The following is a 144,179-nucleotide window of genomic DNA, read 5'->3' as shown; positions in this document are numbered from 1 at the left end:
TCCTGTCCTGACAGTTTGTAACATTTTATCTTCACTGATACATTGTATCATTCTGGAGCTGCACAGATCACTGGGGATTGTCTGGACTGACTGCACAGAATTGTAACAAACTCAAGAATATAACCAATATTCACTGACAACAAGCAGAGGTCTGGAAAGTAGGGAGGAAATGAAACACAAAGTATATTACAATATTTCCATTATTCAGGGACTGGACAAAAACCTCTAAATCCTCTGCAAACAGCACTAGTTGTATAAGAACAAGCGACTGGTGTGCAGCCGGCGGTATGTCATCACGGTAATCCGCGCCAAAGCTGTTTTCGCAAGTGATCATCCCCTTTAAGGCGCTATCACGTCTGACATTTAATAGGTAGCCGATGTCTACATAATTGAGTCAAGCGTAGGCGGCCCCTCACCTCCAGACGTGGAGGCAGAAGACGCTCATGTAACCTCTCATCCTTCGCCCTTTCACAGCTCAGCTTATATGTAATCCACAGGCCGGGGCGCCGGGGTGAGCTGCCGGGGGTGACATATATGTAGATCTGCTCTGAATTTGGTCCGTTTAGTGCATTGACCTGACTTGTTCTACTAAAAATAATTTATACTTGGGGGATTGAGGCGGCTTGTACTTCATTAAAGTTTCATCCTACGGAGGTCCGTGGGAAATCACGCCGAGAGGCGAAGAAAAGCCAAATCCATTGTAAAAGGTTCACCAATAGAAAATACATGAGAAAAGTGAAAGGTGAAATTCTGCAAATCTGCTCCCAGGGCTGCACGGTACTGAATGTGAGGGATTAAAGGGCCAGGGGCCACCTAACACACCCGTCCCCTGGGAGGTAACAAATATAGCGAGGGGGTTCATAGAGGAGAAAGACCACTGGTCAATAAGATAGCAAGCAGGGTCATATGGAGAAAAGACCACTGGTCAATAAGATAGCAAGCAGGGTCATATGGAGAAAAGACCACTGGTCAATAAGATAGCAAGCAGGGTCATATGGAGAAAAGACCACTGGTCAATAAGATAGCAAGCAGGGTCATATGGAGAAAAAACCACTGGTCAATAAGATAGCAAGCAGGGTCATATGGAGAAAAGACCACTGGTCAATAAGATAGCAAGCAGGGTCATATGGAGAAAAGACCACTGGCTAATAAGATAGCAAGCAGGGTCATATGGAGAAAAGACCACTGGCTAATAAGATAGCAAGCAGGGTCATATGGAGAAAAGACCACTGGCTAATAAGATAGCAAGCAGGGTCATATGGAGGAAAGACCACTGGCTAATAAGATAGCAAGCAGGGTCATATGGAGAAAAGACCACTGGTCAATAAGATATAGCAAGCAGGGTCATATGGAGAAAAGACCACTGGCTAATAAGATATAGCAAGCAGGGTCATATGGAGAAAAGACCACTGGTCAATAAGATATAGCAAGCAGGGTCATATGGAGGAAAGACCACTGGCTAATAAGATATAGCAAGCAGGGTCATATGGAGAAAAGACCACTGGTCAATAAGATATAGCAAGCAGGGTCATATGGAGAAAAGACCACTGGCTAATAAGATATAGCAAGCAGGGTCATATGGAGAAAAGAGCACTGGCTAATAAGATATAGCAAGCAGGGTCATATGGAGAAAAGACCACTGGTCAATAAGATATAGCAAGCAGGGTCATATGGAGGAAAGACCACTGGCTAATAAGATAGAGCAAGCAGGGTCATATGGAGGAAAGACCACTGGGTAATAAGATATAGCAAGCAGGGTCATATGGAGAAAAGACCACTGGTCAATAAGATATAGCAAGCAGGGTCATATGGAGGAAAGACCACTGGCTAATAAGATAGAGCAAGCAGGGTCATATGGAGGAAAGACCACTGGGTAATAAGATATAGCAAGCAGGGTCATATGGAGGAAAGACCACTGGTCAATAACATAGCAAGCAGGGTCATATGGAGAAAAGACCACTGGCTAATAAGATAGCAAGCAGGGTCATATGGAGGAAAGACCACTGGTCAATAAGATATAGCAAGCAGGGTCATATGGAGAAAAGACCACTGGCTAGTAAGATATAGCAAGCAGGGTCATATGGAGAAAAGACCACTGGTCAATAAAATATAGCAAGCAGGGTCATATGGAGGAAAGACCATTGGCTAATAAGATAGCAAGCAGGGTCATATGGAGGAAAGACCACTGGCTAATAAGATAGCAAGCAGGGTCATATGGAGGAAAGACCACTGGTCAATAAGATAGCAAGCAGGGTCATATGGAGGAAAGACCACTGGTCAATAAGATAGCAAGCAGGGTCATATGGAGAAAAGACCACTGGTCAATAAGATAGCAAGCAGGGTCATATGGAGGAAAGACCACTGGCTAATAAGATATAGCAAGCAGGGTCATATGGAGGAAAGACCACTGGCTAATAAGATATAGCAAGCAGGGTCATATGGAGGAAAGACCACTGGTCAATAACATAGCAAGCAGGGTCATATGGAGAAAAGACCACTGGCTAATAAGATAGCAAGCAGGGTCATATGGAGGAAAGACCACTGGTCAATAAGATATAGCAAGCAGGGTCATATGGAGAAAAGACCACTGGTCAATAAGATAGCAAGCAGGGTCATATGGAGGAAAGACCACTGGTCAATAAGATAGCAAGCAGGGTCATATGGAGGAAAGACCACTGGCTAATAAGATAGCAAGCAGGGTCATATGGAGAAAAGACCACTGGTCAATAAGATATAGCAAGCAGGGTCATATGGAGAAAAGACCACTGGCTAATAAGATATAGCAAGCAGGGTCATATGGAGAAAAGACCACTGGTCAATAAGATATAGCAAGCAGGGTCATATGGAGGAAAGACCACTGGTCAATAAGATATAGCAAGCAGGGTCATATGGAGGAAAGACCACTGGCTAATAAGATATAGCAAGCAGGGTCATATGGAGGAAAGACCACTGGTCAATAAGATAGCAAGCAGGGTCATATGGAGGAAAGACCACTGGCTAATAAGATAGCAAGCAGGGTCATATGGAGAAAAGACTAATGGTCAATAAGATAGCAAGCAGGGTCATATGGAGGAAAGACCACTGGTCAATAAGATAGCAAGCAGGGTCATATGGAGGAAAGACCACTGGCTAATAAGATAGCAAGCTGGGTCATATGGAGAAAAGACCACTGGTCAATAAGATAGCAAGCAGGGTCATTTGGAAAAAAGACCACTGGTCAATAAGATAGCAAGCAGGGTCATATGGAGGAAAGACCATTGGCTAATAAGATAGCAAGCAGGGTCATATGGAAAAAAGACCACTGGTCAATAAGATATAGCAAGCAGGGTCATATGGAGGATGTAGCGTCGGCGTCCCTGCCTCCTGCTAGGCAGGGACGCTGTTCCCCTCACCTCTCCGCTCCGAGCCCGGCGTCTTCCTCCCGCTCTGCTGGCAGCATGCGCTCCTTCCCGGCCAAGGTGCTTAGGGCGCGCGCGCGCGCGCTCCCCCCCTCTTAAAGGGGACGCGCGCGCCGTCCTAATGAGTCCCCGGCCAATGGCCGGAGGACTTCACCATATATAAGGCACCTCCTCCAAAATGGAGGTGCCCGAGCAATGTTGTTGCACTGTTCACTACTCTGCTTCAGCCCTCAGGTCCCGTTTCCAGTTACCTGCCAGTTACCTGCCAGTTTCCTGCCAGTTTGCTGTCTGATTCCTGCCTATTATCCGCTTACCTGCTTGCTAGCCTGAGGTCCGACGGTCTGCCTTCCGACATCTGTCAGTCTGTCTATGGACCAGCTTGCCCGCTCACCTGGGAGCGCTCACCTGCTACCTGTCTGCTAGCCTACCTGGAGGCTCCGCCGTCACGTGCTGTGACCACCTGCCAGTCCAGAGACTCTTGCCCGCTCACCTGGGAGCGCTCATCTGCTACCTGCCTGTTAGCCTACCTGGAGGCTCCGCCGTCACGTGCTGTGACCACCTGCCAGTCCAGAGACTCTTGCCCGCTCACCTGGGAGCGCTCATCTGCTACCTGCCTGTTAGCCTACCTGGAGGCTCCGCCGTCACATGCTGTGACCACCTGCTTATCCAGAGACTCTCGCCTGCTCACCTGGGAGCACACATCTGCCATCTGCCTGCTAGCCTACCTGGAGGCTCAGCCGTCACAGGTCGTACCTGCCCGTTTACCCAGAGACTGTCCCGGTCACTTGCCGTGACCTACTGCCCGTTTACCCAGAGACTGTCCCGGTCACTTGCCGTGACCTCCTGCCCGTTAACCCAGAGACTGCCCCGGTCACTTGCTGTGACCTCCTGCCCGTTTACCCAGAGACTGTCCCAGTCACTTGCCGTGACCTCCTGCCCGTTTACCCAGAGACTGTCCCGGTCACCTGCTGTGACTACCTGCTTGTCTTCCCTGGTCGCCACCCGCTTCCTTACAAGGACCGCCCCCTTGTATAAGTTGCTCAGAGGTTCCGCCTCCCAGACCCGTTACAGTTTGCTCGGGCCATGGAACCCGGTGGCACCCAAGCTCCCTCGCTCTCAGACCTATGTCATGAACTGTCCCGTCAGAGGTCCCAACAGGACTCCATCCTGAGTCACCTGCGGAATGTCAACTCCCGCCTGGACACACTGACTGCTCCACCAGCAACCACCGCTAGTGTCATGACTCGCAACCCGGCAGCGCCGCTGCCCACCAACACCATGGTATCCTGTCCTGGACCCCGGCTTTCCACACCTCCTCGCTTCGGAGGTGACTCCGCCCAAGCTCGGGGCTTCATAAACCAGTGCACCCTGCACTTTGAACTCTTGTCCCACCAGTTTATCTCCGACCGGTCCAAAGTGGCCTTTATCATGTCCCACCTTACGGGGGAGGCTCTGGCTTGGCTAAATCCTCTATGGGAGAGAGGAGACCCCCTGGTGGCCGACTTGTCAGCCTTTCTCACGGCTTTCCGGAAAGTCTTCGATGAACCCGGACGGAAGACCTCATCCGCTTCGTCTCTGCTACGCCTCCGTCAAGGAAGTCTCACCGTGGGCCAATATGCCATACGGTTTCGTACCCTTGCCTCGGAGCTTGCCTGGGATAACGACGCTCTGGTATCTGTCTTCTGGGAGGGTCTGTCCGGCCGTATTAAAGATGAACTCGCCGGTCGGGACGTTCCTACCACTCTCGACGACTTAATAACTCTTGCCACCCGGATTGACCTACGGTTCCAGGAGCGCGCCAAAGAGGTCACCCGTGAAAGGAGGTTTCCACGTCTAGTTCCTACCTTCCAGAAACCCGTCACTCCCTCCGTTACTCCCCAGGCACACTCTCCTGAGCCTATGCAGGTCGACCAGACCAAGATGGTCAAAACCCGTCAAGACTTACGCCGTGCCGAGGGGAGCTGCTTCTACTGTGGCAGTAAGGAGCACCGGATCCGTACCTGCCCGGAGAGGTCGGGAAACGCCTGTGTCTAGGATCGCTCAGAGAGGTCGTCCTAGACAAGAATAAACCCTCTCCATCTCTGCTGCTGTCAGTCTCAATCATCTGCGGGGAGAACCGTTATTTCGAACTAGCCCAACTCGACTCTGGAGCAGCCGGGAATCTTATTTCACTGTCCCTGGTAGAAAAATACCGCATTCCCACCAAACCTCTGGCTGTACCCTTACCTGTCGCTGCCGTGGATGGGGGCCTCTTACCACGTCCCATCCAACTCATCACCGAATCCATTACTCTGCAGGTGGGAATGCTGCATTCTGAGAGCATCTCCTTTCATGTTCTGCCTGGACTCTCTCACGCCCTCTTACTAGGCCTACCTTGGCTCCAGAAACATGCACCCGTGCTTGACTGGCAGACCGGAGAAGTCCTTCGCTGGGGACAGGACTGCCATAAGACTTGTTTGGTTCCCGTTCATCCCGTCCGTCCTTCTCCTACCCCAACTAATCTACCTGGACTTCCGATTCCCTATTGGTCATATGCTGATGTCTTTAATAAAAAGGAGGCAGAGACATTACCCCCTCATAGACCATACGACTGTCCTATTGACCTGTTACCCGGTACTACTCCTCCCTGTGGGCGTATTTACCCGTTGTCCGCTGCTGAGACCCGGTCTATGTCCGAATATATTGAGGAGAATCTGGCCCGGGGATTTATCCGGAAATCTACCTCCCCGGCGGGAGCAGGCTTCTTTTTCGTTAAAAAGAAGGACGGCTCTCTCCGTCCCTGTATAGACTATAGAGGCCTTAACCAGATCACGGTGAAGAATAAGTACCCCCTTCCGCTCATTCCGGAATTATTTGATCGTCTGAGGGGGGCTAGAATCTTCACCAAACTGGACCTCCGTGGGGCGTACAATCTGGTCCGTATCCATCAGGGGGATGAATGGAAGACTGCATTCAACACCCGGGACGGCCACTATGAATATCTGGTAATGCCCTTTGGTCTTTGTAACGCTCCCGCCGTCTTTCAGGAGTTGGTCAATGACATCTTCCGGGACCTTCTCTACTCCTGCGTAGTGGTGTACCTGAACGACATCTTGGTCTTCTCTCCGGATCTCCAGACTCACCGGAGGGACGTTCGTCAGGTCCTGCTCAGGCTCAGGCAGAACCACTTCTTCGCTAAATATGAGAAGTGCCTCTTTGAGCAGACCTCGCTTCCGTTTTTGGGCTACATAATTTCTCAGACTGGCCTACGAATGGATCCTGAGAAACTGTCTGCCATCGAGAAGCGACCGGAGGGGTTGAAGGCTATTCAGCGGTTCCTGGGCTTTGCCAACTACTACCGTCTCTTCATACCGCACTTCTCTTCCCGGACTGCCCCAATTTCCGCGCTCACCCGTAAGGGCACTAATCCCAGAGAGTGGCCGCCCGAAGCAGAGGAGGCCTTTCTTTCCTTAAAACAGGCCTTCTCTTCCGCCCCGGTGCTGCATCGCCCGGACGGCAACAAGCAGTTCTTCCTGGAAGTTGACGCCTCCTCCTCTGGAGCCGGAGCGGTACTTACCCAAAAATCATCTTCCGGGAGAATGGTAACTTGTGGCTTCTTCTCCAAACTCTTCTCCTCTTCCGAGCGCAACTATTCCATAGGTGACCGAGAGTTATTGGCCATCAAGCTAGCATTGGAGGAGTGGCGTTACCTGCTTGAGGGGGCTCTTCACCCGGTAATAATTTACACTGACCACAAGAACTTGGCTTACCTCCAGCATGCCCAGAGACTTAACCCGCGCCAAGCCCGGTGGTCCTTGTTTTTTGCTCGCTTTGATTTTGTTCTTCATTTTCGCCCGGCTGACAAAAACATCAAAGCGGACGCCTTGTCCCCATCCTTTCTGGTGTCTGATCTCGAGGAAGAACCTAAACATATCATCGATCCCGCCAGAGTAATGCAGGTGGCTCCTGTGAGTCTAAATCGTCTCCCTCCCGGTAAGACGTTCGTATCGGTACCTGATCGGGAGAAGATCCTACACTGGGGTCACTCGTCTAAACTAGCTGGCCACGCCGGTCAGAAAAAGACCCTCCAGCTTATTACCCGGCACTACTGGTGGCCTACCCTGCACAAGGATGTAATAGACTTTGTTTCTGCCTGTGTGTCCTGCGCCCGCAACAAGGTTCCGAGACACCTGCCAGCCGGTCGCCTCCTTCCTCTGCCAGTACCTGCTGCCCCCTGGCAGCATATAGCTATGGACTTCATAACCGATCTCCCCGTCTCTGCCGGTTGTACGGTCATTTGGGTGGTTGCTGACCGCTTTTCCAAGATGGCTCATTTCGTTCCCCTGCCAGGCCTCCCGTCTGCACCCGAGTTGGCTAAAGACTTTATCCACCACATCTTCTGCCTTCATGGCCTGCCCCTCCACATCGTGTCGGATCGTGGGGTACAGTTCACCTCACGCTTCTGGAGAGCCACTTGTAAACTGCTAGACGTCACCCTGGACTTCTCCTCCGCTTACCACCCACAGTCTAATGGTCAAGTGGAGCGGATCAATCAGATCCTGACCAGTTACCTCCGGCACTTTGTTAATGCCCACCATTCTGACTGGGTGGATCTCCTGCCATGGGCCGAATTCTCTTACAACAATCACAAGAGCGAATCTTCCTCCAAATCCCCGTTTTTTGTAGTCTTCGGTCAGCATCTTCGGATCCCATTTCCCGTCTCCACCTCGGTGGATAATCCGGCTGCGGAATCTCTTGTTAACAAATTTTCCTCCATGTGGGAGAGTACCCGGTCCGCACTCCTTCAGTCGTCCGAGCGTATGAAAAGACACGCTGACAAAAAACGTCTGGATCCTCCTCAATTCCGTCCTGGGGATAAAGTCTGGCTCTCGTCCAAGTATGTCCGGCTCAAGATTCCTTCCTATAAGTTAGGGCCTCGGTTCATCGGCCCCCTGGAGGTTATCAAACAGATCAACCCGGTGGCCTATAAATTGAAACTCCCGGCCAACTTGCGGAACCCTAACTCCTTCCATGTATCTCTCCTCAAACCCGTGGTACTTAATTCTTTTTCCAAGTCTACAGGTACGCCTCCTGCTCCGGTTTCTGCTGAGAACGAGTTTGAGGTAGAGAACATTCTGGCCACCAAAAGGGTAAGAGGAAAAACCTTTTTTCTTGTAGATTGGAAGGGGTTTGGTCCTGAGGAGAGAACGTGGGAGCCCCGGGAGAACATCCATGCCCCTCTCATCCTTGCTAAATTTCTGTCTGGCCTAAAAAAGGGGGGGCCCAAAGGGGGGGGTACTGTAGCGTCGGCGTCCCTGCCTCCTGCTAGGCAGGGACGCTGTTCCCCTCACCTCTCCGCTCCGAGCCCGGCGTCTTCCTCCCGCTCTGCTGGCAGCACGCGCTCCTTCCCGGCCACGGTGCTAAGGGCGCGCGCGCGCTCCCCCCCTATTAAAGGGGCCGCGTGCGCCGTCCTAAGGAGTCCCCGGCCAATGGCCGGAGGACTTCACCATATATAAGGCACCTCCTCCAAAATGGAGGTGCCCGAGCAATGTTGTTGCACTGTTCACTACTCTGCTTCAGCCCTCAGGTCCCGTTTCCAGTTACCTGCCAGTTACCTGCCAGTTTCCTGCCCGTTTGCTGTCTGATTCCTGCCTGTTATCCGCTTACCTGCTTGCTAGCCTGAGGTCCGACGGTCTGCCTTCCGACATCTGTCAGTCTGTCTATGGACCAGCTTGCCCGCTCACCTGGGAGCGCTCATCTGCTACCTGCCTGTTAGCCTACCTGGAGGCTCCGCCGTCACGTGCTGTGACCACCTGCCTGTCCAGAGACTCTTGCCCGCTCACCTGGGAGCGCTCATCTGCTACCCGCCTGTTAGCCTACCTGGAGGCTCCGCCGTCACGTGCTGAGACCACCTGCCAGTCCAGAGACTCTTGCCCGCTCACCTGGGAGCGCTCATCTGCTACCTGTCTGCTAGCCTACCTGGAGGCTCCGCCGTCACATGCTGTGACCACCTGCTTATCCAGAGACTCTCGCCTGCTCACCTGGGAGCACACATCTGCCATCTGCCTGCTAGCCTACCTGGAGGCTCAGCCGTCACAGGTCGTACCTACCCTTTACCCAGAGACTTGCCGTGACCTCCTGCCCGTTTACCCAGAGACTGTCCCGGTCACTTGCCGTGACCTCCTGCCCGTTCACCCAGAGACTACCCCGGTCACTTGCTGTGACCTCCTGCCCGTTTACCCAGAGACTGTCCCAGTTACTTGCCGTGATCTCCTGCCCGTTTACCCAGAGACTGTCCCGGTCACCTGCTGTGACTACCTGCCTGTCTTCCCTGGTCGCCACCCGCTTCCTTACAAGGACCGCCCCCTTGTATAAGTTGCTCAGAGGTTCCGCCTCCCAGACCCGTTACAGAGGAAAGACCACTGGCTAATAAGATATAGCAAGCAGGGTCATATGGAGAAAAGACCACTGGTCAATAAGATATAGCAAGCAGGGTCATATGGAGGAAAGACCACTGGCTAATAAGATATAGCAAGCTGGGTCATATGGAGGAAAGACCACTGGTCAATAAGATATAGCAAGCAGGGTCATATGGAGGAAAGACCACTGGCTAATAAGATAGCAAGCAGGGTCATATGGAGGAAAGACCACTAGTCAATAAGATAGTAAGCAGGGTCATATGGAGGAAAGACCACTGGATAATAAGATATAGCAAGCAGGGTCATATGAAGAAAAGACCACTGGTCAATAAGATATAGCAAGCAGGGTCATATGGAGGAAAGACCACTGGTCAATAAGATATAGCAAGCAGGGTCATATGGAGGAAAGACCACTGGATAATAAGATAGCAAGCAGGGTCATATGGAGAAAAGACCACTGGTCAATAAGATATAGCAAGCAGGGTCATATGGAGGAAAGACCACTGGCTAATAAGATAGCAAGCTGGGTCATATGGAGAAAAGACCACTTGTCAATAAGATAGCAAGCAGGGTCATATGGAGGAAAGACCACTGGTCAATAAGATAGCAAGCAGGGTCATATGGAGGAAAGACCACTGGTCAATAAGATAGCAAGCAGGGTCATATGGAGGAAAGACCACTGGTCAATAAGATAGCAAGCAGGGTCATATGGAGGAAAGACCACTGGTCAATAAGATAGCAAGCAGGGTCATATGGAGGAAAGACCACTGGCTAATAAGATAGCAAGCAGGGTCATATGGAAAAAAGACCACTGGTCAATAAGATAGCAAGCAGGGTCATATGGAGGAAAGACCACTGGCTAATAAGATAGCAAGCAGGGTCATATGGAGAAAAGACCACTGGTCAATAAGATATAGCAAGCAGGGTCATATGGAGGAAAGACCACTGGCTAATAAGATAGCAAGCAGGGTCATATGGAGAAAAGACCACTGGTCAATAAGATATAGCAAGCAGGGTCATATGAAGAAAAGACCACTGGTCAATAAGATATAGCAAGCAGGGTCATATGGAGAAAAGACCACTGGTCAATAAGATATAGCAAGCAGGGTCATATGGAGGAAAGACCACTGGTCAATAAGATAGCAAGCAGGGTCATATGGAGGAAAGACCACTGGATAATAAGATAGCAAGCAGGGTCATATGGAGAAAAGACCACTGGTCAATAAGATAGCAAGCAGGGTCATATGGAGGAAAGACCACTGGATAATAAGATAGCAAGCTGGGTCATATGGAGAAAAGACCACTTGTCAATAAGATAGCAAGCAGGGTCATATGGAGAAAAGACCACTGGTCAATAAGATATAGCAAGCAGGGTCATATGGAGAAAAGACCACTGGTCAATAAGATAGCAAGCAGGGTCATATGGAGGAAAGACCACTGGCTAATAAGATAGCAAGCAGGGTCAAATGGAGAAAAGACCACTGGTCAATAAGATAGCAAGCAGGGTCATATGGAGGAAAGACCACTGGCTAATAAGATAGCAAGCAGGGTCATATGGAGAAAAGACCACTGGTCAATAAGATAGCAAGCAGGGTCATATGGAGGAAAGACCACTGGCTAATAAGATAGCAAGCAGGGTCATATGGAGAAAAGACCACTGGTCAATAAGATATAGCAAGCAGGGTCATATGGAGAAAAGACCACTGGTCAATAAGATATAGCAAGCAGGGTCATATGGAGGAAAGACCACTGGCTAATAAGATATAGCAAGCAGGGTCATATGGAGGAAAGACCACTGGCTAATAAGATAGCAAGCTGGGTCATATGGAGAAAAGACCACTGGTCAATAAGATAGCAAGCAGGGTCATATGGAGGAAAGACCACTGGATAATAAGATAGCAAGCTGGGTCATATGGAGAAAAGACCACTTGTCAATAAGATAGCAAGCAGGGTCATATGGAGAAAAGACCACTGGTCAATAAGATATAGCAAGCAGGGTCATATGGAGAAAAGACCACTGGTCAATAAGATAGCAAGCAGGGTCTTATGGAGGAAAGACCACTGGTCAATAAGATAGCAAGCAGGGTCATATGGAGAAAAGACCACCGGTCAATAAGATATAGCAAGCAGGGTCATATGGAGAAAAGACCACCGGTCAATAAGATATAGCAAGCAGGGTCATATGGAGAAAAGACCACTGGTCAATAAGATAGTAAGCAGGGTCATATGGAGGAAAGACCACTGGCTAATAAGATATAGCAAGCAGAGTCATATGGAGGAAAGACCACTGGTCAATAAGATAGCAAGCAGGGTCATATGGAGGAAAGACCACTGGCTAATAAGATATAGCAAGCAGAGTCATATGGAGGAAAGACCACTGGTCAATTAGATAGCAAGCAGGGTCATATGGAGGAAAGACCACTGGATAATAAGATATAGCAAGCAGAGTCATATGGAGGAAAGACCACTGGTCAATAAGATAGTAAGCAGGGTCATATGGAGGAAAGACCACTGGCTAATAAGATATAGCAAGCAGAGTCATATGGAGGAAAGACCACTGGTCAATAAGATAGCAAGCAGGGTCATATGGAGGAAAGACCACTGGCTAATAAGATATAGCAAGCAGGGTCATATGGAGGAAAGACCACTGGTCAATAAGATAGCAAGCAGGGTCATATGGAGGAAAGACCACTGGATAATAAGATAGCAAGCAGGGTCATATGGAGAAAAGACCACTGGTCAATAAGATAGCAAGCAGGGTCATATGGAGGAAAGACCACTGGATAATAAGATAGCAAGCTGGGTCATATGGAGAAAAGACCACTTGTCAATAAGATAGCAAGCAGGGTCATATGGAGAAAAGACCACTGGTCAATAAGATATAGCAAGCAGGGTCATATGGAGAAAAGACCACTGGTCAATAAGATAGCAAGCAGGGTCATATGGAGGAAAGACCACTGGCTAATAAGATAGCAAGCAGGGTCAAATGGAGAAAAGACCACTGGTCAATAAGATAGCAAGCAGGGTCATATGGAGGAAAGACCACTGGCTAATAAGATAGCAAGCAGGGTCATATGGAGAAAAGACCACTGGTCAATAAGATAGCAAGCAGGGTCATATGGAGAAAAGACCACTGGTCAATAAGATATAGCAAGCAGGGTCATATGGAGAAAAGACCACTGGTCAATAAGATATAGCAAGCAGGGTCATATGGAGGAAAGACCACTGGCTAATAAGATATAGCAAGCAGGGTCATATGGAGGAAAGACCACTGGCTAATAAGATAGCAAGCTGGGTCATATGGAGAAAAGACCATTGGTCAATAAGATAGCAAGCAGGGTCATATGGAGGAAAGACCACTGGATAATAAGATAGCAAGCTGGGTCATATGGAGAAAAGACCACTTGTCAATAAGATAGCAAGCAGAGTCATATGGAGGAAAGACCACTGGTCAATAAGATATAGCAAGCAGGGTCATATGGAGAAAAGACCACTGGTCAATAAGATATAGCAAGCAGGGTCATATGGAGAAAAGACCACTGGTCAATAAGATAGCAAGCAGGGTCTTATGGAGGAAAGACCACTGGTCAATAAGATAGCAAGCAGGGTCATATGGAGAAAAGACCACTGGTCAATAAGATATAGCAAGCAGGGTCATATGGAGAAAAGACCACCGGTCAATAAGATATAGCAAGCAGGGTCATATGGAGAAAAGACCACTGGTCAATAAGATAGCAAGCAGGGTCATATGGAGGAAAGACCACTGGCTAATAAGATAGCAAGCAGGGTCATATGGAGAAAAGACCACTGGTTAATAAGATAGCAAGCAGGGTCATATGGAGAAAAGACCACTGGTCAATAAGATATAGCAAGCAGGGTCATATGGAGGAAAGACCACTGGCTAATAAGATAGCAAGCAGGGTCATATGGAGGAAAGACCACTGGTCAATAAGATATAGCAAGCAGGGTCATATGGAGAAAAGACCACTGGTCAATAAGATAGCAAGCAGGGTCATATGGAGAAAAGACCACTGGTCAATAAGATAGCAAGCTGGGTCATATGGAGAAAAGACCACTGGTCAATAAGATAGCAAGCAGGGTCATATGGAGAAAAGACCACTTGTCAATAAGATATAGCAAGCAGGGTCATATGGAGAAAAGACCACTGGCTAATAAGATAGCAAGCAGGGTCATATGGAGGAAAGACCACTGGTCAATAAGATAGCAAGCTGGGTCATATGGAGAAAAGACCACTTGTCAATAAGATAGCAAGCAGGGTCATATGGAGAAAAGACCACTGGTCAATAAGATAGCAAGCAAGGTCATATGGAGGAAAGACCACTGGCTAATAAAATAGCAAGCAGGGTCATATGGAGGAAAGACCACTGGTTAATAAGATAGCAAGCAGGGGCATATGGAGAAAAGACCACTGGTCAATAAGATATAGCAAGCAGGGTCATATGGAGGAAAGACCACTGGCTAATAAGATATAGCAAGCAGGGTCATATGGAGGAAAGACCACTGGCTAATAAGATAGCAAGAAGGGTCATATGGAGAAAAGACCACTGGTCAATAAGATAGCAAGCAGGGTCATATGGAGGAAAGACCACTGGTCAATAAGATATAGCAAGCAGGGTCATATGGAGGAAAGACCACTGGTCAATAAGATAGCAAGCAGGGTCATATGGAGAAAAGACCACAGGTCAATAAGATATAGCAAGCAGGGTCATATGGAGGAAAGACCACTGGTCAATAAGATAGCAAGCAGGGTCATATGGAGAAAAGACCACTGGTCAATAAGATATAGCAAGCAGGGTCATATGGAGAAAAGACCACTGGTCAATAAGATAGCAAGCTGGGTCATATGGAGAAAAGACCACTTGTCAATAAGATATAGCAAGCAGGGTCATATGGAGGAAAGACCACTGGATAATAAGATAGCAAGCAGGGTCATATGGAGAAAAGACCACTGGTCAATAAGATATAGCAAGCAGGGTCATATGGAGGAAAGACCACTGGATAATAAGATAGCAAGCTGGGTCATATGGAGAAAAGACCACTAGTCAATAAGATAGCAAGCAGGGTCATATGGAGGAAAGACCACTGGCTAATAAGATAGCAAGCAGGGTCATATGGAGAAAAGACCACTGGTCAATAAGATATAGCAAGCAGGGTCATATGGAGAAAAGACCACTGGTCAATAAGATATAGCAAGCAGGGTCATATCGAGGAAAGACCACTGGCTAATAAGATAGCAAGCAGGGTCATATGGAGAAAAGACCACTGGTCAATAAGATATAGCAAGCAGGGTCATATGGAGAAAAGACCACTGGTCAATAAGATATAGCAAGCAGGGTCATATGGAGGAAAGACCACTGGCTAATAAGATATAGCAAGCAGGGTCATATGGAGGAAAGACCACTGGCTAATAAGATAGCAAGCAGGGTCATATGGAGAAAAGACCACTGGTCAATAAGATAGCAAGCAGGGTCATATGGAGGAAAGACCACTGGATAATAAGATAGCAAGCACGGTCATATGGAGAAAAGACCACTTGTCAATAAGATAGCAAGCAGGGTCATATGGAGAAAAGACCACTGGTCAATAAGATATAGCAAGCAGGGTCATATGGAGAAAAGACCACTGGTCAATAAGATAGCAAGCAGGGTCATATGGAGGAAAGACCACTGGTCAATAAGATATAGCAAGCAGGGTTATATGGAGAAAAGACCACTGGCTAATAAGATAGCAAGCAGGGTCATATGGAGAAAAGACCACTGGTTAATAAGATAGCAAGCAGGGTCATATGGAGAAAAGACCACTGGTCAATAAGATAGCAAGCAGGGTCATATGGAGGAAAGACCACTGGCTAATAAGATAGCAAGCAGGGTCATATGGAGAAAAGACCACTGGTCAATAAGATAGCAAGCAGGGTCATATGGAGAAAAGACCACTGGCTAATAAGATAGCAAGCAGTGTCATATGGAGAAAAGACCACTGGTCAATAAGATATAGCAAGGAGGGTCATATGGAGAAAAGACCACTGGTCAATAAGATATAGCAAGCAGGGTCTTATGGAGGAAAGACCACTGGCTAATAAGATATAGCAAGCAGGGTCATATGGAGGAAAGACCACTGGTCAATAAGATAGCAAGCAGGGTCATATGGAGGAAAGACCACTGGTCAATAAGATAGCAAGCAGGGTCATATGGAGGAAAGACCACTGGTCAATAAGATAGCAAGCAGGGTCATATGGAGGAAAGACCACTGGTCAATAAGATAGCAAGCAGGGTCATATGGAGGAAAGACCACTGGATAATAAGATAGCAAGCTGGGTCATATGGAGAAAAGACCACTTGTCAATAAGATAGCAAGCAGGGTCATATGGAGAAAATACCACTGGTCAATAAGATATAGCAAGCAGGGTCATATGGAGAAAAGACCACTGGTCAATAAGATAGCAAGCAGGGTCATATGGAGGAAAGACCACTGGCTAATAAGATATCAAGCAGGGTCATATGGAGAAAAGACCACTGGTTAATAAGATAGCAAGCAGGGTCATATGGAGAAAAGACCACTGGTCAATAAGATAGCAAGCAGGGTCATATGGAGGAAAGACCACTGGCTAATAAGATAGCAAGCATGGTCATATGGAGGAAAGACCACTGGTCAATAAGATATAGCAAGCAGGGTCATATGGCGAAAAGACCACTGGTCAATAAGATAGCAAGCAGGGTCATATGGAGAAAAGACCACTGGTCAATAAGATAGCAAGCTGGGTCATATGGAGAAAAGACCACTGGTCAATAAGATAGCAAGCAGGGTCATATGGAGAAAAGACCACTTGTCAATAAGATAGCAAGCAGGGTCATATGGAGAAAAGACCACTGGCTAATAAGATAGCAAGCAGGGTCATATGGAGGAAAGACCACTGGTCAATAAGATAGCAAGCTGGGTCATATGGAGAAAAGACCACTTGTCAATAAGATAGCAAGCAGGGTCATATGGAGAAAAGACCACTGGTCAATAAGATAGCAAGCAGGGTCATATGGAGGAAAGACCACTGGCTAATAAAATAGCAAGCAGGGTCATATGGAGGAAAGACCACTGGCTAATAAGATAGCAAGAAGGGTCATATGGAGAAAAGACCACTGGTCAATAAGATAGCAAGCAGGGTCATATGGAGAAAAGACCACAGGTCAATAAGATATAGCAAGCAGGGTCATATGGAGAAAAGACCACTGGTCAATAAGATATAGCAAGCAGGGTCATATGGAGAAAAGACCACTGGTCAATAAGATAGCAAGCAGGGTCATATGGAGGAAAGACCACTGGATAATAAGATAGCAAGCTGGGTCATATGGAGAAAAGACCACTGGTCAATAAGATATAGCAAGCAGGGTCATATGGAGAAAAGACCACTGGTCAATAAGATATAGCAAACAGGGTCATATGGAGGAAAGACCACTGGATAATAAGATAGCAAGCAGGGTCATATGGAGAAAAGACCACTGGTCAATAAGATAGCAAGCAGGGTCATATGGAGGAAAGACCACTGGTCAATAAGATAGCAAGCAGGGTCATATGGAGGAAAGACCACTGGCTAATAAAATAGCAAGCAGGGTCATATGGAGGAAAGACCACTGGCTAATAAGATAGCAAGCAGGGTCATATGGAGAAAAGACCACTGGTCAATAAGATATAGCAAGCAGGGTCATATGGAGGAAAGACCACTGGATAATAAGATAGCAAGCTGGGTCATATGGAGAAAAGACCACTGGTCAATAAGATAGCAAGCAGTGTCATATGGAGGAAAGACCACTGGTCAATAAGATAGCAAGCAGGGTCATATGGAGGAAAGACCACTGGCTAATAAAATAGCAAGCAGGGTCATATGGAGGAAAGACCACTGGCTAATAAGATAGCAAGCAGGGTCATATGGAGAAAAGACCACTGGTCAATAAGTTATAGCAAGCAGGGTCATATGGAGGAAAGACCACTGGCTAATAAGATATAGCAAGCAGGGTCATATGGAGGAAAGACCACTGGCTAATAAGATAGCAAGAAGGGTCATATGGAGAAAAGACCACTGGTCAATAAGATATAGCAAGCAGGGTCATATGGAGAAAAGACCACTGGTCAATAAGATATAGCAAGCAGGGTCATATGGAGAAAAGACCACTGGTAAATAAGATAGCAAGCAGGGTCATATGGAGGAAAGACAACGGGCTAATAAGATAGCAAGCTGGGTCATATGGAGAAAAGACCACTTGTCAATAAGATAGCAAGCAGGGTCATATGGAGGAAAGACCACTGGTCATTAAGATAGCAAGCAGGGTCATATGGAGAAAAGACCACTGGCTAATAAGATAGCAAGCAGGGTCATATGGAGAAAAGACCACTGGTCAATAAGATATAGCAAGCAGGGTCATATGGAGAAAAGACCACTGGTCAATAAGATATAGCAAGCAGGGTCATATGGAGGAAAGACCACTGGATAATAAGATAGCAAGCTGGGTCATATGAAGAAAAGACCACTGGTCAATAAGATAGCAAGCAGGGTCATATGGAGGAAAGACCACTGGCTAATAAGATATAGCAAGCAGGGTCATATGGAGGAAAGACCACTGGCTATTAAGATAGCAAGAAGGGTCATATGGAGAAAATACCACTGGTCAATAAGATAGCAAGCAGGATCATATGTAGGAAAGACCACTGGTCAATAAGATATAGCAAGCAGTGTCATATGGAGAAAAGACCACTGGTCAATAAGATAGCAAGCAGGGTCATATGGAGGAAAGACCACTGGTCAATAAGATAGCAAGCAGGGTCATATGGAGGAAAGACCACTGGCTAATAAGATAGCAAGCAGGGTCATATGGAGGAAAGACCACTGGTCAATAAGATATAGTGACGCACCCCCTGGGCCATATTCTTTATGGGAATACCCGGAGCCGGATCAGATGGGGGTTGTAGTCTTCCGAGTGGCTGTGACCCGGTCCGTGCCCAGGGTGTCAAGCTCAGAGTATGTGGCAGTCCTACAGATGTTATAAAGTTCTTTATGTCGACTACGCCACCCGTTGTATTGCGGTCACTACGGCCGCCGCTGCAGCAGGGTCCGCTGAGGCTGATGGTGTTGGTGCAGCTTTTGATAGTATAACCCCCAACGGGTGGGGTATAGCCTCAGGGGGTCAGGTGCAGAGGATGGGGGTTGTGGTGGTGCAGCATAGATGGTAATTAAAGACAGAGTCGGGTTGTGCAGTTTAGGGTATTTACTTACTGCTGATGTTCCGGTCACTCCAGCTTCAAGTGACCACCCGAGCCGTGCTGCGTCCACCAGGTCCTGGATTCAGCCAACCCCCAAGCAAGTCCGGAGCATGACCCTTAGCCCTCCTTCCTGTCCTGTCTTCTGGCCGTCCCCACCAGGGATCCACCTAGGTCCAGCTCCCTCGGGCCTTCTGTTGGGAAACCCTTGGCCTTGGGTTCCCTGACCCTACTCGTGGTTTGCCTTCAGGGTGGATGTGGTGGGTGGCCGTGGCAGATCCTGCCCACGGCCTCCGGTCTCTGGCTGGGGTGTGCTTTAGCCCCCACCAGTTTGGGATCCGGTACCCCTTTGCCAACTCTTCACCCTGTGTTTGTATGTGGGTTCTTAGAGTTCCTTTTCGTTTCCCCCTCTGGGTCTCTCTTTCTTCTCCTCTCTCACTCTGGCTCAGGCTGCTCTGCTCCTCTGCTCTCTTCCTCTCCTCTGCAAAGACTGACTGACTGACCGACCCTGATCTTAGATGGTGCCCACCTTAAATACTCCCTCTATGTGTGAGCTCAGGTGACCAGCACCCAATGAGCTCCTATCTTTACCCAGGCTGCTCCCCCTATCTGCCCCTACACTACTTGGGATGTACCACCCCCCTCCCACTCCAGCCAGGAACAGACTCGGTCGTACCTGCACATTTCTAAGTGGGAGTACCGTTGGTCTGTTCCTCGGAAATGGGATGTGTGTAGTGCATGCAGCTTTCTGGACTCAGTCCCACACTCCATCCTTACCCGGGAGTGGAATATCACACCTCTGGGTTGAGGTGCAATACCCCTGTAGCAGCCGAATCCTCAGGGTGCTACATTCCCCCCTGGTAAATCACAGCACGTCCTCGGGCTGTAAGATATAAAACATCCACAAACATACCGTTTTTTTTCATATAAACAACATAATAAAACATATAAAATATCATATATATATCAGCATTATCATAAAACTTCTCATATTAATAACATTCTCGTCGTCTCTGGCTTCTCCTCCGGTCACTGTGCAACGTGTGACCGGGTAAAGTGCGACAGTCTTTAGAACTCGTGGCTTTCCTATAAAACCAGTAGGGGCGCTTTAGGACGCGCAACTATTTACAAGGGATATGGCCGCTCTCAGTCCTCGGCCAAGTATTAGGGAGGAATGACCGCTCTCAGTCCTCGGTCAGTGGGATTTAAGGGTTAAACGGGTAAACAGTTCACACTTGCTGGTCCCAACGGGGACTATGATAGCAGCAGAAACAGTTCACTGTGCCCCGACGGGCAACTATATACAGCTTCTGCTTCGCTGTACTTAACGACGACGTCCTCCTGCTCTTTCTTTATGGTTACCTTTAACTTCAGACCCGTCCGGGTCCTCTTGTTCTTCCTCCTCACACCGCAGCTCTTCCTCCGTCAGGCGATGCACATGGAGGGCGTAGGGTCCTTTGGCACACTTGTGCCGGGTGAAGGTGACCTCGTCCCCGATGTAAAGGTCACGACCTCTGTGTCCCTCCGGTAGGTGGGACTCAACGTCTCTCCTGGTCACGAAGACGTCGCCTGGGGTGCGGTGGTCTCGGATGAAGCCCCACCCGTGCTGCATATTGAACTTGATCACAGTCCCGGTGGAAGGGGGACCATGAGCTGCACGGGGATTCCTCCTGGCCCGGCTCTTCTGCTCCGCGCTCCTTATCTGGGCTTGTTGTTCCCGGACCCGCCTCTCTCTCCGCTCCCTCTCAAAGACCTCGAGCTGCTGGCGGCAGCACTCTGCACGCTCCGCTGCGGCTGCCCGAGTCTCCTGAGTGAACCCCATGAGGTCTTCTCCGGTGGGGTCCCACTCAAACTGCGCTTCTGCTAGCGGGGGCGAGATCCTCTTTACGGGCTTTGGAGCCGGGATCAGGGGTTCATCTAGGGGTCTCTCTTTCCGGAGTCGGGGATGGTGAAACTCCGGTGGCCAAATAAAGGGCTGCCCATCCGGGCACGTATGTTGGGCGAACAGATCTTCTCCCAGATGCGGCACTCTTGGTTTTATGGGCGCGGTGGTGGTGGCGCCCGGGTTGCCCAGGCCTTGCGGCCAGGCCTGGGGCACCTGGAAAGTGAAGGGCACCGTAAGGACAGCGGCGCCCTGGGCTACTTGGCCCTGCGACCAGGCCGGTGGCTCCGCGGAGGTAGGGGGCGCTGTTGGTATTGCGGCGCCCGGGGGTACTAGGCCTTGCGACCAGGCTGGTGGTACTTCCTGCTTGGTCACGCTCGGGGTCGAGGCGTGTGACGTCACAGGGGTCGCGGCTCCCGTTTGAGGCCTAGTCTGTGGCGGTGACGTTGCGGTTACGGGCACGGCAGGGGGTACCTCAGGCTCTGCGACGGGGAGCTGGGGCAGGTGCGCGGTTTCCCGGTTTGGGGTAGAGACGTCCCCTTTACCTGCCTCCTTTCGTTCGGCTCCCTTCTCGGCGCCGTCTCCGGCCTTCAGTCCTCCTGCGCCATCCTCAGAGGCGGTCTGTCTCCTCGTCTCGGGTGGCGTGCTCCGCTGACGAGTCTCGGTCCGCTGGGCCATCTCTCTGCTCCACTCCGCCAACGTCTCTCGCTGCACCCGGGCCATCCTCCGTGCGAGGCCCTCCAGCGCGGTCTGTGCACACTCCCGATCTCGGGGGAGCTGTGCCAGGACCTCCACTAAGCCTAGTGGGGTCGTCGCTTCTAGCAGGCTCCTGACCAACGGGTCGGTGCTGCTCTGCTCTCCTTCCGTTGTCTCCAGCAGGCTCCTGGCCAGCGGGCCGGTGCTGCTCTGCTCTTCTCCCATCTCCGGGTAAGCTTCTTCTGGACTCAGCTCTAGGCTTCTTGTCTCCGGGTGCGCTCTCTCCAGACTGCTCCAAGCGACACCCATCTTTGCTCTCCTCTTCTCAGTCCTCCCACTTCGAAGGCGGTCCCGGGGCCACTTGGTGATTGTCAGCTCCAGGGGCAGTTCTTTCACGCTGACAGACACCTCTAGCATCACAGTCTCTGTTGGTGGGGGCGGTTTCCACTTTTGGCGCCATTTTCGGTCCTGGCCCACGATGGGAGGCGGCCTCTTGCCACCCTCTGGCACGCCCATAATGGCGTCCGCTCTGACAAGGCGGGAATCCTTTGGAAATGGCGGGAATCGTCTCCCAGTGGCGGGAAACTCTGCAGATGGCGGGAAAAAGCTGTTAATGGCGGACAACCGGCGGGAATCGATCTGTGATGGAGTCCGATGGCAGGGACCCTCCGGAACCGGCAGGAGACTTCTTTTTGAGGTAAACTTGTTCTTTTCTTCAGGCACGCAGTACCCGGGTGTTGCGGGCACGTGATCCTGCCGGCTACGCCAAAGTTGACGCACCCCCTGGGCCATATTCTTTAGGGGAATACCCGGAGCCGGATCAGATGGGGGTTGTAGTCTTCCGAGTGGCTGTGACCCGGTCCGTGCCCAGGGTGTCAAGCTCAGAGTATGTGGCAGTCCTACAGATGTTATAAAGTTCTTTATGTCGACTACGCCACCCGTTGTATTGCGGTCACTACGGCCGCCGCTGCAGCAGGGTCCGCTGAGGCTGATGGTGTTGGTGCAGCTTTTGATAGTATAACCCCCAACGGGTGGGGTATAGCCTCAGGGGGTCAGGTGCAGAGGATGGGGGTTGTGGTGGTGCAGCATAGATGGTAATTAAAGACAGAGTCGGGTTGTGCAGTTTAGGGTATTTACTTACTGCTGATGTTCCGGTCACTCCAGCTTCAAGTGACCACCCGAGCCGTGCTGCGTCCACCAGGTCCTGGATTCAGCCAACCCCCAAGCAAGTCCGGAGCATGACCCTGAGCCCTCCTTCCTGTCCTGTCTTCTGGCCGTCCCCACCAGGGATCCACCTAGGTCCAGCTCCCTCGGGCCTTCTGTTGGGAAACCCTTGGCCTTGGGTTCCCTGACCCTACTCGTGGTTTGCCTTCAGGGTGGATGTGGTGGGTGGCCGTGGCAGATCCTGCCCACGGCCTCCGGTCTCTGGCTGGGGTGTGCTTTAGCCCCCACCAGTTTGGGATCCGGTACCCCTTTGCCAACTCTTCACCCTGTGTTTGTATGTGGGTTCTTAGAGTTCCTTTTCGTTTCCCCCTCTGGGTCTCTCTTTCTTCTCCTCTCTCACTCTGGCTCAGGCTGCTCTGCTCCTCTGCTCTCTTCCTCTCCTCTGCAAAGACTGACTGACTGACCGACCCTGATCTTAGATGGTGCCCACCTTAAATACTCCCTCTATGTGTGAGCTCAGGTGACCAGCACCCAATGAGCTCCTATCTTTACCCAGGCTGCTCCCCCTATCTGCCCCTACACTACTTGGGATGTACCACCCCCCTCCCACTCCAGTCAGGAACAGACTCGGTCGTACCTGCACATTTCTAAGTGGGAGTACCGTTGGTCTGTTCCTCGGAAATGGGATGTGTGTAGTGCATGCAGCTTTCTGGACTCAGTCCCACACTCCATCCTTACCCGGGAGTGGAATATCACACCTCTGGGTTGAGGTGCAATACCCCTGTAGCAGCCGAATCCTCAGGGTGCTACAATAGCAAGCAGGGTCATATGGAGAAAAGAACACTGGTCAATAAGATAGCAAGCAGGGTCATATGGAGAAAAGACCACTGGTCAATAAGATAGCAAGCTGGGTCATATGGAGAAAAGACCACTTGTCAATAAGATATAGCAAGCAGGGTCATATGGAGGAAAGAACACTGGTCAATAAGATAGCAAGCAGGGTCATATGGAGAAAAGACCACTGGTCAATAAGATAGCAAGCTGGGTCATATGGAGAAAAGACCACTTGTCAATAAGATATAGCAAGCAGGGTCATATGGAGGAAAGACCACTGGCTAATAAGATAGCAAGCAGGGTCATATGGAGGAAAGACCACTGGCTAATAAGATAGCAAGCAGGGTCATATGGAGAAAAGACCACTGGTCAATAAGATAGCAAGCAGGGTCATATGGAGGAAAGACCACTGGCTAATAAGATAGCAAGAAGGGTCATATGGAGAAAATACCACTGGTCAATAAGATAGCAAGCAGGATCATATGTAGGAAAGACCACTCGTCAATAAGATATAGCAAGCAGGGTCATATGGAGAAAAGACCACTGGTCAATAAGATATAGCAAGCAGTGTCATATGGAGAAAAGACCACTGGTCAATAAGATAGCAAGCAGGGTCATATGGAGGAAAGACCACTGGTCAATAAGATAGCAAGCTGGGTCATATGGAGAAAAGACCACTTGTCAATAAGATAGCAAGCAGTGTCATATGGAGAAAAGACCACTGGTCAATAAGATAGCAAGCTGGGTCATATGGAGAAAAGACCACTTGTCAATAAGATAGCAAGCAGTGTCATATGGAGAATAGACCACTGGTCAATTAGATAGCAAGCAGGGTCATATGGAGGAAAGACCACTGGTCAATAAGATAGCAAGCAGGGTCATATGGAGAAAAGACCACTTGTCAATAAGATAGCAAGCAGGGTCATATGGAGAATAGACCACTGGTCAATTAGATAGCAAGCAGGGTCATATGGAGGAAAGACCACTGGTCAATAAGATAGCAAGCAGGGTCATATGGAGGAAAGACCACTGGTCAATAAGATAGCAAGCAGGGTCATATGGAGGAAAGACCACTGGCTAATAAGATGGCAAGCAGGGTCATATGGAAAAAAGACCACTGGTCAATAAGATAGCAAGCAGAGTCATATGGAGAAAAGACGACTGGCTAATAAGATAGCAAGCAGGGTCATATGGAAAAAAGATCACTGGTCAATAACATAGCAAGCAGGGTCATATGGAGAAAAGACCACTGGTCAATAAGATAGCAAGCAGGGTCATATGGAGGAAAGACCACTGGTCAATTAGATAGCAAGCAGGGTCATATGGAGGAAAGACCACTGGTCAATAAGATAGCAAGCAGGGTCATATGGAGGAAAGACCACTGGTCAATAAGATAGCAAGCAGGGTCATATGGAGGAAAGACCACTTGTCAATAAGATAGCAAGCAGGGTCAAATGGAGAAAAGACCACTGGTCAATAAGATAGCAAGCAGGGTCATATGGAGGAAAGACCACTGGCTAATAAGATAGCAAGCAGGGTCATATGGAGAAAAGACCACTGGTCAATAAGATATAGCAAGCAGGGTCACATGGAGAAAATACCACTGGCTAATAAGATATAGCAAGCAGGGTCATATGGAGGAAAGACCACTGGCTAATAAGATAGCAAGAAGGGTCATATGGAGAAAAGACCACTGGCTAATAAGATATAGCAAGCAGGGTCATATGGAGGAAAGACCACTGGCTAATAAGATAGCAAGCAGGGTCATATGGAGAAAAGACCACTGGTCAATAAGATATAGCAAGCAGGGTCATATGGAGAAAAGACCACTGGTCAATAAGATATAGCAAGCAGGGTCATATGGAGAAAAGACCACTGGTCAATAAGATAGCAAGCAGGGTCATATGGAGGAAAGACCACTGGTCAATAAGATATAGCAAGCAGGGTCATATGGAGAAAAGACCACTGGTCAAAAAGATAGCAAGCAGGGTCATATGGAGGAAATACCACTGGCTAATAAGATAGCAAGCAGGGTCATATGGAGGAAAGACCACTGGTCAATAAGATATAGCAAGCAGGGTCATATGGAGAAAAGACCTCTGGTCAATAAGATATAGCAAGCTTGGTCATATGGAGGAAATACCACTGGCTAATAAGATAGCAAGCAGAGTCATATGGAGAAAAGACCACTGGTCAATAAGATAGCAAGCAGGGTCATATGGAGGAAAGACCACTGGTCAATAAGATATAGCAAGCAGGGTCATATGGAGGAAATACCACTGGTCAATAAGATAGCAAGCAGGGTCATATGGAGGAAATACCACTGGTCAATAAGATAGCAAGCAGGGTCATATGGAGGAAAGACCACTGGTCAATAAGATATAGCAAGCAGGGTCATATGGAGGAAAGACCACTGGTCAATAAGATATAGCAAGCAGGGTCATATGGAGGAAAGACCACTGGTCAATAAGATATAGCAAGCAGGGTCATATGGAGAAAAGACCACTGGTCAATAAGATAGCAAGCAGGGTCATATGGAGAAAAGACCACTGGTCAATAAGATAGCAAGCAGGGTCATATGGAGAAAAGACCACTGGTCAGTAAGATAGCAAGCAGGGTCAGATGGAGAAAAGACCACTGGTCAATAAGATAGCAAGCAGGGTCATATGGAGAAAAGACCACTGGTCAGTAAGATAGCAAGCAGGGTCTTATGGAGAAAAGGCCACTGGTCAATAAGATAGCAAGCAGGGTCATATGGAGAAAAGACCACTGGTCAATAACATAGCAAGCAGAGTCATATGGAGGAAAGACCACTGGCTAATAAGATAGCAAGCAGGGTCATATGGAGAAAAGACCACTGGTCAATAAGATATAGCAAGCAGGGTCATATGGAGGAAAGACCACTGGCTAATAAGATATAGCAAGCAGGGTCATATGGAGGAAAGACAACTGGCTAATATGATAGCAAGCAGGGTCAAATGGAGGAAAGACCACTGGTCAATAAGATATAGCAAGCAGGGTCATATGGAGAAAAGACCACTGGTCAATAAGATATAGCAAGCAGGGTCATATGGAGGAAAGAACACTGGCTAATATGATAGCAAGCAGGGTCATATGGAGGAAAGACCACTGGTCAATAAGATATAGCAAGCAGGGTCATATGGAGAAAAGACTTCTGGTCAATAAGATATAGCAAGCAGGGTCATATGGAGAAAAGATCACTGGCTAATATGATAGCAAGCAGGGTCATATGGAGGAAAGAACACTGGCTAATATGATAGCAAGCAGGGTCATATGGAGGAAATACCACTGGCTAATAAGATAGCAAGCAGGGTCATATGGAGAAAAGACCACTGGTCAATAAGATATAGCAAGCAGGGTCATATGGAGAAAAGACCACTGGTCAATAAGATAGCAAGCAGGGTCATATGGAGAAAAGACCACTGGTCAATAAGATAGCAAGCAGGGTCATATGGAGAAAAGGCCACTGGTCAATAAGATAGCAAGCAGGGTCATATGGAGAAAAGACCACTGGTCAATAACATAGCAAGCAGAGTCATATGGAGGAAAGACCACTGGCTAATAAGATAGCAAGCAGGGTCATATGGAGAAAAGACCACTGGTCAATAAGATATAGCAAGCAGGGTCATATGGAGGAAAGACCACTGGCTAATAAGATATAGCAAGCAGGGTCATATGGAGGAAAGACCACTGGCTAATAAGATAGCAAGCAGTGTCATATGGAGGAAAGACCACTTGTCAATAAGATAGCAAGCAGGGTCATATGGAGAAAAGACCACTGGCTAATAAGATAGTAAGCAGGGTCATATGGAGGAAAGACCACTGGTCAATAAGATATAGCAAGCAGGGTCATATGGAGAAAAGACCACTGGCTAATAAGATAGCAAGCAGGGTCATATGGAGGAAAGACCACTGGCTAATAAGATAGCAAGCAGGGTCATATGGAGAAAAGACCACTGGTCAATAAGATATAGCAAGTAGGGTCATATGGAGAAAAGACCACTGGCTAATAAGATAGCAAGCAGGGTCATATGGAGAAAAGACCACTGGTCAATAAGATATAGTAAGCAGGGTCATATGGAGGAAAGACCACTGGTCAATAAGATATAGCAAGGAGGGTCATATGGAGGAAAGACCACTGGCTAATAAGATAGCAAGCAGGGTCATATGGAGAAAAGACCACTGGCTAATAAGATAGCAAGCAGGGTCATATGGAGAAAAGACCACTGGTCAATAAGATATAGTAAGCAGGGTCATATGGAGGAAAGACCACTGGTCAATAAGATATAGCAAGGAGGGTCATATGGAGGAAAGACCACTGGCTAATAAGATAGCAAGCAGGGTCATATGGAGTAAAGACCACTGGCTAATAAGATAGCAAGAAGGGTCATATGGAGAAAAGACCACTGGTCAATAAGATATAGCAAGCAGGGTCATATGGAGAAAATACCACTGGTCAATAAGATAGCAAGCAGGGTCATATGGAGGAAAGACCACTGGCTAATAAGATAGTAAGCAGGGTCATATGGAGGAAAGACCACTGGTCAATAAGATATAGCAAGCAGGGTCATATGGAGAAAAGACCACTGGCTAATAAGATAGCAAGCAGGGTCATATGGAGAAAAGACCACTGGTCAGTAAGATAGCAAGCAGGGTCATATGGAGAAAAGACCACTGGTCAATAAGAAAGCAAGCAGGGTCATATGGAGAAAAGACCACTGGTCAATAAGATAGCAAGCAGGGTCATATGGAGGAAAGACCACTGGTCAATAAGATATAGCAAGCAGGGTCATATGGAGAAAAGACCACTGATCAATAAGATAGCAAGCAGGGTCATATGGAGAAAAGACCACTGGTCAATAAGATATAGCAAGCAGGGTCATATGGAGAAAAGACCACTGGTCAATAAGATAGCAAGCAGGGTCATATGGAGAAAAGACCACTGGTCAATAAGATAGCAAGCAGGGTCATATGGAGAAAAGGCCACTGGTCAATAAGATAGCAAGCAGGGTCATATGGAGAAAAGACCACTGGTCAATAACATAGCAAGCAGAGTCATATGGAGGAAAGACCACTGGCTAATAAGATAGCAAGCAGGGTCATATGGAGAAAAGACCACTGGTCAATAAGATATAGCAAGCAGGGTCATATGGCGGAAAGACCACTGGCTAATAAGATATAGCAAGCAGGGTCATATGGAGGAAAGACCACTGGCTAATAAGATAGCAAGCAGTGTCATATGGAGGAAAGACCACTTGTCAATAAGATAGCAAGCAGGGTCATATGGAGAAAAGACCACTGGTCAATAAGATAGCAAGGAGGGTCATATGGAGGAAAGACCACTGGCTAATAAGATAGCAAGCAGGGTCATATGGAGGAAAGACCACTGGCTAATAAGATAGCAAGCAGGGTCATATGGAGAAAAGACCACTGGTCAATAAGATATAGCAAGCAGGGTCATATGGAGAAAAGACCACTGGTCAATAAGATAGCAAGCAGGGTCATATAGAGGAAAGACCACTGGTCAATAAGATATAGCAAGCAGGGTCATATGGAGAAAAGACCACTGGTCAATAAGATAGCAAGCAGGGTCATATGGAGGAAATACCACTGGTCAATAAGATAGCAAGAAGGGTCATATGGAGGAAAGACCACTGGTCAATAAGATATAGCAAGCAGGGTCATATGGAGAAAAGACCACTGGTCAATAAGATATAGCATGCAGGGTCATATGGAGAAAAGACCACTGGTCAATAAGATAGCAAGCAGGGTCATATGGAGGAAAGACCACTGGTCAATAAGATATAGCAAGCAGGGTCATATGGAGGAAAGACCACTGGATAATAAGATAGCAAGCAGGGTCATATGGAGGAAAGACCCCTGGTCAATAAGATATAGCAAGCAGGGTCATATGGAGAAAATACCACTGGTCAATAAGATAGCAAGCAGGGTCAAATGGAGAAAAGACCACTGGTCAATAAGATAGCAAGCAGGGTCATATGGAGGAAAGACCCCTGGTCAATAAGATATAGCAAGCAGGGTCATATGGAGAAAATACCACTGGTCAATAAGATAGCAAGCAGGGTCATATGGAGGAAAGACCACTGGCTAATAAGATAGTAAGCAGGGTCATATGGAGAAAAGACCACTGGTCAGTAAGATAGCAAGCAGGGTCATATGGAGAAAAGACCACTGGTCAATAAGATAGCAAGCAGGGTCAAATGGAGAAAAGACCACTGGTCAATAAGATAGCAAGCAGGGTCATATGGAGGAAAGACCACTGGTCAATAAGATATAGCAAGCAGGGTCATATGGAGAAAAGACCACTGATCAATAAGATAGCAAGCAGGGTCATATGGAGGAAAGACCACTGGCTAATAAGATAGCAAGCAGGGTCATATGGAGAAAAGACCACTGGTCAATAAGATAGCAAGCAGGGTCATATGGAGAAAAGACCACTGGTCAATAAGATATAGCAAGAAGGGTCATATGGAGAAAAGACCACTGGCCAATAAGGTAGCAAGCAGGATCATATGGAGGAAATACCACTGGCTAATAAGATAGCAAGCAGGGTCATATGGAGAAAAGACCACTGGTCAATAAGATATAGCAAGCAGGGTCATATGGAGAAAAGACCACTGGTCAATGAGATAGCAAGCAGGGTCATATGGAGGAAAGACCACTGGTCAATAAGATATAGCAAGCAGGGTCATATGGAGAAAAGACCACTGGTCAATAAGATAGCAAGCAGGGTCATGTGGAGAAAAGACCACTGGTCAATAAGATATAGCAAGGAGGGTCATATGGAGGAAAGACCACTGGTCAATAAGATAGCAAGCAGGGTCATATGGAGAAAATACCACTGGTCAATAAGATAGCAAGCAGGGTCATATGGAGGAAAGACCACTGGTCAATAAGATATAGCAAGCAGGGTCATATGGAGGAAAGACCACTGGATAATAAGATAGCAAGCAGGGTCATATGGAGCAAAGACCACTGGTCAATAAGATATAGCAAGCAGGGTCATATGGAGAAAATACCACAGGTCAATAAGATATAGCAAGCAGGGTCATATGGAGGAAAGACCACTGGCTAATAAGATATAGCAAGCAGGGTCATATGGAGGAAAGACCACTGGTCAATAAGATAGCAAGCAGGGTCATATGGAGAAAAGACCACTTGTCAATAAGATAGCAAGCAGGGTCATATGGAGGAAAGACCACTGGTCAATAAGATATAGCAAGCAGGGTCATATGGAGGAAAGACCACTGGTCAATAAGATATAGCAAGCAGGGTCATATGGAGGAAAGACCACTGGTCAATAAGATAGCAAGCAGGGTCATATGGAGGAAAGACCACTGATCAATAAGATAGCAAGCAGGGTCATATGGAGGAAAGACCACTGGCTAATAAGATAGCAAGCAGGGTAATATGGAGAAAAGACCACTGGTCAATAAGATAGCAAGCAGGGTCATATGGAGAAAAGACCACTGGTCAATAAGATATAGCAAGCAGGGTCATATGGAGAAAAGACCACTGGTCAATAAGATAGCAAGCAGGGTCATATGGAGGAAAGACCACTGGTCAATAAGATAGCAAGCAGGGTCATATGGAGAAAAGACCACTGGTCAATAAGATAGCAAGCAGGGTCATATGGAGGAAAGACCACTGGTCAATAAAATAGCAAGCAGGGTCATATGGAGGAAATACCGCTGGCTAATAAGATAGCAAGCAGGGTCATATGGAGAAAAGACCATTGGTCAATAAGATAGCAAGCAGGGTCATATGGAGAAAAGACCACAGGTCAATAAGATATAGCAACCAGGGTCATATGGAGGAAAGACCACTGGTCAATAAGATAGCAAGCAGGGTCATATGGAGAAAATACCACTGGTCAATAAGATAGCAAGCAGGGTCATATGGAGGAAAGACCACTGGTCAATAAGATATAGCAAGCAGGGTCATATGGAGGAAAGACCACTGGATAATAAGATAGCAAGCAGGGTCATATGGAGGAAAGACCACTTGTCAATAAGATATAGCAAGCAGGGTCATATGGAGAAAATACCACTGGTCAATAAGATAGCAAGCAGGGTCATATGGAGGAAAGACCACTGGCTAATAAGATAGCAAGCAGGGTCATATGGAGGAAAGACCACTGGTCAATAAGATATAGCAAGCAGGGTCATATGGAGGAAAGACCATTGGCTAATAAGATAGCAAGCAGGGTCATATGGAGAAAAGACCACTGGTCAATAAGATAGTAAGCAGGGTCATATGGAGAAAAGACCACTGGTCAATAAGATATAGCAAGCAGGGTCATATGGAGAAAAGATCACTGGTCAATAAGATAGCAAGCAGGGTCATATGGAGAAAAGACCACTGGTCAATAAGATATAGCAAGCAGGGTCATATGGAGGAAAGACCCCTGGTCAATAAGATATAGCAAGCAGGGTCATATGGAGGAAAGACCACTGGCTAATAAGATAGCAGGCAGGGTCATATGGAGGAAATACCACTGGCTAATAAGATAGCAAGCAGGGTCATATGGAGAAAAGACCACTGGTCAATAAGATATAGCAAGCAGGGTCATGTGGAGAAAAGACCACTGGTCAATAAGATAGCAAGCAGGGTCATATGGAGAAAAGACCACTGGTCAATAAGATAGCAAGCAGGGTCATATGGAGAAAAGGCCACTGGTCAATAATATAGCAAGCAGGGTCATATGGAGAAAAGACCACTGGTCAATAACATAGCAAGCAGAGTCATATGGAGGAAAGACCACTGGCTAATAAGATAGCAAGCAGGGTCATATGGAGGAAAGACCACTGGTCAATAAGATAGCAAGCAGGGTCATATGGAAAAAAGACCACTGGTCAATAAGATAGCAAGCAGGGTCATATGGAGAAAAGACCACTGGTCAATAACATAGCAAGCAGAGTCATATGGAGGAAAGACCACTGGTCAATAAGATATAGCAAGCAGGGTCATATGGAGAAAAGACCACTGGTTAATAAGATGTAGCAAGTAGGGTCATATGGAGGAAAGACCACTGGCTAATAAGATAGCAAGCAGGGTCATATGGAGAAAAGAGCACTGGTCAATAAGATATAGCAACCAGGGTCATATGGAGGAAAGACCACTGGTCAATAAGATAGCAAGCAGGGTCATATGGAGAAAATACCACTGGTCAATAAGATAGCAAGCAGGGTCATATGGAGGAAAGACCACTGGTCAATAAGATATAGCAAGCAGGGTCATATGGAGGAAAGACCACTGGATAATAAGATAGCAAGCAGGGTCATATGGAGGAAAGACCATTTGTCAATAAGATATAGCAAGCAGGGTCATATGGAGAAAATACCACTGGTCAATAAGATAGCAAGCAGGGTCATATGGAGGAAAGACCACTGGTCAATAAGATATAGCAAGCAGGGTCATATGGAGGAAAGACCATTGGCTAATAAGATAGCAAGCAGGGTCATATGGAGAAAAGACCACTGGTCAATAAGATAGTAAGCAGGGTCATATGGAGAAAAGACCACTGGTCAATAAGATATAGCAAGCAGGGTCATATGGAGAAAAGATCACTGGTCAATAAGATAGCAAGCAGGGTCATATGGAGAAAAGACCACTGGTCAATAAGATATAGCAAGCAGGGTCATATGGAGGAAAGACCCCTGGTCAATAAGATATAGCAAGCAGGGTCATATGGAGGAAAGACCACTGGCTAATAAGATAGCAGGCAGGGTCATATGGAGGAAATACCACTGGCTAATAAGATAGCAAGCAGGGTCATATGGAGAAAAGACCACTGGTCAATAAGATATAGCAAGCAGGGTCATATGGAGAAAAGACCACTGGTCAATAAGATAGCAAGCAGGGTCATATGGAGAAAAGACCACTGGTCAATAAGATATAGCAAGCAGGGTCATATGGAGAAAAGACCACTGGTCAATAAGATAGCAAGCAGGGTCATATGGAGAAAAGACCACTGGTCAATAAGATAGCAAGCAGGGTCATATGGAGAAAAGACCACTGGTCAAAAAGATAGCAAGCAGGGTCATATGGAGGAAAAAGCACTGGTCAATAAGATAGCAAGCAGGGTCATATGGAGAAAAGACCACAGGTCAATAAGATAGCAAGCAGGGTCATATGGAGAAAAGACCACTGGTCAATAACATAGCAAGCAGAGTCATATGGAGGAAAGACCACTGGTCAATAAGATATAGCAAGCAGGGTCATATGGAGAAAAGACCACTGGTCAATAAGATATAGCAAGTAGGGTCATATGGAGGAAAGACCACTGGCTAATAAGATAGCAAGCTGGGTCATATGGAGAAAAGAGCACTGGTCAATAAGATATAGCAAGCAGGGTCATATGGAGAAAAGACCACTGGTCAATAAGATATAGCAAGCAGGGTCATATGGAGGAAAGACCACTGGTCAATAACATAGCAAGCAGGGTCATATGGAGAAAAGACCACTGGCTAATAAGATAGCAAGCAGGGTCATATGGAGAAAAGACCACTGGTCAATAAGATATAGCAAGCAGGGTCATATGGAGGAAAGACCACTGGCTAATAAGATAGCAAGCAGGGTCATATGGAGAAAAGACCACTGGATAATAAGATAGCAAGCAGAGTCATATGGAGGAAAGACCACTGGCTAATAAGATAGCAAGCAGGGTCATATGGAGGAAAGACCACTGGTCAATAAGATATAGCAAGCAGGGTCATATGGAGAAAAGACCACTGGTCAATAAGATAGCAAGCAGGGTCATATGGAGAAAAGGCCACTGGTCAATAATATAGCAAGCAGGGTCATATGGAGAAAAGACCACTGGTCAATAACATAGCAAGCAGAGTCATATGGAGGAAAGACTACTGGCTAATAAGATAGCAAGCAGGGTCATATGGAGGAAAGACCACTGGTCAATAAGATAGCAAGCAGGGTCATATGGAGAAAAGACCACAGGTCAATAAGATAGCAAGCAGGGTCATATGGAGAAAAGACCACTGGTCAATAACATAGCAAGCAGAGTCATATGGAGGAAAGACCACTGGTCAATAAGATATAGCAAGCAGGGTCATATGGAGAAAAGACCACTGGTCAATAAGATATAGCAAGTAGGGTCATATGGAGGAAAGACCACTGGCTAATAAGATAGCAAGCTGGGTCATATGGAGAAAAGAGCACTGGTCAATAAGATATAGCAAGCAGGGTCATATGGAGAAAAGACCACTGGTCAATAAGATATAGCAAGCAGGGTCATATGGAGGAAAGACCACTGGTCAATAACATAGCAAGCAGGGTCATATGGAGAAAAGACCACTGGCTAATAAGATATAGCAAGCAGGGTCATATGGAGGAAAGACCACTGGTCAATAACATAGCAAGCAGGGTCATATGGAGAAAAGACCACTGGTCAATAAGATATAGCAAGCAGGGTCATATGGAGAAAAGACAACTGGTCAATAAGATAGCAAGCAGGGTCATATGGAGAAAAGACCCCTGGTCAATAAGATATAGCAAGCAGGGTCATATGGAGGAAAGACCACTGGTCAATAAGATAGCAAGCAGGGTCATATGGAGAAAAGACCCCTGGTCAATAAGATATAGCAAGCAGGGTCATATGGAGGAAAGACCACTGGTCAATAACATAGCAAGCAGGGTCATATGGAGAAAAGACCACTGGTCAATAAGATATAGCAAGCAGGGTCATATGGAGAAAAGACCACTGGTCAATAAGATATAGCAAGCAGGGTCATATGGAGGAAAGACCACTGGTCAATAACATAGCAAGCAGGGTCATATGGAGAAAAGACCACTGGTCAATAAGATATAGCAAGCAGGGTCATATGGAGAAAAGACAACTGGTCAATAAGATAGCAAGCAGGGTCATATGGAGAAAAGACCCCTGGTCAATAAGATATAGCAAGCAGGGTCATATGGAGAAAAGACCACTGGTCAATAAGATAGCAAGCAGGGTCATATGGAGAAAAGACCACTGGTCAATAAGATAGCAAGCAGGGTCATATGGAGAAAAGACCACTGGACAATAACATAACAAGCAGAGTCATATGGAGGAAAGACCACTGGTCAATAAGATATAGCAAGCAGGGTCATATGGAGAAAAGGCCACTGGTCAATAAGATATAGCAAGCAGGGTCATATAGAGGAAAGACCACTGGCTAATAAGATATAGCAAGCAGGGTCATATGGAGGAAAGACCACTGGTCAATAACATAGCAAGCAGAGTCATATGGAGGAAAGACCACTGGCTAATAAGATATAGCAAGCAGGGTCATATGGAGGAAAGACCACTGGTCAATAACATAGCAAGCAAGGTCATATGGAGAAAAGACCACTGGTCAATAAGATATAGCAAGCAGGGTCATATGGAGAAAAGACCACTGGTCAATAAGATAGCAAGCAGGGTCATATGGAGAAAAGACCACTGGTCAATAAGATATAGCAAGCAGGGTCATATGGAGAAAAGACCACTGGTCAATATGATAGCAAGCAGGGTCATATGGAGAAAAGACCACTGGTCAATAAGATATAGCAAGCAGGGTCATATGGAGGAAAGACCCCTGGTCAATAAGATATAGCACGCAGGGTCATATGGAGGAAAGACCACTGGCTAATAAGATAGCAAGCAGGGTCATATGGAGCAAAGACCACTGGCTAATAAGATAGCAAGCAGGGTCATATGGAGAAAAGACCACTGGTCAATAAGATATAGCAAGCAGGGTCATATGGAGGAAAGACCACTGGTCAATAAGATATAGCAAGCAGGGTCATATGGAGAAAAGACCACTGGTCAATAAGATAGCAAGCAGGGTCATATGGAGAAAAGACCACTGGTCAATAAGATATAGCAAGCAGGGTCATATGGAGAAAAGACCACTGGTCAATAAGATAGCAAGCAGGGTCATATGGAGAAAAGACCACTGGTCAATAAGATATAGCAAGCAGGGTCATATGGAGGAAAGACCCCTGGTCAATAAGATATAGCAAGCAGGGTCATATGGAGGAAAGACCACTGGTCAATAAGATATAGCAAGCAGGGTCATATGGAGAAAAGACCACTGGTCAATAAGATATAGCAAGCAGGGTCATATGGAGAAAAGACCACTGGTCAATAAGATAGCAAGCAGGGTCATATGGAGAAAAGACCACTGGTCAATAAGATATAGCAAGCAGGGTCATATGGAGAAAAGACCACTGGTCAATAAGATAGCAAGCAGGGTCATATGGAGAAAAGACCACTGGTCAATAAGATATAGCAAGCAGGGTCATATGGAGGAAAGACCCCTGGTCAATAAGATATAGCAAGCAGGGTCATATGGAGGAAAGACCACTGGCTAATAAGATAGCAAGCAGGGTCATATGGAGCAAAGACCACTGGCTAATAAGATAGCAAGCAGGGTCATATGGAGAAAAGACCACTGGTCAATAAGATATAGCAAGCAGGGTCATATGGAGAAAAGACCACTGGTCAATAAGATAGCAAGCAGGGTCATATGGAGAAAAGACCACTGGTCAATAACATAACAAGCAGAGTCATATGGAGGAAAGACCACTGGTCAATAAGATATAGCAAGCAGGGTCATATGGAGAAAAGACCACTGGTCAATAAGATATAGCAAGCAGGGTCATATAGAGGAAAGACCACTGGCTAATAAGATATAGCAAGCAGGGTCATATGGAGGAAAGACCACTGGTCAATAACATAGCAAGCAGAGTCATATGGAGGAAAGACCACTGGCTAATAAGATATAGCAAGCAGGGTCATATGGAGGAAAGACCACTGGTCAATAACATAGCAAGCAGGGTCATATGGAGAAAAGACCACTGGTCAATAAGATATAGCAAGCAGGGTCATATGGAGAAAAGACCACTGGTCAATAAGATAGCAAGCAGGGTCATATGGAGAAAAGACCACTGGTCAATAAGATATAGCAAGCAGGGTCATATGGAGAAAAGACCACTGGTCAATAAGATAGCAAGCAGGGTCATATGGAGAAAAGACCACTGGTCAATAAGATATAGCAAGCAGGGTCATATGGAGGAAAGACCCCTGGTCAATAAGATATAGCAAGCAGGGTCATATGGAGGAAAGACCACTGGCTAATAAGATAGCAAGCAGGGTCATATGGAGGAAAGACCACTGGTCAATAAGATATAGCAAGCAGGGTCATATGGAGGAAATACCACTGGCTAATAAGATAGCAAGCAGGGTCATATGGAGAAAAGACCACTGGTCAATAAGATATAGCAAGCAGGGTCATATGGAGGAAAGACCACTGGCTAATAAGATAGCAAGCAGGGTCATATGGAGGAAAAACCACTGGCTAATAAGATAGCAAGCAGGGTCATATGGAGAAAAGACCACTGGTCAATAAGATAGCAAGCAGGGTCATATGGAGAAAAGACCACTGGTCAATAAGATATAGCAAGCAGGGTCATATGGAGAAAAGACCACTGGTCAATAAGATAGCAAGCAGGGTCATATGGAGAAAAGACCACTGGTCAATAAGATAGCAAGCAGGGTCATATGGAGAAAAGACCACTGGTCAATAAGATAGCAAGCAGGGTCATATGGAGGAAAAAGCACTGGTCAATAAGATAGCAAGCAGGGTCATATGGAGGAAAAACCACTGGATAATAAGATATAGCAAGCAGAGTCATATGGAGGAAAGACCACTGGCTAATAAGATAGCAAGCAGGGTCATATGGAGGAAAGACCACTGGTCAATAAGATATAGCAAGCAGGGTCATATGGAGAAAAGACCACTGGTCCATAAGATATAGCAAGCAGGGTGATATGGAGGAAAGACCACTGGCTAATAAGATATAGCAAGCAGGGTCATATGGAGGAAAGACCACTGGTCAATAAGATGGCAAGCAGGGTCATATGGAGAAAAGACCACTGGCTAATAAGATAGCAAGCAGGGTCATATGGAGAAAAGACCACTGGTCAATAAGATATAGCAAGCAGGGTCATATGGAGAAAAGACCACTGGTCAATAAGATATAGCAAGCAGGGTCATATGGAGGAAAGACCACTGGCTAATAAGATATAGCAAGCAGGGTCATATGGAGGAAAGACCACTGGTCAATAAGATAGCAAGCAGGGTCATATGGAGAAAAGACCACTGGTCAATAAGATAGCAAGCAGGGTCATATGGAGAAAAGACCACTGGTCAATAAGATATAGCAAGCAGGGTCATATGGAGAAAAGACCACTGGTCAATAAGATAGCAAGCAGGGTCATATGGAGAAAAGACCACTGGTCAATAAGATAGCAAGCAGGGTCATATGGAGAAAAGACCACTGGTCAATAAGATAGCAAGCAGGGTCATATGGAGGAAAAAGCACTGGTCAATAAGATAACAAGCAGGGTCATATGGAGAAAAGACCACTGGATAATAAGATATAGCAAGCAGAGTCATATGGAGGAAAGACCACTGGCTAATAAGATAGCAAGCAGGGTCATATGGAGGAAAGACCACTGGTCAATAAGATATAGCAAGCAGGGTCATATGGAGAAAAGACCACTGGTCCATAAGATATAGCAAGCAGGGTCATATGGAGGAAAGACCAATGGCTAATAAGATATAGCAAGCATGGTCATATGGAGGAAAGACCACTGGTCAATAAGATGGCAAGCAGGGTCATATGGAGAAAAGACCACTGGCTAATAAGATAGCAAGCAGGGTCATATGGAGAAAAGACCACTGGTCAATAAGATATAGCAAGCAGGGTCATATGGAGAAAAGACCACTGGTCAATAAGATATAGCAAGCAGGGTCATATGGAGGAAAGACCACTGGCTAATAAGATATAGCAAGCAGGGTCATATGGAGGAAAGACCACTGGTCAATAAGATAGCAAGCAGGGTCATATGGAGAAAAGACCACTGGCTAATAAGATAGCAAGCAGGGTCATATGGAGAAAAGACCACTGGTCAATAAGATATAGCAAGCAGGGTCATATGGAGAAAAGACCTCTGGTCAATAAGATATAGCAAGCAGGGTCATATGAAGGAAAGACCAATGGTCAATAAGATAGCAAGCAGGGTCATATGGAGGAAAGACCACTGGTCAATAAGATAGCAAGCAGGGTCATATGGAGGAAAAAGCACTGGTCAATAAGATAGCAAGCAGGGTCATATGGAGAAAAGACCACTGGATAATAAGATATAGCAAGCAGGGTCATATGGAGGAAAGACCACTGGTCAATAAGATAGCAAGCAGGGTCATATTGAGGAAAGACCACTGGTCAATAAGATATAGCAAGCAGGGTCATATGGAGAAAAGAACACTGGTCAATAAGATATAGCAAGCAGGGTCATATGGAGAAAAGACCACTGGTCAATAAGATAGCAAGCAGAGTCATATGGAGAAAAGACCACTGGTCAATAAGATATAGCAAGCAGGGTCATATGGAGGAAAGACCACTGGCTAATAAGATAGCAAGCAGGGTCATATAGAGCAAAGACCACTGGCTAATAAGATAGCAAGCTGGGTCATATGGAGGAAAGACCACTGGCTAATAAGATAGCAAGCAGGGTCATATGGAGAAAAGACCACTGGTCACTAAGATAGCAAGCAGGGTCATATGGAGAAAAGACCACTGGTCAATAAGATATAGCAAGCAGGGTCATATGGAGAAAAGACCACTGGTCAATAAGATAGCAAGCAGGGTCATATGGAGAAAAGACCACTGGTCAATAAGATAGCAAGCAGGGTCATATGGAGAAAAGACCACTGGTCAATAAGATATAGCAAGCAGGGTCATATGGAGAAAAGACCACTGGTCAATAAGATATAGCAAGCAGGGTCATATGGAGGAAAGACCACTGGCTAATAAGATAGCAAGCTGGGTCATATGGAGGAAAGACCACTGGCTAATAAGATATAGCAAGCAGGGTCATATGGAGGAAAGACCACTGGTCAATAAGATAGCAAGCAGGGTCATATGGAGAAAAGACCACTGGTCAATAAGATATAGCAAGCAGGGTCATATGGAGGAAAGACCACTGGCTAATAAGATAGCAAGCAGGGTCATATGGAGGAAAGACCACTGGCTAATAAGATAGCAAGCAGGGTCATATGGAGGAAAGACCACTGGCTAATAAGATAGCAAGCAGGGTCATATGGAGGAAAGACCTCTGGTCAATAAGATATAGCAAGCAGGGTCATATGGAGGAAACACCACTGGTCAATAAGATAGCAAGCAGGGTCATATGGAGGAAAGACCACTGGCTAATAAGATATAGCAAGCAGGGTCATATGGAGGAAAGACCACTTGTCAATAAGATAGCAAGCAGGGTCATATGGAGCTAAGACTACTGGTCAATAAGATAGTAAGCAGGGTCATATGGAGAAAAGACCACTGGTCAATAAGATATAGCAAGCAGGGTCATATGGAGAAAAGATCACTGGTCAATAAGATAGCAAGCAGGGTCATATGGAGAAAAGACCACTGGTCAATAAGATATAGCAAGCAGGGTCATATGGAGGAAAGACCCCTGGTCAATAAGATATAGCAAGCAGGGTCATATGGAGGAAAGACCCCTGGTCAATAAGATATAGCAAGCAGGGTCATATGGAGCAAAGACCACTGGCTAATAAGATAACAAGCAGGGTCATATGGAGGAAATACCACTGGCTAATAAGATAGCAAGCAGGGTCATATGGAGAAAAGACCACTGGTCAATAAGATATAGCAAGCAGGGTCATATGGAGAAAAGACCACTGGTCAATAAGATAGCAAGCAGGGTCATATGGAGAAAAGACCACTGGTCAATAAGATAGCAAGCAGGGTCATATGGAGAAAAGGCCACTGGTCAATAATATAGCAAGCAGGGTCATATGGAGAAAAGACCACTGGTCAATAACATAGCAAGCAGGGTCATATGGAGAAAAGACCACTGGTCAATAAGATAGCAAGCAGGGTCATATGGAGAAAAGACCACTGGTCAATAACATAGCAAGCAGAGTCATATGGAGGAAAGACCACTGGTCAATAAGATATAGCAAGCAGGGTCATATGGAGAAAAGATCACTGGTCAATAAGATATAGCAAGTAGGGTCATATGGAGGAAAGACCACTGGCTAATAAGATAGCAAGCAGGGTCATATGGAGAAAAGAGCACTGGTCAATAAGATATAGCAAGCAGGGTCATATGGAGAAAAGACCACTGGTCAATAAGATATAGCAAGCAGGGTCATTTGGAGGAAAGACCACTGGTCAATAACATAGCAAGCAGGGTCATATGGAGAAAAGACCACTGGCTAATAAGATAGCAAGCAGGGTCATATGGAGAAAAGACCACTGGTCAATAAGATATAGCAAGCAGAGTCATATGGAGGAAAGACCACTGGTCAATAACATAGCAAGCAGGGTCATATGGAGAAAAGACCACTGGCTAATAAGATAGCAATCAGGGTCATATGGAGAAAAGACCACTGGTCAATAAGATATAGCAAGCAGGGTCATATGGAGAAAAGACCACTGGTCAATAAGATAGCAAGCAGGGTCATATGGAGAAAAGAACACTGGTCAATAAGATATAGCAAGCAGGGTCATATGGAGAAAAGACCACTGGTCAATAAGATAGCAAGCAGGGTCATATGGAGAAAAGACCACTGGTCAATAAGATAGCAAGCAGGGTCATATGGAGAAAAGACCACTGGTCAATAACATAACAAGCAGAGTCATATGGAGGAAAGACCACTGGTCAATAAGATATAGCAAGCAGGGTCATATGGAGAAAAGACCACTGGTCAATAAGATATAGCAAGCAGGGTCATATGGAGGAAAGACCACTGGCTAATAAGATATAGCAAGCAGGGTCATATGGAGGAAAGACCACTGGTCAATAACATAGCAAGCAGAGTCATATGGAGGAAAGACCACTGGCTAATAAGATATAGCAAGCAGGGTCATATGGAGGAAAGACCACTGGTCAATAATATAGCAAGCAGGGTCATATGGAGAAAAGACCACTGGTCAATAAGATATAGCAAGCAGTGTCATATGGAGAAAAGACCACTGGTCAATAAGATAGCAAGCAGGGTCATATGGAGAAAAGACCACTGGTCAATAAGATATAGCAAGCAGGGTCATATGGAGAAAAGACCACTGGTCAATAAGATAGCAAGCAGGGTCATATGGAGAAAAGACCACTGGTCAATAAGATATAGCAAGCAGGGTCATATGGAGGAAAGACCCCTGGTCAATAAGATATAGCAAGCAGGGTCATATGGAGGAAAGACCACTGGCTAATAAGATAGCAAGCAGGGTCATATGGAGCAAAGACCACTGGCTAATAAGATAGCAAGCAGGGTCATATGGAGGAAAGACCACTGGTCAATAAGATATAGCAAGCAGGGTCATATGGAGAGAAGACCACTGGCTAATAAGATAGCAAGCAGGGTCATATGGAGGAAATACCACTGGCTAATAAGATAGCAAGCAGGGTCATATGGAGGGAAGACCACTGGTCAATAAGATATAGCAAGCAGGGTCATATGGAGGAAAGACCACTGGCTAATAAGATAGCAAGCAGGGTCATATGGAGGAAAGACCACTGGCTAATAAGATAGCAAGCAGGGTCATATGGAGGAAAGACCACTGGTCAATAAGATATAGCAAGCAGGGTCATATGGAGAAAAGACCACTGGTCAATAAGATATAGCAAGCAGGGTCATATGGAGAAAAGACCACTGGTCAATAAGATAGCAAGCAGGGTCATATGGAGAAAAGACCACTGGTCAATAAGATATAGCAAGCAGGGTCATATGGAGAAAAGACCACTGGTCAATAAGATAGCAAGCAGGGTCATATGGAGAAAAGACCACTGGTCAATAAGATATAGCAAGCAGGGTCATATGGAGAAAAGACCACTGGTCAATAAGATAGCAAGCAGGGTCATATGGAGAAAAGACCACTGGTCAATAAGATATAGCAAGCAGGGTCATATGGAGGAAAGACCCCTGGTCAATAAGATATAGCAAGCAGGGTCATATGGAGGAAAGACCACTGGCTAATAAGATAGCAAGCAGGGTCATATGGAGCAAAGACCACTGGCTAATAAGATAGCAAGCAGGGTCATATGGAGGAAAGACCACTGGTCAATAAGAGATAGCAAGCAGGGTCATATGGAGAAAAGACCACTGGCTAATAAGATAGCAAGCAGGGTCATATGGAGGAAATACCACTGGCTAATAAGATAGCAAGCAGGGTCATATGGAGAAAAGACCACTGGTCAATAAGATATAGCAAGCAGGGTCATATGGAGGAAAGACCACTGGCTAATAAGATAGCAAGCAGGGTCATATGGAGGAAAGACCACTGGCTAATAAGATAGCAAGCAGGGTCATATGGAGAAAAGACCACTGGTCAATAAGATATAGCAAGCAGGGTCATATGGAGAAAAGACCACTGGTCAATAAGATAGCAAGCAGGGTCATATGGAGAAAAGACCACTGGTCAACAAGATATAGCAAGCAGGGTCATATGGAGAAAAGACCACTGGTCAATAAGATAGCAAGCAGGGTCATATGGAGAAAAGACCACTGGTCAATAAGATAGCAAGCAGGGTCATATGGAGAAAAGACCACTGGTCAAAAAGATAGCAAGCAGGGTCATATGGAGGAAAAAGCACTGGTCAATAAGATAGCAAGCAGGGTCATATGGAGAAAAGACCACTGGATAATAAGATAGCAAGCAGGGTCATATGGAGGAAAGACCACTGGTCAATAAGATATAGCAAGCAGGGTCATATGGAGAAAAGACCACTGGTCAATAAGATAGCAAGCAGGGTCATATGGAGAAAAGGCCACTGGTCAATAATATAGCAAGCAGGGTAATATGGAGAAAAGACCACTGGTCAATAACTTAGCAAGCAGAGTCATATGGAGGAAAGACTACTGGCTAATAAGATAGCAAGCAGGGTCATATGGAGGAAAGACCACTGGCTAATAAGATAGCAAGCAGGGTCATATGGAGAAAAGACCACTGGTCAATAAGATATAGCAAGCAGGGTCATATGGAGAAAAGACCACTGGTCAATAAGATAGCAAGCAGGGTCATATGGAGAAAAGACCACTGGTCAACAAGATATAGCAAGCAGGGTCATATGGAGAAAAGACCACTGGTCAATAAGATAGCAAGCAGGGTCATATGGAGAAAAGACCACTGGTCAATAAGATAGCAAGCAGGGTCATATGGAGAAAAGACCACTGGTCAAAAAGATAGCAAGCAGGGTCATATGGAGGAAAAAGCACTGGTCAATAAGATAGCAAGCAGGGTCATATGGAGAAAAGACCACTGGTCAATAACATAGCAAGCAGAGTCATATAGAGGAAAGACCACTGGTCAATAAGATATAGCAAGCAGGGTCATATGGAGAAAAGACCACTGGTCAATAAGATATAGCAAGTAGGGTCATATGGAGGAAAGACTACTGGCTAATAAGATAGCAAGCAGGGTCATATGGAGGAAAGACCACTGGTCAATAAGATAGCAAGCAGGGTCATATGGAGAAAAGACCACAGGTCAATAAGATAGCAAGCAGGGTCATATGGAGAAAAGACCACTGGTCAATAAGATAGCAAGCAGGGTCATATGGAGAAAAGACCACTGGTCAATAAGATATAGCAAGCAGGGTCATATGGAGGAAAGACCCCTGGTCAATAAGATATAGCAAGCAGGGTCATATGGAGGAAAGACCACTGGCTAATAAGATAGCAAGCAGGGTCATATGGAGCAAAGACCACTGGCTAATAAGATAGCAAGCAGGGTCATATGGAGGAAAGACCACTGGTCAATAAGAGATAGCAAGCAGGGTCATATGGAGAAAAGACCACTGGCTAATAAGATACCAAGCAGGGTCATATGGAGGAAATACCACTGGCTAATAAGATAGCAAGCAGGGTCATATGGAGAAAAGACCACTGGTCAATAAGATATATCAAGCAGGGTCATATGGAGGAAAGACCACTGGCTAATAAGATAGCAAGCAGGGTCATATGGAGAAAAGACCACTGGTCAATAAGATATAGCAAGCAGGGTCATATGGAGAAAAGACCACTGGTCAATAAGATAGCAAGCAGGGTCATATGGAGAAAAGACCACTGGTCAACAAGATATAGCAAGCAGGGTCATATGGAGAAAAGACCACTGGTCAATAAGATAGCAAGCAGGGTCATATGGAGAAAAGACCACTGGTCAATAAGATAGCAAGCAGGGTCATATGGAGAAAAGACCACTGGTCAAAAAGATAGCAAGCAGGGTCATATGGAGGAAAAAGCACTGGTCAATAAGATAGCAAGCAGGGTCATATGGAGAAAAGACCACTGGATAATAAGATAGCAAGCAGGGTCATATGGAGGAAAGACCACTGGTCAATAAGATATAGCAAGCAGGGTCATATGGAGAAAAGACCACTGGTCAATAAGATAGCAAGCAGGGTCATATGGAGAAAAGGCCACTGGTCAATAATATAGCAAGCAGGGTCATATGGAGAAAAGACCACTGGTCAATAACTTAGCAAGCAGAGTCATATGGAGGAAAGACTACTGGCTAATAAGATAGCAAGCAGGGTCATATGGAGGAAAGACCACTGGTCAATAAGATAGCAAGCAGGGTCATATGGAGAAAAGACCACAGGTCAATAAGATAGCAAGCAGGGTCATATGGAGAAAAGACCACTGGTCAATAACATAGCAAGCAGAGTCATATAGAGGAAAGACCACTGGTCAATAAGATATAGCAAGCAGGGTCATATGGAGGAAAGACTACTGGCTAATAAGATAGCAAGCAGGGTCATATGGAGAAAAGACCACTGGTCAATAAGATATAGCAAGCAGGGTCATATGGAGAAAAGACCACTGGTCAATAAGATATAGCAAGTAGGGTCATATGGAGGAAAGACTACTGGCTAATAAGATAGCAAGCAGGGTCATATGGAGGAAAGACCACTGGTCAATAAGATAGCAAGCAGGGTCATATGGAGAAAAGACCACAGGTCAATAAGATAGCAAGCAGGGTTATATGGAGAAAAGACCACTGGTCAATAACATAGCAAGCAGAGTCATATAGAGGAAAGACCACTGGTCAATAAGATATAGCAAGCAGGGTCATATGGAGAAAAGACCACTGGTCAATAAGATATAGCAAGCAGGGTCATATGGAGAAAAGACCACTGGTCAATAAGATAGCAAGCAGGGTCATATGGAGAAAAGACCACTGGTCAATAAGATAGCAAGCAGGGTCATATGGAGAAAAGACCACTGGTCAATAACATAATAAGCAGAGTCATATGGAGGAAAGACCACTGGTCAATAAGATATAGCAAGCAGGGTCATATGGAGAAAAGACCACTGGTCAATAAGATAGCAAGCAGGGTCATATGGAGAAAAGGCCACTGGTCAATAATATAGCAAGCAGGGTCATATGGAGAAAAGACCACTGGTCAATAACTTAGCAAGCAGAGTCATATGGAGGAAAGACTACTGGCTAATAAGATAGCAAGCAGGGTCATATGGAGGAAAGACCACTGGTCAATAAGATAGCAAGCAGGGTCATATGGAGAAAAGACCACAGGTCAATAAGATAGCAAGCAGGGTTATATGGAGAAAAGACCACTGGTCAATAACATAGCAAGCAGAGTCATATAGAGGAAAGACCACTGGTCAATAAGATATAGCAAGCAGGGTCATATGGAGAAAAGACCACTGGTCAATAAGATATAGCAAGCAGGGTCATATGGAGAAAAGACCACTGGTCAATAAGATAGCAAGCAGGGTCATATGGAGAAAAGACCACTGGTCAATAAGATAGCAAGCAGGGTCATATGGAGAAAAGACCACTGGTCAATAACATAATAAGCAGAGTCATATGGAGGAAAGACCACTGGTCAATAAGATATAGCAAGCAGGGTCATATGGAGAAAAGACCACTGGTCAATAAGATATAGCAAGCAGGGTCATATGGAGGAAAGACCACTGGTCAATAACATAGCAAGCAGGGTCATATGGAGAAACGACCACTGGCTAATAAGATAGCAAGCAGGGTCATATGGAGAAAAGACCACTGGTCAATAAGATATAGCAAGCAGGGTCATATGGAGAAAAGACCACTGGTCAATAAGATAGCAAGCAGGGTCATATGGAGAAAAGACCACTGGTCAATAAGATAGCAAGCAGGGTCATATGGAGAAAAGACCACTGGTCAATAACATAATAAGCAGAGTCATATGGAGGAAAGACCACTGGTCAATAAGATATAGCAAGCAGGGTCATATGGAGAAAAGACCACTGGTCAATAAGATATAGCAAGCAGGGTCATATAGAGGAAAGACCACTGGCTAATAAGATATAGCAAGCAGGGTCATATGGAGGAAAGACCACTGGTCAATAACATAGCAAGCAGAGTCATATGGAGGAAAGACCACTGGCTAATAAGATATAGCAAGCAGGGTCATATGGAGGAAAGACCACTGGTCAATAACATAGCAAGGAGGGTCATATGGAGAAAAGACCACTGGTCAATAAGATATAGCAAGCAGGGTCATATGGAGAAAAGACCACTGGTCAATAAGATAGCAAGCAGGGTCATATGGAGAAAAGACCACTGGTCAATAAGATATAGCAAGCAGGGTCATATGGAGAAAAGACCACTGGTCAATAAGATAGCAAGCAGGGTCACATGGAGAAAATACCACTGGTCAATAAGATATAGCAAGCAGGGTCATATGGAGGAAAGACCCCTGGTCAATAAGATATAGCAAGCAGGGTCATATGGAGGAAAGACCACTGGCTAATAAGATAGCAAGCAGGGTCATATGGAGCAAAGACCACTGGCTAATAAGATAGCAAGCAGGGTCATATGGAGGAAAGACCACTGGTCAATAAGATAGCAAGCAGGGTCATATGGAGAAAAGACCACTGGTCAATAAGATATAGCAAGCAGGGTCATATGGAGGAAAGACCACTGGCTAATAAGATAGCAAGCAGGGTCATATGGAGGAAAGACCACTGGCTAATAAGATAGCAAGCAGGGTCATATGGAGAAAAGACCACTGGTCAATAAGATAGCAAGCAGGGTCATATGGAGAAAAGACCACTGGTCAATAAGATATAGCAAGCAGGGTCATATGGAGAAAAGACCACTGGTCAATAAGATAGCAAGCAGGGTCATATGGAGAAAAGACCACTGGTCAATAAGATAGCAAGCAGGGTCATATGGAGAAAAGACCACTGGTCAATAAGATAGCAAGCAGGGTCATATGGAGAAAAGACGACTGGTCAATAAGATAGCAAGCAGGGTCATATGGAGAAAAGACCACTGGTCAATAAGATAGCAAGTAGGGTCATATGGAGAAAAAACCACTGGTGAATAAGATAGCAAGCAGGGTCATATGGAGGAAAGACCACTGGATAATAAGATATAGCAAGCAGAGTCATATGGAGGAAAGACCACTGGCTAATAAGATAGCAAGCAGGGTCATATGGAGGAAAGACCACTGGTCAATAAGATATAGCAAGCAGGGTCATATGGAGAAAAGACCACTGGTCCATAAGATATAGCAAGCAGGGTCATATGGAGGAAAGACCACTGGCTAATAAGATATAGCAAGCAGGGTCATATGGAGGAAAGACCACTGGTCAATAAGATGGCAAGCAGGGTCATATGGAGAAAAGACCACTGGCTAATAAGATAGCAAGCAGGGTCATATGGAGAAAAGACCACTGGTCAATAAGATATAGCAAGCAGGGTCATATGGAGAAAAGACCACTGGTCAATAAGATATAGCAAGCAGGGTCATATGGAGGAAAGACCACTGGCTAATAAGATATAGCAAGCAGGGTCATATGGAGGAAAGACCACTGGTCAATAAGATAGCAAGCAGGGTCATATGGAGAAAAGACCACTGGTCAATAAGATAGCAAGCAGGGTCATATGGAGAAAAGACCACTGGTCAATAAGATATAGCAAGCAGGGTCATATGGAGAAAAGAGCACTGGTCAATAAGATAGCAAGCAGGGTCATATGGAGAAAAGACCACTGGTCAATAAGATAGCAAGCAGGGTCATATGGAGAAAAGACCACTGGTCAATAAGATAGCAAGCAGGGTCATATGGAGAAAAGACCACTGGATAATAAGATATAGCAAGCAGAGTCATATGGAGGAAAGACCACTGGCTAATAAGATAGCAAGCAGGGTCATATGGAGGAAAGACCACTGGTCAATAAGATATAGCAAGCAGGGTCATATGGAGAAAAGACCACTGGTCCATAAGATATAGCAAGCAGGGTCATATGGAGGAAAGACCACTGGCTAATAAGATAGAGCAAGCAGGGTCATATGGAGGAAAGACCACTGGTCAATAAGATGGCAAGCAGGGTCATATGGAGAAAAGACCACTGGCTAATAAGATAGCAAGCAGGGTCATATGGAGAAAAGACCACTGGTCAATAAGATATAGCAAGCAGGGTCATATGGAGAAAAGACCACTGGTCAATAAGATATAGCAAGCAGGGTCATATGGAGGAAAGACCACTGGCTAATAAGATATAGCAAGCAGGGTCATATGGAGGAAAGACCACTGGTCAATAAGATAGCAAGCAGGGTCATATGGAGAAAAGACCACTGGCTAATAAGATAGCAAGCAGGGTCATATGGAGAAAAGACCACTGGTCAATAAGATATAGCAAGCAGGGTCATATGGAGAAAAGACCTCTGGTCAATAAGATATAGCAAGCAGGGTCATATGAAGGAAAGACCAATGGTCAATAAGATAGCAAGCAGGGTCATATGGAGGAAAGACCACTGGTCAATAACATAGCAAGGAGGGTCATATGGAGAAAAGACCACTGGTCAATAAGATATAGCAAGCAGGGTCATATGGAGAAAAGACCACTGGTCAATAAGATATAGCAAGCAGGGTCATATGGAGAAAAGACCACTGGTCAATAAGATAGCAAGCAGGGTCATATGGAGAAAAGACCACTGGTCAATAAGATATAGCAAGCAGGGTCATATGGAGAAAAGACCACTGGTCAATAAGATAGCAAGCAGGGTCATATGGAGAAAAGACCACTGGTCAATAAGATATAGCAAGCAGGGTCATATGGAGGAAAGACCCCTGGTCAATAAGATATAGCAAGCAGGGTCATATGGAGGAAAGACCACTGGCTAATAAGATAGCAAGCAGGGTCATATGGAGCAAAGACCACTGGCTAATAAGATAGCAAGCAGGGTCATATGGAGGAAAGACCACTGGTCAATAAGATATAGCAAGCAGGGTCATATGGAGGAAAGACCACTGGCTAATAAGATAGCAAGCAGGGTCATATGGAGGAAAGACCACTGGCTAATAAGATAGCAAGCAGGGTCATATGGAGAAAAGACCACTGGTCAATAAGATAGCAAGCAGGGTCATATGGAGAAAAGACCACTGGTCAATAAGATATAGCAAGCAGGGTCATATGGAGAAAAGACCACTGGTCAATAAGATAGCAAGCAGGGTCATATGGAGAAAAGACCACTGGTCAATAAGATAGCAAGCAGGGTCATATGGACAAAAGACCACTGGTCAATAAGATAGCAAGCAGGGTCATATGGAGAAAAGACGACTGGTCAATAAGATAGCAAGCAGGGTCATATGGAGAAAAGACCACTGGTCAATAAGATAGCAAGCAGGGTCATATGGAGAAAAAACCACTGGTCAATAAGATAGCAAGCAGGGTCATATGGAGAAAAGACCACTGGTCAATAAGATAGCAAGCAGGGTCATATGGAGAAAAAACCACTGGTCAATAAGATAGCAAGCAGGGTCATATGGAGGAAAGACCACTGGATAATAAGATATAGCAAGCAGAGTCATATGGAGGAAAGACCACTGGCTAATAAGATAGCAAGCAGGGTCATATGGAGGAAAGACCACTGGTCAATAAGATATAGCAAGCAGGGTCATATGGAGAAAAGACCACTGGTCCATAAGATATAGCAAGCAGGGTCATATGGAGGAAAGACCACTGGCTAATAAGATATAGCAAGCAGGGTCATATGGAGGAAAGACCACTGGTCAATAAGATGGCAAGCAGGGTCATATGGAGAAAAGACCACTGGCTAATAAGATAGCAAGCAGGGTCATATGGAGAAAAGACCACTGGTCAATAAGATATAGCAAGCAGGGTCATATGGAGAAAAGACCACTGGTCAATAAGATATAGCAAGCAGGGTCATATGGAGGAAAGACCACTGGCTAATAAGATATAGCAAGCAGGGTCATATGGAGGAAAGACCACTGGTCAATAAGATAGCAAGCAGGGTCATATGGAGAAAAGACCACTGGTCAATAAGATAGCAAGCAGGGTCATATGGAGAAAAGACCACTGGTCAATAAGATATAGCAAGCAGGGTCATATGGAGAAAAGAGCACTGGTCAATAAGATAGCAAGCAGGGTCATATGGAGAAAAGACCACTGGTCAATTAGATAGCAAGCAGGGTCATATGGAGAAAAGACCACTGGTCAATAAGATAGCAAGCAGGGTCATATGGAGAAAAGACCACTGGATAATAAGATATAGCAAGCAGAGTCATATGGAGGAAAGACCACTGGCTAATAAGATAGCAAGCAGGGTCATATGGAGGAAAGACCACTGGTCAATAAGATATAGCAAGCAGGGTCATATGGAGAAAAGACCACTGGTCCATAAGATATAGCAAGCAGGGTCATATGGAGGAAAGACCACTGGCTAATAAGATATAGCAAGCAGGGTCATATGGAGGAAAGACCACTGGTCAATAAGATGGCAAGCAGGGTCATATGGAGAAAAGACCACTGGCTAATAAGATAGCAAGCAGGGTCATATGGAGAAAAGACCACTGGTCAATAAGATATAGCAAGCAGGGTCATATGGAGAAAAGACCACTGGTCAATAAGATATAGCAAGCAGGGTCATATGGAGGAAAGACCACTGGCTAATAAGATATAGCAAGCAGGGTCATATGGAGGAAAGACCACTGGTCAATAAGATAGCAAGCAGGGTCATATGGAGAAAAGACCACTGGCTAATAAGATAGCAAGCAGGGTCATATGGAGAAAAGACCACTGGTCAATAAGATATAGCAAGCAGGGTCATATGGAGAAAAGACCTCTGGTCAATAAGATATAGCAAGCAGGGTCATATGAAGGAAAGACCAATGGTCAATAAGATAGCAAGCAGGGTCATATGGAGGAAAGACCACTGGTCAATAAGATAGCAAGCAGGGTCATATGGAGAAAAAGCACTGGTCAATAAGATAGCAAGCAGGGTCATATGGAGAAAAGACCACTGGATAATAAGATATAGCAAGCAGGGTCATATGGAGGAAAGACCACTGGATAATAAGATAGCAAGCAGGGTCATATGGAGGAAAGACCACTTGTCAATAAGATATAGCAAGCAGGGTCATATGGAGGAAAGACCACTGGTCAATAAGATAGCAAGCAGGGTCATATGGAGGAAAAAGCACTGGTCAATAAGATAGCAAGCATGGTCATATGGAGAAAAGACCACTGGATAATAAGATATAGCAAGCAGGGTCATATGGAGGAAAGACCACTGGTCAATAAGATAGCAAGCAGGGTCATATTGAGGAAAGACCACTGGTCAATAAGATATAGCAAGCAGGGTCATATGGAGAAAAGAACACTGGTCAATAAGATATAGCAAGCAGGGTCATATGGAGAAAAGACCACTGGTCAATAAGATAGCAAGCAGGGTCATATTGAGGAAAGACCACTGGTCAATAAGATAGCAAGCAGGGTCATATTGAGGAAAGACCACTGGTCAATAAGATAGCAAGCAGAGTCATATGGAGAAAAGACCACTGGTCAATAAGATATAGCAAGCAGGGTCATATGGAGGAAAGACCACTGGCTAATAAGATAGCAAGCTGGGTCATATGGAGGAAAGACCACTGGTCAATAAGATATAGCAAGCAGGGTCATATAGAGCAAAGACCACTGGCTAATAAGATAGCAAGCTGGGTCATATGGAGGAAAGACCACTGGCTAATAAGATAGCAAGCAGGGTCATATGGAGAAAAGACCACTGGTCAATAAGATAGCAAGCAGGGTCATATGGAGAAAAGACCACTGGTCAATAAGATATAGCAAGCAGGGTCATATGGAGAAAAGACCACTGGTCAATAAGATAGCAAGCAGGGTCATATGGAGAAAAGACCACTGGTCAATAAGATAGCAAGCAGGGTCATATGGAGAAAAGACCACTGGTCAATAAGATAAAGCAAGCAGGGTCATATGGAGAAAAGACCACTGGTCAATAAGATATAGCAAGCAGGGTCATATGGAGGAAAGACCACTGGCTAATAAGATAGCAAGCAGGGTCATATAGAGCAAAGACCACTGGCTAATAAGATAGCAAGCTGGGTCATATGGAGGAAAGACCACTGGCTAATAAGATATAGCAAGCAGGGTCATATGGAGGAAAGACCACTGGTCAATAAGATAGCAAGCAGGGTCATATGGAGAAAAGACCACTGGTCAATAAGATATAGCAAGCAGGGTCATATGGAGAAAAGACCACTGGTCAATAAGATAGCAAGCAGGGTCATATGGAGGAAAGACCACTGGCTAATAAGATAGCAAGCAGGGTCATATGGAGGAAAGACCACTGGCTAATAAGATATAGCAAGCAGGGTCATATGGAGGAAACACCACTGGTCAATAAGATAGCACGCAGGGTCATATGGAGGAAAGACCACTGGCTAATAAGATATAGCAAGCAGGGTCATATGGAGGAAAGACCACTGGCTAATAAGATATAGCAAGCAGGGTCATATGGAGGAAAGACCACTTGTCAATAAGATAGCAAGCAGAGTCATATGGAGCAAAGACCACTGGTCAATAAGATATAGCAAGCAGGGTCATATGGAGAAAAGACCACTGGTCAATAAGATAGCAAGCAGGGTCATATGGAGGAAAGACCACTGGCTAATAAGATAGCAAGCAGGGTCATATGGAGTAAAGACCACTGGCTAATAAGATATAGCAAGCAGGGTCATATGGAGGAAAGACCTCTGGTCAATAAGATATAGCAAGCAGGGTCATATGGAGTAAAGACCACTGGCTAATAAGATATAGCAAGCAGGGTCATATGGAGGAAAGACCACTGGCTAATAAGATAGCAAGCAGGGTCATATGGAGGAAAGACCACTGGCTAATAAGATATAGCAAGCAGGGTCATATGGAGAAAAGACCACTGGTCAATAAGATATAGCAAGCAGGGTCATATGGAGGAAAGACCACTGGCTAATAAGATAGCAAGCAGGGTCATATGGAGAAAAGACCACTGGTCAATAAGATAGCAAGCAGGGTCATATGGAGAAAAGACCACTGGTCAATAAGATAGCAAGCAGGGTCATATGGAGAAAAGACCACTGGTCAATAAGATAGCAAGCAGGGTCATATGGAGAAAAGACCACTGGTCAATAAGATAGCAAGCAGGGTCATATGGAGAAAAGACCACTGGCTAATAAGATATAGCAAGCAGGGTCATATGGAGGAAAGACCACTGGCTAATAAGATATAGCAAGCAGGGTCATATGGAGGAAAGACCACTGGTCAATAAGATATAGCAAGCAGGGTCATATGTAGAAAAGACCACTGGTCAATAAGATATAGCAAGCAGGGTCATATGGAAGAAAGACCACTGGCTAATAAGATAGCAAGCAGGGTCATATGGAGGAAAGACCACTGGCTAATAAGATATAGCAAGCAGGGTCATTTGGAGGAAAGACCACTGGTCAATAAGATATAGCAAGCAGGGTCATATGGAGAAAAGACCACTGGTCAATAAGATATAGCAAGCAGGGTCATATGGAGGAAAGACCACTGGCTAATAAGATAGCAAGCAGGGTCATATGGAGGAAAGACCACTTGTCAATAAGATATAGCAAGCAGGGTCATATGGAGGAAAGACCACTGGCTAATAAGATATAGCAAGCAGGGTCATATGGAGAAAAGACCACTGGTCAATAAGATAGCAAGCAGGGTCATATGGAGAAAAGACCACTGGCTAATAAGATAGCAAGTAGGGTCATATGGAGAAAAGACGACTGCTCAATAAGATATAGCAAGCAGGGTCATATGGAGGAAAGACCACTGGCTAATAAGATATAGCAAGCAGGGTCATATGGAGAAAAGACCACTGGTCAATAAGATATAGCAAGCAGGGTCATATGGAGGAAAGACCACTGGCTAATAAGATATAGCAAGCAGGGTCATATGGAGGAAAGACCACTGGTCAATAAGATAGCAAGCAGGGTCATATGGAGAAAAGACCACTGGCTAATAAGATAGCAAGCAGGGTCATATGGAGAAAAGATCACTGGTCAATAACATAGCAAGCAGGGTCATATGGAGAAAAGACCACTGGTCAATAAGATATAGCAAGCAGGGTCATATGGAGGAAAGACCACTGGCTAATAAGATATAGCAAGAAGGGTCATATGGAGAAAAGACCACTGGTCAATAAGATATAGCAAGCAGGGTCATATGGAGGAAAGACCACTGGCTAATAAGATATAGCAAGCAGGGTCATATGGAGGAAAGACCACTGGTCAATAAGATAGCAAGCAGGGTCATATGGAGAAAAGACCACTGGCTAATAAGATAGCAAGCAGGGTCATATGGAGAAAAGACCACTGGTCAATAAGATATAGCAAGCAGGGTCATATGAAGGAAAGACCACTGGTCAATAAGATAGCAAGCAGGGTCATATGGAGAAAAGACCACTGGTCAATAAGATAGCAAGCAGGGTCATATAGAGGAAAAAGCACTGGTCAATAAGATAGCAAGCAGGGTCATATGGAGAAAAGACCACTGGTCAATAAGATAGCAAGCAGGGTCATATTGAGGAACGACCACTGGTCAATAAGATAGCAAGCAGGGTCATATGGAGAAAAGACCACTGGTCAATAAGATAGCAAGCAGGGTCATATTGAGGAACGACCACTGGTCAATAAGATATAGCAAGCAGGGTCATATGGAGAAAAGACCACTGGTCAATAAGATATAGCAAGCAGGGTCATATGGAGAAAAGACCACTGGTCAATAAGATATAGCAAGCAGGGTCATATGGAGAAAAGACCACTGTTCAATAAGATAGCAAGCAGGGTCATATGGAGAAAAGACCACTGGTCAATAAAATATAGCAAGCAGGGTCATATGGAGAAAAGACCACTGGTCAATAAGATAGCAAGCAGGGTCATATGGAGAAAAGATCACTGGTCAATAAGATAGCAAGAAGGGTCATATGGAGAAAAGACCACTGGTCAATAAGATATAGCAAGCAGGGTCATATGGAGAAAAGACCACTGTTCAATAAGATAGCAAGCAGGGTCATATGGAGAAAAGACCACTGGTCAATAAAATATAGCAAGCAGGGTCATATGGAGGAAAGACCACTGGCTAATAAGATATAGCAAGCAGGGTCATATGGAGAAAAGACCACTGGTCAATAAGATATAGCAAGCAGGGTCATATGGAGGAAAGACCCCTGGTCAATAAGATATAGCAAGCATGGTCATATGGAGGAAAGACCACTGGCTAATAAGATAGCAAGCAGGGTCATATGGAGGAAAGACCACTGGCTAATAAGATATAGCAAGCAGGGTCATATGGAGAAAAGACCACTGGCTAATAAGATAGCAAGCAGGGTCATATGGAGAAAAGACGACTGGTCAATAAGATATAGCAAGCAGGGTCATATGGAGAAAAGACCACTGGTCAATAAGATATAGCAAGCAGGGTCATATGGAGGAAAGACCACTGGCTAATAAGATATAGCAAGCAGGGTCATATGGAGGAAAGACCACTGGTCAATAAGATAGCAAGCAGGGTCATATGGAGAAAAGACCACTGGCTAATAAGATAGCAAGCAGGGTCATATGGAGAAAAGATCACTGGTCAATAAGATATAGCAAGCAGGGTCATATGGAGAAAAGACCACTGGTCAATAAGATATAGAAAGCAGGGTCATATGAAGAAAAGACCACTGGTCAATAAGATATAGCAAGCAGGGTCATATGGAGAAAAGACCACTGGTCAATAAGATAGCAAGCAGGGTCATATGGAGAAAAGACCTCTGGTCAATAAGATAGCAAGCAGGGTCATATGGAGAAAAGACCACTGATCAATAAGATAGCAAGCAGGGTCATATGGAGAAAAGACCTCTGGTCAATAAGATATAGCAAGCAGGGTCATATGGAGAAAAGACCACTGGCTAATAAGATAGCAAGCAGGGTCATATGGAGAAAAGACGACTGGTCAATAAGATATAGCAAGCAGGGTCATATGGAGAAAAGACCACTGGTCAATAAGATATAGCAAGCAGGGTCATATGGAGGAAAGACCACTGGCTAATAAGATATAGCAAGCAGGGTCATATGGAGGAAAGTCCACTGGCTAATAAGATAGCAAGCAGGGTCATATGGAGAAAAGATCACTGGTCAATAAGATATAGCAAGCAGGGTCATATGGAGAAAAGACCACTGGTCAATAAGATAGCAAGCAGGGTCATATGGAGAAAAGACCTCTGGTCAATAAGATAGCAAGCAGGGTCATATGGAGAAAAGATCACTGGTCAATAAGATATAGCAAGCAGGGTCATATGGAGAAAAGACCACTGGTCAATAAGATATAGCAAGCAGGGTCATATGAAGAAAAGACCACTGGTCAATAAGATAGCAAGCAGGGTCATATGGAGAAAAGACCTCTGGTCAATAAGATAGCAAGCAGGGTCATATGGAGAAAAGACCTCTGGTCAATAAGATAGCAAGCAGGGTCATATGGAGAAAAGACCTCTGGTCAATAAGATAGCAAGCAGGGTCATATGGAGAAAAGACCTCTGGTCAATAAGATAGCAAGCAGGGTCATATGGAGGAAAAAGCACTGGTCAATAAGATAGCAAGCAGGGTCATATGGAGGAAAGAGCACTGGATAATAAGATATAGCAAGCAGAGTCATATGGAGGAAAGACCACTGGATAATAAGATATAGCAAGCAGGGTCATATGGAGGAAAGACCACTGGTCAATAAGATAGCAAGCAGGGTCATATGGAGGAAAGACCACTTGTCAATAAGATATAGCAAGCAGGGTCATATGGAGAAAAGACCACTGGTCAATAAGATAGCAAGCAGGGTCAGATGGAGGAAAGACCACTGGCTAATAAGATAGCAAGCAGGGTCATATGGAGAAAAGACCACTGGCTAATAAGATATAGCAAGCAGGGTCATATGGAGAAAAGACCACTGGATAATAAGATATAGCAAGCAGAGTCATATGGAGGAAAGACCACTGGTCAATAAGATAGCAAGCAGGGTCATATGGAGGAAAGACCACTGGTCAATAAGATATAGCAAGCAGGGTCATATGGAGAAAAGACCACTGGTCAATAAGATAGCAAGCAGGGTCAGATGGAGGAAAGACCACTGGCTAATAAGATAGCAAGCAGGGTCATATGGAGAAAAGACCACTGGCTAATAAGATAGCAAGCAGGGTCATATGGAGGAAAGACCACTGGCTAATAAGATATAGCAAGCAGGGTCATATGGAGGAAAGACCACTGGTCAATAAGATAGCAAGCAGGGTCATATGGAGGAAAGACCACTGGCTAATAAGATAGCAAGCAGGGTCATATGGAGGAAAGACCACTGGCTAATAAGATATAGCAAGCAGGGTCATATGGAGGAAAGACCTCTGGTCAATAAGATATAGCAAGCAGGGTCATATGGAGGAAAGACCACTGGCTAATAAGATAGCAAGCAGGGTCATATGGAGGAAAGACCACTGGCTAATAAGATAGCAAGCAGGGTCATATGGAGAAAAGACCACTGGCTAATAAGATAGCAAGCAGGGTCATATGGAGAAAAACCACTGGTCAATAAGATAGCAAGCAGGGTCATATGGAGAAAAGACCACTGGTCAATAAGATAGCAAGCAGGGTCATATGGAGAAAAGACCTCTGGTCAATAAGATAGCAAGCAGGGTCATATGGAGGAAAAAGCACTGGTCAATAAGATAGCAAGCAGGGTCATATGGAGGAAAGAGCACTGGATAATAAGATATAGCAAGCAGAGTCATATGGAGGAAAGACCACTGGATAATAAGATATAGCAAGCAGGGTCATATGGAGGAAAGACCACTGGTCAATAAGATAGCAAGCAGGGTCATATGGAGGAAAGACCACTTGTCAATAAGATATAGCAAGCAGGGTCATATGGAGAAAAGACCACTGGTCAATAAGATAGCAAGCAGGGTCAGATGGAGGAAAGACCACTGGCTAATAAGATAGCAAGCAGGGTCATATGGAGAAAAGACCACTGGCTAATAAGTTATAGCAAGCAGGGTCATATGGAGAAAAGACCACTGGATAATAAGATATAGCAAGCAGAGTCATATGGAGGAAAGACCACTGGTCAATAAGATAGCAAGCAGGGTCATATGGAGGAAAGACCACTGGTCAATAAGATATAGCAAGCAGGGTCATATGGAGAAAAGACCACTGGTCAATAAGATAGCAAGCAGGGTCAGATGGAGGAAAGACCACTGGCTAATAAGATAGCAAGCAGGGTCATATGGAGAAAAGACCACTGGCTAATAAGATAGCAAGCAGGGTCATATGGAGGAAAGACCACTGGCTAATAAGATATAGCAAGCAGGGTCATATGGAGGAAAGACCACTGGTCAATAAGATAGCAAGCAGGGTCATATGGAGGAAAGACCACTGGCTAATAAGATAGCAAGCAGGGTCATATGGAGGAAAGACCACTGGCTAATAAGATATAGCAAGCAGGGTCATATGGAGGAAAGACCTCTGGTCAATAAGATATAGCAAGCAGGGTCATATGGAGGAAAGACCACTGGCTAATAAGATAGCAAGCAGGGTCATATGGAGGAAAGACCACTGGCTAATAAGATAGCAAGCAGGGTCATATGGAGAAAAGACCACTGGCTAATAAGATAGCAAGCAGGGTCATATGGAGAAAAACCACTGGTCAATAAGATAGCAAGCAGGGTCATATGGAGAAAAGACCACTGGTCAATAAGATAGCAAGCAGGGTCATATAGAGAAAAGACCACTGGTCAATAAGATAGCAAGCAGGGTCATATGGAGAAAAGACCACTGGTCAATAACATAGCAAGCAGAGTCATATGGAGGAAAGACCACTGGCTAATAAGATATAGCAAGCAGGGTCATATGGAGGAAAGACCACTGGTCAATAAGATATAGCAAGCAGGGTCATATGGAGAAAAGACCACTGGTCAATAAGATATAGCAAGCAGGGTCATATGGAGGAAAGACCACTGGCTAATAAGATAGCAAGCAGGGTCATATGGAGGAAATACCACTGGTCAATAAGATAGCAAGCAGGGTCATATGGAGAAAAGACCACTGGTCAATAAGATATAGCAAGCAGGGTCATATGGAGAAAAGACCACTGGTCAATAAGATATAGCAAGCAGGGTCATATGGAGGAAAGACCACTGGCTAATAAGATATAGCAAGCAGGGTCATATGGAGGAAAGACCACTGGTCAATAAGATAGCAAGCAGGGTCATATGGAGAAAAGACCACTGGCTAATAAGATAGCAAGCAGGGTCATATGGAGAAAAGACCACTGGTCAATAAGATATAGCAAGCAGGGTCATATGAAGGAAAGACCACTGGTCAATAAGATAGCAAGCAGGGTCATATGGAGAAAAGACCACTGGTCAATAAGATAGCAAGCAGGGTCATATGGAGGAAAAAGCACTGGTCAATAAGATAGCAAGCAGGGTCATATGGAGAAAAGACCACTGGATAATAAGATATAGCAAGCAGGGTCATATGGAGAAAAGACCACTGGCTAATAAGATAGCAAGCAGGGTCATATGGAGAAAAGACCACTGGTCAATAAGATAGCAAGCAGGGTCATATGGAGAAAAGACCACTGGTCAATAAGATATAGCAAGCAGGGTCATATGGAGAAAAGACCACTGGTCAATGAGATAGCAAGCAGGGTCATATGGAGAAAAGACCACTGGTCAATAAGATAGCAAGCAGGGTCATATGGAGAAAAGACCACTGGTCAATAAGATATAGCAAGCAGGGTCATATGGAGAAAAGACCACTGGTCAATAAGATATAGCAAGCAGGGTCATATGGAGGAAAGACCACTGGCTAATAAGATAGCAAGCTGGGTCATATGGAGGAAAGACCACTGGCTAATAAGATATAGCAAGCAGGGTCATATGGAGGAAAGACCACTGGTCAATAAGATAGCAAGCAGGGTCATATGGAGGAAAGACCACTGGTCAATAAGATAGCAAGCAGGGTCATATGGAGAAAAGACCACTGGTCAATAAGATATAGCAAGCAGGGTCATATGGAGAAAAGACCACTGGTCAATAAGATAGCAAGCAGGGTCATATGGAGGAAAGACCACTGGTCAATAAGATAGCAAGCAGGGTCATATGGAGAAAAGACCACTGGTCAATAAGATATAGCAAGCAGGGTCATATGGAGGAAAGACCCCTGGTCAATAAGATATAGCAAGCAGGGTCATATGGAGGAAAGACCACTGGCTAATAAGATAGCAAGCAGGGTCATATGGAGGAAAGACCACTGGTCAATAAGATATAGCAAGCAGGGTCATATGGAGAAAAGACCACTGGTCAATAAGATATAGCAAACAGGTTCATATGGAGGAAAGACCACTGGCTAATAAGATATAGCAAGCAGGGTCATATGGAGGAAAGACCACTGGTCAATAAGATAGCAAGCAGGGTCATATGGAGAAAAGACCCCTGGTCAATAAGATATAGCAAGCAGGGTCATATGGAGAAAAGACCACTGGTCAATAAGATATAGCAAGCAGGGTCATATGGAGGAAAGACCACTGGTTAATAAGATAGCAAGCAGGGTCATATGGAGAAAAGACGACTGGTCAATAAGATATAGCAAGCAGGGTCATATGGAGAAAAGACCACTGGTCAATAAGATATAGCAAGCAGGGTCATATGGAGGAAAGACCACTGGCTAATAAGATATAGCAAGCAGGGTCATATGGAGGAAAGACCACTGGTCAATAAGATAGCAAGCAGGGTCATATGGAGAAAAGACCACTTGTCAATAAGATAGCAAGCAGGGTCATATGGAGGAAAGACCACTGGTTAATAAGATAGCAAGCAGGGTCATATGGAGAAAAGATCACTGGTCAATAAGATATAGCAAGCAGGGTCATATGGAGAAAAGACCACTGGTCAATAAGATATAGCAAGCAGGGTCATATGAAGGAAAGACCACTGGTCAATAAGATAGCAAGCAGGGTCATATGGAGAAAAGACCACTGGTCAATAAGATAGCAAGCAGTGTCATATGGAGGAAAAAGCACTGGTCAATAAGATAGCAAGCAGGGTCATATGGAGAAAAGACCACTGGTCAATAAGATATAGCAAGCAGAGTCATATGGAGGAAAGACCACTGGTCAATAAGATATAGCAAGCAGGGTCATATGGAGAAAAGACCACTGGTCAATAAGATAGCAAGCAGGGTCATATGGAGGAAAAAGCACTGGTCAATAAGATAGCAAGCAGGGTCATATGGAGAAAAGACCACTGGATAATAAGATATAGCAAGCAGGGTCATATGGAGGAAAGACCACTGGTCAATAAGATAGCAAGCAGGGTCATATTGAGGAAAGACCACTGGTCAATAAGATAGCAAGCAGGGTCATATTGAGGAAAGACCACTGGTCAATAAGATAGCATGCAGGGTCATATTGAGGAAAGACCACTGGTCAATAAGATAGCAAGCAGTGTCATATGGAGAAAAGACCACTGGTCAATAAGATATAGCAAGCAGGGTCATATGGAGAAAAGACCACTGGTCAATAAGATAGCAAGCAGGGTCATATGGAGAAAAGACCACTGGTCAATAAGATATAGCAAGCAGGGTCATATGGAGAAAAGACCACTGGTCAATAAGATAGCAAGCAGGGTCATATGGAGAAAAGACCACTGGTCAATAAGATATAGCAAGCAGGGTCATATGGAGGAAAGACCCCTGGTCAATAAGATATAGCAAGCAGGGTCATATGGAGGAAAGACCACTGGCTAATAAGATAGCAAGCAGGGTCATATGGAGCAAAGACCACTGGCTAATAAGATAGCAAGCAGGGTCATATGGAGGAAAGACCACTGGTCAATAAGATATAGCAAGCAGGGTCATATGGAGAAAAGACCACTGGTCAATAAGATAGCAAGCAGGGTCATATGGAGAAAAGACCACTGGTCAATAAGATAGCAAGCAGGGTCATATGGAGAAAAGACCACTGGTCAATAAGATATAGCAAGCAGGGTCATATGGAGAAAAGACCACTGGTCAATAAGATAGCAAGCAGGGTCATATGGAGGAAAGACCACTGGTCAATAAGATAGCAAGCAGGGTCATATGGAGGAAAGACCATTGGCTAATAAGATAGCAAGCTGGGTCATATGGAGGAAAGACCACTGGCTAATAAGATATAGCAAGCAGGGTCATATGGAGGAAAGACCACTGGTCAATAAGATAGCAAGCAGGGTCATATGGAGGAAAGACCACTGGTCAATAAGATATAGCAAGCAGGGTCATATGGAGAAAAGACCACTGGTCAATAAGATAGCAAGCAGGGTCAGATGGAGGAAAGACCACTGGCTAATAAGATAGCAAGCAGGGTCATATGGAGGAAAGACCACTGGTCAATAAGATATAGCAAGCAGGGTCATATGGAGGAAAGACCACTGGCTAATAAGATATAGCAAGCAGGGTCATATGGAGGAAAGACCACTGGTCAATAAGATAGCAAGCAGGGTCATATGGAGGAAAGACCACTGGTCAATAAGATAGCAAGCAGGGTCATATGGAGAAAAGACCACTGGTCAATAAGATATAGCAAGCAGGGTCATATGGAGAAAAGACCACTGGTCAATAAGATAGCAAGCAGGGTCATATGGAGGAAAGACCACTGGTCAATAAGATATAGCAAGCAGGGTCATATGGAGGAAAGACCACTGGTCAATAACATAGCAAGCAGAGTCATATGGAGGAAAGACCACTGGCTAATAAGATATAGCAAGCAGGGTCATATGGAGGAAAGACCACTGGTCAATAAGATATAGCAAGCAGGGTCATATGGAGAAAAGACCACTGTTCAATAAGATAGCAAGCAGGGTCATATGGAGGAAAGACCACTGGCTAATAAGATAGCAAGCAGGGTCATATGGAGGAAAGACCACTGGTCAATAAGATAGCAAGCAGGGTCATATGGAGAAAAGACCACTGGCTAATAAGATAGCAAGCAGGGTCATATGGAGAAAAGACCACTGGTCAATAAGATATAGCAAGCAGGGTCATATGGAGAAAAGACCACTGGTCAATAAGATATAGCAAGCAGGGTCATATGGAGGAAAGACCACTGGCTAATAAGATATAGCAAGCAGGGTCATATGGAGGAAAGACCACTGGTCAATAAGATATAGCAAGCAGGGTCATATGGAGGAAAGACCACTGGCTAATAAGATAGCAAGCAGGGTCATATGGAGAAAAGACCGCTGGCTAATAAGATAGCAAGCAGGGTCATATGGAGAAAAGACCACTGGCTAATAAGATAGCAAGCAGGGTCATATGGAGAAAAGACCACTGGCTAATAAGATAGCAAGCAGGGTCATATGGAGAAAAGATCAGTGGTCAATAAGATATAGCAAGCAGGGTCATATGGAGAAAAGACCACTGGTCAATAAGATATAGCAAGCAGGGTCATATGAAGGAAAGACCACTGGTCAATAAGATAGCAAGCAGGGTCATATGGAGAAAAGACCACTGGTCAATAAGATAGCAAGCAGGGTCATATGGAGGAAAAAGCACTGGTCAATAAGATAGCAAGCAGGGTCATATGGAGAAAAGACCACTGGATAATAAGATATAGCAAGCAGGGTCATATGGAGAAAAGACCACTGGCTAATAAGATAGCAAGCAGGGTCATATGGAGGAAATACCACTGGCTAATAAGATAGCAAGCAGGGTCATATGGAGAAAAGACCACTGGTCAATAAGATAGCAAGCAGGGTCATATGGAGAAAAGACCACTGGTCAATAAGATATAGCAAGCAGGGTCATATGGAGAAAAGACCACTGGTCAATGAGATAGCAAGCAGGGTCATATGGAGAAAAGACCACTGGTCAATAAGATAGCAAGCAGGGTCATATGGAGAAAAGACCACTGGTCAATAAGATATAGCAAGCAGGGTCATATGGAGAAAAGACCACTGGTCAATAAGATATAGCAAGCAGGGTCATATGGAGGAAAGACCACTGGTCAATAAGATAGCAAGCAGGGTCATATGGAGGAAAAAGCACTGGTCAATAAGATAGCAAGCAGGGTCATATGGAGAAAAGACCACTGGATAATAAGATATAGCAAGCAGGGTCATATGGAGGAAAGACCACTGGTCAATAAGATAGCAAGCAGGGTCATATTGAGGAAAGACCACTGGTCAATGAGATAGCAAGCAGGGTCATATTGAGGAAAGACCACTGGTCAATAAGATAGCATGCAGGGTCATATTGAGGAAAGACCACTGGTCAATAAGATAGCAAGCAGTGTCATATGGAGAAAAGACCACTGGTCAATAAGATATAGCAAGCAGGGTCATATGGAGAAAAGACCACTGGTCAATAAGATAGCAAGCAGGGTCATATGGAGAAAAGACCACTGGTCAATAAGATATAGCAAGCAGGGTCATATGGAGAAAAGACCACTGGTCAATAAGATAGCAAGCAGGGTCATATGGAGAAAAGACCACTGGTCAATAAGATAGCAAGCAGGGTCATATGGAGGAAAGACCCCTGGTCAATAAGATATAGCAAGCAGGGTCATATGGAGGAAAGACCACTGGCTAATAAGATAGCAAGCAGGGTCATATGGAGCAAAGACCACTGGCTAATAAGATAGCAAGCAGGGTCATATGGAGGAAAGACCACTGGTCAATAAGATATAGCAAGCAGGGTCATATGGAGAAAAGACCACTGGTCAATAAGATAGCAAGCAGGGTCATATGGAGAAAAGACCACTGGTCAATAAGATAGCAAGCAGGGTCATATGGAGAAAAGACCACTGGTCAATAAGATATAGCAAGCAGGGTCATATGGAGAAAAGACCACTGGTCAATAAGATATAGCAAGCAGGGTCATATGGAGGAAAGACCACTGGCTAATAAGATAGCAAGCTGGGTCATATGGAGGAAAGACCACTGGCTAATAAGATATAGCAAGCAGGGTCATATGGAGGAAAGACCACTGGTCAATAAGATAGCAAGCAGGGTCATATGGAGGAAAGACCACTGGTCAATAAGATATAGCAAGCAGGGTCATATGGAGAAAAGACCACTGGTCAATAAGATAGCAAGCAGGGTCAGATGGAGGAAAGACCACTGGCTAATAAGATAGCAAGCAGGGTCATATGGAGGAAAGACCACTGGTCAATAAGATATAGCAAGCAGGGTCATATGGAGGAAAGACCACTGGCTAATAAGATATAGCAAGCAGGGTCATATGGAGGAAAGACCACTGGTCAATAAGATAGCAAGCAGGGTCATATGGAGGAAAGACCACTGGTCAATAAGATAGCAAGCAGGGTCATATGGAGAAAAGACCACTGGTCAATAAGATATAGCAAGCAGGGTCATATGGAGAAAAGACCACTGGTCAATAAGATAGCAAGCAGGGTCATATGGAGGAAAGACCACTGGTCAATAAGATATAGCAAGCAGGGTCATATGGAGAAAAGACCACTGGTCAATAACATAGCAAGCAGAGTCATATGGAGGAAAGACCACTGGCTAATAAGATATAGCAAGCAGGGTCATATGGAGGAAAGACCACTGGTCAATAAGATATAGCAAGCAGGGTCATATGGAGAAAAGACCACTGGTCAATAAGATAGCAAGCAGGGTCATATGGAGGAAAGACCACTGGCTAATAAGATAGCAAGCAGGGTCATATGGAGGAAAGACCACTGGTCAATAAGATAGCAAGCAGGGTCATATGGAGAAAAGACCACTGGCTAATAAGATAGCAAGCAGGGTCATATGGAGAAAAGACCACTGGTCAATAAGATATAGCAAGCAGGGTCATATGGAGAAAAGACCACTGGTCAATAAGATATAGCAAGCAGGGTCATATGGAGGAAAGACCACTGGCTAATAAGATATAGCAAGCAGGGTCATATGGAGGAAAGACCACTGGTCAATAAGATATAGCAAGCAGGGTCATATGGAGGAAAGACCACTGGCTAATAAGATAGCAAGCAGGGTCATATGGAGAAAAGACCACTGGCTAATAAGATAGCAAGCAGGGTCATATGGAGAAAAGACCACTGGCTAATAAGATAGCAAGCAGGGTCATATGGAGAAAAGATCAGTGGTCAATAAGATATAGCAAGCAGGGTCATATGGAGAAAAGACCACTGGTCAATAAGATATAGCAAGCAGGGTCATATGAAGGAAAGACCACTGGTCAATAAGATAGCAAGCAGGGTCATATGGAGAAAAGACCACTGGTCAATAAGATAGCAAGCAGGGTCATATGGAGGAAAAAGCACTGGTCAATAAGATAGCAAGCAGGGTCATATGGAGAAAAGACCACTGGATAATAAGATATAGCAAGCAGGGTCATATGGAGGAAAGACCACTGGCTAATAAGATAGCAAGCAGGGTCATATGGAGAAAAGACCACTGGTCAATAAGATAGCAAGCAGGGTCATATGGAGAAAAGACCACTGGTCAATAAGATATAGCAAGCAGGGTCATATGGAGAAAAGACCACTGGTCAATGAGATAGCAAGCAGGGTCATATGGAGAAAAGACCACTGGTCAATAAGATAGCAAGCAGGGTCATATGGAGAAAAGACCACTGGTCAATAAGATATAGCAAGCAGGGTCATATGGAGAAAAGACCACTGGTCAATAAGATATAGCAAGCAGGGTCATATGGAGGAAAGACCACTGGCTAATAAGATAGCAAGCTGGGTCATATGGAGGAAAGACCACTGGCTAATAAGATATAGCAAGCAGGGTCATATGGAGGAAAGACCACTGGTCAATAAGATAGCAAGCAGGGTCATATGGAGGAAAGACCACTGGTCAATAAGATAGCAAGCAGGGTCATATGGAGAAAAGACCACTGGTCAATAAGATATAGCAAGCAGGGTCATATGGAGAAAAGACCACTGGTCAATAAGATAGCAAGCAGGGTCATATGGAGGAAAGACCACTGGTCAATAAGATAGCAAGCAGGGTCATATGGAGAAAAGACCACTGGTCAATAAGATATAGCAAGCAGGGTCATATGGAGGAAAGACCCCTGGTCAATAAGATATAGCAAGCAGGGTCATATGGAGGAAAGACCACTGGCTAATAAGATAGCAAGCAGGGTCATATGGAGGAAAGACCACTGGTCAATAAGATATAGCAAGCAGGGTCATATGGAGAAAAGACCACTGGTCAATAAGATATAGCAAACAGGGTCATATGGAGGAAAGACCACTGGCTAATAAGATATAGCAAGCAGGGTCATATGGAGGAAAGACCACTGGTCAATAAGATAGCAAGCAGGGTCATATGGAGAAAAGACCCCTGGTCAATAAGATATAGCAAGCAGGGTCATATGGAGAAAAGACCACTGGTCAATAAGATATAGCAAGCAGGGTCATATGGAGGAAAGACCACTGGCTAATAAGATATAGCAAGCAGGGTCATATGGAGGAAAGACCACTGGTTAATAAGATAGCAAGCAGGGTCATATGGAGAAAAGACCACTGGTCAATAAGATAGCAAGCAGGGTCATATGGAGAAAAGACCACTGGTCAATAAGATATAGCAAGCAGGGTCATATGGAGAAAAGACCACTGGTCAATAAGATATAGCAAGCAGGGTCATATGGAGGAAAGACCACTGGCTAATAAGATAGCAAGCTGGGTCATATGGAGGAAAGACCACTGGCTAATAAGATATAGCAAGCAGGGTCATATGGAGGAAAGACCACTGGTCAATAAGATAGCAAGCAGGGTCATATGGAGGAAAGACCACTGGTCAATAAGATAGCAAGCAGGGTCATATGGAGAAAAGACCACTGGTCAATAAGATATAGCAAGCAGGGTCATATGGAGAAAAGACCACTGGTCAATAAGATAGCAAGCAGGGTCATATGGAGGAAAGACCACTGGTCAATAAGATAGCAAGCAGGGTCATATGGAGAAAAGACCACTGGTCAATAAGATATAGCAAGCAGGGTCATATGGAGAAAAGACCACTGGTCAATAAGATATAGCAAGCAGGGTCATATGGAGGAAAGACCCCTGGTCAATAAGATATAGCAAGCAGGGTCATATGGAGGAAAGACCACTGGCTAATAAGATAGCAAGCAGGGTCATATGGAGGAAAGACCACTGGTCAATAAGATATAGCAAGCAGGGTCATATGGAGAAAAGACCACTGGTCAATAAGATATAGCAAACAGGGTCATATGGAGGAAAGACCACTGGCTAATAAGATATAGCAAGCAGGGTCATATGGAGGAAAGACCACTGGTTAATAAGATAGCAAGCAGGGTCATATGGAGAAAAGACCACTGGCTAATAAGATAGCAAGCAGGGTCATATGGAGGAAAGACCACTGGTTAATAAGATAGCAAGCAGGGTCATATGGAGAAAAGACCACTGGTCAATAAGATATAGCAAGCAGGGTCATATGGAGAAAAGACCACTGGTCAATAAGATATAGCAAGCAGGGTCATATGGAGAAAGACCACTGGCTAATAAGATATAGCAAGCAGGGTCATATGGAGGAAAGACCACTGGTCAATAAGATATAGCAAGCAGGGTCATATGGAGGAAAGACCACTGGTTAATAAGATAGCAAGCAGGGTCATATGGAGAAAAGACCACTGGCTAATAAGATAGCAAGCAGGGTCATATGGAGAAAAGACGACTGGTCAATAAGATATAGCAAGCAGGGTCATATGGAGAAAAGACCACTGGTCAATAAGATATAGCAAGCAGGGTCATATGGAGAAAGACCACTGGCTAATAAGATATAGCAAGCAGGGTCATATGGAGGAAAGACCACTGGTCAATAAGATAGCAAGCAGGGTCATATGGAGAAAAGACCACTGGTTAATAAGATAGCAAGCAGGGTCATATGGAGAAAAGATCACTGGTCAATAAGATATAGCAAGCAGGGTCATATGGAGAAAAGACCACTGGTCAATAAGATATAGCAAGCAGGGTCACATGAAGGAAAGACCACTGGTCAATAAGATAGCAAGCAGGGTCATATGGAGAAAAGACCACTGGTCAATAAGATAGCAAGCAGGGTCATATGGAGGAAAAAGCACTGGTCAATAAGATAGCAAGCAGGGTCATATGGAGAAAAGACCACTGGATAATAAGATATAGCAAGCAGGGTCATATGGAGGAAAGACCACTGGTCAATAAGATAGCAAGCAGGGTCATATTGAGGAAAGACCACTGGTCAATAAGATAGCAAGCAGGGTCATATTGAGGAAAGACCACTGGTCAATAAGATAGCAAGCAGGGTCATATGGAGAAAAGACCACTGGTCAATAAGATATAGCAAGCAGGGTCATATGGAGAAAAGACCACTGGTCAATAAGATAGCAAGCAGGGTCATATGGAGAAAAGACCACTGGTCAATAAGATATAGCAAGCAGTGTCATATGGAGAAAAGACCACTGGTCAATAAGATAGCAAGCAGGGTCATATGGAGAAAAGACCACTGGTCAATAAGATATAGCAAGCAGGGTCATATGGAGAAAAGACCACTGGTCAATAAGATAGCAAGCAGGGTCATATGGAGAAAAGACCACTGGTCAATAAGATATAGCAAGCAGGGTCATATGGAGGAAAGACCCCTGGTCAATAAGATATAGCAAGCAGGGTCATATGGAGAAAAGACCACTGGCTAATAAGATAGCAAGCAGGGTCATATGGAGCAAAGACCACTGGCTAATAAGATAGCAAGCAGGGTCATATGGAGGAAAGACCACTGGTCAATAAGATATAGCAAGCAGGGTCATATGGAGAAAAGACCACTGGTCAATAAGATAGCAAGCAGGGTCATATGGAGAAAAGACCACTGGTCAATAAGATAGCAAGCAGGGTCATATGGAGAAAAGACCACTGGTCAATAAGATATAGCAAGCAGGGTCATATGGAGAAAAGACCACTGGTCAATAAGATATAGCAAGCAGGGTCATATGGAGGAAAGACCACTGGCTAATAAGATAGCAAGCTGGGTCATATGGAGGAAAGACCACTGGCTAATAAGATATAGCAAGCAGGGTCATATGGAGGAAAGACCACTGGTCAATAAGATATAGCAAGCAGGGTCATATGGAGAAAAGACCACTGGTCAATAAGATAGCAAGCAGGGTCATATGGAGGAAAGACCACTGGCTAATAAGATAGCAAGCAGGGTCATATGGAGGAAAGACCACTGGCTAATAAGATAGCAAGCAGGGTCATATGGAGAAAAGACCACTGGCTAATAAGATAGCAAGCAGGGTCATATGGAGAAAAGACCACTGGTCAATAAGATATAGCAAGCAGGGTCATATGGAGGAAAGACCACTGGTCAATAAGATAGCAAGCAGGGTCATATGGAGGAAAGACCACTGGTCAATAAGATAGCAAGCAGGGTCATATGGAGAAAAGACCACTGGCTAATAAGATATAGCAAGCAGGGTCATATGGAGGAAAGACCACTGGTTAATAAGATATAGCAAGCAGGGTCATATGGAGGAAAGACCACTGGTCAATAAGATAGCAAGCAGGGTCATATGGAGAAAAGACCCCTGGTCAATAAGATATAGCAAGCAGGGTCATATGGAGAAAAGACCACTGGTCAATAAGATATAGCAAGCAGGGTCATATGGAGGAAAGACCACTGGCTAATAAGATATAGCAAGCAGGGTCATATGGAGGAAAGACCACTGGTTAATAAGATAGCAAGCAGGGTCATATGGAGAAAAGACCACTGGTCAATAAGATAGCAAGCAGGGTCATATGGAGAAAAGACCACTGGTCAATAAGATATAGCAAGCAGGGTCATATGGAGAAAAGACCACTGGTCAATAAGATATAGCAAGCAGGGTCATATGGAGGAAAGACCACTGGCTAATAAGATAGCAAGCTGGGTCATATGGAGGAAAGACCACTGGCTAATAAGATATAGCAAGCAGGGTCATATGGAGGAAAGACCACTGGTCAATAAGATAGCAAGCAGGGTCATATGGAGGAAAGACCACTGGTCAATAAGATAGCAAGCAGGGTCATATGGAGAAAAGACCACTGGTCAATAAGATATAGCAAGCAGGGTCATATGGAGAAAAGACCACTGGTCAATAAGATAGCAAGCAGGGTCATATGGAGGAAAGACCACTGGTCAATAAGATAGCAAGCAGGGTCATATGGAGAAAAGACCACTGGTCAATAAGATATAGCAAGCAGGGTCATATGGAGAAAAGACCACTGGTCAATAAGATATAGCAAGCAGGGTCATATGGAGGAAAGACCCCTGGTCAATAAGATATAGCAAGCAGGGTCATATGGAGGAAAGACCACTGGCTAATAAGATAGCAAGCAGGGTCATATGGAGGAAAGACCACTGGTCAATAAGATATAGCAAGCAGGGTCATATGGAGAAAAGACCACTGGTCAATAAGATATAGCAAACAGGGTCATATGGAGGAAAGACCACTGGCTAATAAGATATAGCAAGCAGGGTCATATGGAGGAAAGACCACTGGTTAATAAGATAGCAAGCAGGGTCATATGGAGAAAAGACCACTGGCTAATAAGATAGCAAGCAGGGTCATATGGAGAAAAGACGACTGGTCAATAAGATATAGCAAGCAGGGTCATATGGAGAAAAGACCACTGGTCAATAAGATATAGCAAGCAGGGTCATATGGAGAAAGACCACTGGCTAATAAGATATAGCAAGCAGGGTCATATGGAGGAAAGACCACTGGTCAATAAGATATAGCAAGCAGGGTCATATGGAGGAAAGACCACTGGCTAATAAGATATAGCAAGCAGGGTCATATGGAGGAAAGACCACTGGTTAATAAGATAGCAAGCAGGGTCATATGGAGAAAAGACCACTGGCTAATAAGATAGCAAGCAGGGTCATATGGAGAAAAGACGACTGGTCAATAAGATATAGCAAGCAGGGTCATATGGAGAAAAGACCACTGGTCAATAAGATATAGCAAGCAGGGTCATATGGAGAAAGACCACTGGCTAATAAGATATAGCAAGCAGGGTCATATGGAGGAAAGACCACTGGTCAATAAGATAGCAAGCAGGGTCATATGGAGAAAAGACCACTGGTTAATAAGATAGCAAGCAGGGTCATATGGAGAAAAGATCACTGGTCAATAAGATATAGCAAGCAGGGTCATATGGAGAAAAGACCACTGGTCAATAAGATATAGCAAGCAGGGTCATATGAAGGAAAGACCACTGGTCAATAAGATAGCAAGCAGGGTCATATGGAGAAAAGACCACTGGTCAATAAGATAGCAAGCAGGGTCATATGGAGGAAAAAGCACTGGTCAATAAGATAGCAAGCAGGGTCATATGGAGAAAAGACCACTGGATAATAAGATATAGCAAGCAGGGTCATATGGAGGAAAGACCACTGGTCAATAAGATAGCAAGCAGGGTCATATTGAGGAAAGACCACTGGTCAATAAGATAGCAAGCAGGGTCATATTGAGGAAAGACCACTGGTCAATAAGATAGCAAGCAGGGTCATATGGAGAAAAGACCACTGGTCAATAAGATATAGCAAGCAGGGTCATATGGAGAAAAGACCACTGGTCAATAAGATAGCAAGCAGGGTCATATGGAGAAAAGACCACTGGTCAATAAGATATAGCAAGCAGTGTCATATGGAGAAAAGACCACTGGTCAATAAGATAGCAAGCAGGGTCATATGGAGAAAAGACCACTGGTCAATAAGATATAGCAAGCAGGGTCATATGGAGAAAAGACCACTGGTCAATAAGATAGCAAGCAGGGTCATATGGAGAAAAGACCACTGGTCAATAAGATATAGCAAGCAGGGTCATATGGAGGAAAGACCCCTGGTCAATAAGATATAGCAAGCAGGGTCATATGGAGAAAAGACCACTGGCTAATAAGATAGCAAGCAGGGTCATATGGAGCAAAGACCACTGGCTAATAAGATAGCAAGCAGGGTCATATGGAGGAAAGACCACTGGTCAATAAGATATAGCAAGCAGGGTCATATGGAGAAAAGACCACTGGTCAATAAGATAGCAAGCAGGGTCATATGGAGAAAAGACCACTGGTCAATAAGATAGCAAGCAGGGTCATATGGAGAAAAGACCACTGGTCAATAAGATATAGCAAGCAGGGTCATATGGAGAAAAGACCACTGGTCAATAAGATATAGCAAGCAGGGTCATATGGAGAAAAGACCACTGGTCAATAAGATAGCAAGCAGGGTCATATGGAGAAAAGACCACTGGTCAATAAGATATAGCAAGCAGTGTCATATGGAGAAAAGACCACTGGTCAATAAGATAGCAAGCAGGGTCATATGGAGAAAAGACCACTGGTCAATAAGATATAGCAAGCAGGGTCATATGGAGAAAAGACCACTGGTCAATAAGATAGCAAGCAGGGTCATATGGAGAAAAGACCACTGGTCAATAAGATATAGCAAGCAGGGTCATATGGAGGAAAGACCCCTGGTCAATAAGATATAGCAAGCAGGGTCATATGGAGCAAAGACCACTGGCTAATAAGATAGCAAGCAGGGTCATATGGAGGAAAGACCACTGGTCAATAAGATATAGCAAGCAGGGTCATATGGAGAAAAGACCACTGGTCAATAAGATATAGCAAGCAGGGTCATATGGAGAAAAGACCACTGGTCAATAAGATATAGCAAGCAGGGTCATATGGAGAAAAGACCACTGGTCAATAAGATATAGCAAGCAGGGTCATATGGAGGAAAGACCACTGGCTAATAAGATAGCAAGCTGGGTCATATGGAGGAAAGACCACTGGCTAATAAGATATAGCAAGCAGGGTCATATGGAGGAAAGACCACTGGCTAATAAGATAGCAAGCTGGGTCATATGGAGGAAAGACCACTGGCTAATAAGATAGCAAGCAGGGTCATATGGAGAAAAGACCACTGGTCAATAAGATAGCAAGCAGGGTCATATGGAGGAAAGACCACTGGCTAATAAGATAGCAAGCAGGGTCATATGGAGGAAAGACCACTGGCTAATAAGATAGCAAGCAGGGTCATATGGAGAAAAGACCACTGGCTAATAAGATAGCAAGCAGGGTCATATGGAGAAAAGACCACTGGTCAATAAGATATAGCAAGCAGGGTCATATGGAGGAAAGACCACTGGTCAATAAGATAGCAAGCAGGGTCATATGGAGGAAAGACCACTGGTCAATAAGATAGCAAGCAGGGTCATATGGAGAAAAGACCACTGGCTAATAAGATATAGCAAGCAGGGTCAGATGGAGGAAAGACCACTGGTCAATAAGATAGAGAGAAAACAGGGCATTTAGGATGAACTTAGAACTCATCTTTCACCCGGAGCTGCGGTCACGGCTTTTGAGCGTTTTCTATTGTATCATTTGCTACTTGTTCATTTTGTTTATAATTATGTTGTATATTTTATAATTATGTTGTATATTTTATAATTATGTTGTATATTTTATAATTATGTTGTATATTTTATATTGCTTACTTTTCTTTTGCTTATGTCTGTTTCTTTCTTTCTCGATTGAAAAGAAAATATTATAAAGCTTCTAGTTTTAATTCCAATCACTTTCTCTTCTCCATTTTCTACATTTCCTTAAAGGGAACCTGTCATGTGAAAAAGAACGCTATTAACCTGCAGATATAGGGTTAATCTGCAGGTTAATGGTGTTTTGAAGCTGTGCGGCCGCCGCACTAAACACCCAGATGCCGGGAGGATATTAGCTTTATTCCTCCCGGCAGCCTCCGGCTCTCAGTCATAGGGGTGCGGCTGACACGACTTCAGTCACCTCTCACTATTGTAACGACACTGACTGACAGCCTGATGCACTGATGTACTGCGCTGCCGGCTGTCAGTCAGTGCCAGGGTGCGGTAACAGCCGGCGCTTAGAAGCCATTCCTCTATGGCTGCACGGCTTTAGAACGCTATTAAGCTGCAGATTAACCCCTTATCTGCAGGTTAATAGTGTTTTTTGACATGACATGTCCTTTAACCCTTCCTCTACCTCTATTCTTCTCCTCCTCCTCATCTTTTCCATTTTATTCCCCTTTTTCCAGAACATTTTGAATTCCTTCATCCTCCACTTTCCTTTTTTACTTTCATCTTCTTTTCTTTATCTTCTCTCTTTTTTTTACCTGTCGCTTCCCATTTCATTTTTTTGTACATTTCCTTCATAAGGATAGGTGTTAACTTATTTATCGAGGGGTTCGATAACTGGGACTCGCACCTATCGACAGGTTGGGGAACTCTCCAACAAGGCACTTTTATCCCGGTTAGAATGGAACGGTAGCTTTATAGGACCAGAGAAGTGTGGAGATAGAGGGAAAGCAAGCAGGTGGGAGGGTGTATATAAATGATTGGCCACCATGGATTTAGTTTCAACAGTCATTCTGTGCTGACAGGGTCCCTTTAAGGGTGGGATAAATAGGGGGTCTCTGTCTCTTCTGCCTTCAGAGGTAGGTTCTGAGGCTGCAGGTTCATAGGTCAGAACTGTCCATCCTCACTGTGTAGCTATGTGCAATGTAATGTCAGTCATTAATGGTTGTCATTTATCTGGGAAAGACCTATGGCTCTGTTCATCCTGATCCTTCTGGTTCCTGAATCCAATGCCAGAACTGACTGACACTAAGAGCAAGGTAGTGGGATTGTAACTCTGCTATCACAATGCATAGTTTGAGATCCAGGCCTGAGTCTATCAAACCACTTGAAAACCTCTTGAGAAGATGAACGCTTTCTTCCTGGCTCATCCAGGGGAGAGCGGCTACAATGAACCTGAAGGACTTGGATGCACTTGGTCTGGAGGAGTCTGACCCCTCGTCATAACAGATAAGTGTCCATCACACGGTGTGAGAAGAGGGACAGGGATCTAGAGAGCAGTCAAGAAGAATATCTGCTCCTCCACCTAATGGGCTCCGATATTGGGGGGCTTTGTCCTATTTCCATTTACCTTTGAAGTTTTAAAGAGTAGAAATTAGGTTTTGACCTGTGTTCTCACTAGGTAACAGAAATATTTCTTAGGTGGGCAATACTGGCGGACAAATGGAAATTGGCCCCTGTGCAAGAAAAGTATATGGGCCATAATAATACAGAATTCTACCTGCTTTGGAGGTGGTAGCAGCCTCCTTACTTCTTGATCCCCTGTGCGGCTGCATAGATTGCACCAGTGGTCTGTCCGCCCCTGGGGAGCAATAAGCTCAGGGCAAAGAGGAAAATAAAATGCATCCTGATGAGTTCCAGCTCTCCATTAGAGTATGTGTATCTGGTGCTCTCTAGTGGCAGGATATCAGAATACACCAATTCAATCCTATTGTGGCCTGAGTAGGTAAATTGGCACACAAAGGACCATCAGGGCTCTAGGAAAGCTGAGTGACAACCTATATGTAGCTGAAGTGTCGGCACAGAGTATTTTTTTGTGATGTAGTAATGCAGTTTTAGGAGACTCTGTAAAATGACACCCCTAATTTTTCTGGTTTATTTGTAGGGGAGGCACTGCTACATTCCTATGTAGATTTGTTGTTTAGGACCCCAGGCTGGTATGAGGGTGGTGCTTGCCTGTGCAGTACCTTTTTTGATGCCCCCTCTGCCTTACGGTTCACTATATATCACATATACAGTCATACCACGCCAACATAACACTGCCCAATCAATAAACCAAGGAATATGGCTGCAGGCCCTGGGGGCTTTGGATAAAGTAAGGATCAGCGGGGCCTTCCGTACATAGTGAGGTCTCTGGGCATACTAGGTGACAACCCCTGCGGTCACTGTCATTGCGGCCATATTACATATCACCCAAGTTTCCCCTGAATAGACACAACCAAAAAATAGCTGGAACTTTACAGAAGTCCAATGATTCGATTTTGAAGAAGTCCAAAAAACCTCAGCGCCGACATGATGATGGAGAACGAAGATTTTGATGCGATAATTGAATATTATAATAATATGCAAAGGGCAGGACACTGCTACATCTACCCGAAACCCGGCTGCTCCACAAGTCTCCGCTCCCCATACCTCCATGCAATCAACTACATGATGGTTTCTTTTGCCAATTCTGCTGGTTCTTTCGTCCTAATCTGATTTATGCCTATTATGTCCTTGATAAAGACGGTTATTGGTCGAAATGTTGGGCCTTTTCTTGCCGGATTAAAATATAATATTCACTTATTGCATCATGGATCTTCGTTCTCCATCATCATTTGGGTGCTGAGGTTTTCGCCTACATGAAGGCAGGACTGTGGTCCTTTCCTCGAGCTCGTACACTTCAGGGGCAGTAGTGCCGCTCTTTCCTCCAGAATCTGGATATTAAAGAAGTCCTGTAATGCAGGTGCAAGGATAATCCTACTCCAGATCCAGTGTCACCTGTAAGACCCCCGCGCCCCCATCATCCGCCTGTCTGGGCAGCAGCCCGGGTGAGACAAAGCTGCTGCTGACGCCGTGCCTGCCATCATTCATACTTTGTCTCATCAGTGCAGAAGAAAAGGTTTTTCTTTCTCTTTTTGCAGATTCCACTTTCCTTTGATTTGTCATTTGCATATGTTAACCAAGCGTATTCATCAGGAGGCGCGATCCGCCACACACAACCTGACAACGCATCCGCTCCCATCCAACTGCTGCAAACTCCCTGCTCTGCAGATTATACAGCGCAGCATGGTCTCATCACCAAAAATGTGCCCTCATGTAGCTAAACGGCTTAGGTACACTACAGAGGTGTAAGGGTCAGCCCCGGGCACCACTGCAAATTCTGTAAGAGACCCCACCAACCACCACAATAGTGGAACCTATGTGACAGAGCGGCTGGGGGCCACCAGCACCTCTGCACCCTCTAACGTGCACCGCTAATACACTGGCTTAGATACACGGCTCAGCAGATGGTATCACACAGGATAGGATTAGATACATGGCTCAGCAGACAGTATCACACAGGATAGGATTAGATACACGGCTCAGCAGACAGTATCACACAGGATAGGATTAGATACACGGCTCAGTCAGTATCACACAGGAGAGGATTAGATACACAGCTCAGCAGACAGTATCACACAGGATAGGATTAGATACACGGCTCAGCAGACAGTATCACACAGGAGAGGATTAGATACACGGCTCAGCAGACAGTATCACACAGGATAGGATTAGATACACGGCTCAGCAGACAGTATCACACAGGATAGGATTAGATACACGGCTCAGCAGATGGTATCACACAGGATAGGATTAGATACACAGCTCAGCAGACAGTATCACACAGGATAGGCTTAGATATATGGCTCTGCAGACAGTATAACACAGATAGGCTTAGATACAGCAGTGCACTATACACATTATGTAGACAGTTTTAGTCTGCGACTGTATTTGTGACAGTCCAGACAAGTCATGAGACATCCGCGGCTTGTGGGGTCTCAGTTTGGGTGGTGCGGGGAGGATTTGATGTAATTCTGTCAGCTATGGATTTTCCCATAAACCAAACAACATAAATTTGAAGGAAATAATCCCGGGATTGGATCCCTTGTCCTTTTATTTGCACAATTTACGGCGGTTTCCTTTGCTTTTCCGATATAAATTGTTGCCCTAATTGTCTTCTTTCCTTCTCGGTGAGAATCTTATAAATCTGCAGCTGCAGACACGAGCGCTGCTCCTGGACACCGGCACAGAAGTGTCACATCCACGGTCTGAAGGAGATATAATAATCAGGACGGTGGAACATCTGTGACATTGTGACAGCACAAGACGCAGGCAGCGCTGGGAGCACGATCTGCAGATGACCGGGCGTTACTGTCCTCATTGTGTCAGCAGATTCTTACCTAGTGCACCAGCAGACACAGACAGAAGAGGCCCCTGTGCAAGAACAATATATGAGCCATTTTAAGTCCAGTAGCTCATCATAAAGCACAATTCCCCCTTATGCCTGGGCCCCTGTGCGGCTGCACATGTTGCACTAATGGTATGTCCACCCCTGAACTAGTGATAAATCACTTTTTATTCCGTATTCTCCCATCAGGGTCCTGCAGGGTCTCTGCCCTGGTAATGTGCCAGCAGGGAGTGCGTCCGTCTGTGAGCTCTGAATACTTGCTGGGCTTCTGCTGTTCTCTTCTTACAGACTCTGCGCTCTCCTTATACCTCCCGGCAAGACCTCGGTCTATTTTCAGAGACTCCATGATTTATTGATGCTCCCAAGTCCGCACCGGGGAAACCTCAAGGATCTTGGAAGTCAAAAAGCCGAGTTCTCAATGGCAGCACCAATCATTTCAGCACGGGAAGAAGAGACATGGGAGAAATTCATATACCCCGTGGGGTGTGCAAACATAAGAGGCCAAAGCAAAAGCAGACAGTATGGACAGACCGTGCAGGGAGGGGCCCAGCTCTGGTTGGTCCTGCTCCTTTAGTGCTGGGAAGCAAAAACCTCTGGAAGAAAGTTGGGGGACAAAAGCAAAACTATTTGGCCCCTGGTGTTAATATCAGTCCTATTTTTACTATAACTGTAGTACAATTCACGGAGTGCACATCTAAATATAAGGCCATGTGCGCACATTCAGGATTTGAAGCAGAAATTTCCTGAGAGTTTCTGCATCTCCTTGCCAGGAAAAATGCTGCGGAAAAAAACATGCGGTTTTGCCACGTTTTTGAAGCGTTTTTGTACATCAATGAATGCTTTTTGGAGCTAAATAAAGTTATTTGGTAGGACATTGCTTAAACCCTTGGATTACCCTGAGAACTGGGGTGAGTATATTGGTTAATTTAAATGATTAAAAAATGTGTCTGTTGTATTTCAAATAAAGTGTTTGCTCTGTGTCTGTGTGTTTATCTAACTCTTTACTTTACTTCAATTAGGTTTGGTGATAAAAGGGTCTGATTGACCTCTTGTCATCACCAAACAAAAGAGCTGGGTGTCAGCAAGTTCCATTCACCCAATCTTCATTAGCATTCCCATTCATTTAATTTCTGGGGCAGCTGTGAGCTGCTATTTTTAGCCTAGGAAGGTGCCATTTGCAAACATGCTCTCTGGCTATTATTAACAGCTCACAGCTGTTTCGTTAGCCGATACATCCCCCTGATCAGCACTCAGCAGTGCTTTGGAGGCAGCGTATTTTTGCTGCGTCCAAAACACGGTGTTCTAATGCTGCACTTTTGTTGTCGGTACATGTGAATCTACCGCATATAATGACACTTTAATCGGTCAAAATCTGCAGCGAAGACTAGCGTGTCCGTTACAGAAATTGACATGCTGCGGGTGAGTTTGGGTACGTGGCCATGGTCAGGAGCCGCTGCAGGTTTGACGCTGCATCCAGATGTTACAGCATAGTGGATGGGATTTCTAGAAATTCCATGTCCACTATGCGTGCATCTGAGGCTGCGAATCACCCGCGGACACTGACTCTCGACGCGTCTTTCAGGACCGCAGCATGTCAAATTCTCTTGTGGAGTCGCTAGTCTCCGCAACATAAATTTGACCACTAGAATGTATAGAATGCGGTAAATATGCATGGTTCAGTGAACACATGTGGATTTACCTGCGTTCAACAGAATGCAACGTTTTGGACGCAGCAAAAAAATATGCGTCCAAAGCGCTGCTTCGTCCGGATCGTGGGCACAGAGCCTAAAATTAAAAAAAAAAAAAAAAGGCGTCATTTTTATAACCAGCAGAGGGAAAGCCGACCGCTGGGGGCTGATATTAGTAGTTGGGGAAGGGGCCATTAGCCAAAAATGTTCCCTGGCTATTAATATCAGCCCACAGCTGTTTGTTTAGCCTTTACTGGCTAGAGGGGGACCACAGAAAAAACTTGACGTGGGGTCCCCCTATAAAATCTAAACAGCAAAGGCTAAACATACAGGTGTGGGCTGATATTAATAGCCAGGGAAGGTGCCATGAATACTAGCCTCCTCCATGGCTATTAATATCACCCCTCAGCAGTCCCAGAAATGGTGCATTCATAAGATGCGCCAAATCTGGCACTTAGCCTCTCTCTTCCCACTGCCCTGTAGCGGTGGCGAGTGGGGTAATGGGTAAAATCACTCCTGTCAGTGTACATTGCTGCTGTAGGAGTGAGGTCACTGGGGTTCATCAGCTGAAGATCAGCTGATCAGCCCCGTTGAGCTCACCACCATGGGAACATTCTTCAGAATGTTCCCACGGTGAGGTCACGTGGGCGATCAGGTCACGTGAGCAGACTACTACTCCCCCCCAGCCGAGCCACTCTCGCTGTTATCAGCGGGAGCGGTGGTCGGATGAGAGGAGTAGTAGTCCTCCTCTGCCGACCTGGGTACCACCTGCACCGCGTTTCTGCCGCGAATTCGCGCCTATTGGCTTTAATTGAAACGCAGCAAATCCGCGGGTATAAATATTATACCTGCGGATTTGCTGCGGATCAATTCAAGTCAATGGGTGCGAATTTGCGGCGGAAAGGGCGTGCACAATGGACATGCTGTGTTTTTTTTCGCAATGGTAATCCTGAGCGGAAATTTCTGCATCATGTGCACAGCACATTCGGATTACCATTGCAATAGCTAGCAGAGCGTTTTTGGTGCGTTTTCGCAGAGTTTCCGAGCGGGAAAATCACAGCAAAAACGTATCAAAAACGCTAAGTGTGCACTTAACCTAATACAGGGATCTACTGCAAGTAGAAGAAAATCAGTTGGTAAAATTGCGCTGCAGCTTCATCAGGAGAACTATTGTCGCCCTCCTGATGAAGAAGTGTGTTAATGAGGAAACGCATTGAGATTAAAACCGCAGGGATGATCTGAAACTGCACATGGGGTCTTCATTGTGAATACAGAAGCAGCAGCGCAGTTTTACCAACTCTCTTTCTTCTACCTGACTAGTACATTGGATTCTCCAGCCTGCTGGTGTTGCAGCAACTGGCAATACTATCTTCAAAGCGCAAACCCTTTCTGTGATTTACACAACCGGATAAGACGAGCAATTACAGCATCCTTTAACACCTCACAGGTTTATCGGTTAGGACCCTATTGCTCTTGTATTGCTCCCTTGTTTCTCTAACAGTGATCTACTGCAGCTCAGTAACCTTTTCAAAGCTAACATAGGAGTTAAGTTGATAATGTGATCCAAGTGTATAAGCCCACTGCCACGTCACGGTAGTCGAAGTGTATGAACCCACTGCCACGTCACAGTGATCCAAGTGTGTAAGCTCACAGCCACGTCACAGTGATCCAAGTGTGTAAGCTCACTACCACGTCACAGTGATACAAGTGTGTAAGCTCACTACCACGTCATGGTGATCCAAGTGTATAAGCCCACTGCCACGTCCCGGTGATCCAAGTGTATAAGCTCACGGCCACGTCACGGTGATCCAAGTGTATAAGCCCACTGCCACGTCACGGTGATCCAAGTGTATAAGCCCACTGCCACGTCCCGGTGATCCAAGTGTATAAGCTCACTGCCACGTCACGGTGATCCAAGTGTATAAGCCCACTGCCACGTCACGGTGATCCAAGTGTATAAGCCCACTGTCACGTCACGTTGATCCAGGTGTATAAACCCACTGCCACGTCACGGTGATCCAAGTGCATAAGCCCACTGCCACGTCACGGTGATCCAAGTGTATAAGCCCACTGCCACGTCACGGTGATCCAAGTGTATAATCTTCCTGCCACGTCATGGTGATCCAAGTGTATAAACCCACTGCCAAGTCCTGGTGATCCAAGTGTATAAGCTCACAGCCACGTCACGGTGATCCAAGTGTATAAGCCCACTGCCACGTCACGGTGATCCAAGTGTATAAGCCCACTGCCACGTCCCGGTGATCCAAGTGTATAAGCTCACTGCCACGTCACGGTGATCCAAGTGTATAAGCCCACTGCCACGTCACGGTGATCCAAGTGTATAAGCCCACTGTCACGTCACGTTGATCCAGGTGTATAAACCCACTGCCACGTCACGGTGATCCAAGTGCATAAGCCCACTGCCACGTCACGGTGATCCAAGTGTATAAGCCCACTGCCACGTCACGGTGATCCAAGTGTATAATCTTCCTGCCACGTCATGGTGATCCAAGTGTATAAACCCACTGCCAAGTCCTGGTGATCCAAGTGTATAAGCTCACAGCCACGTCACGGTGATCCAAGTGTATAAGCCCACTGCCACGTCACGGTGATCCAAATGTATAAGCCCACTGTCACGTCACATTGATCCAGGTGTATAAACCCACTGCCACGTCACGGTGATCCAAGTGCATAAGCCCACTGCCACGTCACGGTGATCCAAGTGTATAAGCCTACTGCCACGTCACGGTGATCCAAGTGTATAATCTTACTGCCACGTCACGGTGATCCAAGTGTATAAACCCACTGCCAAGTCCTGGTGATCCAAGTGTATAAGCTCACAGCCACGTCACGGTGATCCAAGTGTATAAGCTCACTGCCACGTCATGGTGATCCAAGTATATAAGCTCACTGCCACGTCACGGTGATCCAAGTGTATAATCTTACTGCCACGTCACGGTGATCCAAGTGTATAAGCCCACTGCCACGTCACGGTGATCCAAGTGTATAAGCCCACAGCCACGTCACGGTGATCCAAGTGTATAATCTTACTGACACGTCACGGTGATCCAAGTGTATAAACCCACTGCCACGTCTTGGTGATCCAAGTGTATAAACCCACTGCCACGTCACGGTGATCCAAGTGTATAATCTTACTGCCACGTCACGGTGATCCAAGTGTATAAACCCACTGCCACGTCCTGGTGATCCAAGTGTATAAGCCCACTGCCACGTCCTGGTGATCCAAGTGTATAAGCTCACTGCCACGTCACGGTGATCCAAGTGTATAATCTTACTGCCACGTCACGGTGATCCAAGTGTATAAGCCCACTGTCACGTCACGTTGATCCAGGTGTATAAACCCACTGCCACGTCACGGTGATCCAAGTGTATAATCTTACTGACACGTCACGGTGATCCAAGTGTATAAACCCACTGCCACGTCTTGGTGATCCAAGTGTATAAACCCACTGCCACGTCACGGTGATCCAAGTGTATAATCTTACTGCCACGTCACGGTGATCCAAGTGTATAAACCCACTGCCACGTCCTGGTGATCCAAGTGTATAAGCCCACTGCCACGTCCTGGTGATCCAAGTGTATAAGCTCACTGCCACGTCACGGTGATCCAAGTGTATAATCTTACTGCCACGTCACGGTGATCCAAGTGTATAAGCCCACTGTCACGTCACGTTGATCCAGGTGTATAAACCCACTGCCACGTCACGGTGATCCAAGTGCATAAGCCCACTGCCACGTCACGGTGATCCAAGTGTATAAGCCCACTGCCACGTCACGGTGATCCAAGTGTATAATCTTACTGCCACGTCACGGTGATCCAAGTGTATAAACCCACTGCCAAGTCCTGGTGATCCAAGTGTATAAGCTCACAGCCACGTCACGGTGATCCAAGTGTATAAGCTCACTGCCACGTCATGGTGATCCAAGTATATAAGCTCACTGCCACGTCACGGTGATCCAAGTGTATAATCTTACTGCCACGTCACGGTGATTCAAGTGTATAAGCCCACTGCCACGTCACGGTGATCCAAGTGTATAAGCCCACTGCCACGTCACGGTGATCCAAGTGTATAATCTTACTGACACGTCACGGTGATCCAAGTGTATAAACCCACTGCCACGTCTTGGTGATCCAAGTGTATAAACCCACTGCCACGTCACGGTGATCCAAGTGTATAATCTTACTGCCACGTCACGGTGATCCAAGTGTATAAACCCACTGCCACGTCCTGGTGATCCAAGTGTATAAGCCCACTGCCACGTCCTGGTGATCCAAGTGTATAAGCCCACTGCCACGTCCCGGTGATCCAAGCGTATAAGCTCACTGCCACGTCATGGTGATCCAAGTGTATAATCTTACTGCCACGTCACAGTGATCCAAGTGTATAAACCCACTGCCACGTCACGGTGATCCAAGTGTATAAGCCCACAGCCACGTCACGGTGATCCAAGTGTATAATCTTACTGCCACGTCACGGTGATCCAAGTGTATAAACCCACTGCCACGTCCTGGTGATCCAAGTGTATAAACCCACTGCCACGTCACGGTGATCCAAGTGTATAAGCCCACTGCCACGTCCTGGTGATCCAAGTGTAAAAGCCCACTGCCACGTCCCGGTGATCCAAGTGTATAAGCTCACTGCCACGTCACGGTGATCCAAGTGTATAAACCCACTGCAACGTCCTGGTGATCCAAGTGTATAAGCCCACTGCCACGTCCCGGTGATCCAAGTGTATAAGCCCACTGCCACGTCTCGGTGATCCAAGCGTATAAGCTCACTGCCACGTCACGGTGATCCAAGTGTATAATCTTACTGCCACGTCACGGTGATCCAAGTGTATAAGCCCACTGTCACGTCACGTTGATCCAGGTGTATAAACCCACTGCCACGTCACGGTGATCCAAGTGCATAAGCCCACTGCCACGTCACGGTGATCCAAGTGTATAAGCCCACTGCCACGTCACGGTGATCCAAGTGTATAATCTTACTGCCACGTCACGGTGATCCAAGTGTATAAACCCACTGCCAAGTCCTGGTGATCCAAGTGTATAAGCTCACAGCCACGTCACGGTGATCCAAGTGTATAAGCTCACTGCCACGTCATGGTGATCCAAGTATATAAGCTCACTGCCACGTCACGGTGATCCAAGTGTATAATCTTACTGCCACGTCACGGTGATCCAAGTGTATAAGCCCACTGCCACGTCACGGTGAACCTCTGCAGTGGGCACATCATGTGCTATTAGGTCTAGCATGGTGCGGCATTCACCAATTTATAATATATGGATGTCTTTTTTTCTACAAATAGTATTCTGTATGGTTTGTCACCATTTTTTTCTTCATACCAGAACTCTACTCATTTGGCCCAGGTGATTTAAAAAGAGACTGCAAAAAGGGTCCTGCTGATTTCGCCCTCAGTTTGGCACATGGGACCCCATGGAAGGTGAGTTTTCAGATCAGTACATTTGGTGTTGGTGCTTTATGGTGCTCATTGTTGCTGTGCCTATTGGATGCTGTCGTGTGGACTTGGCAGCTTGGGTGCTGTTGGGCATCTGGGTTGCTTGCCCTGCTGGCACAATGTCACAGCGGTGGTCCCCGTGCAGTGCTACACCTAATAGGGCAGGGACCTACTACAGGGATTTGCTCTGACATGGCAGTGGGCTTATGCAATCTGATCACAATGGTAACTTAAAACCTCATGTTCAGTTCTGATCATTTTGCTTTGCTGCAGTAGATCAGTGCTTAATATTTGGATGTGTAGTCCATGTCTTTTTCTTCTACAGTTATGCCATTTTGATTTCTGCTCTGGGGGTTGGGGTTTTACTTTAATGTCGCATAACCCCCCTGGGCAGAGTGCTCGGTACAGATTCAGAGATGCCTCAATTTAATAGTACTGGAAAGTGGAAAGATTCTCTGCTTACATCCAGAGCTGCGTTCACAATTCTGCTGGTTTTCTTTGCATCACTCACTTGGCGCCCTGACTTCTTGTCCACTTTTCTGACTTGTCGTTTGTAGTAAATACTTGTATTCTTTATGCTATAACAATTTTAGGGCATCTTTTCTTTTTTTCTATGTCTTTTGCCATTTCTCTGTATTTCTCCTAGAAATTTATGAATAAATTGATGACTGAGTGTTACCAATTCTCTTTGTCAAAAGGGACGTATCCCTGCACAGGCGCACAGACACAACTCCTAACACATAACTTTCCATGTACTTATTTCCCAGAGGAATAACAGAGTAACAGCACAACACAGAGATGCTCCACATTGTAATTTTACAGGGAGTCATAGCATTCACTAAGACCAACATGTCAGGAGAGCGGACAGATCTTTTAATTCCTGTAGTCTATTTTCAAAGTGAACCATCAGAATTGTGAATGCAGCTCTGGAGGCGTCTAGAGTATGTAAAGTTGTAAATATTGTAGGGATTCGCCTGCTTCCCGACAGCTGGTAGCGTTCACACAGGTACAAAGTATGGGAAAACAGGAAGCTTTATTGCAGTTCATCAAACTTTCAGGAAAAATGAAACAAATTGTCTTTCTCCGGCAAAAAGTCCAGAGCTGTTCAGCCGCTCAAGCTTGAAGTCCAATACTCAGCCTGTAGCAGATTTGAGCAGCACACACTAGGTCTTTCCACCTTGCACACACAGACCCAAGTCCCAGAGGTGATCCCACCTCTACTCCCAGACCCCTGTGAAGCAGCTCAGCTGCCCTTTTTCCCAGCTGCACCTTTTGGATTGGAGGAGGGGAACGACCAGTCCCGCCTGCTCTACTAGTCATTCCTAAAGCCCGGACCCAGTTTCTGGGCGCATTAACAACCCTCTCAGCACCTATCGTGCTGGAGCCTTCTCTCCGTGTTTCACATCACCGAGTCTTGGCACCTCGGTGACAGATACACTCCATCCAATACCTGCCCAGCAGCAAGCCTACAACTTCTTCTGCACTGGAACATTCACTCCCCGCGACCTCCATGTTACAAGGTGATATCGCCTCCTTCCTCCTCTGTTCATGATGAGCGCTGACTGGATACATTTGCAGATGATACAATGTTTCCTGTTTGCTCCCTTTTGTTTTCCCTTTCAGACATCAGACTCCCTCTAATTGAGGACACTTCTATCCCATTCAGATGCAGATGGACCAGAGCGTCCACGTAGCAGCCGACCGCGCCGATGTCATTTCATGTCGCTGTTACCCGACTTTGATACGGTTCTAATTTCTAAATAATCATTAGGAAAACATCTTATCTGTTCGTGTGGCAGCGAACGTGGCGCGTTTCTTTGTGTTTGATCAGTGAATGTCACAATGCACTCAGAACAAAATGCTCGTGATTAGAGCAGACAGCAGAACAAAGGCAGATGTAGCCTGCGGCGGGCGCTCTGGGAGGGGCCCTATGGGCTGAGGGGAGTATAATGCAACGTTCAAACCTTATTGTCAGAAATAGTTTCTGCTTGTACACTTAGGGAATATGTGAGACCTCCAGAACCTGCTGCACTCCTGTTATTAGAGCTGTCAAAGAGAAAGCTTTAACCCTTTCCCCCCTCTGTGGAGGGTAAAACCCACGTTTTCTGATCCAGATTGCAGAAAAGTCACTAAAGTTCGAGAAGAAAATGTCTTGTGGCGAGAAAAATGCGCAGAGGCAAATGGCAGCATATTTTGGAAAAACTAAAAGTCTCACTCTACAAATGAACGCCATCTCTGTTCTATTTTTTTATACCGTATGCATCACCGCGGACACGGACGGAAAAGAGATCCTGTGCAAGAACAGTATCATCACAATACAAAATTCCACTTGGAAGCTGGATGTGGCCCCTGTGCGGCTGCCTAAGTTGCACCAATCACATGTCCATCCCTGCTATGCTTGTACTGTAAAGGTAAAGCACAGTAATGGTGCTGCTCATCCATAGTGACCTGGAATGGCCTATGAATAGCAGCCCACTAATAGTAGAGATCTGATCACCCCCAATGGCAAGAAGAAAAGAAGAAATGTGAATATTAAAGGGGGTAAAGGTATAGACAGGCCTATCTAAGCCAAACATCATCTGCACTAAGTTCTCTTCTGTGTTGTAAGTTTGTTACAATGTATCACTACAGGTACAATATGTCAGTCTGCAGTCCACACTGTTTAGCTCATGTCAATCACTCAGAACTGGATACAATTGTAGCAGACTCTCAGCTGTGTATCTGTACAGTTTATTGAAAATGTTCACCAATGTAACCAATCACTGACAGCAAGCAGAGATTGACACTGATTTGATTAATCACCATTGGCACAGACATACATAATTTTAGAGCTCTAGAATTTGACCTTTTCTCACCTTTCACTCTGCAAAACTCTTACTGTCCCTCTTATTCATTCTCGCCTGGACTCTCACCCACAGTTCTGCACCGCCATACACCTCCTCCTCCTCATCTGTCTACCACCTACCTGTCCTCTCCACAGTGCTGCAGTGCCCTACATCTCCTCCTCATCTGTCTATCACCCTACCCATCCTCTCCACAGTGCTGCACCACCCTACATCTCCTCCCTCATCTCGACCACCCTACCCGTCCTCTGCACAGTGCTGCAACGCCCTACATCTCCTCCTCATCTCGACCACCCTACCCGTCCTCTGCACAGTGCTGCAACGCCCTACATCTCCTCCTCATCTGTCTATCACTCTACCCATCCTCTCCACACTGTTGCACTGCTCTACATCTCCTCCCTCATCTCGACCACCCTACCCGTCCTCTGCACAGTGCTGCAACGCCCTACATCTCCTCCTCATCTGTCTATCACCTATCTGTCCTCTGCACAGTGCAGCAATGCCCTATATCTCCTCCTCATTTGTCTACCACCTACCTGTCCTCTCCACAATGCTGCACCGCCCTACATCTCCTCCTCATCTCAATCATCCTACCCGACCTCTCCACAGTGCTGCACCACCCTACGTCTCCTCCTCATCTGTCTATCACCCTACCCGACCTCTCCACAGTGCTGCACCACCCTATATCTCCTCCCTCATCTCTATCATCCTACCTGTCCTCTCCACAGTGCTGCACCACCCTACATCTCCTCCCTCATCTCTATCATCCTACCTGTCCTCTCCAGTGTTGCACCACCCTACATCTCCTCCCTCATCTCTATCATCCTACCTGTCCTCTCCACAGTGTTGCACCACTCTACATCTCCTCCCTCATCTCTATCATCCTACCTGTCCTCTCCACAGTGTTGCACCACCCTACATCTCCTCCCTCATCTCTATCATCCTACCTGTCCTCTGCACAGTGTTGCACCACTCTACATCTCCTCCCTCATCTCTATCATCCTACCTGTCCTCTCCACAGTGTTGCACCACTCTACATCTCCTCCCTCATCTCTATCATCCTACCTGTCCTCTCCACAGTGTTGCACCACCCTACATCTCCTCCCCCCATCTCTATCATCCTACCTGTCCTCTCCACAGTGTTGCACCACCCTACATCTCCTCCCTCATCTCTATCATCCTACCTGTCCTCTCCACAGTGTTGCACCACCCTACATCTCCTCCCCCATCTCTATCATCCTACCTGTCCTCTCCACAGTGTTGCACCACCCTACATCTCCTCCCTCATCTCTATCATCCTACCTGTCCTCTCCACAGTGTTGCACCACCCTACATCTCCTCCCTCATCTCTATCATCCTACCTGTCCTCTCCACAGTGTTGCACCACTCTACATCTCCTCCCTCATCTCTATCATCCTACCTGTCCTCTCCACAGTGTTGCACCACCCTACATCTCCTCCCTCATCTCTATCATCCTACCTGTCCTCTCCACAGTGTTGCACCACCCTACATCTCCTCCCTCATCTCTATCATCCTACCTGTCCTCTCCACAGTGTTGCACCACCCTACATCTCCTCCCTCATCTCTATCATCCTACCTGTCCTCTCCACAGTGTTGCACCACTCTACATCTCCTCCCTCATCTCTATCATCCTACCTGTCCTCTCCACAGTGTTGCACCACCCTACATCTCCTCCCTCATCTCTATCATCCTACCTGTCCTCTCCACAGTGTTGCACCACCCTACATCTCCTCCCTCATCTCTATCATCCTACCTGTCCTCTCCACAGTGTTGCACCACCCTACATCTCCTCCCTCATCTCTATCATCCTACCTGTCCTCTCCACAGTGTTGCACCACCCTACATCTCCTCCCTCATCTCTATCATCCTACCTGTCCTCTCCACAGTGTTGCACCACCCTACATCTCCTCCCCCATCTCTATCATCCTACCTGTACTTCCATTCCGTTAATGATCTAAGACTAAAGTAGAAGGAACTGGAAGGACAAAGAGTGCAATAGGGCCTTACCCGGGTATAAAGGAGGAGGAATGTGGACAATCGTGTCCACCTGATCAAGATGTGAGCTCACAAACACTGAAAAAACTTTGGCTGCTTTAGACCCTCGGTGTGGATCAACATGAAGAAACTGGAAACAAATTGGTTGACCTGCACTGCCAGCAGAAAGATGATGAGGGGACCTAAGATTAACATCCTCAATAATTTGAACCTCCCATTCCCATCTCCAAGACTCCTCTCGTGCTGCGCCAATTCTTTGTAATGCATTACTCAGGACAATTCGATTAATTCCCAATACCAACAGTTTTAAGTATGTCCTAAAAATGGATTTCTTTAGACCGACCTATTGCTTCATCTCACTTATGTAACTATTCAAGTTTTTCCTTCCAAAAATTCCTTCAAAATCAGGACCCTGGTATCATCTGTTCACACCTCCATGTACTTACAGCCCTCTGCGTGTGTATACACACTGGCCAGTGACTGGTTCATGCAGCTTTATGTGAATACCCTATTGATTATATTGATGGCCGGACTGTACAGCACAAGCAATTGTTACCATTCACCTTTGGTGTCCCCTCCATTTCCTCATAGATTGTAAGCTCTTGTGATCAGGGTCCTCACTCCTCCTGTATTTGGTGATTTATGTGTTATTCTGTGATGTCTTTATTGTCTGTACACGTCTCCTCTGTAATTTAAAGTGCTGCGGAATATGTTGGCGCTATAGAAATAAAAATGATTATTAGGGCGGCAGCAGAATTGAGCTTGTGACTGTCTCGTGAACCTTTGCCCAAGTGAAATTGATTGTAAATTGACAGGGGTGGACAAACCGCAGAGGGGTCTGATGCTAGCCCTTGAGAGAGGGGCCAGACTCCAGGTGGGGCTTATCGTCATTCATTTGGATGGTGAGGAGAAGCACAAGGATGGGTGCTGCATGTGGAAAGATGGCGCCTTTCTCAGGGTGGACATATCATTAGTGCAGCCGCACAGGGGCCCAAGAGGTAATGGGGGCCACTTCTACCTCCAAAGCAGAAAGGCGCTTTTGTCATAGGAGAAATATTGGACTGCAGAGGGCCCATATACTGTTCTTGCACAGGGACCCGGATCTGTCTGTGCCACACTGCATCATGTGTCATCAGGAGAACCATGGTGTCAAGTGGCTCCTGAAAGGGGTGACATTTTTATTATTGACTCCTATATAACAGTCACTACCCAGAATCCTCTGCTTCTTCTGAAAGTTTGGCCTATGTTTTTTTTTTGTTCCAGGGAAGCTTGTAAGTCTCCTTGCCTGCAGTCAGTATGCTCTCCAGAAAATGCAATTACATTAGACTCCTCGCAGCAGATTTATTCTTCCTATCAGCCATAAATTACATTAACCTGTTTATTAGTGCACAAGTTCATTACAATGATGAACATACAGGGGCTTGGCTGAAGATGATGGGAGTAATGAATGTCTGAGGTTCAGGGCCAGGAGAAGAGTCGCCGCGTAAATTACTGGAAGGTGACGGGATAAGTGCAAAGATTCCTACAAATGTATCAATTACAGTCTGGTTATTGTTTTATGGCAATCAGGAGAAAAGACGAGGACGGAGCTGCAGCATGAGCCGCGCAAAATCTACTCCTGGTGCACCGTGCTCAGAGACATGGCAGCGAATGCACAGATTTACTCCTGGTGCACCGTGCTCAGAGACATGGCGGCGAATGCACAGATTTACTCCTGGTGCACCGTGCTCAGAGACATGGCGGCGAATGCACAGATTTACTCCTGGTGCACCGTGCTCAGAGACATGGCAGCGAATGCACAGATTTACTCCTGGTGCACCGTGCTCAGAGACATGGCGGCGAATGCACAGATTTACTCCTGGTGCACCGTGCTCAGAGACATGGCGGCGAATGCACAGATTTACTCCTGGTGCACTGTGCTCAGAGACATGGCGGCGAATGCACAGATCTACTCCTGGTGCACCGTGCTCAGAGACATGGCGGTGAATGCACAGATCTACTCCTGGTGCACCGTGCTCAGAAACATGGCCGCGAATGCACAGATCTACTCCTGGTGCACCGTGCTCAGAGACATGGCGGCGAATGCACAGATCTACTCCTGGTGCACCGTGCTCAGAGACATGGCGGCGAATGCAGAAATCTACTCCTTGTGCACCGTGCTCAGAGACATTGGGGTGCATGCACACATCTACTCCTGGTGCACCGTGCTCAGAGACAAGGCGGTGAATGCACAGATCTACTCCTGGTGCACCGTGCTCAGAAACAAGGCGGCGAATGCACAAATCTACTCCTGGTGCACCGTGCTCGGAGACATGGCGGCGAATGCACAAATCTACTCCTGGTGCACCGTGCTCGGAGACAAGGAGGTGAATGCACAAATCTACTCCTGGTGCACCGTGCTCGGAGGCAAGGCGACAAATGCACAAATCTACTCCTGGTGCACCGTGCTCAGAGACAAGGCGGCGAATGCACAAATCTACTCCTGGTGCACCGTGCTGGGAGACAAGGCAATGAATGCACAAATCTACTCCTGGTGCACCGTGCTCGGAGACAAGGCGGCGAATGCACAAATCTACTCCTGGTGCACCGTGCTGGGAGACAAGGCGACGAATGCACAAATCTACTCCTGGTGCACCGTGCTCAGAGACATGGCGGCGAATGCACAAATCTACTCCTGGTGCACCGTGCTGGGAGACATGAAGGCAAATGCAGAAATCTACCCCTGGTGCACCGTGCTCGGAGACAATGCGGCGAATGCACAAATCTCCTGGTACACTGTGCTCGGAGACAAGGCGGCGAATGCACAAATCTACTCCTGGTGCACCGTGCTCTGAGACAAGGTGGCGAATGCACAAATCTCCTGGTAAACTGTGCTTGGAGACAAGACGCCGAATGCACAAATCTACTCCTGGTGCACCGTGCTCGGAGACAAGACGGCGAATGCACAAATCTACTCCTGGTGCACCGTGCTTGGAGACAAGGCGGTGAATGCACAAATCTATTCCTGGTGCACCGTGCTCAGAGACATGGCGGTGAATGCACAAATCTACTCCTGGTGCACCGTGCTCAGAGAGAAAGCATCGAATGCACAGATCTACTCCTGGTGCAACGTGCTCAGAGACATGGCGGCGAATGCACAAATCTACTCCTGGTGCACCGTGCTCAGAGACAAGGCGGTGAATGCACAAATCTATTCCTAGTGCACCATGCTCAGAGACATGGCGGTGAATGCACAAATCTACTCCTGGTGCACCGTGCTCAGAGACATGGCGGTGAATGCACAAATCTACTCCTGGTGCACCGAGCTCAGAGACATGGCGGTGAATGCACAAATCTACTTATTTCTAATAATGTCTCACCCAATTATTTTCAAACATCACCTTGTTTCGTCATCTATGGATATGTGACCATGCAGTGGGGAGGTAGGGGGCAAAATTACCGCATAGCAAAATCAGCAATGCGGATGGCTCAGGGTCCGTTCACATGGATTGGATTTGACATGGAGTACGGCACATATTCTGCAACGAAAACTGCACCTATGACAATCTGTATCCCGTGTATGCTAATTGGGTTTCTTCAGCACAGTTCACATGCTATAGACATTTTTCACGGAGATTTCTGACTGTACAGTGGAAAAAAAATCTGCCATGGAAATAGATTGCATGCTGATTATTTCCGCGGTTCTGCATGGAAATGCTGAGAATGAGCCCAGTTGAAGGTGGATAAACCTCATGCAGATCCGCTGCAGAAATCCAATGTGGCAATGAGCCGAGTCGATGTGTAAACATGACCCAATGGTGCCATGTGACGGTGGCCTGGTTACAACACCCGCCCTGGATGCATTAACTCCATCCGTATGGTCAGATTTACACTAATATCTGCACACATAGAAAATGAGAGGAAGGGGGGCACAAAGTTTGCACTGGGGTCCCCGAGGCTCATGTCATCCTTCTGAAGACCCGGCCATTAGGAGAGATGAGGCCACTGCGTCCTTGGTGCCTTTTATCTGTGACTGATATTCTTTACATTTCTTCACCATACACGGCCCCCCGACCCCCCAGAGCGGCTCCCGTTAACTTGTATAAAGCATGACAGGAACAAGCAGAGCCTCCACTTAGAGATATTAATGGCGCTCTTGCACTGAGTGCTAGATGGTTTTTATACTTTGTGTTTTCTTTCTATTGTGCAAACATTTGTCAAGCAGCGGGATCGGCGTCTGTGAGATGCTTATTACATCGTGTTACCTTCCCACTCCTTCAATTACTCAAGGCGCTGCCATCTGCACAGAGAAAAAATCATCCTTTTCTTACAAACCTCCAGAGCTGCAATCACATGGAGCTGAAGAAACGTGTGGTGGTGCAGCTGCGCGGAGGAGCGGGGTGATCTGAGGGTTCACAATATTAAGATGCCCCCCTCACTAGTGTCCAATGTCACCTGTAAACCCACCGCCTGCATTTACCAGGACAAGACGTGCGTCTCGCTTTGTGCAGGTCACTCCCTGGTGTAATCGGTGAAATGTGCCGTGTTCTTCCCGGCTGATCGCTTCACTCGTCTGTGACAATAGATTCCTGGGCAGAGACATTTATATCAGGTTGTCAGGTCTGAACCGGCACTGAGCACAATGTGAGCAGAGATGTTCTGCTGCCGGACTCTCATTTATCAGTTATCGGCTTATCAGACATTAATTATCGGCTTATTAGACATTAGTTATCAGCTCATTAGGCACCATTTCAATCAGATGAGATGGCGCCACCAGATAACAACATCGTCATCACTAGATACTGACCATCGCCAGCACGGATATCTTGTTATGGGCCGACTTGGTGAGGTGGATTCTCTAAGCCATAGATCAGAGGGAGCAGCACGGACTGGAGGCGATGATGCAGTGGAGCTGGATTTGCTGGATAAGGGAAGACCAGATCAGCAGGGTGTTAGAATCTATGTTGTTTTACTTTTCGGACATGTTTCTGTGCTTTGCTGGCTTCTAGTTTTTTCCTCTGGTGCTGGGTGTCTTGGTCATGTGATCTCCTCACTCTTTATTACTCAGCACCTGTCTCCCATTCCTCGCTGGACATCAGTGTTGTTACACTTGTGCTCTGGCTAAGTTGCCTTGTTAGTTCTTTGTGCTTAGGACAATTGATTTCCTGGGACTTCTTGTTCCACCAGTTTTGTTTCCTTTTATCTTTGTTTGTGCAACTAACTTTTCTTTTAGGAGGTCACCTGTTTTTGCTCCCAGTCCTTAGATCTTTTAGGGACCCCTTTTCCCAGTCCTACAGGTCTTCGTTTGAGTTCAGTGCAGGATCATCGGTGGGGCTATTCACAAGGAATAGGGCACCCACCCCAGCTTAGGGTAAAGCTGAGTCTCAGTGCAGGGACAGCTTTTCCCTCCTATTCCTTTGTTCTTAGTTGCAGAACATAACACAGGGCATGCAGAACAGCAGATGGGCAAGCAGAACTGGAAGCACTAGAAACAATGCAGACAGAAGTGTGTATGGGAACACTGGTATCTGGCAGCAGGAGTACACTCACGGCCAGCGGGGTTGTAAGAATGGGATGCGACAGGATAGGCGAGATGAGTTGGTTACTAGAAAACTTGGCACTGCTGAGTTAAAGAGGCAGGTGTATCAGAACAGCAAAAACAAATTAATATTCAAGTAACATGATAGAGCTGTAGGTGTGAACAACACCAAGAATAGTTGGGAGGAGTTGGTAAGCTGGAATCTTGATTGAGCAGCGATGTAGGTGTAGATAATGTCTCCAGAAGCTGGACTGAGCTCTGGATAGAAGTCAAGAGTCGCAGAGGAGATAATTAGATACCTGGCTGGAGCTTGTGCTAAGTGGAAGGTGCATCTAAACTGACAAACGTGTGGTAGTCTAGTACTATACCTCAATACTCAGGCAGCAAGCAGCCGACTGAGTCAGCCATAAAAAGCCTTGGATGATGACATCACTAGAGTATGTAGAGTTCCCAAAATAATTCAATGTGGTAGCACATAGCAGAGCCGGCCAAAGAGAAAGGAAGGAACACAGCCTGAAGCCAAAGTAGGTTCAGGTGAGTAAGAGCCAGATACTGACATACCCACCATATAATCACATCACCAGATATTGACATCATCACCTCCAGATACTGACGTCATCATCACCAGATACTGACATCATCATCACCAGATACTGACATCATCACCACCAGATACTGACATCATCATCACCAGATACTGACATCATCACCACCAGATACTGACATCATCACCACCAGATACTGACATCATCACTACCACATACTGACATCATCACCACCAGATACTGACATCATCATCACCAGATACTGACATCATCACCTCCAGATACTGACATCATCACCAGATACTGACATCATCACCAGATACTGACATCATCACCACCAGATACTGACATCATCACCAGATACTGACATCATCACCTCCAGATACTGACATCATCACCAGATACTGACATCATCACCTCCAGATACTGACATCATCACCAGATACTGACATCATCACCAGATACTGACATCATCACCACCAGATACTGATATCATCACCAGATACTGACATCATCACCACCAGATACTGACATCATCACTACCAGATACTGACATCATCATCACCAGATACTGACATCATCATCACCAGATACTGACATCATCACCTCCAGATACTGACATCATCACCAGATACTGACATCATCACCACCAGATACTGACATCATCATCACCAGATACTGATATCACCACCAGATACTGACATCATCACCACCAGATACTGACATCATCACCACCAGATACTGACATCATCACCTCCAGATACTGACATCATCACCAGATACTGACATCATCACCACCAGATACTGACATCATCACCACCAGATACTGATATCATCACCAGATACTGACATCATCACCACCAGATACTGATATCATCACCAGATACTGACATCATCACCACCAGATACTGACATCATCACCACCAGATACTGACATCATCACCTCCAGATACTGACATCATCATCACCAGATACTGATATCATCACCAGATACTGACATCATCATCACCAGATACTGACATCATCACCTCCACATACTGACATCATCACCACCAGATACTGATATCATCACCAGATACTGACATCATCATCACCAGATACTGACATCATCATCACCAGATACTGATATCACCACCAGATACTGACATCATCACCACCAGATACTGACATCATCACCACCAGATACTGACATCATCACCTCCAGATACTGACATCATCACCAGATACTGACATCATCACCACCAGATACTGACATTATCATCACCAGATACTGATATCACCACCAGATACTGACATCATCACCACCAGATACTGACATCATCACCACCAGATACTGACATCATCACCACCAGATACTGACATCATCACCTCCAGATACTGATATCATCATCACCAGATACTGACATCATCATCGCCAGATACTGACATCATCACCACCAGATACTGATATCATCACCAGATACTGACATCATCACCACCAGATACTGACATCATCACCAGATACTGACATCATCATCACCAGATACTGACATCATCACCACCAGATACTGATATCATCACCAGATACTGACATCATCATCACCAGATACTGACATCATCACCAGATACTGACATCATCATCACCAGATACTGACATCATCATCACCAGATACTGACATCATCATCACCAGATACTGACATCATCATCACCAGATACTGACATCATCACCACCAGATACTGATATCATCACCAGATACTGACATCATCATCACCAGATACTGACATCATCACCACCAGATACTGATATCATCACCAGATACTGACATCATCACCACCAGATACTGACATCATCACCAGATACTGACATCATCATCACCAGATACTGACATCATCATCACCAGATACTGACATCATCATCACCAGATACTGACATCATCACCACCAGATACTGACATCATCACCAGATACTGACATCATCATCACCAGATACTGACATCATCACCACCAGATACTGATATCATCACCAGATACTGACATCATCACCACCAGATACTGACATCATCACCAGATACTGACATCATCATCACCAGATACTGACATCATCATCACCAGATACTGACATCATCATCACCAGATACTGACATCATCACCACCAGATACTGATATCATCACCAGATACTGACATCATCACTACCAGATACTGACATCATCACCACCAGATACTGACATCATCACCTCCAGATACTGACATCATCACCAGATACTGACATCATCATCACCAGATACTGACATCTTCAACAGATACTGACATTATCATCACCAGATACTGACATCATCACCTCCAGATACTGACATCATCACCACCAGATACTGACATCATCACCACCAGATACTGACATCATCACCTCCAGATACTGACATCATCACTACCATATACAGACATCATCATCACCAGATACTGACATCATCACCTCCAGATACTGATATCATCACCAGATACTGACATCATCACCACCAGATACTGATATCATCACCAGATACTGACATCATCACCACCAGATACTGACATCATCACCAGATACTGACATCATCATCACCAGATACTGACATCATCACCACCAGATACTGATATCATCACCAGATACTGACATCATCATCACCAGATACTGACATCATCACCAGATACTGACATCATCATCACCAGATACTGACATCTTCACCAGATACTGACATCATCATCACCAGATACTGACATCATCACCACGAGATACTGACCTCATCACCACCAGATACTGACATCATCACCACCAGATACTGACATCAACATCACCAGATACTGACATCATCACCACCAGATACTGACATCATCATCACCAGATACTGACATCATCACCACCAGATACTGACATCATCACCACCAGATACTGACATCATCATCACCAGATACTGATATCACCACCAGATACTGACATCATCACCACCAGATACTGACATCATCACTACCACATACTAACATCATCACCACCAGATACTGACATCATCACCACCAGATACTGACATCATCACCTCCAGATACTGACATCATCACTAGATACTGACATCATCACCACCAGATACTGACCTCATCACCTCCAGATACCGACATCATCATCACCAGATACTGACATCATCACCACCAGATACTGACATCATCACCTGATACTGACATCATCACCACCAGATACAGACATCATCATCACCAGATACTGACATCATCACCTCCAGATACTGACATCATCACCTCCAGATACTGACATCATCACCACCAGATACTGACATCATCATCACCAGATACTGACATCATCACCTCCAGATACTGACATCATCATCACCAGATACTGACATCATCACCAGAAACTGACCTCATCACCTCCAGATACTGACATCATCATCACCAGATACTGACATCATCACCTCCAGATACTGACATCATCACCAGATACTGACATCATCACCACCAGATACTGACCATTATCTCCTCCAGATACTGACATAATCACCAGATACTGACATCATCATCACCAGATACTGACATCATCATCACCAGATACTGACATCATCACCACCAGATACTGATATCATCACCAGATACTGACATCATCATCACCAGACACTGACATAATCACCACCAGATACTGACATCATCACTACCAGATACTGACATCATCATCACCAGATACTGACATCTTCATCACCAGATACTGACATCATCATCACCAGACACTGACATAATCACCACCAGATACTGACATCATCACTACCAGATACTGACATCATCATCACCAGATACTGACATCTTCATCACCAGATACTGACATCATCACCACCAGATACTGACATCATCATCACCAGATACTAACATCATCACCACCAGATACTGACATCATCACCACCAGATACTGACATGATCATCACCAGATACTGATATCACCACCAGATACTGACATCATCACCACCAGATACTGACATCATCACCACCAGATACTGACATCATCACTACCACATACTGACATCATCACCAGATACTGACATCATCACCACCAGATACTGACATCATAACCACCAGATACTGACATCATCACTACCAGATACTGACATCATCATCACCAGATACTGACATCATCACCACCAGATACTGACATCATCATCACCAGATACTGACATCATCACTACCAGATACTGACATCATCACCACCAGATACTGACATCATCATCACCAGATACTGACATCATCATCACCAGATACTGACATCATCATCACCAGATACTGATATCACCACCAGATACTGACATCATCACCACCAGATGCTGACATCATCACCACCAGATACTGACATCATCACCACCACATACTGACATCATCACCACCAGATACTGACATCATCACCACCAGATACTGACATCATCACCTCCCGATACTGACATCATCACCAGATACTGACATCATCACCACCAGATACTGACCTCATCACCTCCAGATACTGACCTCATCACCTCCAGATACTGACATCATCATCACCAGATACTGACATCATCACCACCAGATACTGACATCATCAACTCCAGATACTGACATCATCACCACCAGATACTGACATCATCACCTCCAGATACTGACATCATCACCTCCAGATACTGACATCATCATCACCAGATACTGACATCATCACCAGATACTGACCTCATCACCTCCAGATACTGACATCATCACCAACAGATACTGACCTTATCACCTCCAGATACTGACATCATCATCACCAGATACTGACATCATCACCTCCAGATACTGACATCATCACCAGATACTGACATCATCACCACCAGATACTGACCTTATCACCTCCAGATACTGACATCATCATCACCAGATACTGACATCATCACCTCCAGATACTGACATCATCACCAGATACTGACATCATCACCACCAGATACTGACCTTATCACCTCCAGATACTGACATCATCATCACCAGATACTGACATCATCACCTCCAGATACTGACATCATCACCACCAGATACTGACATCATCATCACCAGATACTGACATCATCATCACCAGATACTTACATCATCACCACCAGATACTGATATCATCACCAGATACTGACATCATCATCACCAGATACTGACATCATCACTACCAGATACTGACATCATCACCACCAGATACTGACATCATCATCACCATATACTAACATCATCACCACCAGATACTGACATCATCATCACCAGATACTGACATCATCACCAGATACTGACATCATCACCACCAGATACTGACATCATCACCTCCAGATACTGACATCATCACCAGATACTGACATCATCACCACCAGATACTGACATCATCACCACCAGATACTGACATCATCATCACCAGATACTGACATAATCATCACCAGATACTGACATCATCACCACCAGATACTGACATCATCACCACCAGATACTGACATCATCATCACCAGACACTGACACCATCATCACCAGATACTGACATCATCACCACCAGATACTGACATAATCACCACCAGATACTGACCTCATCACCACCAGATACTGACATCATCATCACCAGATACTAACATCATCACCAGATACTGACATCATCATCACCAGATACTGACATCATCACCACTAGATACTGACATCATCACCACCAGATACTGACATCACCACCTCCAGATACTGACATCATCATCACCAGATACTGACATCATCAGCACCACATACTGATATCATCACCAGATACTGACATCACCACCACCAGATACTGACATCATCACCACCAGATACTGACATCATCACCACCAGAAACTGACATCATCACCACCAGATACTGACATCATCACCACCAGATACTGACATCATCATCACCAGATACTGACATCATCACTACCAGATACTTACATCATCATCACCAGATACTGACATCATCACCTTCAAATACTGACATCATCACCTCCAGATACAGACATCATCACCACCAGATACTGACATCATCACCACCAGATACTGACATCATCATCACCAGATACTGACATCATCACCAGATACTGACATCATCACCACCAGATACTGACATCACCACCTCCAGATACTGACATCATCATCACCAGATACTGAGATCATCATCACCAGATACTGACATCATCACCACCAGATACTGACATCATCACCACCAGATACTGACATCATCATCACCAGATACTGACATCATCACCACCAGATACTGACATTATCACTACAAGATACTGACATCATCATCACCAGATACTGACATCATCACCTCCAAATACTGACATCATCACCTCCAGATACTGACATCATCATCACCAGATACTGACATCATCATCACCAGATACTGACATCATCAACACCAGACACTGACATCATCATCACCAGACACTGACATCATCATCACCAGATACTGACATCATCATCACCAGACACTGACATCATCATCACCAGATACTGACATCATCATCACCAGATACTGACATCATCACCTCCAGATACTGACATCATCACCTCCAGATACTGACATCATCACCACCAGATAATGACATCATCACCACCAGATACTGACATCATCACCACCAGATACTGACATCATCATCACCAGATACTGACATCATCACCACCAGATACTGACATCATCACCACCAGATACTGACATCATCACCAGATACTGACATCATCATCACCAGATACTGACATCATTACCACTAGATACTGACATCACAACCTCCAGATACTGATATCATCATCACCAGATACTGACATCATCACCACCAGATACTGACATCATCACCACCAGATACTGACATCATCATCACCAGATACTGACATCATCACCACCAGATACTGACATCACAACCTCCAGATACTGATATCATCATCACCAGATACTGACATCATCACCACCAGATACTGACATCATCACCACCAGATACTGACATCATCATCACCAGATACTGACATCATCACCACCAGATACTGACATCATCACCACCAGATACTGACATCATCATCACCAGATACTGACATCATCACCAAATACTGACATCATCATCACCAGATACTGACATCATCACCACTAAATACAGACATCATCACCACCAGATACTGACATCACCACGTCCAGATACTGACATCATCATCACCAGATACTGACATCATCATCACCAGATACTGACATCATCACCAGATACTGACATCATCATCACCAGATACTGACATCATCACCACTAGATACTGACATCATCATCACCAGATACTGACATCATCACCAGATACTGACATCATCATCACCAGATACTGACATCATCACCACCAGATGCTGACATCATCATCACCAGATACTGACAGTGACATCATCATCACCAGATACTGACATCATCACCAGTTACTGACATCATCACCACCAGACACTGACCTCATCACCACCAGATACTGACATCATCATCACCAGATACTAACATCACCACCAGATACTGACATCATCACCTCCAGATACTGACATCATCACCAGATACTGACATCATCACCACCAGATACTGACATCATCACCACCAGATACTGACATCATCATCACCAGATACTGACATCATCACCACCAGATACTGACATCATCATCACCAGACACTGACATCATCATCACCAGATACTGACATCATCATCACCAGTTACTGTCATCATCACCAGCAGATACTGACATTATCACTACCAGATACTGACATCATCATCACCAGATACTGACATCATCACCTCCAAATACTGACATCATCACCTCCAGAAACTGACATCATCACCACCAGATACTGACATAATCACCACCAAATACTGACATCATCACCACCAGATACTGACATCATCACCACCAGATACTGACATCATCACCACCAGATACTGACATCATCACCACCAGATACTGACATCATCATCACCAGATAGTGACATCATCACCAGATACTGACATCATCATCACCAGATACTGACATCATCATCACCAGATACTGACATCATCACCATCAGATACTGATATCATCACCAGATACTGACATCATCACCACCAGATACTGACATCATCACCAGATACTGACATCATCATCACCAGATACTGACATCATCACCACCAGATACTGACATCATCATCACCAGATACTGACATCATCACCACCAGATACTGACATCATCACCTCCAGATACTGATATCATCACCAGATACTGACATCATCACCACCAGATACTGACATCATCACCACCAGATACTGACATCATCACCACCAGATACTGACATCATCACCACCAGATACTGACATCATCACCACCAGATACTGACATCATCATCACCAGATAGTGACATCATCACCAGATACTGACATCATCATCACCAGATACTGACATCATCACCACCAGATACTGACATCATCACCACCAGATACTGACATCATCACCTCCAGATACTGACATCATCACCACCAGATACTGACATCATCACCAGATACTGACATCATCATCACCAGATACTGACATCATCACCACCAGATACTGATATCATCACCAGATACTAACATCATCATCACCAGATACTGACATCATCATCACCAGATACTGACATCATCATCACCAGATACTGACATCATCACCAGATACTGACATCATCATCACCAGATACTGACATCATCATCACCAGATACTGACATCATCATCACCAGATACTGACATCATCATCACCAGATACTGACATCATCACCACCAGATACTGATATCATCACCAGATACTGACATCATCACCACCAGATACTGACATCATCACCAGATACTGACATCATCATCACCAGATACTGACATCTTCAACAGATACTGACATTATCATCACCAGATACTGACATCATCACCTCCAGATACTGACATCATCACCACCAGATACTGACATCATCACCACCAGATACTGACATCATCACCTCCAGATACTGACATCATCACTACCATATACAGACATCATCATCACCAGATACTGACATCATCACCTCCAGATACTGATATCATCACCAGATACTGACATCATCATCGCCAGATACTGATATCATCACCAGATACTGACATCATTACCTCCAGATACTGATATCATCACCAGATACTGACATCATCATCGCCAGATACTGACATCATCACCACCAGATACTGATATCATCACCAGATACTGACATCATCACCACCAGATACTGACATCATCACCAGATACTGAAATCATCATCACCAGATACTGACATCATCACCACCAGATACTGATATCATCACCAGATACTGACATCATCATCACCAGATACTGACATCATCACCAGATACTGACATCATCATCACCAGATACTGACATCTTCACCAGATACTGACATCATCATCACCAGATACTGACATCATCACCACGAGATACTGACCTCATCACCACCAGATACTGACATCATCATCACCAGATACTGACATCATCACCAGATACTGACATCATCATCACCAGATACTGACATCATCATCACCAGATACTGACATCATCATCACCAGATACTGACATCATCATCACCAGATACTGACATCATCACCACCAGATACTGATATCATCACCAGATACTGACATCATCACCACCAGATACTGACATCATCACCAGATACTGACATCATCATCACCAGATACTGACATCTTCAACAGATACTGACATTATCATCACCAGATACTGACATCATCACCTCCAGATACTGACATCATCACCACCAGATACTGACATCATCACCACCAGATACTGACATCATCACCTCCAGATACTGACATCATCACTACCATATAAAGACATCATCATCACCAGATACTGACATCATCACCTCCAGATACTGATATCATCACCAGATACTGACATCATCATCGCCAGATACTGATATCATCACCAGATACTGACATCATTACCTCCAGATACTGATATCATCACCAGATACTGACATCATCATCGCCAGATACTGACATCATCACCACCAGATACTGATATCATCACCAGATACTGACATCATCACCACCAGATACTGACATCATCACCAGATACTGACATCATCATCACCAGATACTGACATCATCACCACCAGATACTGATATCATCACCAGATACTGACATCATCATCACCAGATACTGACATCATCACCAGATACTGACATCATCATCACCAGATACTGACATCTTCACCAGATACTGACATCATCATCACCAGATACTGACATCATCACCACGAGATACTGACCTCATCACCACCAGATACTGACATCACCACCAGATACTGACATCATCACCACCAGATACTGACATCAACATCACCAGATACTGACATCATCACCACCAGATACTGACATAATCACCACCAGATACTGACATCATCACCACCAGATACTGACATCATCATCACCAGATACTGACATCATCACCACCAGATACTGACATAATCACCACCAGATACTGACATCATCATCACCAGATACTGACATCATCACCACCAGATACTGACATCATCATCACCAGATACTGATATCACCACCAGATACTGACATCATCACCACCAGATACTGACATCATCACTACCACATACTAACATCATCACCACCAGATACTGACATCATCACCACCAGATACTGACATCATCACCTCCAGATACTGACATCATCACCACCAGATACTGACATCATCATCACCAGATACTGACCTCATCACCTCCAGATACCGACATCATCATCACCAGATACTGACATCATCACCACCAGATACTGACATCATCACCTGATACTGACATCATCACCACCAGATACAGACATCATCATCACCAGATACTGACATCATCACCTCCAGATACTGACATCATCACCTCCAGATACTGACATCATCACCACCAGATACTGACATCATCATCACCAGATACTGACATCATCACCTCCAGGTACTGACATCATCATCACCAGATACTGACATCATCACCAGAAACTGACCTCATCACCTCCAGATACTGACATCATCATCACCAGATACTGACATCATTACCTCCAGATACTGACATCATCACCAGATACTGACATCATCACCACCAGATACTGACCATTATCTCCTCCAGATACTGACATAATCACCAGATACTGACATCATCATCACCAGATACTGACATCATCATCACCAGATACTGACATCATCACCACCAGATACTGATATCATCACCAGATACTGACATCATCATCACCAGACACTGACATAATCACCACCAGATACTGACATCATCACTACCAGATACTGACATCATCATCACCAGATACTGACATCTTCATCACCAGATACTGACATCATCATCACCAGACACTGACATAATCACCACCAGATACTGACATCATCACTACCAGATACTGACATCATCATCACCAGATACTGACATCTTCATCACCAGATACTGACATCATCACCACCAGATACTGACATCATCATCACCAGATACTAACATCATCACCACCAGATACTGACATCATCACCACCAGATACTGACATGATCATCACCAGATACTGATATCACCACCAGATACTGACATCATCACCACCAGATACTGACATCATCACCACCAGATACTGACATCATCACTACCACATACTGACATCATCACCAGATACTGACATCATCACCACCAGATACTGACATCATAACCACCAGATACTGACATCATCACTACCAGATACTGACATCATCATCACCAGATACTGACATCATCACCACCAGATACTGACATCATCATCACCAGATACTGACATCATCACTACCAGATACTGACATCATCACCACCAGATACTGACATCATCATCACCAGATACTGACATCATCATCACCAGATACTGACATCATCATCACCAGATACTGATATCACCACCAGATACTGACATCATCACCACCAGATGCTGACATCATCACCACCAGATACTGACATCATCACCACCACATACTGACATCATCACCACCAGATACTGACATCATCACCACCAGATACTGACATCATCACCTCCAGATACTGACATCATCACCAGATACTGACATCATCACCACCAGATACTGACCTCATCACCTCCAGATACTGACCTCATCACCTCCAGATACTGACATCATCATCACCAGATACTGACATCATCACCACCAGATACTGACATCATCAACTCCAGATACTGACATCATCACCACCAGATACTGACATCATCACCTCCAGATACTGACATCATCACCTCCAGATACTGACATCATCATCACCAGATACTGACATCATCACCAGATACTGACCTCATCACCTCCAGATACTGACATCATCACCACCAGATACTGACCTTATCACCTCCAGATACTGACATCATCATCACCAGATACTGACATCATCACCTCCAGATACTGACATCATCACCAGATACTGACATCATCACCACCAGATACTGACCTTATCACCTCCAGATACTGACATCATCATCACCAGATACTGACATCATCACCTCCAGATACTGACATCATCACCAGATACTGACATCATCACCACCAGATACTGACCTTATCACCTCCAGATACTGACATCATCATCACCAGATACTGACATCATCACCTCCAGATACTGACATCATCACCACCAGATACTGACATCATCATCACCAGATACTGACATCATCATCACCAGATACTTACATCATCACCACCAGATACTGATATCATCACCAGATACTGACATCATCATCACCAGATACTGACATCATCACTACCAGATACTGACATCATCACCACCAGATACTGACATCATCATCACCATATACTAACATCATCACCACCAGATACTGACATCATCATCACCAGATACTGACATCATCACCAGATACTGACATCATCACCACCAGATACTGACATCATCACCTCCAGATACTGACATCATCACCAGATACTGACATCATCACCACCAGATACTGACATCATCACCACCAGATACTGACATCATCATCACCAGATACTGACATCATCACCACCAGATACTGACATCATCACCACCAGATACTGACATCATCATCACCAGACACTGACACCATCATCACCAGATACTGACATCATCACCACCAGATACTGACATAATCACCACCAGATACTGACCTCATCACCACCAGATACTGACATCATCATCACCAGATACTAACATCATCACCAGATACTGACATCATCATCACCAGATACTGACATCATCACCACTAGATACTGACATCATCACCACCAGATACTGACATCACCACCTCCAGATACTGACATCATCATCACCAGATACTGACATCATCAGCACCACATACTGATATCATCACCAGATACTGACATCACCACCACCAGATACTGACATCATCACCACCAGATACTGACATCATCACCACCAGAAACTGACATCATCACCACCAGATACTGACATCATCACCACCAGATACTGACATCATCATCACCAGATACTGACATCATCACTACCAGATACTTACATCATCATCACCAGATACTGACATCATCACCTTCAAATACTGACATCATCACCTCCAGATACAGACATCATCACCACCAGATACTGACATCATCACCACCAGATACTGACATCATCATCACCAGATACTGACATCATCACCAGATACTGACATCATCACCACCAGATACTGACATCACCACCTCCAGATACTGACATCATCATCACCAGATACTGAGATCATCATCACCAGATACTGACATCATCACCACCAGATACTGACATCATCATCACCAGATACTGACATCATCACCACCAGATACTGACATTATCACTACAAGATACTGACATCATCATCACCAGATACTGACATCATCACCTCCAAATACTGACATCATCACCTCCAGATACTGACATCATCATCACCAGATACTGACATCATCATCACCAGATACTGACATCATCAACACCAGACACTGACATCATCATCACCAGACACTGACATCATCATCACCAGATACTGACATCATCATCACCAGACACTGACATCATCATCACCAGATACTGACATCATCATCACCAGATACTGACATCATCACCTCCAGATACTGACATCATCACCTCCAGATACTGACATCATCACCACCAGATAATGACATCATCACCACCAGATACTGACATCATCACCACCAGATACTGACATCATCATCACCAGATACTGACATCATCACCACCAGATACTGACATCATCACCACCAGATACTGACATCATCAACAGATACTGACATCATCATCACCAGATACTGACATCATTACCACTAGATACTGACATCACAACCTCCAGATACTGATATCATCATCACCAGATACTGACATCATCACCACCAGATACTGACATCATCACCACCAGATACTGACATCATCATCACCAGATACTGACATCATCCCCACCAGATACTGACATCACAACCTCCAGATACTGATATCATCATCACCAGATACTGACATCATCACCACCAGATACTGACATCATCACCACCAGATACTGACATCATCATCACCAGATACTGACATCATCACCACCAGATACTGACATCATCACCACCAGATACTGACATCATCATCACCAGATACTGACATCATCACCAAATACTGACATCATCATCACCAGATACTGACATCATCACCACTAAATACAGACATCATCACCACCAGATACTGACATCACCACGTCCAGATACTGACATCATCATCACCAGATACTGACATCATCATCACCAGATACTGACATCATCACCAGATACTGACATCATCATCACCAGATACTGACATCATCACCACTAGATACTGACATCATCATCACCAGATACTGACATCATCACCAGATACTGACATCATCATCACCAGATACTGACATCATCATCACCAGATACTGACATCATCACCAGATACTGACATCATCACCACCAGATACTGACATCATCACCTCCAGATACTGACATCATCACCAGATAATGACATCATCACCACCAGATACTGACATCATCACCACCAGATACTGACATCATCATCACCAGATACTGACATCATCACCACCAGATACTGACATCATCATCACCAGACACTGACATCATCATCACCAGATACTGACATCATCATCACCAGTTACTGTCATCATCACCAGCAGATACTGACATTATCACTACCAGATACTGACATCATCATCACCAGATACTGACATCATCACCTCCAAATACTGACATCATCACCTCCAGAAACTGACATCATCACCACCAGATACTGACATAATCACCACCAAATACTGACATCATCACCACCAGATACTGACATCATCACCACCAGATACTGACATCATCACCACCAGATACTGACATCATCATCACCAGATAGTGACATCATCACCAGATACTGACATCATCATCACCAGATACTGACATCATCACCACTAGATACTGACATCATCACCACCAGATACTGACATCACCACCTCCAGATACTGACATCATCATCACCAGATACTGACATCATCACCACCAGATACTGATATCATCACCAGATACTGACATCACCACCACCAGATACTGACATTATCACTACCAGATACTGACATCATCATCACCAGATACTGACATCATCACCTCCAGATACTGACATCATCACCAGATACTGACATCATCATCACCAGATACTTACATCATCATCACCAGATACTGATATCATCACCAGATACTGACATCATCATCACCAGATACTGACATCATCATCACCAGATACTGACATCATCACTACCAGATACTGACATCATCATCACCATATACTTACATCATCATCACCAGATACTGATATCATCACCAGATACTGACATCATCACCAGATACTGATATCATCACCAGATACTGACATCATCATCACCAGATACTTACATCATCATCACCAGATACTGATATCATCACCAGATACTGACATCATCACCACCAGATACTGACATCATCATCACCAGATACTGACATCATCAACAGATACTGACATCATCACCACCAGATACTGACATCATCATCACCAGATACTGACATCATCAACAGATACTGACATCATCACCACCAGATACTGACATCATCACCTCCAGATACTGACATCATCACCAGATACTGACATCATCACCACCAGATACTGACATCATCACCACCAGATACTGACATCATCATCACCAGATACTGACATAATCATCACCAGATACTGACATCATCACCACCAGATACTGACATCATCACCACCACCAGATACTGACATCATCATCACCAGACACTGACATCATCATCACCAGATACTGACATCATCATCACCAGATACTATCATCATCACCAGCAGATACTGACATCATCATCACCAGATACTGACATCATCACCACCAGATACTGACATAATCACCACCAGATACTGACATCATCACCACCAGATACTGACATCATCATCACCAGATACTGACATCATCACCAGATACTGACATCATCATCACCAGATACTGACATCATCACCACTAGATACTGACATTATCACTACCAGATACTGACATCATCATCACCAGATACTGACATCACCACCTCCAGATACTGACATCATCATCACCAGATACTGACATCATCACCACCAGATACTGACATCATCACCACCAGATACTGACATCATCACCACCAGATACTGACATCATCACCACCAGAAACTGACATCATCACCACCAGATACTGACATCATCACCACCAGATACTGACATCATCATCACCAGATACTGACATCATCACTACCAGATACTGACATCATCATCACCAGATACTGACATCATCACCTTCAAATACTGACATCATCACCTCCAGATACAGACATCATCACCACCAGATACTGACATCATCACCACCAGACACTGACATCATCATCACCATATACTGACATCATCACCAGATACTGACATCATTACCACCAGATACTGACATCACCACCTCCAGATACTGACATCATCATCACCAGATACTGAGATCATCATCACCAGATACTGACATCATCACCACCAGATACTGACATCATCATCACCAGATACTGACATCATCACCACCAGATACTGACATTATCACTACAAGATACTGACATCATCATCACCAGATACTGACATCATTACCACTAGATACTGACATCATCACCACCAGATACTGACATCACAACCTCCAGATACTGATATCATCATCACCAGATACTGACATCATCACCACCAGATACTGACATCATCACCACCAGATACTGACATCATCATCACCAGATACTGACATCATCACCACCAGATACTGACATCATCACCACCAGATACTGACATCATCACCACCAGATACTGACATCATCACCAGATACTGACATCATCATCACCAGATACTGACATCATTACCACTAGATACTGACATCATCACCACCAGATACTGACATCACAACCTCCAGATACTGTCATCATCATCACCAGATACTGACATCATCATCACCAGATACTGACATCATCACCAAATACTGACATCATCATCACCAGATACTGACATCATCACCACTAAATACAGACATCATCACCACCAGATACTGACATCACCACGTCCAGATACTGACATCATCATCACCAGATACTGACATCATCATCACCAGATACTGACATCATCACCAGATACTGACATCATCATCACCAGATACTGACATCATCACCACTAGATACTGACATCATCATCACCAGATACTGACATCATCACCAGATACTGACATCATCACCACCAGATACTTACATCATCATCACCAGATACTGACATCATCATCACCAGATACTGACATCATCACCAGATACTGACATCATCACCACCAGATACTGACATCATCACCTCCAGATACTGACATCATCACCAGATACTGACATCATCACCACCAGATACTGACATCATCACCACCAGATACTGACATCATCATCACCAGATACTGACATCATCACCACCAGATACTGACATCATCACCACCAGATACTGACATCATCATCACCAGACACTGACATCATCATCACCAGATACTGACATCATCATCACCAGTTACTGTCATCATCACCAGCAGATACTGACATTATCACTACCAGATACTGACATCATCATCACCAGATACTGACATCATCATCACCAGATACTGACATCATCACCACCAGATACTGACATCATCATCACCAGATACTGACATCATCACCTCCAAATACTGACATCATCACCTCCAGAAACTGACATCATCACCACCAGATACTGACATAATCACCACCAAATACTGACATCATCACCACCAGATACTGACATCATCACCACCAGATACTGACATCATCACCACCAGATACTGACATCATCACCACCAGATACTGACATCATCATCACCAGATAGTGACATCATCACCAGATACTGACATCATCATCACCAGATACTGACATCATCACCACTAGATACTGACATCATCACCACCAGATACTGACATCACCACCTCCAGATACTGACATCATCATCACCAGATACTGACATCATCACCACCAGATACTGATATCATCACCAGATACTGACATCACCACCACCAGATACTGACATTATCACTACCAGATACTGACATCATCATCACCAGATACTGACATCATCACCTCCAGATACTGACATCATCACCAGATACTGACATCATCATCACCAGATACTTACATCATCATCACCAGATACTGACATCATCATCACCAGATACTGACATCATCATCACCAGATACTGACATCATCACTACCAGATACTGACATCATCACCACCAGATACTGACATCATCATCACCATATACTAACATCATCACCACCAGATACTGACATCATCATCACCAGATACTGACATCATCACCAGATACTGACATCATCACCACCAGATACTGACATCATCACCTCCAGAAACTGACATCATCACCAGATACTGACATCATCACCACCAGATACTGACATCATCACCACCAGATACTGACATCATCATCACCAGATACTGACATAATCATCACCAGATACTGACATCATCACCACCAGATACTGACATCATCACCACCACCAGATACTGACATCATCATCACCAGACACTGACATCATCATCACCAGATACTGACATCATCATCACCAGATACTATCATCATCACCAGCAGATACTGACATCATCATCACCAGATACTGACATCATCACCACCAGATACTGACATAATCACCACCAGATACTGACATCATCACCACCAGATACTGACATCATCATCACCAGATACTGACATCATCACCAGATACTGACATCATCATCACCAGATACTGACATCATCACCACTAGATACTGACATCATCACTACCAGATACTGACATCACCACCTCCAGATACTGACATCATCATCACCAGATACTGACATCATCACCACCAGATACTGACATCATCACCACCAGATACTGACATCATCACCACCAGATACTGACATCATCACCACCAGAAACTGACATCATCACCACCAGATACTGACATCATCACCACCAGATACTGACATCATCATCACCAGATACTGACATCATCACTACCAGATACTGACATCATCATCACCAGATACTGACATCATCACCTTCAAATACTGACATCATCACCTCCAGATACAGACATCATCACCACCAGATACTGACATCATCACCACCAGATACTGACATCATCATCACCAGATACTGACATCATCACCAGATACTGACATCATTACCACCAGATACTGACATCACCACCTCCAGATACTGACATCATCATCACCAGATACTGAGATCATCATCACCAGATACTGACATCATCACCACCAGATACTGACATCATCATCACCAGATACTGACATCATCACCACCAGATACTGACATTATCACTACAAGATACTGACATCATCATCACCAGATACTGACATCATTACCACTAGATACTGACATCATCACCACCAGATACTGACATCACAACCTCCAGATACTGATATCATCATCACCACCAGATACTGACATCATCACCACCAGATACTGACATCATCACCACCAGATACTGACATCATCATCACCAGATACTGACATCATCACCACCAGATACTGACATCATCACCACCAGATACTGACATCATCACCAGATACTGACATCATCATCACCAGATACTGACATCATTACCACTAGATACTGACATCATCACCACCAGATACTGACATCACAACCTCCAGATACTGTCATCATCATCACCAGATACTGACATCATCATCACCAGATACTGACATCATCACCAAATACTGACATCATCATCACCAGATACTGACATCATCACCACTAAATACAGACATCATCACCACCAGATACTGACATCACCACGTCCAGATACTGACATCATCATCACCAGATACTGACATCATCATCACCAGATACTGACATCATCACCAGATACTGACATCATCATCACCAGATACTGACATCATCACCACTAGATACTGACATCATCATCACCAGATACTGACATCATCACCAGATACTGACATCATCACCAGATACTGACATCATCACCACCAGATACTTACATCATCATCACCAGATACTGACATCATCATCACCAGATACTGACATCATCACCAGATACTGACATCATCACCACCAGATACTGACATCATCACCTCCAGATACTGACATCATCACCAGATACTGACATCATCACCACCAGATACTGACATCATCACCACCAGATACTGACATCATCATCACCAGATACTGACATCATCACCACCAGATACTGACATCATCATCACCAGATACTGACATCATCACCACCAGATACTGACATCATCACCACCAGATACTGACATCATCATCACCAGACACTGACATCATCATCACCAGATACTGACATCATCATCACCAGTTACTGTCATCATCACCAGCAGATACTGACATTATCACTACCAGATACTGACATCATCATCACCAGATACTGACATCATCACCTCCAAATACTGACATCATCACCTCCAGATACTGACATCATCACCACCAGATACTGACATAATCACGACCAAATACTGACATCATCACCACCAGATACTGACATCATCACCAACAGATACTGACATCATCACCACCAGATACTGACATCATCACCAGATACTGACATCATCATCACCAGATACTGACATCATCACCACTAGATACTGACATCATCACCACCAGATACTGACATCACCACCTCCAGATACTGATATCATCATCATCAGATACTGACATCATCACCACCAGATACTGACATCATCACCACCAGATACTGACATCATCATCACCAGATACTGACATCATCACCACCAGATACTGACATCATCACCACCAGATACTGACATCATCATCACCAGATACTGACATCATCACCAAATACTGACATCATCATCACCAGATACTGACATCATCACCACTAAATACTGACATCATCATCACCAGATACTGACATCATCACCACCAGATACTGATATCATCACCAGATACTGACATCATCATCACCAGACACTGACATAATCACCACCAGATACTGACATCATCACTACCAGATACTGACATCATCATCACCAGATACTGACATCTTCATCACCAGATACTGACATCATCATCACCAGACACTGACATAATCACCACCAGATACTGACATCATCACTACCAGATACTGACATCATCATCACCAGATACTGACATCTTCATCACCAGATACTGACATCATCACCACCAGATACTGACATCATCATCACCAGATACTAACATCATCACCACCAGATACTGACATCATCACCACCAGATACTGACATGATCATCACCAGATACTGATATCACCACCAGATACTGACATCATCACCACCAGATACTGACATCATCACCACCAGATACTGACATCATCACTACCACATACTGACATCATCACCAGATACTGACATCATCACCACCAGATACTGACATCATAACCACCAGATACTGACATCATCACTACCAGATACTGACATCATCATCACCAGATACTGACATCATCACCACCAGATACTGACATCATCATCACCAGATACTGACATCATCACTACCAGATACTGACATCATCACCACCAGATACTGACATCATCATCACCAGATACTGACATCATCATCACCAGATACTGACATCATCATCACCAGATACTGATATCACCACCAGATACTGACATCATCACCACCAGATGCTGACATCATCACCACCAGATACTGACATCATCACCACCACATACTGACATCATCACCACCAGATACTGACATCATCACCACCAGATACTGACATCATCACCTCCAGATACTGACATCATCACCAGATACTGACATCATCACCACCAGATACTGACCTCATCACCTCCAGATACTGACCTCATCACCTCCAGATACTGACATCATCATCACCAGATACTGACATCATCACCACCAGATACTGACATCATCAACTCCAGATACTGACATCATCACCACCAGATACTGACATCATCACCTCCAGATACTGACATCATCACCTCCAGATACTGACATCATCATCACCAGATACTGACATCATCACCAGATACTGACCTCATCACCTCCAGATACTGACATCATCACCACCAGATACTGACCTTATCACCTCCAGATACTGACATCATCATCACCAGATACTGACATCATCACCTCCAGATACTGACATCATCACCAGATACTGACATCATCACCACCAGATACTGACCTTATCACCTCCAGATACTGACATCATCATCACCAGATACTGACATCATCACCTCCAGATACTGACATCATCACCAGATACTGACATCATCACCACCAGATACTGACCTTATCACCTCCAGATACTGACATCATCATCACCAGATACTGACATCATCACCTCCAGATACTGACATCATCACCACCAGATACTGACATCATCATCACCAGATACTGACATCATCATCACCAGATACTTACATCATCACCACCAGATACTGATATCATCACCAGATACTGACATCATCATCACCAGATACTGACATCATCACTACCAGATACTGACATCATCACCACCATTTACTGACATCATCATCACCATATACTAACATCATCACCACCAGATACTGACATCATCATCACCAGATACTGACATCATCACCAGATACTGACATCATCACCACCAGATACTGACATCATCACCTCCAGATACTGACATCATCACCAGATACTGACATCATCACCACCAGATACTGACATCATCACCACCAGATACTGACATCATCATCACCAGATACTGACATAATCATCACCAGATACTGACATCATCACCACCAGATACTGACATCATCACCACCAGATACTGACATCATCATCACCAGACACTGACACCATCATCACCAGATACTGACATCATCACCACCAGATACTGACATAATCACCACCAGATACTGACCTCATCACCACCAGATACTGACATCATCATCACCAGATACTAACATCATCACCAGATACTGACATCATCATCACCAGATACTGACATCATCACCACTAGATACTGACATCATCACCACCAGATACTGACATCACCACCTCCAGATACTGACATCATCATCACCAGATACTGACATCATCAGCACCACATACTGATATCATCACCAGATACTGACATCACCACCACCAGATACTGACATCATCACCACCAGATACTGACATCATCACCACCAGAAACTGACATCATCACCACCAGATACTGACATCATCACCACCAGATACTGACATCATCATCACCAGATACTGACATCATCACTACCAGATACTTACATCATCATCACCAGATACTGACATCATCACCTTCAAATACTGACATCATCACCTCCAGATACAGACATCATCACCACCAGATACTGACATCATCACCACCAGATACTGACATCATCATCACCAGATACTGACATCATCACCAGATACTGACATCATCACCACCAGATACTGACATCACCACCTCCAGATACTGACATCATCATCACCAGATACTGAGATCATCATCACCAGATACTGACATCATCACCACCAGATACTGACATCATCATCACCAGATACTGACATCATCACCACCAGATACTGACATTATCACTACAAGATACTGACATCATCATCACCAGATACTGACATCATCACCTCCAAATACTGACATCATCACCTCCAGATACTGACATCATCATCACCAGATACTGACATCATCATCACCAGATACTGACATCATCAACACCAGACACTGACATCATCATCACCAGACACTGACATCATCATCACCAGATACTGACATCATCATCACCAGACACTGACATCATCATCACCAGATACTGACATCATCATCACCAGATACTGACATCATCACCTCCAGATACTGACATCATCACCTCCAGATACTGACATCATCACCACCAGATAATGACATCATCACCACCAGATACTGACATCATCACCACCAGATACTGACATCATCATCACCAGATACTGACATCATCACCACCAGATACTGACATCATCACCACCAGATACTGACATCATCAACAGATACTGACATCATCATCACCAGATACTGACATCATTACCACTAGATACTGACATCACAACCTCCAGATACTGATATCATCATCACCAGATACTGACATCATCACCACCAGATACTGACATCATCACCACCAGATACTGACATCATCATCACCAGATACTGACATCATCACCACCAGATACTGACATCACAACCTCCAGATACTGATATCATCATCACCAGATACTGACATCATCACCACCAGATACTGACATCATCACCACCAGATACTGACATCATCATCACCAGATACTGACATCATCACCACCAGATACTGACATCATCACCACCAGATACTGACATCATCATCACCAGATACTGACATCATCACCAAATACTGACATCATCATCACCAGATACTGACATCATCACCACTAAATACAGACATCATCACCACCAGATACTGACATCACCACGTCCAGATACTGACATCATCATCACCAGATACTGACATCATCATCACCAGATACTGACATCATCACCAGATACTGACATCATCATCACCAGATACTGACATCATCACCACTAGATACTGACATCATCATCACCAGATACTGACATCATCACCAGATACTGACATCATCATCACCAGATACTGACATCATCATCACCAGATACTGACATCATCACCAGATACTGACATCATCACCACCAGATACTGACATCATCACCTCCAGATACTGACATCATCACCAGATAATGACATCATCACCACCAGATACTGACATCATCACCACCAGATACTGACATCATCATCACCAGATACTGACATCATCACCACCAGATACTGACATCATCATCACCAGACACTGACATCATCATCACCAGATACTGACATCATCATCACCAGTTACTGTCATCATCACCAGCAGATACTGACATTATCACTACCAGATACTGACATCATCATCACCAGATACTGACATCATCACCTCCAAATACTGACATCATCACCTCCAGAAACTGACATCATCACCACCAGATACTGACATAATCACCACCAAATACTGACATCATCACCACCAGATACTGACATCATCACCACCAGATACTGACATCATCACCACCAGATACTGACATTATCACCACCAGATACTGACATCATCATCACCAGATAGTGACATCATCACCAGATACTGACATCATCATCACCAGATACTGACATCATCACCACTAGATACTGACATCATCACCACCAGATACTGACATCACCACCTCCAGATACTGACATCATCATCACCAGATACTGACATCATCACCACCAGATACTGATATCATCACCAGATACTGACATCACCACCACCAGATACTGACATTATCACTACCAGATACTGACATCATCATCACCAGATACTGACATCATCACCTCCAGATACTGACATCATCACCAGATACTGACATCATCATCACCAGATACTTACATCATCATCACCAGATACTGATATCATCACCAGATACTGACATCATCATCACCAGATACTGACATCATCATCACCAGATACTGACATCATCACTACCAGATACTGACATCATCATCACCATATACTAACATCATCACCACCAGATACTGACATCATCATCACCAGATACTGACATCATCAACAGATACTGACATCATCACCACCAGATACTGACATCATCATCACCAGATACTGACATCATCAACAGATACTGACATCATCACCACCAGATACTGACATCATCACCTCCAGATACTGACATCATCACCAGATACTGACATCATCACCACCAGATACTGACATCATCACCACCAGATACTGACATCATCATCACCAGATACTGACATAATCATCACCAGATACTGACATCATCACCACCAGATACTGACATCATCACCACCACCAGATACTGACATCATCATCACCAGATACTGACATCATCATCACCAGATACTATCATCATCACCAGCAGATACTGACATCATCATCACCAGATACTGACATCATCACCACCAGATACTGACATAATCACCACCAGATACTGACATCATCACCACCAGATACTGACATCATCATCACCAGATACTGACATCATCACCAGATACTGACATCATCATCACCAGATACTGACATCATCACCACTAGATACTGACATTATCACTACCAGATACTGACATCACCACCTCCAGATACTGACATCATCATCACCAGATACTGACATCATCACCACCAGATACTGACATCATCACCACCAGATACTGACATCATCACCACCAGATACTGACATCATCACCACCAGAAACTGACATCATCACCACCAGATACTGACATCATCACCACCAGATACTGACATCATCATCACCAGATACTGACATCATCACTACCAGATACTGACATCATCATCACCAGATATTGACATCATCACCTTCAAATGCTGACATCATCACCTCCAGATACAGACATCATCACCACCAGATACTGACATCATCACCACCAGATACTGACATCATCATCACCATATACTGACATCATCACCAGATACTGACATCATTACAACCAGATACTGACATCACCACCTCCAGATACTGACATCATCATCACCAGATACTGAGATCATCATCACCAGATACTGACATCATCACCACCAGATACTGACATCATCATCACCAGATACTGACATCATCACCACCAGATACTGACATTATCACTACAAGATACTGACATCATCATCACCAGATACTGACATCATTACCACTAGATACTGACATCATCACCACCAGATACTGACATCACAACCTCCAGATACTGATATCATCATCACCAGATACTGACATCATCACCACCAGATACTGACATCATCACCACCAGATACTGACATCATCATCACCAGATACTGACATCATCACCACCAGATACTGACATCATCACCACCAGATACTGACATCATCACCACCAGATACTGACATCATCACCAGATACTGACATCATCATCACCAGATACTGACATCATTACCACTAGATACTGACATCATCACCACCAGATACTGACATCACAACCTCCAGATACTGTCATCATCATCACCAGATACTGACATCATCATCACCAGATACTGACATCATCACCAAATACTGACATCATCATCACCAGATACTGACATCATCACCACTAAATACAGACATCATCACCACCAGATACTGACATCACCACGTCCAGATACTGACATCATCATCACCAGATACTGACATCATCATCACCAGATACTGACATCATCACCAGATACTGACATCATCATCACCAGATACTGACATCATCACCACTAGATACTGACATCATCATCACCAGATACTGACATCATCACCAGATACTGACATCATCACCACCAGATACTTACATCATCATCACCAGATACTGACATCATCATCACCAGATACTGACATCATCACCAGATACTGACATCATCACCACCAGATACTGACATCATCACCTCCAGATACTGACATCATCACCAGATACTGACATCATCACCACCAGATACTGACATCATCACCACCAGATACTGACATCATCATCACCAGATACTGACATCATCACCACCAGATACTGACATCATCACCACCAGATACTGACATCATCATCACCAGACACTGACATCATCATCACCAGATACTGACATCATCATCACCAGTTACTGTCATCATCACCAGCAGATACTGACATTATCACTACCAGATACTGACATCATCATCACCAGATACTGACATCATCATCACCAGTTACTGTCATCATCACCAGCAGATACTGACATTATCACTACCAGATACTGACATCATCATCACCAGATACTGACATCATCACCTCCAAATACTGACATCATCACCTCCAGAAACTGACATCATCACCACCAGATACTGACATAATCACCACCAAATACTGACATCATCACCACCAGATACTGACATCATCACCACCAGATACTGACATCATCACCACCAGATACTGACATCATCACCACCAGATACTGACATCATCATCACCAGATAGTGACATCATCACCAGATACTGACATCATCATCACCAGATACTGACATCATCACCACTAGATACTGACATCATCACCACCAGATACTGACATCACCACCTCCAGATACTGACATCATCATCACCAGATACTGACATCATCACCACCAGATACTGATATCATCACCAGATACTGACATCACCACCACCAGATACTGACATTATCACTACCAGATACTGACATCATCATCACCAGATACTGACATCATCACCTCCAGATACTGACATCATCACCAGATACTGACATCATCATCACCAGATACTTACATCATCATCACCAGATACTGATATCATCACCAGATACTGACATCATCATCACCAGATACTGACATCATCATCACCAGATACTGACATCATCACTACCAGATACTGACATCATCACCACCAGATACTGACATCATCATCACCATATACTAACATCATCACCACCAGATACTGACATCATCTTCACCAGATACTGACATCATCACCAGATACTGACATCATCACCACCAGATACTGACATCATCACCTCCAGATACTGACATCATCACCAGATACTGACATCATCACCACCAGATACTGACATCATCACCACCAGATACTGACATCATCATCACCAGATACTGACATAATCATCACCAGATACTGACATCATCACCACCAGATACTGACATCATCACCACCACCAGATACTGACATCATCATCACCAGACACTGACATCATCATCACCAGATACTGACATCATCATCACCAGATACTATCATCATCACCAGCAGATACTGACATCATCATCACCAGATACTGACATCATCACCACCAGATACTGACATAATCACCACCAGATACTGACATCATCACCACCAGATACTGACATCATCATCACCAGATACTGACATCATCACCAGATACTGACATCATCATCACCAGATACTGACATCATCACCACTAGATACTGACATCATCACTACCAGATACTGACATCACCACCTCCAGATACTGACATCATCATCACCAGATACTGACATCATCACCACCAGATACTGACATCATCACCACCAGATACTGACATCATCACCACCAGATACTGACATCATCACCACCAGAAACTGACATCATCACCACCAGATACTGACATCATCACCACCAGATACTGACATCATCATCACCAGATACTGACATCATCACTACCAGATACTGACATCATCATCACCAGATACTGACATCATCACCTTCAAATACTGACATCATCACCTCCAGATACAGACATCATCACCACCAGATACTGACATCATCACCACCAGATACTGACATCATCATCACCAGATACTGACATCATCACCACCAGATACTGACATCATCACCACCAGATACTGACATCATCACCAGATACTGACATCATCATCACCAGATACTGACATCATTACCACTAGATACTGACATCATCACCACCAGATACTGACATCACAACCTCCAGATACTGTCATCATCATCACCAGATACTGACATCATCATCACCAGATACTGACATCATCACCAAATACTGACATCATCATCACCAGATACTGACATCACCACGTCCAGATACTGACATCATCATCACCAGATACTGACATCATCATCACCAGATACTGACATCATCACCAGATACTGACATCATCATCACCAGATACTGACATCATCACCACTAGATACTGACATCATCATCACCAGATACTGACATCATCACCAGATACTGACATCATCACCAGATACTGACATCATCACCACCAGATACTTACATCATCATCACCAGATACTGACATCATCATCACCAGATACTGACATCATCACCAGATACTGACATCATCACCACCAGATACTGACATCATCACCTCCAGATACTGACATCATCACCAGATACTGACATCATCACCACCAGATACTGACATCATCACCACCAGATACTGACATCATCATCACCAGATACTGACATCATCACCACCAGATACTGACATCATCACCACCAGATACTGACATCATCATCACCAGACACTGACATCATCATCACCAGATACTGACATCATCATCACCAGTTACTGTCATCATCACCAGCAGATACTGACATTATCACTACCAGATACTGACATCATCATCACCAGATACTGACATCATCACCTCCAAATACTGACATCATCACCTCCAGATACTGACATCATCACCACCAGATACTGACATAATCACCACCAAATACTGACATCATCACCACCAGATACTGACATCATCACCAACAGATACTGACATCATCACCACCAGATACTGACATCATCACCAGATACTGACATCATCATCACCAGATACTGACATCATCACCACTAGATACTGACATCATCACCACCAGATACTGACATCACCACCTCCAGATACTGATATCATCATCATCAGATACTGACATCATCACCACCAGATACTGACATCATCACCACCAGATACTGACATCATCATCACCAGATACTGACATCATCACCACCAGATACTGACATCATCACCACCAGATACTGACATCATCATCACCAGATACTGACATCATCACCAAATACTGACATCATCATCACCAGATACTGACATCATCACCACTAAATACAGACATCATCACCACCAGATACTGACATCACCACGTCCAGATACTGACATCATCATCACCAGATACTGACATCATCATCACCAGATACTGACATCATCACCAGATACTGACATCATCATCACCAGATACTGACATCATCACCACCAGATACTGACATCATCACCAGATACTGACATCATCATCACCAGATACTGACATCATCACCACCAGATACTGACATCATCATCACCAGATACTGACATCATCACCATATACTGACATCATCATCACCAGATACTAACATCATCACCACCAGATACTGACATCATCATCACCAGATACTGACATCATCATCACCAGATACTGACATCATCACCAGATACTGACATCATCACCACCAGATACTGACATCATCACCTCCAGATACTGACATCATCACCAGATACTGACATCATCATCACCAGACACTGACATCATCATCACCAGATACTGACATCATCATCACCAGTTACTGTCATCATCACCAGCAGATACTGACATTATCACTACCAGATACTGACATCATCATCACCAGATACTGACATCATCATCTCCAAATACTGACATCATCACCTCCAGATACTGACATCATCACCACCAGATACTGACATAATCACCACCAAATACTGACATCATCACCACCAGATACTGACATCATCACCAACAGATACTGACATCATCACCACCAGATACTGACATCATCACCACCAGATACTGACATCATCACCACCAGATACTGACATCATCATCACCAGATAGTGACATCATCACCAGATACTGACATCATCATCACCAGATACTGACATCATCACCACTAGATACTGACATCATCACCACCAGATACTGACATCTCCACCTCCAGATACTGACATCATCATCACCAGATACTGACATCATCACCACAAGATACTGATATCATCACCAGATACTGACATCACCACCACCAGATACTGACATCATCACCACCAGATACTGACATCATCACCACCAGAAACTGACATCATCACCACCAGATACTGACATCATCACCACCAGATACTGACGTCATCATCACCAGATACTGACATCATCACTACCAGATACTGACATCATCATCACCAGATACTGACATCATCACCTTCAAATACTGACATCATCACCTCCAGATACAGACATCATCACCACCAGATACTGACATCATCACCACCAGATACTGACATCATCACCACCAGATACTGACGTCATCATCACCAGATACTGACATCATCACCAGATACTGACATCATCACCACCAGATACTGACATCACCACCTCCAGATGCTGACATCATCATCACCAGATACTGAGATCATCATCACTAGATACTGACATCATCACCACCAGATACTGACATCATCATCACCAGATACTGACATCATCACCACCAGATACTGACATTATCACTACCAGATACTGACATCATCATCACCAGATACTGACATCATCACCACCAGATACTGACATCATCACCACCAGACACTGACATCATCATCACCAGACACTGACATCATCCTCACCAGATACTGACATCATCACCACCAGATACTGACATCATCACCACCAGATACTGACATCACCACCAGACACTGACATCATCATCACCAGACACTGACATCATCATCACCAGATACTGACATCATCACCACCAGATACTGACATCATCACCACCAGATACTGACATCATCATCACCAGATACTGACATCATCACCACCAGAAACTGACATCATCACCACCAGATACTGACATCATCACCAGATACTGACATCATCACTACCAGATACTGACATCATCATCACGAGATACTGACATCATCACCTTCAAATACTGACATCATCACCTCCAGATACAGACGTCATCACCACCAGATACTGACATCATCACCACCAGATACTGACATCATCATCACCAGATACTGACATCATCACCAGATACTGACATCATCACCACCAGATACTGACATCACCACCTCCAGATGCTGACATCATCATCACCACATACTGACATCATCACCAGATACTGACATCATCACTACCAGATACTGACATCATCATCACCAGATACTGACATCATCACCTCCAAATACTGACATCATCACCTCCAGATACTGACATCATCATCACCAGATACTGACATCATCATCACCAGATACTGACATCATCACCACCAGATACTGACATCATCACCACCAGACACTGACATCATCATCACCAGACACTGACATCATCATCACCAGATACTGACATCATCATCACCACATACTGACATCATCACCACCAGATACTGACATTATCACTACCAGATACTGACATCATCATCACCAGATACTGACATCATCACCTCCAAATACTGACATCATCACCTCCAGATACTGACATCATCACCACCAGATAATGACATAATCACCACCAGATACTGACATCATCACCACCAGATACTGACATCATCACCACCAGACACTGACATCATCATCACCAGACACTGACATCATCCTCACCAGATACTGACATCATCACCACCAGATACTGACATCATCACCACCAGATACTGACATCACCACCAGACACTGACATCATCATCACCAGACACTGACATCATCATCACCAGATACTGACATCATCACCACCAGATACTGACATCATCACCACCAGATACTGACATCATCATCACCAGATACTGACATCATCACCACCAGAAACTGACATCATCACCACCAGATACTGACATCATCACCAGATACTGACATCATCACTACCAGATACTGACATCATCATCACGAGATACTGACATCATCACCTTCAAATACTGACATCATCACCTCCAGATACAGACGTCATCACCACCAGATACTGACATCATCACCACCAGATACTGACATCATCATCACCAGATACTGACATCATCACCAGATACTGACATCATCACCACCAGATACTGACATCACCACCTCCAGATGCTGACATCATCATCACCACATACTGACATCATCACCAGATACTGACATCATCACTACCAGATACTGACATCATCATCACCAGATACTGACATCATCACCTCCAAATACTGACATCATCACCTCCAGATACTGACATCATCATCACCAGATACTGACATCATCATCACCAGATACTGACATCATCACCACCAGATACTGACATCATCACCACCAGACACTGACATCATCATCACCAGACACTGACATCATCATCACCAGATACTGACATCATCATCACCACATACTGACATCATCACCACCAGATACTGACATTATCACTACCAGATACTGACATCATCATCACCAGATACTGACATCATCACCTCCAAATACTGACATCATCACCTCCAGATACTGACATCATCACCACCAGATAATGACATAATCACCACCAGATACTGACATCATCACCACCAGATACTGACATCATCATCACCAGATACTGACATCATCACCACCAGATACTGACATCATCACCACCAGATACTGACATCATCATCACCAGATACTGACATCATCACCAGATACTGACATCATCATCACCAGATACTGACATCATCACCACTAGATACTGACATCATCACCACCAGATACTGACATCACCACCTCCAGATACTGACATCATCACCACCAGATACTGACATCATCACCACCAGATACTGACATCATCACCTCCAAATACTGACATCATCACCTCCAGATACTGACATCATCACCACCAGATAATGACATAATCACCACCAGATACTGACATCATCACCACCAGATACTGACATCATCACCTCCAGATACTGACATCATCACCACCAGATAATGACATAATCACCACCAGATACTGACATCATCACCACCAGATACTGACATCATCATCACCAGATACTGACATCATCACCACCAGATACTGACATCATCACCACCAGATACTGACATCATCATCACCAGATACTAACATCATCACCAGATACTGACATCATCATCACCAGATACTGACATCATCACCACCAGATACTGACATCATCACCACCAGATACTGACATCATCATTACCAGATACTGACATCATCACCACCAGATACTGACATCATCACCACCAGATACTGACATCATCATCACCAGATACTGACATCATCACCAGATACTGAAATTATCATCACCAGATACTGACATCATCACCACCAGATACTGACATCATCATCACCAGATACTGACATCATCACCACCAGATACTGACATCATCACCACCAGATACTGACATCATCACCAGATACTGACATCATCATCACCAGATACTGACATCATTACCACTAGATACTGACATCATCACCACCAGATACTGACATCACAACCTCCAGATACTGATATCATCATCACCAGATACTGACATCATCACCACCAGATACTGACATCATCACCACCAGATACTGACATCATCATCACCAGATACTGACATCATCACCACCAGATACTGACATCATCACCACCAGATACTGTCATCATCATCACCAGATACTGACATCATCACCAAATACTGACATCATCATCACCAGATACTGACATCATCACCACTAAATACAGACATCATCACCACCAGATACTGACATCACTACGTCCAGATACTGACATCATCATCACCAGATACTGACATCATCATCACCAGATACTGACATCATCACCAGATACTGACATCATCATCACCAGATACTGACATCATCACCACTAGATACTGACATCATCATCACCAGATACTGACATCATCACCAGATACTGACATCATCATCACCAGATACTGACATCATCACCACCAGATACTGACATCATCATCACCAGATACTGACATCATCATCACCAGATACTGACATCATCACCAGATACTGACATCATCACCACCAGATACTGACATCATCACCTCCAGATACTGACATCATCACCAGATACTGACATCATCACCACCAGATACTGACATCATCACCACCAGATACTGACATCATCATCACCAGATACTGACATCATCACCACCAGATACTGACATCATCACCACCAGATACTGACATCATCATCACCAGACACTGACATCATCATCACCAGATACTGACATCATCATCACCAGTTACTGTCATCATCACCAGCAGATACTGACATTATCACTACCAGATACTGACATCATCATCACCAGATACTGACATCATCACCTCCAAATACTGACATCATCACCTCCAGATACTGACATCATCACCACCAGATACTGACATAATCACCACCAAATACTGACATCATCACCACCAGATACTGACATCATCACCAACAGATACTGACATCATCACCACCAGATACTGACATCATCATCACCAGATACTGACATCATCACCACTAGATACTGACATCATCACCACCAGATACTGACATCACCACCTCCAGATACTGATATCATCATCACCAGATACTGACATCATCACCACCAGATACTGACATCATCACCACCAGATACTGACATCATCATCACCAGATACTGACATCATCACCACCAGATACTGACATCATCACCACCAGATACTGACATCATCATCACCAGATACTGACATCATCACCAAATACTGACATCATCATCACCAGATACTGACATCATCACCACTAAATACAGACATCATCACCACCAGATACTGACATCACCACGTCCAGATACTGACATCATCATCACCAGATACTGACATCATCATCACCAGATATTGACATCATCACCAGATACTGACATCATCATCACCAGATACTGACATCATCACCAGATACTGACATCATCATCACCACATACTGACATCATCACCACCAGATACTGACATCATCATCACCAGATACTGACATCATCACCATATACTGACATCATCATCACCAGATACTAACATCATCACCACCACCAGATACTGACATCATCATCACCAGATACTGACATCATCATCACCAGATACTGACATCATCACCAGATACTGACATCATCACCACCAGATACTGACATCATCACCTCCAGATACTGACATCATCACCAGATACTGACATCATCATCACCAGACACTGACATCATCATCACCAGATACTGACATCATCATCACCAGTTACTGTCATCACCAGCAGATACTGACATTATCACTACCAGATACTGACATCATCATCACCAGATACTGACATCATCTCCAAATACTGACATCATCACCTCCAGATACTGACATCATCACCACCAGATACTGACATAATCACCACCAAATACTGACATCATCACCACCAGATACTGACATCATCACCAACAGATACTGACATCATCACCACCAGATACTGACATCATCACCACCAGATACTGACATCATCACCACCAGATACTGACATCATCATCACCAGATAGTGACATCATCACCAGATACTGACATCATCATCACCAGATACTGACATCATCACCACTAGATACTGACATCATCACCACCAGATACTGACATCACCACCTCCAGATACTGACATCATCATCACCAGATACTGACATCATCACCACCAGATACTGATATCATCACCAGATACTGACATCACCACCACCAGATACTGACATCATCACCACCAGATACTGACATCATCACCACCAGAAACTGACATCATCACCACCAGATACTGACATCATCACCACCAGATACTGACATCATCATCACCAGATACTGACATCATCACTACCAGATACTGACATCATCATCACCAGATACTGACATCATCACCTTCAAATACTGACATCATCACCTCCAGATACAGACATCATCACCACCAGATACTGACATCATCACCACCAGATACTGACATCATCACCACCAGATACTGACGTCATCATCACCAGATACTGACATCATCACCAGATACTGACATCATCACCACCAGATACTGACATCACCACCTCCAGATGCTGACATCATCATCACCAGATACTGAGATCATCATCACCAGATACTGACATCATCACCACCAGATACTGACATCATCATCACCAGATACTGACATCATCACCACCAGATACTGACATCATCACCACCAGACACTGACATCATCATCACCAGACACTGACATCATCATCACCAGATACTGACATCATCATCACCAGATACTGACATCATCACCACCAGATACTGACATCATCACCACCAGACACTGACATCATCATCACCAGACACTGACATCATCATCACCAGATACTGACATCATCACCACCAGATACTGACATCATCATCACCAGATACTGACATCATCACCACCAGAAACTGACATCATCACCACCAGATACTGACATCATCACCAGATACTGACATCATCACTACCAGATACTGACATCATCATCACGAGATACTGACATCATCACCTTCAAATACTGACATCATCACCTCCAGATACAGACGTCATCACCACCAGATACTGACATCATCACCACCAGATACTGACATCATCATCACCAGATACTGACATCATCACCAGATACTGACATCATCACCACCAGATACTGACATCACCACCTCCAGATGCTGACATCATCATCACCAGATACTGACATCATCACCAGATACTGACATCATCACTACCAGATACTGACATCATCATCACCAGATACTGACATCATCACCTCCAAATACTGACATCATCACCTCCAGATACTGACATCATCATCACCAGATACTGACATCATCATCACCAGATACTGACATCATCACCACCAGATACTGACATCATCACCACCAGACACTGACATCATCATCACCAGACACTGACATCATCATTGTAACATACCTGGCGGCGTCCTTGCATAGTGGTCCATCTCCCACTGTGCAAGAGCGCGCACTTGATCTCCAGTCCAGAATGTCTCTCTGGCTTCCCTCCATGCTGTCTGTTTGTGTCTGTTTCTGCTGCTTAAGGGCGGCGCCCGATCACTTCCTGCTTTTTGTACCTGCTGTGGGTCACACCTCTTGTGCGTCCTCAGCCTATTGCTGTCTGTCACCTGGTATATAGCTCTGCTGCTCCCATCTATCCCTGCCTGAGCATAGTGTTTCTTTCAGTGTGTGCTTGCACTCTGAAGGTGCCAGGTCCCGTTCTGTGTTCTCTTTTCTGCCTATCCTGGAGGCTGTATTTCCAGGCCTGTCTGAACACGCTCCTAGCCTGTTCCTCCTGCCTTCTAGGGGCCGATTACCTAGACCTGTTCCTGTATCTTGTCTGACCTGTCTGAACACGCTCCTAGCCTGTTCCTCCTGCCTTCTAGGGGCCGATTACCTAGACCTGTTCCTGTATCTTGTCTGACCTGTCTGAACACGCTCCTAGCCTGTTCCTCCTGCCTTCTAGGGGCCGATTACCTAGACCTGTTCCTGTATCTTGTCTGACCTGTCTGAACACGCTCCTAGCCTGTTCCTCTCGCCTTCTAGGGGCTGATTTCCTAGACCCGCTTCTGTATCTTGTCTGTCCTGTCTGAACACGCTCCTTGCCTGTTCGTCCTGCCTCTCTGGGGGCCGTATTCCCAGACCCGCTCCTGTATCCCGCTGCAGTGTCGGTCTCTCCGTACACTCAGTTCCAGTCTGAACTCTCTCCTATCCTTTACCTGTTTTGCCTCTATGTCCGTTCCCTTCCTTTTTCTGCAGAGTCTGAACTCGTACCTAACTCCTGCTTGTTGTCTCTGTACTCCCGTTTGTGAGTTTGTGGTCCACTCGCTACTTCACTGCAAGTACCCTGTGGGTGTCTGGCTCTGCCTTTCCCTTCCTGTCTGTTCCGTGTGAACAGAGCCCTGTCCCCCCTACTCAGCCTAGCCTGCTCTGACTCCTTTGCCCGCTGCTCCGGCAGTCCTGTCCTGCCCTGCTTCTGCTCGCTGCTCCGGCAGTCCTGTCCTGCCCTGCTTCTGCCCGCTGCTCCGACAGTCCTGTCCTGCCCTGCTTCTGCCCGCTGCTCCGGCAGTCCTGTCCTGCCCTGCTTCTGCCCGCTGCTCCGGCAGTCCTGTCCTGCCCTGCTTCTGCCCGCTGCTCCGGCAGTCCTGTCCTGCCCTGCTTCTGTCCGCTGCTCCGGCAGTCCTGTCCTGCCCTGCTTCTGCCCGCTGCTCCGGCAGTCCTGTCCTGCCCTGCTTGTGCTCGCTGCTCCTGCAGCCCTGTCCTGCTCTGTTCTTGCCCACCGCTTCGGGCGTTCCCTCTCTGCTGTGGTTGTCTACCGCATCTGCGGTTCTGTGACCCAGTCTGTACTGGGTCTTAACCTTTCTGTGCTCCAGCCCGTCCTTTCGGCCAGTACCTCCCTGCCTGCATACTCGCCTGTATCCACCCATCTGCATACCTGCCGTGTTTGCTTATATCCACCAGTCTGTGCCAGCCTAACCTGCCTGTTCCTGAGTCCCAGTGTGTACTGGGTCCTATCCCGCCTGTGTTCCTACCTGCTAGTGCCTCCCTGTCTGCACTCTAGCTGTGCTTGCCTGTACCCCTCTGCCTGTATTGTTCCTGAGTCCCAGTGTGTACTGGGTCCTATCCCGCCTGTGTTCCTACCTGCTAGTGCCTCCCTGTCTGCACTCTAGCTGCGCTTGCCTTTACCCGCCTGCCTGCATACCAGTCGTGCCTGCCTATACCCTCCAGTCTGTGCGCCAGCCTAACCAGCCTGATCCAGTAATCCCTGTGTGGGTCAACCCCCGTGTCCGGAGTTTGACCTGGAGTAGCACCTGGTCCCTCTGCCCGGTTTCTCCCTGGTGCACTGGCGTCGTATGCCGTCGTGCCATCTTGGTCGGATCGGCCAGATACTTAGTCACGCCCCTCCAGGCACTCTCCGGTTCATGGTCCAGTGGAATCACTACAATCACACGCACACGCCGCTCAGCCCGGGCGTGTGCATAACAGCATGCTCAGGCCATGGTTCCCGTTGAGCCCCACGGCCTTCGCTCTCTGAGAAGTTTTCCAGCGAATACATGCATTAAAATAAATAAATAAATATTTTTTTTTTCCTTTAGCTGAGTTCCAGGCGAATTACGCACCCGTCCAGATGGATCTATCTGCTCTCGTTCCCGCGGATCCGCTACGTTATTATGGGGATCCAAGACAAAGTCGTGCATTTGTGGAGCAATGCATGCTACACTTCAAGTTCTACCCTCTATGTTTTCCCACCGATCGGGTTAAGGTGGCATTCATTATGTCTTACCTGGCGGGTGATGCCTTGGAATGGATCAACCCCCTATATGAAACACAGGATCCGATCCTCCTGGACCTAATGGCCTTCCTGGCGGCCTTTCTAATGGTCTTCGATGATCCTAACCCGGAGGCTCCTGCTGAAGCTTCACTTCCCAATATCCCGGAGCAGCCCCAATGGGTAATGTGTGTGGGTAGCGCAATAGTCCTCCAGCCCAATGAGACTACTGCCCACCCAGAATCCTCACAGGGTGACTACGCTTTCCGGAATACTTCTCCCAACCTCAAGAGGCAGTCCAGACGTGCTAGACGTAGAGGCAAGCCGTCACGCCAGGGTCTGTCCTCCCTGAGACCTCCTGACCCCAACCTTGAAGTCCCTACTGAAGCTTCATCTCCCTGTATCCCGGAGAAGCCCCAACGGGTAATGTGCGTGGGTAGTGCACCAGTTCTCCTGCCCGAAGAGACTTCTGCCCATCCAGACTCCACACAGGAGAACTTCCTGCACCCGGCATCAGATGCTTCACCCACTTTAACCGGTGTGCATGTCCAAGGATGCTCCAAAGCTGTGGTTACCTCAGAGTCTGTGCACCTCTACTACCTGGCGGAGGACCCCCTGTTGCCTCCTGAATCCTCCGGGATACCACTCGATGACAAATGGAGAGAGAATTCTCTACACCCGGTACTCGATACTTTGTCCGCTTCGTCCTGTGAGCCTGACAATGGGTACCCCAAAGTGGTAGTTACCCCCGAGTCTCTACACCCCTCCGACCAGGCGGAGGACCTCCAGTTGTCTCCTGAACCCTTCGGGGTGCTACCTGGTAGCGAAAGGACAGAGACTCTCCTATACTCTGTACCTGATACCTCGCTCGCTTCGTCCAGTGAGTCCAACCTAGTGTACTCTGAAGCAGTGGTTACTCCCGAGTCTCTACACTCCTCTGACCAGGCGGAGGACCTCCAGTTGTCTCCAGAACCCTTCGGGGTGCCACCTGGTGGTAAATGGACAGAGACTTTCCTATATCCTGGATCTGATACCTCGCTTGCTTCGTCCAGTGAGTCCGACCTAGTGTACTCTGAAGCAGAGGTTACCCGTGAGTCTCTACACCCCTCTGACCAGGCGGAGGACCGCCAGTTGTCTCCAGAACCCTTCGGGGTGCCACCTGGTGGAGAATGGACAGAGACTTTCCTATACTCGGTACCCGATACCTCGCCTGCTTCGTCCAGTGAGTCCGACCTAGTGTACTCTGAAGCAGATGTTTTCTCTGAGCCTCTGCACTCTTCTGACCCGGCGGAGGACCTCCAGTTGTTTCCTGAATCCTCCGGGGTACCACCAGAAAACAAAGAGACAGTGACTTTTCCTCATTATGTACCTGATAACCCGTCTATTTCTTCCTGTGAGCTTGTCAAGATGTACCTCGAAGCAGAGATTACCCCCAAGTCTCTGTCCCCCTCCAACCCGGTGGAGGACTTCCAGTTGTCTCCTGTACCCTCTGGGGTGCCACCTGAAAATATGTGGAGAGAGACTTCCTTGTGTGCTGTTCCTGGTACTCCACCCGTTTCGTCTGTTGCTATGGGTGGCTGGATGGGAGGTAGCATCCTAGCTACCCAGAGGAGACCAGTTTTTCCGGTGGACAGTGGAAGTGATCTCTTCGAAGTGAAGAATTGGCCCTCGAATTCCCTGCGGAAGATTCTGGCAGGCCTGAAGAAGAGGGGGCGTAAGGGGGGGGGGTACTGTAACATACCTGGCGGCGTCCTTGCATAGTGGTCCATCTCCCACTGTGCAAGAGCGCGCACTTGATCTCCAGTCCAGAATGTCTCTCTGGCTTACCTCCATGCTGTCTGTTTGTGTCTGTTTCTGCTGCTTAAGGGCGGCGCCCGATCACTTCCTGCTTTTTGTACCTGCTGTGGGTCACACCCCTTGTGCGTCCTCAGCCTATTGCTGTCTGTCACCTGGTATATAGCTCAGCTGCTCCCATCTATCCCTGCCTGAGCATAGTGTTTCTTTCAGTGTGTGCTTGCACTCTGAAGGTGCCAGGTCCCGTTCTGTGTTCTCTTTTCTGCCTATCCTGGAGGCTGTATTTCCAGGCCTGTCTGAACACGCTCCTAGCCTGTTCCTCCTGCCTTCTAGGGGCCGATTACCTAGACCTGTTCCTGTATCTTGTCTGACCTGTCTGAACACGCTCCTAGCCTGTTCCTCCTGCCTTCTAGGGGCCGATTACCTAGACCTGTTCCTGTATCTTGTCTGACCTGTCTGAACACGCTCCTAGCCTGTTCCTCCTGCCTTCTAGGGGCCGATTACCTAGACCTGTTCCTGTATCTTGTCTGACCTGTCTGAACACGCTCCTAGCCTGTTCCTCTCGCCTTCTAGGGGCTGATTTCCTAGACCCGCTTCTGTATCTTGTCTGTCCTGTCTGAACACGCTCCTTGCCTGTTCGTCCTGCCTCTCTGGGGGCCGTATTCCCAGACCCGCTCCTGTATCCCGCTGCAGTGTCGGTCTCTCCGTACACTCAGTTCCAGTCTGAACTCTCTCCTATCCTTTACCTGTTTTGCCTCTATGTCCGTTCCCTTCCTTTTTCTGCAGAGTCTGAACTCGTACCTAACTCCTGCTTGTTGTCTCTGTACTCCCGTTTGTGAGTTTGTGGTCCACTCGCTACTTCACTGCAAGTACCCTGTGGGTGTCTGGCTCTGCCTTTCCCTTCCTGTCTGTTCCGTGTGAACAGAGCCCTGTCCCCCCTACTCAGCCTAGCCTGCTCTGACTCCTTTGCCCGCTGCTCCGGCAGTCCTGTCCTGCCCTGCTTCTGCCCGCTGCTCCGGCAGTCCTGTCCTGCCCTGCTTCTGCCCGCTGCTCCAGCAGTCCTGTCCTGCCCTGCTTCTGCCCGCTGCTCCGGCAGTCCTGTCCTGCCCTTCTTCTGCCCGCTGCTCCGGCAGTCCTGTCCTGCCCTGCTTCTGCCCGCTGCTCCGGCAGTCCTGTCCTGCCCTGCTTCTGCCCGCTGCTCCGGCAGTCCTGTCCTGCCCTGCTTGTGCTCGCTGCTCCTGCAGCCCTGTCCTGCTCTGTTCTTGCTCACCGCTTCGGGCGTTCCCTCTCTGCTGTGGTTGTCTACCGCATCTGCGGTTCTGTGACCCAGTCTGTACTGGGTCTTAACCTTTCTGTGCTCCAGCCCGTCCTTTCGGCCAGTACCTCCCTGCCTGCATACTCGCCTGTATCCACCCATCTGCATACCTGCCGTGTTTGCTTATATCCACCAGTCTGTGCCAGCCTAACCTGCCTGTTCCTGAGTTCCAGTGTGTACTGGGTCCTATCCCGCCTGTGTTCCTACCTGCTAGTGCCTCCCTGTCTGCACTCTAGCTGTGCTTGCCTGTACCCCTCTACCTGTATTGTTCCTGAGTCCCAGTGTGTACTGGGTCCTATCCCGCCTGTGTTCCTACCTGCTAGTGCCTCCCTGTCTGCACTCTAGCTGCGCTTGCCTTTACCCGCCTGCCTGCATACCAGTCGTGCCTGCCTATACCCTCCAGTCTGTGCGCCAGCCTAACCAGCCTGATCCAGTAATCCCTGTGTGGGTCAACCCCCGTGTCCGGAGTT

The sequence above is a fragment of the Phyllobates terribilis genome, unplaced genomic scaffold (genome assembly GCF_046119375.1).
Source record: "Phyllobates terribilis strain yellow unplaced genomic scaffold, ASM4611937v1 Scaffold_7__3_contigs__length_470593459, whole genome shotgun sequence".
NCBI classification, from domain to species: domain Eukaryota; kingdom Metazoa; phylum Chordata; class Amphibia; order Anura; family Dendrobatidae; genus Phyllobates; species Phyllobates terribilis.
The sequence above is the reverse complement of the archived record's forward strand: the minus strand, read 5'-3'. Positions refer to the sequence as shown.